General features: G+C 45.4%; 8 protein-coding genes across 17 annotated transcripts; 4 read left to right on the top strand and 4 right to left on the bottom strand.

Moving 5' to 3' along the window:
* The first annotated feature begins 6,223 nt into the window (after nt 1-6,223).
* LOC134011899 (secretory carrier-associated membrane protein 1-like) lies at nt 6,224-14,180 on the top strand. Of its 2 annotated transcripts, XM_062451429.1 has the most exons (10): nt 6,224-6,461; nt 8,195-8,275; nt 8,660-8,770; nt 8,942-8,953; nt 9,380-9,491; nt 9,642-9,770; nt 10,082-10,241; nt 10,353-10,454; nt 12,009-12,126; nt 12,309-14,180. In XM_062451429.1, the coding sequence occupies exons 1-10, from the start codon at nt 6,405-6,407 to the stop codon at nt 12,468-12,470; spliced, it is 1,044 nt and encodes a 347-aa protein (XP_062307413.1). In that variant the 5' UTR covers nt 6,224-6,404; the 3' UTR covers nt 12,471-14,180. The 2 variants fall into 2 exon arrangements, with proteins under 2 accessions (XP_062307413.1, XP_062307414.1); XM_062451430.1 differs by lacking the exon at nt 8,942-8,953.
* An 8,788-nt stretch (nt 14,181-22,968) lies between these two features.
* LOC134011943 (betaine--homocysteine S-methyltransferase 1-like) lies at nt 22,969-26,815 on the bottom strand. Its single transcript, XM_062451495.1, has 8 exons — nt 26,657-26,815; nt 25,911-26,043; nt 25,650-25,762; nt 25,221-25,412; nt 24,911-25,058; nt 24,313-24,495; nt 23,920-24,151; nt 22,969-23,837 (listed from the first exon to the last, which is right to left on the bottom strand). Exons 1-8 carry the CDS (start codon nt 26,675-26,677, stop codon nt 23,660-23,662), a joined length of 1,200 nt encoding a protein of 399 aa, XP_062307479.1. The 5' UTR covers nt 26,678-26,815; the 3' UTR covers nt 22,969-23,659.
* A 21,484-nt stretch (nt 26,816-48,299) lies between these two features.
* On the top strand, nt 48,300-55,554 carry tent2 (terminal nucleotidyltransferase 2). The gene is made up of 16 exons (XM_062451578.1): nt 48,300-48,811; nt 49,062-49,322; nt 49,430-49,561; nt 49,664-49,771; nt 49,924-50,080; nt 50,192-50,306; nt 50,529-50,620; nt 51,141-51,201; nt 51,379-51,445; nt 52,695-52,771; nt 53,076-53,204; nt 53,327-53,370; nt 53,481-53,617; nt 54,792-54,883; nt 54,967-55,046; nt 55,125-55,554. Exons 1-16 carry the CDS (start codon nt 48,705-48,707, stop codon nt 55,197-55,199), a joined length of 1,734 nt encoding a protein of 577 aa, XP_062307562.1. The 5' UTR covers nt 48,300-48,704; the 3' UTR covers nt 55,200-55,554.
* A 2,159-nt stretch (nt 55,555-57,713) lies between these two features.
* Nucleotides 57,714-73,155, top strand: cmya5 (cardiomyopathy associated 5). 7 transcript variants are annotated; one of them, XM_062452081.1, is made up of 16 exons: nt 57,719-57,973; nt 58,652-58,823; nt 59,070-59,552; nt 59,780-61,339; nt 61,964-63,970; nt 64,097-64,192; nt 65,373-65,591; nt 66,052-66,074; nt 66,150-66,271; nt 66,422-66,556; nt 68,316-68,462; nt 68,659-68,806; nt 69,235-69,368; nt 70,591-70,687; nt 71,457-71,633; nt 71,718-73,155. In XM_062452081.1, the coding sequence occupies exons 1-16, from the start codon at nt 57,858-57,860 to the stop codon at nt 71,968-71,970; spliced, it is 5,889 nt and encodes a 1,962-aa protein (XP_062308065.1). In that variant the 5' UTR covers nt 57,719-57,857; the 3' UTR covers nt 71,971-73,155. The 7 variants fall into 7 exon arrangements, 4 of the variants coding, with proteins under 4 accessions (XP_062308063.1, XP_062308065.1, XP_062308064.1 ...); XM_062452080.1 differs by having other exon boundaries at nt 59,780-63,046; nt 63,143-63,970; XM_062452079.1 differs by having other exon boundaries at nt 57,718-57,973; nt 59,780-63,970; nt 65,379-65,591.
* On the bottom strand, nt 72,994-77,879 carry mtx3 (metaxin 3). Of its 2 annotated transcripts, none has more exons than XM_062452082.1 (9): nt 77,682-77,879; nt 76,791-76,860; nt 76,607-76,683; nt 76,348-76,440; nt 75,983-76,165; nt 75,713-75,789; nt 75,419-75,576; nt 75,253-75,341; nt 72,994-75,173 (listed from the first exon to the last, which is right to left on the bottom strand). In XM_062452082.1, exons 1-9 carry the CDS (start codon nt 77,760-77,762, stop codon nt 75,075-75,077), a joined length of 927 nt encoding a protein of 308 aa, XP_062308066.1. In that variant the 5' UTR covers nt 77,763-77,879; the 3' UTR covers nt 72,994-75,074. The 2 variants fall into 2 exon arrangements, with proteins under 2 accessions (XP_062308066.1, XP_062308067.1); XM_062452083.1 differs by lacking the exon at nt 77,682-77,879 and adding an exon at nt 77,273-77,399.
* A 414-nt stretch (nt 77,880-78,293) lies between these two features.
* snap29 (synaptosome associated protein 29) lies at nt 78,294-81,820 on the bottom strand. Its single transcript, XM_062452085.1, has 6 exons — nt 81,722-81,820; nt 80,801-81,028; nt 80,390-80,583; nt 80,087-80,172; nt 79,857-79,961; nt 78,294-79,358 (listed from the first exon to the last, which is right to left on the bottom strand). Exons 2-6 carry the CDS (start codon nt 81,026-81,028, stop codon nt 79,198-79,200), a joined length of 774 nt encoding a protein of 257 aa, XP_062308069.1. The 5' UTR covers nt 81,722-81,820; the 3' UTR covers nt 78,294-79,197.
* A 597-nt stretch (nt 81,821-82,417) lies between these two features.
* Nucleotides 82,418-117,585, top strand: LOC134012298 (phosphatidylinositol 4-kinase alpha-like). Of its 2 annotated transcripts, XM_062452089.1 has the most exons (54): nt 82,418-82,610; nt 83,352-83,468; nt 84,169-84,262; nt 85,011-85,099; nt 85,228-85,300; nt 85,376-85,681; nt 85,763-85,911; nt 86,211-86,276; nt 86,383-86,479; nt 86,610-86,801; nt 87,931-88,031; nt 88,308-88,437; nt 88,942-89,071; nt 89,160-89,255; nt 89,344-89,527; nt 89,709-89,812; nt 89,951-90,119; nt 90,337-90,387; nt 95,594-95,689; nt 95,762-95,774; nt 96,099-96,235; nt 96,380-96,513; nt 97,341-97,423; nt 97,763-97,833; nt 97,959-98,083; nt 98,168-98,249; nt 99,626-99,709; nt 99,862-99,951; nt 100,093-100,212; nt 103,874-103,966; nt 104,678-104,834; nt 105,007-105,134; nt 105,219-105,377; nt 105,530-105,681; nt 105,769-105,876; nt 105,980-106,107; nt 106,280-106,438; nt 106,643-106,722; nt 107,963-108,162; nt 109,042-109,132; nt 109,891-110,058; nt 110,148-110,201; nt 110,439-110,559; nt 110,710-110,839; nt 112,300-112,443; nt 112,587-112,657; nt 112,919-113,025; nt 113,193-113,297; nt 113,438-113,563; nt 113,782-113,902; nt 115,973-116,132; nt 116,214-116,303; nt 116,397-116,480; nt 116,630-117,585. In XM_062452089.1, exons 1-54 carry the CDS (start codon nt 82,512-82,514, stop codon nt 116,679-116,681), a joined length of 6,270 nt encoding a protein of 2,089 aa, XP_062308073.1. In that variant the 5' UTR covers nt 82,418-82,511; the 3' UTR covers nt 116,682-117,585. The 2 variants fall into 2 exon arrangements, with proteins under 2 accessions (XP_062308073.1, XP_062308072.1); XM_062452088.1 differs by lacking the exon at nt 95,762-95,774 and having other exon boundaries at nt 95,594-95,702.
* On the bottom strand, nt 90,494-95,459 carry serpind1 (serpin peptidase inhibitor, clade D (heparin cofactor), member 1). Its single transcript, XM_062452090.1, has 7 exons — nt 95,303-95,459; nt 94,734-95,021; nt 93,907-94,553; nt 93,560-93,708; nt 92,787-92,911; nt 92,227-92,371; nt 90,494-92,021 (listed from the first exon to the last, which is right to left on the bottom strand). The coding sequence occupies exons 1-7, from the start codon at nt 95,308-95,310 to the stop codon at nt 91,830-91,832; spliced, it is 1,554 nt and encodes a 517-aa protein (XP_062308074.1). The 5' UTR covers nt 95,311-95,459; the 3' UTR covers nt 90,494-91,829.
* Nucleotides 117,586-120,843: the final 3,258 nt, after the last annotated feature.

Raw genomic sequence — 120,843 nt, 5'->3', positions numbered from 1 at the left:
CACAATACTACAGTCAGTGAACAAAACATACCACCACATATTCACGCCGCAGGACTTTCACCCTGTCTCTCAAATGGCACTGTATTCAGTTGTTTCATCAGAACTTGATGTTTTTTAAGGATACATGCAGGCTATTGTTGACAGAGAGACCTGTTGGACATTGAAAATTTGGTGATCATTGACAATATGGGCTTGAATTTCTTTAAGTCTGATTGCATTATTGGCCAAAATGAGGTTTATGATCTCTCTCTCTTGATCCTGTGTGAATATGGGGCCCCTCCCTCCTTGGTGTTCTCGACGTTCAATCCTATGTTGGCCAAACAAAATACATAGCTTACTGTAAAATTGCTTAAGCACAATTTTGAAAACAGGGCTCACATTGTCAAAACACAACACACGATTCACACAACTAGACACACAAGTAGCAGAACACCTCAAATCTTTTGCAAAATGAAACACGTTAACTATACAATCATGTATAAAAACCTATTTCAGTCACCGTATGCCACACACATGGTTCATAAAATTGGACTCTGTTTGAACCAGTTACACACTGCTGTGCAAAATTTAAAACACTTTTACACTAACTATTCTTTTCTAATGATATAACCTGCTTGATTTTGTCAGAGATATTGTTACAGTAGAGTACATGAATATGTACTTACAGTATTCAAATTGAATACTGTAAACACAGCAAATAAATTTGTGGAGACAAAAGAAAGCATACAGCAAATGAAATACAGAAAAAAAGAATTCCTAGGCATCATCTCTTTGCCTAGCTGGATCGGGCCAGAGCACTTTGTCCACATCGCAAGCTACGTTCTCTCTCGCCAGACAGTGAGGGAAGAATCTTCTTGAATGGCGAATCCATCCTTGCACAGACCCTGCATCAATTTGGTTGCACGCCTCCTCCATGGCTTGAATGAGGGGTATCCTGACATAGGGCTGGAGACCGTAAACCTTCCACCGCCATGCAGAGAAAAACTCCTCAATGGGGTTAAGGAAGGGAGAGTATGGTGGAAGGTACTGAACTGAAAATGATGGGTGCTGTTGAAACCAGTTTTGGACCAGAGCAGATCGGTGAAAAGATACATTGTCCCAGATGACAACGCATCTCATCTGCTCTGCCTCTATCTGGTCTTCTGGTGTGACAATGTCATATAGTTGGTCAAAAAATGTGAGGATGTGGTTTGTGTTGTATGGACCTAACTTGGCATGGCGGTGGAGGACCCCATTCTGCGTGATTGCGGCGCACATTGTGATGTTACCACCACGTTGGGCCGGAACATGCAGAAAAGCTCTGTGGACGATGATGTTTCTCCCTCTTCTTCTAACCTTTGTCAGGTTAAACCCAGCCTCGTCCATGAATATGAATTCATGCCGGATTGCATCAGCATCCATTTGCAAAACTCTGAAAAAAACAGAACATAGCACATTGTAGTTTACAGTAGGCCTACTGTAATACGTATAGGCCTTTTGATGTATACATGTACATGTAGGTTTTGTGTGAAGTGCCTTTGCACTTTACATATACAGTCAATACTGTAGTAGTTTGTTTGAACAAAAAAGCATCTCTAACTACTGTGTCCACATTGAACACACCCGGTGAAAAACCCACCACTTACCTCAACTCTCTCCGAATTTCTTTTAAATGGCACTTTGTACAATCGTTTCATCTGTACATGATGTTTAAGGATTCGTCCCAGTGTTGATATGGAGACCTGATTGACATTACTGAAAAGGGCTTGGTCATTGAGGATGTTTGTCTGAATTTCTCGGAGGCGTATTGCATTATTGGCTAAAACCATGTGTATGATAGCTGTCTCTTGTTCGTCTGAGAATATTCGGCCCCTTCCTCCATGATGTTGTCGGGCCTCAGTCCTATGTTGAACAATAAAAATGTTAAATGTCACAGGCCAGACTTCTAGGCCTTGTTTCAATCATGGACTGCAGTGAATGGATACAAACAAATGATGTAGTGCATATAGGCTGCATTTTACTGTACTATAGACAGTAGAGAAAAGTAGTTCTCACCTGTGCTCTTGGCGAAATTTCCGTATTACTGATGCAACAGTATATCGGCTGAGGTTGGGCTGAACTCTCTGTACAGCCTCTCTCAATGTTGCCCCATGGTTCACAACATGGTCAACCAATGTTGCTCGAATTTCATTGGATAAATTTGGCCCTCTTCTTCCCCGGCCTCCAGGTCTACCTCTCCCCCTCCCTACCACTCTTCCTCCACGGCCTCCAGGTCTACCTCTCCCTCTTCCTACCACTCTTCCTCCACGGCCTACCTCTCCCTCTCCCTACCACTCTTCCACATCTAAAATTTCTGTGTCTAATGTAGAAAAGTGTGTTTAGTGATTTGCAAAACACTGTGTAGTATTTTGCAAATAGTGTGAGGCTGAGTGTGCTTATAGTTGTGCAGGTTTGGGCTACTGTTTTTCTCCTTGAGTGTCAGGTTTCACTAACTGTGTTATTTGACATTTTTGTGTCTAAGCAATCGGAAAAAACTATTACATGGTCCACAATTGTAGCACAAATTCGTTACACCGATTTGGTTGTCTTTTTTGTGCATGTCCTACCCCTCCTCCAGGTCTCCCTCTCCCTTGTTCTCTCCGGATTCCCCCTCTCATCCGCACTCTTCCTCTGACATCGTCCATTTTTTTTTAAGACAGGTGAACTTACCTGTTGCCTTTTTATAGTGCTTAAACCTGATTGGTGTGTCTACAACTAAGCACCAGTGAGTGTGTACACCTGGTGGCTGTGTTTAGTCAATTGGTTAATGGGTGTGTTCATTTGAAAGCCTTTGCTTTGAAATTGCAAGGAAATGACATCATGATCAATTTCTGTGTCAAATGTATACAAGTGTGTATAGTGTTTTGCAAATTACCGTGTGTAATATGCACTAATATGCATCAGCCCAGTAAAGCACAGAAAAATGCGTCCAAACTCCCCGTTGTCAATTAAGAGTTCTCTATAAAGTCTCTTCCGTTCCTCTGGTCCTTGTGCTACCACTTCCCCTCCTCCTCCGGCTCTTCACGCCGCTCTCCGTCACCTGCTCCGCGGCGCTGGGCTCCGACCGCTCTGCGGTCCCATGCCTCAGACCTACCAGCGCTGCCATCGGATTGGACCATCGCAGGCCTGCAGCGCCTCCTCCGGGCTCGGGGGATCCGCTTCTGCAGATCGGATCCTAAGGCCAGGCTGTTCTACCTCTGCTTCGGGGAGTCCGGGCCAGGGCAGGAAAGTCCTGGCCCGGAGGAGGCCAGGACCCCCCCCTCCCTGCCCCTCCTGCCCCGGCTTCGGCTCCCGCCCTCGCCGACTTTCCTGCCCTGTTCACGGCGTTCCTCGCTTCCATGGGCTCTCCGCCCCCTGTCCTGTCCATGCCCCTGCTCGCTCCGGTCTGACCCTGCCCCCTCCTGGCCTCCTGCGCCCCTCTAACCGTGCCTTCCTTCCCGTCGGCAACCTCCCTGCCCTGCCTCTCCCGCTGCTGGGCACTGGGCCACGCCTGGCGGGTTCCTGCCGCTTGCCTCGCCTCCCGCCCTCCCTGCCCCGGCTCCGGCTCCTGCCCTCGCCGACCTTCCTGCCCTGCCCCTGCCCCTGCCCCTGCTTGCTCTGGTCTGGCACTGCCTCCTCCGGGCTGCACCCCTCTAACCTTGCAGCGAGCCGTCCCCCAGGGTGATTACGTGGACCTGGCCGACCTTCTCCTCCCGTCCCGGGTTGCTGCCCCCCGCACCGTCGTCAGGCACCGTGGCCCTGTCCTGCTCTATTGTTGGGTTTTCGCTGCCCGGTCCGCCCTGCCCTGCTCCCTGTGCGGCGCTCCTTCCCACCCCGCCCTGTGGTGCATGGTCCGGGCCCCCGCAACTGGCCACTGGCCCCCTTTCGCCTCCTTCCCCTGTCCCTCCCCGCCCTATCTCCCCGCAGCCCCTCCCGTCCGGCCCCGCGGGCACCGACCCTCGTGATCCACCACGATTTCGATGGCGGAGGTTGCTCCTTGTCTTCCTGCCGGAGCCTCCGTGTGTGCTCCTTCTGCGGAGGGACCCATTCTCGCTCCTCCTGCCCCCTCGGCCCGACCTGCCTGCAGGCCTTGTGACCGCATTCGAGGCCCTCCCATCTGTCAGCCTTCCAGGTTTTCTTGGGGTTCACTGGCAGGACTCGAACTGCTCGCCGTCCGCCTGGCATTGGATGCAAAAGCGGCCCGTGCATTTTCGACCGTTTCTTGAGAAGTCCCCTCCTCGTTCATCTCCTGGACGACTTCCTCACTATCGGCCCCCGATAGTGGTGCAAGGCCCCCACAAAGCATCAGGCTCGGCTTGCTACCAGCCCCGCCTCGCTATTACACTAACTCCAGTCTCTCTCTCTTGGCACAAGAGGCGGACCCCTCCTCACTCCGGATCCTCCGTTTCCTGTACCATCTTTCTATGACGGCACCCCTCCACGACCTTCACCTCCACACCCAAGACGTCATCCTCCAAGGTCTGTCCCCCCGTACACTCTCCACCTACTGGACAGCTTGGAAGTGCTTCAAGTCCTTCCATACCGTTCACCACCTCATCTTCCCCTCATTCGACCTCCTCTATCACCAGCTTCATCTCCTACGCTCACGCACACCTCTTTATCCGCACTTCCACCATCCACACGTACCTTAGCGGCATCAACTTCTTCTGCAAGTTGCTCTCCCCCTGCACAGCCCTCTACAACAGTCAGACCTCCCTCCTTATGAAAGGCCTCAAGTGCCTGGCTCTCCCTCTGCACGGCTCGCTCTCACTGCCGACCTGCTAGCAGCCTGCATACGCACACTGCGCACTGGCTACTCCTCCCCTTCCACCGATTCCACCCTAGAGGCCATGTTCCTCCTGGCCTTCTTCGGCTTCCTGAGGTGTTCTGAGTTTACGTCCACCTTCAACCCCTCCGCTCACCCCTGCGTCTCTGACATCAGGCTACATTCAGACACATTCATCTTCACCCTGAAACGCAGCAAAACTAATCAGAGCGGGCCAGCTGTTCCCATCTTCGTCTTCCGCCTCAAATCTCCCCGCAGCCCCTACGAGTCTCTGCATTACCTGGTTCTCTCCAAATCAGGAAGCCATGCATTCCCCTCCAGCCCACTATTCACCACGGAGTCAGGACACGTCGCCTCCCGCATCTGGTTCCACCATCATCTCCGCCTCATCCTCCCCAAATCAGGTATCGACCCTTCAATCTATTCCGCACATTCTTTCAGGATCGACGCGGCCTCCTCGGCTTCCAGCCAGGGCGTTGCCGACCACACCATACAGCTCCTGGGTCGCTGGTCCTTCCAGGCATACCGCTCATATGTCAGAACCAACCTCCCTGACCTTCACCACACTCAGGCTCGCATCAGCCTCGCTGCAGCCCGTAGGTGAGTCTGTTCCTTTTGGGGATCTGCTCGAGCTGCTGCTCGGCCGTGACCCTTTAGGACTCTCTGCCACACCCCGAGTCCATGCCCGGTAACTATGCATGCACCATTCACATCACCTCCATCACCATTCTGTGCATCCCCTAATCACACTCTCACCCTCCCAGGACCCCAGGCCCGGCTCTGCTACCGGCCTCCTCCATCAGCACAAGCCTCGGCTCTGCTACCAGCCTCCACCAACCGCTCCAGGCTTGGCTCTGCTACCAGCCTCCACAACACTGCAGTAGGCTTGGCTCTGCTACCAGCCTTCACAACACTGCAGTAGGCTTGGCTCTGCTACCAGCCTCAGACGTGGCTCTGCTACCAGCCTCTACCACACTACACAGGCTTGGCTCTGCTACCAGCCTCCTCCACCATTGGGCTTGGCTCTGCTACCAGCCCTGCTTCAATAAAAACTATCTATTAAAGCTATGGTATGATTACAGAACTTGTGAAAAGAGTATTATTGTTTTTTTCGAATTTCAAACAATAGGCTTTATTGAATTTATTCATAATTGCTATTATGAATAGGCCTAGACATTTGTTTGTACAAACCGTAACCAGGCACAAATAGGCTTTTTGTGAGAACGGTTAGAGGTCATTAAATACGACAATGGGTTGGTGTGATTCATGGTGTTGCATACTTTTTGGAGAAAAAAATTGACCAAATATGAAATTACATTTTCTATCTGTTCATCCTACTGTAGAGCATTGAAGATATGGCCCCCCAAGAAAGGGATCACGTCATTCTTCTTGGCCCTGTCCACGGTCCTGGAAAGGTGACGTAGCTCCGCGTCACTCTCTTGAAGAACAGATCGACCTGCCATTTTGCTGCTAGCCTGCTAGTAAGCTAACGGACTAAAGGCAGGGAGAGGGTGAGACTGCTAGATTGAGACTCAGATCTCGGGTTGAAACCCTCCCTGGAGCTTTGGGGAACTCTACACAGGAGATCGCTGAAGACGGAAGTATCTGAAGACTGACCACAATGTCCGATTTTGACAGCAACCCGTTCGCAGATCCAGACTTCAGCAACCCTTTTCAGGTAGCCAGGCTAGACAGCAAGCTATCTAACGTTAGCTAGCCAGCAAGCCACTGCACCACTGTTAGACGGAGCTTGCAAGATAGCTAACGTTAGCTACATGATCTCGTACTGTAGGTTGCAGACAGTGAAAACCGGATTCCTGTATGAGACGCACAACCACATTATTTCAATTTTAAAAGCTAGCTAGCTAACGTTAGCTGACGACAAATTGATGGGATTAATTGTAACATCATCGTTAGGGTAGTGATAGCTAGTTAAGATAACAACTAGGTAGCTGTTGAAAAGTGATGGATAACAGGCTATGAACGTTAACTCTAGGTTAATAAGTACGTTAATATGCTGGCACAATGTGACGATAAGGCGGACAACATAGCAAATGTACAAAAACGTCTACAATCTTTCTGATGCCAGATAACTGAAAATGTAAACAAAGGGTTGCCTAAAGCAAGAGATGGGCTATTCAACCTGTTAATCACTGTAGCTAACAACGCCACTGTGTGCCTCTGGTCTAGCTATAACATCTGCATATTGCGGCTGCTTGTTTTGCAGGATAATTGTTGGCCTGCTCTATCCAATATGCAGTTATTGGCCAGATATTGTAGCCCTACATCTGCCAGGAACACTGTACTGTTCATGGCTCTCACATTAGAGAAGTCTATAGTCGGCTCTCATATTAGAGAACAGTAAGTCAGACTCAATTTTTGCATCCTCGTTGAATGCGTGATAAGACCCCAAATCATTTCAAGATAACAATGACTAACTGTTCATCATTCAGCAGCCTGAATATAAGGTCTCATCAGGCCCAGTGTACCTGTATGGAAACATACATCTCCCCTTGTGTCTATGTATGCATACCACATACTCCAGTCCCAATGTATCAAACAGTCTACTGTTGTCACTGTGGACACAGTACAATCTGTATGGAATCAGGTTCTCCTTATAAAGGGGATCTTCCCTCCCTCTGTCAGACCAGGGGAGTGATTCCTCAGACCAGAGGAGTGATCTGAGACCAGGAGATTGACTTCTCTAGGCCCGTAGCTGGTCTCCCACGTCATTGCGTCGCTGGTCAGTATTGCTTCCTCCCCTACTCTCCAGGGATCATACTAGGGTCCTCTTGACTCACTCACGCAATGACCTTCACAAACGTTAGCAATTCAATGGTGTAGATGGGCGGTATTTATACTGAGGAGTGAGTTAATCAGTTAACTCTGATACATGGGGAAGCAGGTCTAGATCTGTGAGCGTGCTCTGTCTGTCGATTCATTGTGCAGGTCTCGTGAGAATTTGTTTGAACATACTGGGTATACAACCTTCCTCACTTTCATTCCTTCATCAGACACTCCTGAATCAGACTTGCTATAGCTTGTTTATGAAACGTTAAAGACCTATCTAACCAATGCAAGTGTCCAAAAGAAGCTGAGAATGGAAGCAGGAAGGATGATGTGCCCCTAGGGGTATACACTGGGAAAGGTACCTGCTGAAGGCAGGCTAATTTAGTTCTAATTTGATTTTGAACTCACTATTTGACATTTGGTCTGTTGATAGACTTTCCCAGTGTTAGTTGTAGACCCAGCCCTCTCTCTCTGTTTCTCTATCTATATCTCTCACTGTCTCTCTCCCCCTCATCCCTTTATCTCTCTCTCTTACTAACTTGTATTTCTCTGTGCCTCTATTTTGCTCTCTCTCTTTCTCTCACGCTCTTTTCCTCTCATCCTCTTCTCTCCCCCTCGCAGGACCCATCGGTGACCCAGGTGACCCGAACCGCTCCCCCTGGTGGGCTGGAGGAATATAACCCCTTCACTGATGGCAGACCGGTGAGCTCTCTTGCCTCTGCCCAGCCTACCTCAAAACTGAACTCTCATCTGGTCTTACTATAGCAGAGGACATCACTCCCAGCTACATTAACTGTCTGAGAAAATAGCACTCCCAGCTAGGCTAACTGTAGGAGGGAAGACATCACTCCCAACTAGGCTAACTGTAGGAGGGGAGACATCATTCCCAGCTAGGCTAACTGTAGTCAGGAAGACTGCACTCCCAGCTAAGATAACTGTAGGAGGGGATACTGCACTCTCAGGTAGGCTAACTGTAGGAGGGGAGACATCACTCCCAGCTAGGCCAACTGTGGAAGGGAATATAACTCAGAAATGAAGACACTCATTTGACACCCAACATATCAAATGGTGTGTGTGTTCCTTCAGGCCCCCCCAGGTAATGCCTCCAAAGCAGCCCCTGTACCCAACACTCAGCCTGCCATCATGAACCCCACTGAAGAACCTCCAGCCTACTCCCAGCAAGCTGCTCAGACCCAGGTACCACACACACACACACACACACACACACTCATACTTTATCTCAGGAGCACACACACTCACAAGAACAAACACACCCAGGACCACACAAACACACACTCTTCACGCACCTCCTTTTGGACTCTGGCTCACCTTTCTCTGTCTTCCCACTCTCTGTCTGTTGGGCATCAGCGAAGAACACAGGTACTCTCTCTTCTCTCCAAACAGTCCTTTGTGTGTCTCCTCTCTGCTTCCCTCTCTGTCTCTCCTGGTCTCCCCCTCCCACTCCCTCTGTTCCCCTCTTCTCACCATCTCCATTTCTCTCTCCCTTTTTAAGTTCTCTCACGCTCTCCCATTCTCTCATGCACTCTCCCTCTCATTGTCACATTCTCTCTCTCTACTCCAGGTAACATCCTCAACACAACCTCATTTTAGCACCAAAATATTTTAATAGTATACTAGTGTGTTAGTGGTGAATATTTGGTTTGTGTGTGTTGGTTAACCTTTCACCTTTCCCAGCCTAGTAAACCCTCCCCCAGACCCTGATTGGCTGAATCAGACATGTTGCACACAGGTCTACAACATTTGAACGGGAAAGGGACTTAAACCGTGTGTGTGTGTGTGCACCAGGACCAGGCCCGGGCTCAGGCAGAGTTGATGAGGAGGCAGGAGGAGCTGGAGAAGAAAGCAGCCGAGCTGGACCGCAGGGAGCGAGAGATTCAGTCCCTGGGTGCAGCAGGAGGTACACAGACTACACACACACTTGCCACACTTATACGCATGCAGACACACACACCGCCCACTCACCACACTTATACACATGCACACACACACGCTCTCTCCACCTCACGCAGTCAGTAACAAGAGTGTGTGCATGCGTCTGTGTCCCCAGGTCGTCAGAACAACTGGCCCCCCCTGCCTGAGAAGTTCCCTGTGGGGCCTTGCTTCTACCACGACATCTCTGTGGACATTCCCGTAGAGTTCCAGAAGACAGTCAAGATCATGTACAACCTCTGGATGTGTGAGTGCAGCATGCTAGATACACACAGGAAGGAAGAAAGGAGGAACTAGAAGGAGGGATATAAATACAGTAAGACAGAAGGAATAAGACTTTTGACTCATACAGAGAGAGAGAGAGAGAGAGAGAGAGAGAGAGAGAGGGGACATGAGTGAGAGAAAAGGATGGAGAAAGCGAAGGATCAAGAGGAAGATAGAGCTGGAGAGAGAGGGAAAGTGAGACAGAAGTGAGAGAGAGAGAAGCGAAGGCGTTTAGGGAGCGTGCTGCTGTGAGTGTCGTTGTGTCAACGTCCCCTGCCTGTGCTTCCCCTCTAGTCCACACGGGGACGCTCTTCATCAACATGTTCGGCTGCCTGGCTTGGTTCTGTGTGGATGCGTCGCGTGGTGTGGACTTCGGGCTGGCCATGCTGTGGTTCATGATCTTCACCCCCTGCTCTTTTGTCTGCTGGTACAGACCTCTCTATGGAGCCTTCAGGTAGCCATGGAGATGGGAGACACCAACACTAAGAAGGGAGGGTGGGGGGGGGGGGGTCACAGAAGCAGAAAACTTAAGTTTCTCTCTATTCTTCCCTGTCCCCTCCTCCAGGAGTGACAGTTCTTTCCGGTTCTTTGTGTTCTTCTTCGTGTACATCTGTCAGTTTGGAGTGCACGTGCTTCAGTCCATAGGAATAACTGGCTGGGGAACCTGGTGAGTCCTGCATGCATGTGTGTGTGTGCGGCAATATGCTACTGTAACCAACCTAAACCCTCAAAGAAAACAAGGAACACTTCAGAAAGAAAAAATATTAATAAAAAGGTTTATTACATATTGAATAGCGCAACACCTGGGGTCATATTCACACACATTCTGAGAAAACTGGGAGCTCCTGACTCAACCAAAACATTTCTTAGACAAACCACTCATAAAACTAAATTTAGGAGTGGTTTAGGAAAGTTCTCAGATCAACTTTGAGCAAGGAAGGGACCGAAAGCTTGACCTTAATGAGGAGGTCTGCTTGACCCTGTTGCTACTCATTCTTTTAAAAGGTGTGTTAATTGTTGATTGAACGCTGGCAAGTTGCTGACATCCAGTGGAAATGAAATGTGCCACAAAGTGAGGCTGAAAGTGCTGTAATTCTGTGAGCACTCTGCTGATGGAAGGTTGCTTAAGACCCAGCCATCACTGCAACACTGTTGCATTTTTCCAGTTGCCAGATATCTTAATGTTGTTGTCTCTTTCATTTCTGGTGTTACTGCGTTGAGTGGTGGATGTGAGTGCATCTCTAATGAGATCGACCACAAACATTGTCCCTGCACAATCAAATCTGTAGCATTTCCTTAACTCACTGTCATTCAACGTTTGTAGAATATTTCTCCTACCTTTTTGTCTTTCCTCCGTTTTCTTTTCTGCTTAAGAAACTCTTGAACCTCTTTAAAGTCCTCCTCCCTACTCCTAACAGTGTTGACCTTGGGAGCTCTCTTGAGGGTTAAGGTGCTTTGTAAATAATTTTTATATTTCACCAGGATCTAGTCTTTAACTTAAACACACCTGATTCAAATGAAGGGCTCGTTATCAGACGTCCGCTGAGCTTCACAATGACCCATTCATTTGAATGAGGTGTATTGGAGCAGGGAAACATCTAGAACGTGCAGGGCAGGGGGCACAAGGACCTGGATTGAGAATCACTGTTTTAGTGAGTTTAGTGATTTAGACTAGCTGCTATGTTCCTTGACAAAAGAAAAGCTTTTCAACAGGCCAGGTCTGGCGCCAAAACAAGACCAGTTATCTACAAATCCTGCGACCAAGCCAGCTACAGGTTGAGAGCAATAAGTGTTATAGATCTTATTGAACGGGCCAGAGACAGGACCCCAAAGTTAGCATTTATGTTGGTACGTCAGGCTCCAGGTAAACAGTACACTATCACCAGTGACTCTCAGAGAAGTTATGGGGAGTGGAGTCTCCACTAACATCTGAAGAGTATCTTACTATTTCTAAGGGGACAATGAGGGAAGCGATGCGAAGCGATGCATAGGCTACTAGCAGACTTAAAATTGAGTCCAAAAATTGTAGTGAGTTGGATAAATTGGGTAATTGATGGGAAAAGAAATATGAAGATGAAAAGGTTTGTTAACAGTTTCAAGCAGCAGCATGTCATGGCCAAACTGGCTTGAAGCGTTGGCCACTTTTGTCACACCACAATCCAGTGCCTTGCAGTGTGTTGACATGCTCCTGCGTTCTAGCATGTGTTTTCCTGTGTTGCAGTGGCTGGATAGCAGCTCTGACAGGGCTCAACACCAGCATCCCAGTGGGCATCATCATGCTGCTGATCGCTGCTCTGTTCACTGCCCTGTCTGTAGGCTCTCTCATCATGTTCAAAAAGGTAACCCTCACACACGCTCTCACGCACAAACACTCGCAGTCATACACTTTTACACACGCTCTCTCATAGTCACATACACACACGCTATATCTCACAAACACACACATCTCTCACAGTCACACAGACACATAAACTCTCACACACACACAGTAACATAACTTCGCTTCTTATTTCCCCCAAAGGTCCACGGGCTGTACCGGACCACTGGCGCCAGCTTTGAGAAGGCCCAGCAAGAGTTTGCTACAGGGGTGATGGCTAACAAGACCGTCCAGACAGCTGCAGCTAACGCTGCTGCCTCAGCTGCTACCAACGCTGCCCGTGGAGCATTCAAACCCCAGCCATGAACACACTTACACACATACATACACTCACATACACACACTCTCAGACACACAAATTCACACACACACACTCACAGACATGCACTCAGACACACACACACACAGACACACTCAGACGCATACATACACTTTCACATGAACACAAATACACTCAGAAACAAACACACACTAAGACTAACAGACGCACACGCTAAAAATACATACCCATGCATGCACGTACACTGAGACAGAAACACTTTGACACATGCATAAATGCTCCAGTATGCAGACATGCTCTAGCAGACAAACACACATACTTAATCCACCTGGCAAACACACACTTAGATATGCCAACTCAACCCCCTACCACTCACAAACATACACTACTACCCAGTCAAACCCATTAAAACACTCACAAGCCCTCCTCAAATCCATTCATCATACAGCTTTACTCTGTGTATGTGTGTGCGCATGTGTGAGAGACCCTAAGTCAGGTTAATCACACAGAGGAGTCTGCTTGCTGCCCAGAGAGAGATGCTACTGAATGTGATACTACTGACGTGTGTGTGTCTGGGACAGTGCTCAGTTGATTAGTTAGTTCACCCCAGTCAGTACAACTACAGTGAAGAACCTTTAGCTAAACGCTGGTGTGTTCCGACAATGAAGACTGACAGCTTGTTGGCAAACCTAGAGGTCATATATAAACACTGACAGCTTATCGGCAGACCTGATCGTCAGATCATTCATTCATTTTTTTAGCAGTATTGGTTTTGTGTTCTGGAAGAAAGTTTTTTTAATTAACTCATTGCACATTTAATGTTATGTGTAGTACATGTTGCAACACTATATGTATTTTTATTTATGGTTAATTCATGTGTCATTGAGTAGTTTTCAACTTTAGTCAGTTATCTACCAAGTGTTCGGTGACTCTGGCTTGTTAGAGTAGTGACTCAACATTGACTCACCTTGGGCCTGTTATAGTGACTCAGCAGTGACATTTTGAAGTAGTGACTCGGCACGGGCATGTTAAAGCAGGCAGGATAGAGGAGTAACTAAACGTGCTGAGCAAACCCATCATGCTATCCAGCCAGAGCTACATGATATTCCCTCCCTTGGCGTGCGTGTGTGTGACGCGTGCATGCCTGCCTGTGTACGTGCCTGTGTGTGCGCGCGTGCCTGTGTGTACATACCCCCATTTCTGCCCCCAGAGCCTACGTAACCACCTATTCTCCACAGCTGTTAAACTCCCACAGGTTCGCTTTTAAATGTTTTGCTCACTTAAACACTCCTGTGTGTTTGTTAGCTGTGTAACGAGAGTCTGTCAATTGTCTGTGTCCAAGCTCCTTTAGCGACACTGGATTCAGCACCCTGATAGAAGATGTAAGCAGACACAGCGAGAGTATTCAGCCGTGATGGCAGTGTAGTGTGTTAAGGGTCAAGTGTTCAGCTCTGTTTAAGGATGGTCAGGCCAGCTAGGTTAGACTACTCTGTGTATGTTCCTCTGTGACCTGGTACTGCTTCTGATAACCATACGAAAAGGGACACCTGTATATTTTGTAAAATTGAAATTAACGTTTTTTTCTCCATAATCCTTGAATCTCAATCATCTGATAAGAAGGAAAAAAAATCTAAAGAGAAGATGCACTCTTGTCTGGCCTTTGTCGCATGTGAAATAGTTTGAGTTTTGTATATTTATGGTATTAACATGAAAATAAATTTGAAAGAATACCTCCACTCTTGCCTCTCTCTCCTTCATAAAATTATGTTATGTGTCAGTTATGATTTAATATTTATATAAAAATAATGATACATTAAATAATAATGTATTATTTAATAATGTACCTTTTTCTTTCCTTTCCAAATAATTAAGATTCTTGAAATGAGCAGAGAAATACGTCAGACAGTGAAAAGTGTGCCAACCAACCCCAGTCTCCTATGGTGTTATATTTGTGCCACATTTCTGAGGAGCAAAGGAGGATATTTATGCCGTGAAACTAATGCCAGATATTTAATAAGACAACCAGTCATTAAACCTAGCATTAGCTGGACAATGTGAGTGTTGTTAAATCGTGTAAATTAGTTGATTCTCATGGATATAGGAATAAGGTGGTGTTCATGTAGTGCTCAATTGTAAGATTCTTATCCATTAATTCATACTATTAAGAGTGTATTAATAGAGTAATGTTTAAATGTTGCATTAAAGATACATGCCCATGGATATTTTTAACTACTTACCAAATGACTCGCGATTGAAATCATCAGCATTGTAGTTTTCTGTTAAAACCTCTTAAGCCTCCTGTTAAATGTGCCTAAAAACGCTTAAACAGCATACCCAAAGTAAATTGGAAGCTGTTCTTGAACCATTTGGAGTACATGCATGTAAATGATCTCTTTTGAAAGCTGACACTCTGAAGTTATGTCCCCTGTTGTCAGGACCCCTGTCAGTCCTACTAGTGTTGAGTAATAGAAGCTTGAACACAAGGAAAGTGAAAATGTCTATTTCCGCCGAGATTTTGTTTTGAAAACAGAGGCCTGAAGAGGCCTAGAGGTGGTAGGTATTAGCTGGAAGACTAAATTGGACCACAGGTTGAAGCCTTACCCAATTCAAATCAAAAGTCAAACATAATACCACAATATATTCATATTTGACACATGTTTTTATAAGAGTACATCCAGGCATTTTCTAAAAGGGCCTTTTGGAGACTCCAAAATGACCCTTTGTAACCAAGGTCAAATACTCAGGATAAAAAGGTATTATTTTTGTTTTAATTGTTATCTCTAATGAAAGGTGGTACTTAGAACTATCAAGGGGGGGGGGGGGGGGGGGGGCAGGACGCACAGACCTAGTTGGCTTTAGAGGGCTGTCAACGGGGCATGGAAGCTCCTATTGGGTCAAACAAGGTGTCAATCAAAAGGGGAGGGTTCAACGGACATTTTGATGCCTTCATATTGTAAATACTCCGTTGCTAACCGGAGAAAAGAACACTTTTATGTGAACAAGTTGTTTCTTCCGTCGGCTAACTTGCATAATGAAACAAAGGATAATGGCTATTCATGAACGTAAAACATTGTATTTGGACGAATTACTATACATGGTTAGATATTTTGAACCCTTGGGACTGTAAGCAGATCAAGTTTTGATGGCATGATTTGCACACCTGGACCTATTTGAACCACTTAGGGTGAGTAAAACTTTTTTCTTTGGCATTGTTGAAGGAATGTTCACCGGAAAAAGACGTTGACTTTGCTTGCTATTGCGACTTGATCTTGAATTGGTTTATTTCAATGGAAGCACAAGAATCGTAGCTTTCCAACGATGTTTAACATGTGTAGCGTCTAAAAAATATATTTGTTAGAATTTAGTGCGTCGTAACTGAGGGAGGGGGAGGCAGCATTTTTGTCTCGCGGGCGAAACAGGATTGCTGACGTTCTTTTGTGTAATAAACAGACGAACATGTCCAATGATACTGGACACAGAAATTGCTATATTTGATTGGCTTAGATGGTTTGGGGAGCACTGTTCCCGCCTCCTTCTACAGAGACACAAATCTTTTTTTGTCAAGTACACAAATCTTTTTTTGCAAGTACACAAATCTTTTTTGCAAGTGCACAAATCTTTTTCAAGTACACAAATCTTTTTTGCAAGTACACAAATCTTTTTCAAGTACACAAATCTTTTTTAATGAACTTCCTCTCCAGTCACTAGTTTCACACCATAGATATTTTACAAGCAACATTTCTTATTGTGTGTGGCTGCACACCCAGTCCTGTTCAGAACAAAGTTACATAATGTGATGAGACTAAATTTAAAGATTACATTTAAATAATAATGCATGGTGCAGGGTTGCCGATGTTGTCAGTGTCCCTGGTGTGTTTTTTATACTTTTAAATTCAGTCTCGTCACATTACGTGACTGTTCTGTGCCAATGGTAGCTTGCTAGCCCAGCCGACACACGACTGGTTGAGTAACCGGTGGCATAACATGTACTGTAATCTTGCACTAGTAAAATATTGTGTATTTTTACACAAATATTGTGTGAAAGTGATATTTTGATCGATATTGTGAGTAACGGTAGGCCTACGTGTCCACTACAGTGTTTTTTAACGCTCTGCACCGCTTGCCTTCCCACAGTAGGCTACCCCACGCTCTGGGGCGTGTACAGAGTTGTAGTTCTCTAAGGTCACTATTGAAGTCATGACCAAGCGTGTAGACTTGGGTTCATGTACTCAAAATATTGATCAAAATCGGCAACATCGGCAACTCTGCACCATGCATTATTATTTAAATGTAATCTTTAAATTCAGTCCTGTCAAATTACGTAATTTTGTTCTGAACAAGACTGAGTGTCCAGCCTCACATGATAAGTTTCTCCTCCATCTTGAAACTGTGAAACCTAGAAATGTTTACCCTGACCAACGGTTGCTACGTTACAAGAAACCAATCAGATTGGCCAACGCTAGCGTTTAACGCTCCTCATTTACATAAAGTTGAGAAATTTCAACTCGCAACGCTAAGCTCGCCTTCCCACAATGCCCTACGCGAGCGTCAATGCCTGGTTTCATTGAAAATGAATTGGAAGCCGACGCCCCGCGCCGCCTCGCTCAATTTTACCTGCTATGTGCGCGCAAAACTCAATCTCAAAACACAGAATCTCAAAACACAGAATCTCAAAACACAAAATCTCAAAATACAAAATCTCTAAACACAGCTAGCGTCAAAACACAAAATCTCAAAACACAAAATCTCAGCGTTACTAATGTGCCACAAAACCAACCAATTGGAGAAGGTCAATTCTGATTGGCTGTATTGGCTCCTATTAGATAGCTAGTACAACTATCTAGCTAGCTGGCATCCGGAAGCTAAAAAAAAGATTAATCCTTTTCTAACTTTACTAGCTAGCTCGTCGAAGAATGTCATCGGAACAGCGGTTTTCCACATTAGATTCAGTCATGTCTGGTAGCTTGAAGTCAATATCACGTTGTTTCTGTCTTCTTTTGGAAGCAGCCAAACATAATTGACATTCTCCGAATTGCTTGGTTTTGGAACAGAACAGGGCTAGGGGGCAGGGTTTGGGGTTGGTGGCGGGGACCAGTACTGGATGCAGAGCAGGAGGTTGGGACCAGCACTGGATGCAGATCAGGTGAAAGAGCAAGGAGGTAGAAGGCAGCAGCAAGCAGTCACCAGGTGGGATCTGATTCTCAACCTATCCCTGTCAACAGCAGGAAGCACACTCAGGGTACCAGGGGTTGTGGACCTGAAAGGCAGGCTGAGAAATAGCTGATCTGCTTTGAGATTTGTGGATGGTCTAGTCATAATAAACACTGATAAACATTGTATATGTCTAAGCATGTAATATAGATAGATGTTCCTAAATGTAACTGAATGCAAAAAAGTAACCAACAACGTTAGCATCAACCCACTAGCCAACAACGTAGGAGAACTCTGACGGCCTTATCACTCATTATTAAAAACTTGCAAACAAATTGCATTGCAAACAACTTCTGACTTTAAAGGGGTCAGAGAATGCAAAACCGAGTTTACCTTGTCATAGTTGAATAACGACAGTTCGGTGGGTAAAATGGACATACAGTGAATCTCAAACCTCACCCCTATCCTACTGAATCTCACAATTTGAAACTGCCGCTGTAAAGCGGTTTCAAAAAGCCACCGTTGTGACGTCACAACCCCAAAATTGAGATCTCAGACACAAGTTTAGCTGCGCGCTGCTCTGTGTACTTCCACGGGAATTACATAGAAGAAAGTTTGTACGTTTTTGAAGGATATTGAAGATGGACCACGGTCGTAAATGCAGTGTTCCAGGCTGTACAGGGAATGCTGACACTATTCATAGTCTTCCCAAGGAACCAAACACTCAACGGGCATGGCTGATGTTTGTCTATCCCTCGTGCTGCCTTCGGGTCACATGACCAAAAGGTTCATAACGAACCATTGTTGTGTTTACCCAATGTGGGGGGTCTGAGACAGCCCAACAGTTAAAAGAAAATGCTTCACTTTGTTTTTGTATGCGGTAAAGTTGTCGCAATACGACGGTGGGTCACAATGACTCATGCGTCAGAATGACCCGAAGATAACACAAGGGTTAAGACAAGATTCCTGTGAAGTTCGACACTCAATTATTCATTTGCTTAAACCATTTCACCAAAGACAATTTTGAAAACCTTGGACAATTTGAAGCAGGATTTGCTAAGCCACTGTTGCTGAAAAGAGGTGCTGTTTCGACCATATGCTCATCACAACCGCAAGCTGCAAGTATGATTTTGTCGCTAACAGTTATTAGCAATGCGTATCCTGTATCTAGCATAGGTGTGATGATTTAGTTTATTGGCAATGGGGGCTAACGTTATTTCATTTTCCTGACCTACCTGTGTTGTCATGTAAATTTACAATTCACGATGCATGTTTGGCTATGTTGCGTCTTTGCTCCGCAGCTTCACTCGTTGTAAACCAAGCAATCAGCGCGCAGCTCATCTATATATTCATAAGCATACCATAAAAGGGAGAAAACCTCTCGTTTTATTCCAGGGCTATTTCCCAGGGTACATTAGGGCGCATAGAACAGCACCCGGGAAATTTTCAGCCCAACCAATGTTAAATACCCTATTCGGAGACCTGTGTGAACAGTGTGAAATACCCTATAAAATCAGTAAATTACCCCTTTAAGACTATGTTAAGCTGGCATAGTGAACTCTGGTGTTGTTTCCTTGGTGATCTCCTCTGTAGAACCCTAAAATTCTTCACTTGAATGAAGAATGTGGTCAATGTGAACACAACGTTCCCGCTCTCAATCAAATATCAGGTAAGTAACTGGTCCCAGTTGCTTAACCCTTGTGTTATCTTCGGGTCATTCTGACCCATCAGTCATTGTGACCCACCGTCGTATTGCGACAAATTTACCGCATACAAAGACAAAGTGAAGCATTTTCTTTTAACAGCTAGGCTGTCTCAGACCCCCCACATTGCAAAGGTTAAAAGAAAATTATTTTAATTTGTTTTTGGATTGGGTAAAATTGGGTAAACACAACGATGGTTCGTTATGAACCTTTGGGTCATGTGACCCGAAGGCAGCACGAGGGTTAATGATTTTGCCTTTTTCCACTTTTCCTTTCCCTCGCGGATTGTAGACAGATTGTCCCCCACCGCCAGACGTCGGAGCTTGGCAGAACACTTTCATGGTTTTGTTTCTGTTTCTTCTGCCTGTCTTCAACCAACCCAGCCAGATTTGGTTTTAGCAGGCTGAACCTTGTTCTCAACTGTATCTTTAGAAAAAGTTTAGCCGGTGCATAGCCTGTAACACTGTGGCGTAGTCCTGTACATCAACAAAAGTTTGCCAATCGATGTTGTAATGTGATCTTGGATTTTTGTGTCTCCTCACTCAGGACTTGTTTTAACAGTGCCGATTTTACTGTCTGTACTGATCTTTCAGCTGCTCCATTGGAAGCAGGGTGGTAAGCAGGGAATAATGTCTGCTTAATGCCATTACTTTTCAGGAAACCTTTGTATTCTTGCAAGGTAAATTGTGGTCCATTGTCATACACAATTTCTTCTGGAAGACCATGAGCAGCAAAGATTTTGCGCAATACCTCAATGGTTCTTGCTGACGTGGTTTTGGACATTGAAATCACTTCCAACCATTTGGAATGACTGTCCACTAGCACTAAAAAGTACTGTTTATCTTTTTCAGCAAAGTCGATGTGTATTCTGTGCCATACACGCGCTGGCCATGGCCAACAATGCAACAGTGCCACAGCTGGTAGTTTTCTCACTGCCTGACACGCACTACAGGTCTGAACCGTTCCCTCAATGTTATCGTCCAAGAACCACACATAGCTTCGTGCCAATGACTTCATCTTACCTGCAAAATACAAATACCTGGGTGTCCTTGGTGAAGATCCTTTAAGATTCTTGCTCTGTAGGCTGGTGGAATGATCACCCTCATTCCCAACAGGATACAACACTGTTCCACTGACAACTCCGTTCTGCGGATAAAGTAAGGCCTCAGGGCTTCATTTTGCAGATAGTTCGGCCAACCCGTTAGAGTGTAGTCCCGCACCTGGCTAAGAACTGGATCTGTGCGGGGTGCTCACTGCAATGTCCGTGGCATGTATGGGTAATTCCTCCACAACTGAGAAATAAAAAATGCAACTTTCTTCAGCTGTATTGTCTTTTCCTGGTCTTGGCAATCTTGAAAGCGCATCTGCATTGGCATGGTCTTCTGACTTCCTTTACTCAATGTCATAAGTATATGCCATCAAGATCCGAGCCCATTGTTGCATTCTCAAAACAGCCAGTGTGGGAATTGCAGATTTTGGCCCTAAAATTGCCAGAAGTGGTTTGTGATCAGTTGTGAGGATGAATTTCCGACCATAAAGATATTTATGGAACTTCTTTACTCCAAAATTAATGGACAATGCCTCCTTTTCAATTTGGGCATATTTACTCTCTGCAACAGTCAAAGTGCGTGATGCAAAAGCTATAGGATTACGGTTTCTTCCATAATGTGAGAGATCACAGTTCCCAATCCATATGGAGGCGTCACAAGCAAGTCTCAGTGGTCTCCTGGTATCATAATGCACTACCTCTGTACTCTGCAGCCATCGGTTCTTTGCACCCTTGACTGATGCCTCGCAATCAGGTGACCAAGCCCACTCTGACCCTTTTTGTAGAAGTTTATGTAACGGCTGCAGTAAGGTGGATAAATTCTTCAGGAACCGTCCATAATAGTTTAAGAGTCCCAGAAAAGAGCGCAGTTCTGTAACATTTGTGGGTGTAGGTGCCTTCACTACTGCTTCCACTTTTGTTTCAGTAGAATGTAGCCCTCCCTTGTCAATCAGATGGCCTAGATATTCCACCTGTTCCTGCATGAACTGACATTTGGCCCTCTTCACTCTCACTCTATACCTTTGTAACCTGCGTAGCACTTCCTCCAGTTTCTGCAAATGCTTCTCTCTCGTGTGTGCAGTAATCAAAATGTCATCCAGAAAACAGGTTACATGTTCTAATCCCTGCATAATCTGATCCATGACACTCTGGAATATTGATGGAGCACTGGCAACACCATATGAGAGGCGATGGTATACATACAGGCCCCGGTGAGTGTTTATTGTCAGATATTTTTCAGAATCTTTCTCAAGCTGTAGTTGTTGATAGGCATGTGATAAATCCAACTTGGTGAACAATGTCCCACCTGCTAGTGTGGCAAAGAGGTCTTCCGTGTTTGGCAACAGGTAGGTTTCCTCCACACTTTGATTGACTGTTCCCTTGTAATCACCGCAGATTCGAAGTGACTTGTCGGCCTTTGGTACAGACACTATTGGAGAAGCCCATTCACTTATTTCTACTTTGGAGATAATACCAAGATTTTAAAGTCTGTTCAATTCTTTCTCAACAGCTTCCCTCAGTGCATATGGTACTGGCCTTGCTTTCTGGAACACAGGATTTGCATTAGGCTTCATGTTGATTTTAGCTTTAAACTCACATGTTTCCTGGACCCTCAGCAAACACTCCATTATATCGCTGTAGAATTTGCTCCACATCAGCATCCACTGCACTGAAAATATGCTTGCCCAGTTTAGTTTCATGTGATTCAACCAATTCAGTCCCAGCAAAGCAGGTCTGTCACCCTTGACTATCACCAGAGGTAGTTTGACTCTTTGTTGTTCGTATTCTGCATTTACTTCCACTCGGCCCACTATTGGTATGTTTTGACTGGAGAAAGTAGGAAGCTGCATGTTACTTTCTACTATGGTTAAGTGGGAAAGTTTTTCCTTGTACACTACTTCAGATACATGCGTCACAGCAGCTCCGGTGTCCACCTGCATGTTGACCATTTCCCCCTCTATGTTAATGGACAACGCAATGCAATCAGATGCAGTGTAAACTGTATATACTCCAAACAGCTCATTCTCATTTTCGTTATCCTCTGATTCTATCTCTTCCTGGACATATTGGGTCTGTCCATGCAGCTTCTTATTCCGGTACATCCTAGCAATGTGTCCGATCTTTGAACAATAGTGGCAGTTTTCTTGTTTGAACCTACACACTTGGGCCGCATGCTTGCCTCCACATCGGTAACAAGGCTGGTAGACTTTACTTTCCGTTCTCTGTGTCATTTGAGTTCCTCCATTCGTCTTCCCTTTCCAACCTCCTTTAATGACCTTATTTTGGGCTATTTGATTTACATTTACAGTGTCTCAGATTTTTCCTGCAAATTCCAGTGTATTTTTGGATGACATTTCCATGGATATTGCTATGTCACATGCACTCTTGAATGTAACATCCTTTTCTGCTAGCAATTTTCGCTGAACGGCCTCCACTCTTTATCCACTGATAAATCTGTCTCTTAGTGCCTCATCTAAGTGATTTCCGAATTCACAATGAGTTGATAACTGTTTCAAGGCCACTGTGTAATCTGTCACTGACTCATTTTCCGACGGCCTTTATGGAACAGGCCTCCGATGTCAATTAAAATGATGCCACAACAGTAAACAATCACAGCACCTGTAGCGTTTTACAAAGTCATATTTTATTATACATGGCTACACAATCTTGTTGAAAGTGTGAAAGAGGCCCCACAGCTTGACGTATTCATGCAGGGCACATTCACTCAGGGCTCTCAAGTCTCATGCATTTGCTGTAAGAATCACTCATTTCAACCATTTCTCACGCAACACCTTGTATTTCTCACGCTGAGAAGGGATAACTTGTCCCGTTATGTATAATAATGGTCGAGGCACAGGCATACGGAGGTACGTTTTGAGAGTTGACAGGTATGGTAATCTCACGGCAAACTTTTGATAAAACTTGAGAGCCCCTATCACTAATCACAAGCAACATTTACTATCTACTAAGAAAGAGTACATAAATACTCTTCTGTCTCTAGTGAGGGACTTTGACGTTTAAGACCGTGTGCAGTGATTGCTGCACAGCAAGGGAAGTATCTCATAACAGTTTGCCATAGACCAGTTAGCTATAGCACAATTTTTCAAAGTAATGTTAGCTACAGCACAGTTTTCTGTATCAAAGTTAGCCGTAGCACAGTTTAGCTATTTTAAACACTCCGACTTAGACACAAGCATTGTGCAGATGTTAAAGAAGATCATCAGATATACAGCTCTAGTTGATGAGCTCCAGGAGAATTCCAGGGCAGTGAGGCTTTACTCAGTGCCCACACCAGTAGGCAGGCTGGAACGGTTTAGTGGGTCTTGGCCTTCTCAAAGAGTGGCTTGAGCTGGTCCTTGGTGGTGGCCTCTTTCTGCTGCATGAGCTCGACATGACCCTTGGTGACGCCCCAGCTGTCTGGGGAGGACAAGGAAGGGCACAGGGGTCGTCCTGACGCTGGCTTCAGGGACGCCCAGTAGTCCTTACGTGCTCTGGAGGAGAGAGAGACAGAAGTAATGAAATAGAGATTGGAAAAAGATAGTAAGAGAGAATATTTCTTCTGGAGAGTCTTACCTGGCTCTGACCCAGGGCTTGGTGTGCATCTCCAGACCGCCCCCCCAGGGTCCGTGCTTCTCTGAGGCTGCAGGGAGGAGGCCCCCCCTCTCCGGGGCCAACTCCTCAGCCACGGCCCTAATGTGGTAGGGCTCAAACCCACAGCAGCCACCAATGTAGCGGATCCCAGCATTGTAGGCCTCCCTGGCGTACTTCTGCATGTCCCAGCGAGTCAGGATCCTAGGCTCCAGGCCTGAGACATAGAAGGTCCATAATACTAGTATTAGACAGCAGGTGGTGCTATCTCTTTGGATTATGAGTGTGTAACTGTGTATGTGTGCATGCATGTATGAGTGTTTGTGTGTGTATGTGTGAGTATGTGTGCACAAGTGTGTGGGTGTGTGTGTGTACTACCAAAGGGGAACTCTGGCAGGTCAATGAAACCCTGGCAGTTGCAGTCGGGGGTGTGAAAGGCCAGAGGCTGCACCATGTAGTGGGCTCTGAGACCTGCCTTCTCCACTCCCTCCTTCATCTTCTTCACAGCTTCAACACAGGTCATGGGGTCAAAGTGGCAGTTGACCCCCACAATGTCGGCACCTGGGTAGGGTTGGAACACATACCACCGTCAGGGATCCAGTAAGCTGCTGGTCTGGCTTCAGAGAAGCCTATAACTGGGGTTCAGAACTTCACACAGGGAGGTTTGAAGATGGGAGGTTAACTGAGGCTAAGGGAGGTCTGGAAATGGGAGGTTTTCTGATGCTAAGGGAGGCCTGGAGATGGGAGTTTTACTGGAGCCAAGGGAGGTCTTTTTAGATGTTGTCTTGATATGTGGAAACAGCCATCAGATGCACACTGTCACAACTCATATGGGCTATAATTAGTGTCAGGTAAACAAACCTATGAAACTAAAAGTAAGGATAATTAACCATTTAGTGTCCTATAATTCATTTGATTTTATTTATTGTGATGACAGGTATCAGTGAAGCCGTTAACTGTGGGCTTGAATACATACCAGCTTTCACCAGTCTGACAGCACAGTCCCCTGGGCTAACTCCATGCATGTCTCCCTCTGGTCCGATACAAAGGTTAGCAGCCACAGGCTTTCCTGTGCTCTTCAGAACCTGCACAGCCCACTCTGCCTCCTCCACGTGCTCAAAGTACTGCAGCACAGACAGACAGATTCAGTATGTCTTTGTGTGTTCAGCATAGACAACCTGTTTCTCAGTGTTCTTAAGGCCTTGCAGCAAAACTATGCCCTTTTCCCTGTGAAGGCCATTGCATTATGTACTCAAAATACAGTTGAAATACGTTCCACTCTGTACCTCAGCAATCAGGAAGTCCACTTTATTCTTGATGAAGACATCCAGCTGCTTCTGGAAAATGGCCTTCACCTCTGTCTCGCTCTTACAGCTCAGGTAGGAGGGTGTCTGGGACACGCCCCCTGCAACCAGGGCATCCCCCTCATTGGCTACTTCCCTGGCGAGGTTACAGGCTGCTTCGTTGATCTGGGCTCCCTGCATAGGTAAACAGGTGGGACAGTTCAACGTAGGCTGGTGAACAGGTGGGACACAGTTAAAAGGTAGTCTGTCAGTGCCACATGTGTGGGAGACAACAGGTAGGGTACATTGGCATGTTACTACTAACGTAAATACTTACAATCCATGAATTTATTTATTATGTGCAACAGCATATTTAAACATCTAGATATGCGTCACCCCTAATAAAAGTGTTACGCATGTTGTATTACTTACTGTGAAGCTAAGACTGTTGCCCCTGTTCTCAAGCTTGTCATCGCTGGCGTAGAATGTGAACGTCTGCATGACATTTGCTCCCGCTCTCAGGAACTCCCTGTGCAGCTGTCGCACTGAAAATCACAAGAAGGACACGGAATTCCTAAGTGGGATCTCTCCATTTCTGCATCTTGGGAATGGAAATAGACTGAGGGAGGGCCACGAAAGTTCCAGTTCACATCTTGTATGTTGATTGAAAGTGGATGAGAATAAGAATTTTACCAGCTTCAGGGTGCTCCGCGGCGGCCTCCGGTGTCCATGGTCCAGCCTTCACATACCCTCTCTTCTCCAGGGCGAACACGAAACCCCCATCTCCGATTACCACCTCACCGGCATTAAGACGTTCCAGTACGCCCTACGTAAATGATCATGACGATCAATCTAATTGTTAGTACACCTGATGAATAAAATCATTGACATGCCATAACCAGCAAATGCCAGTTGCAACAAATACAACATTTGTTATGCCTCAATTTCCAGCCTGATGCTAAAATAATTTCCCTCAGCCCTAAGCTTCTGTTTTGAACTACAAACAAGTCAGTGCAAGCATGTGGCTCCTGTCAAGCTTGGTTTTGGCATACTTAGAATTCAGTTACATTTTACATTCTCATGTTAATGGTTTAATGCAAGGTGTACCCAAGTTTTCCCACTGTACATATATTTACTTAAACATATCGTTTCAGTAATCTGCATGCATGAACAACAAATGATAAATGAAAATGTAGCGCAAATATGCAAAAATGGTACAATGAGGCACAAATTAAATTCCCACAGATGAAATCCACATAGCAGGGTGAGCTGCGTTCAGCTGCTACCTCTGTCTCGCAGCCTGTGCCCACCAAATTATTTGATGTTGCATTTTGATGTCATCTTTTTACGGCACTGTACCATGCAATAATGTAGTTGAGATCTTCTTATATCTCTGTGGCTGAGATGTGATTGTTACCCTGTGATTGTTATCCTCTTACCCTGGTTCCTGATGGTGCCATGTCTTCAGAGCTTGCTCCTCAGCTATGTGGTCAGTTAACTGGAAGGGGAACCTCGCTGACTCCTGGGTGTGTGAGAGGTAGCAGATGTTGTGGAGAGACGCTATATAACTGTCCACAGCAGGGGAGGGGTCTGCCTATGCCAGGCTCTGATTGGCAGACCCAGTTACACAAGGCCTGTGTTTACTTCTGTTCCTGCCCTCCAGGTCGTGAATGGGGCTACTGTAGGTGTTACTAGTTTAACCCACAGGAGTTTACTGCTGTGGGAGAGTTCTCCTCATAATTTAGGACATGAACTTTACTAACCATAAGTAGATGACCACGGATAACGGAATGCTGTTCATGACCTGAGCAGCCTCCCTTTCAATAAAGTAGTTACTGTATTTAGTAATAACCCTATCAATCTGTTAGTATATGGGTATGTTGTGTGTCTGTGTGAGAGAGATTGAGTGTGTGCACCTGCATGTTGTCGAGGGTGAGATGCTGCACGATGTAGTCAGCAGAGAGCCCAGCCTTGTCCACACCCTCCACCCTTTTCACAGCCTCCACACAGGTCATGGGGTCAAAAAGACAGCTGACCACGATAATCTGGGCAGAAAGAGGGTGATTGCGCAAATCACCTGTTGTCTGTTTCGGGCAACAGACAAGTACTATAAATGATAGGAATGAGAGACAGCAATGGCAATGAGAGAGATGTTTTTAATCTGAGATGGTTCTCACCAGCCTTCACCAGTCTGACAGCACAGTACCCTGGGATGATTCCATGCATGTCTCTCTCTAGTCCGATACACATGTTAGCAGACACAAGCTTTCCTGTGCTATTCTGAACCTGCACAACCAACTCTGCCTCCTCCACATCCTTAAAGTACTGCAGCACAGACAGGAAGACAGACACAGTCAGAGAGGAAGCAAGCAGATATAGATGTGCTCAAATTGGTTGGTCACTTACAGCTCATTGAAATAATACTTAATTCATCCTGAAAAGTGATTACATTCAAAGTTGATGCATCATGTACTGTATACTTACATGCTTTTGGTATGTCATAGAATAAAGCAAGATCCTTTAATTGGTATCACGTTTCTAATCTTGTTTTTAGTCAGTAAGTCTATTTAAATGGAGCAAAGTAGTCACTGTGCCGTTTGGTATCATTGTGTGCACCACACTGAAAGTCACATCAGCACTTTGTTTGCAGATGAAAAATCAAGCTTTCACAGAAAAGAACACCATACCTACTACAGTGAAACATGGAGGAAACTCGGTTATGTTTTGAGGCTGCTTTACTGTGCCAGGGTGACGAACGTGTGCAGGGCACAATGACATCTCAAGACTATTAGGGTATTCTGGAGCGGCACGTACTTCCCAGTGTCATAAAGCTCTACCTCAGTCGCAGATCATGAGTCCTCCAACAGGATAATGACCCAAAACACACCAAAAAAGCCAGCGTGAGAGCTGATCATCAAATACTTCAGTCCAATAATGTGAAGTGTCATTTGTTTGGTGTTTCACGTACAGGTGTGAGTAGCCGACCCGGGTGGAGCGAGGGTCCTCTGAAGATTTGTTTGTCTCGTTTGTACGTTTTTTTATGTGTGTGTTCATGGTTGTGTGTGGGTGTATGTGTTTTTAAGTGACTCAAGGCTAAAGATATTAGAACACAGCTCTGGACATTCACAATCAGAGATTCTCCAGCGCCAACTGCTCCATTCTGGTTTGTCACACACACACACACACCTCTGTTCTGTCCCTCTGGTCTGGTGTAGCATAGCGTCAATATTTCTCACAGCAAAAAGTCCAATGACCGCTAAGCATTGGTCTGTGGTCCTCACCACAGTGATACGAGAAACACCGCTGAATAAAGTCCTGCTTTCAGGACCAAGTTTTCATTGTCTTTGTAGTTAATTAAGTGATTGCATACTTGAAGCAAACCTGGATGAGAAATCTTTGTGGTTGAATTTTGATTTCACTGTTCTGACAGTTTTATCACTCGCCGACTGTGATGACTAAGGTTGATCAGTGACAAACTTGCTTTTCTATTTTCTAATATACTGTATCAAATCAATACTTAAAAAATACATTTACTGAGAGACATTTCAAATTAGTAGAACAGAACTTGTAGAAATAAACATCCTGAACTCAAACAAAATTCACCTCCTAGAACGTGATCACAGGCTTCTTTCTAAAATGTGATCACAGACAACCTCCTAGAACATGGTCATGGACAGTATAACAAGTGTGAGGGGTCAGGTGGAATACAGGGTCCGGGGGCACCCTCTCCTGGGAGGTAGGCCTAAGGACGCTTAATTGATGGGATCAAGTAAACAGGTGTACCTCATATTCCTGATTGTGCTTGCTTTAAAAGGTCCCGATTAGATGAAGGAAGGGAGGAGTGGAGCCGGAGAATGACTGGTGCAACGGCGGTTGAGGGACCACCGGAGAATTGTCCAGTTACTGATCTTCTTTTTTTGACGCAAAGTGTTTATTTTGCCCGTTTTGAATACCTAGTACGGCAGTGTGTCTACTAGCGTGCCGGCTCCGCTTAAAAGAAAAAAATGAAATATAACTGAAGTATTTCTGCAATTGACCGTCTCAGCGTCTAATTTTTGCTGTCCTGCACCCGGGGGGGGAACGTACTCGGTGACGGAGGGGACGAATCGTCACACAAGATATACAGACATCCTTCTAGAATGATCACAGAAAAGCTTCTTGAACATCCACATACACGTCAGTACCTTGTTCGCTGGTGCCATCTCTCTTCTTTGTTCCAGTTGGGGCACTGAGCTCTGGGTAACAGAACAGCAGGGGAACCCATATGGAACGAGAATCTCTAACTTTATATCACCCAGATCAGCACAGGGGAAGCAGGTGTCAGGCTCACAACCAGCTCTGATGGGTGTTTAGTTGAACATATTACATTTAGTCATTTAGCAGACGCTCTTATCCAGACCGACTTACAGTAAGTACATTCTCCCCGTGGCACGTACTGTGAAGTGCCTTGCCCAAGGACACAACGTAATTTTGCACGGCCAGGAATCGAACCGGAAACCTTCTGATTAATAGCCCGATTCCCTAACCGCTCAGCCATCTGACTCCGATATTATGCCACAAGGGAGTCTGTGCCCAGCGGGGAGAGGTAGAGAGGGAGGATGGCAGGATGAACAGGAGAAGGAGGATGGGAGGAAAGAGAAGGGGGATGGCAGGGTGGACGGCAGAAAGAAGAGGAAGTGTGTGGCAAGAAGATGGACATAGGGAGGATAGCTGTCTAGTATACAGCATCACTGATGTTAGTGCATGTGAGAAGGGTTCGCTAACTCACGTCAGGTGTATTGTCTTGACCTTCCTAGTTATGGTGTAACCAGTGACAGAATCCTCAAGAGCATCCCAGCCCAAACACACACACATTCAAAGTGCATACAACAGTTGGCCTTGAGCATTAGACTAGCTTTCAGCATGTCAGCTCTGGGCCATACCAGTTTCAGAGAGACTGGCTCAGATAGGTGGCCTATCTGAGTTTGTTAATCAATAGAGACAAAGTTCAAAGTAACCACCCTACCCATTTGCAGCTTCCATGCTGCTCCAGAGCTCAGACATTTTATTTAGCCTCATCCCCAAAGCAACATGGAGACAGAGAGACAATCAATAAGTTTTACGTGTAAGCCTGTGGAGAACGGTGAGTGAACAGATCAGGATCATTTTCCCACTAAACTTTCAATGCTGGTTTTAGGTTATCTCACAGTGGTTTGAGATTCCTTCAATAGCAGCTGTAGTACTTACTCATACCAGGACACACCCCTGCAGCCCTGAGTTAGTGTGTGTGTTGTGCAGAAATAACCCTGGTGTGTAAATGGACACTGAGGAGCTAAGTCAGCAGAACCCAAATCTCAATCACTCGAATACATGTTCTAAACCTCTGGACACGTGGAGCTGTGGTGGGACTGGGACTGGGGGGTGGAGTTGAGGGGCTGGATATAGAAATGCCACTGGGACTGAGACTAGGGTTAGGGTTGAAACTCTGGGGGCTATTAATTAACCTGTCCTGCAAACACTGTGTTTATGCCAAATGGTTGAACTCTACATGGTTCTCCCAAACCTTCCACTCATGACTACACCCCCCTTTCAGAATCAGAATTAAGTTTCATCGCCAAGTAAGTGTACACAAACAAGGAATTTACTTTTGGTGGGCAGGTGCACAGTAAACATATAATAAACATATGAGAATCTTTGAAATGTGTGTGCGTTCCCCTTACTACTTTCACTCAAATGACTACTCCGACAAGCTGACGTCCACCTTCTTTGGTCCAATCACAGCTAAGGTTGAGGAAAAACAGGCTTCTTTGCTGAAACCACCCATATCTGGATATCGGTGGGTGCAGACTGACTAGCAACCACACAAAACACATGTTTGAGAAAGAAGTGGTAAAAGGGTCAAATGAAACTGTTAGATATTTTTACAATCCTCCTGAAAATGAAGTCTGTATATCTCAATGTTTTTTTTGTGCAAGTTGTTAGGCCAAGAATGTGCTTTTATTTTAAAGAAGCTTTCAGTGACACGGATTTAGTACACAGCTCAATATTTTTTATAGCTCAGTTGCATTGATAGTACTAATGCATTGGCCATGGCATATATTTCAGACTATGACTGGTTGCTAGTTTTTCTAGTTAGACAGAATGTGCTTTTCCCTATTTCTTTTTTTATGATATTGTATTTAGATTTTTCAAATAGTACATACAGACACACAATGGCAATACAGAATTCCAAAATGATCACTATACTTTACCCACATCTCAAAAACACAATTGGACAAATAAATTACATTACAAAGGTAACTACTAAGAGAAGGTGAAACAATGGAGAAAAATAAAAACAATTCATAATAATTAAATTAAGTTGTGAGGTGAGATAGCTTTCATCTCAACAGTTATTTACCAGCCTAGTGTGATGAGAATAGACACCATAATGTATTTACTTGTGCAAAAAGCATGTTATGGTAAAGAAAATATTTATATCTAAATGAGACAACTATTTGCAGGATTGTCCAGAAAGTTGTAATAATAGGAAGGTTAGCAGACTGCCAGGGATGTTCTGTATCCCTCAAGTCTCTTCAGGTGTCATAGGACAATCATTTTCTCTGACAGTTTTTTTTTAAATGCACATTTGATCAACAGTGCCAGTTTGATCATTTACTATAATTTTGCTCTCACCCTATAGGTTGCTTCATTACTTCTGGGCTCTGGCCGCTGCCAATTGGGATTGGTCAGAATTTTCAGGACAACCCTGCCAAAGGCTACAATCAATACCCCCAATGAATTGCCTAACACTGCCTCAGGTGGCAGCATAGCATTTCTACATCAACCTACCATATGCCATGAGTAGGTATGTGTGTTTCAGTGTTCAATATTGACAGTCTATATCAGATGAAAAGGAAGGTTAAATTCTGTAATATGAAACATATCTATCTGGGTATAAACTATATGGAACCTCTTTCAAAAAAGTATGGAAAAGACAGGGTACTCACGGTAACAAGGGTAAGGACAAGACAAACACTGGACACAAAACAGAAACCTAAATACACAGAACCAAACAAGACACAGGTGGAAATGATAAGACAAACGACAACTGAAACCACTCAACGAGACTCAGGTGAAGACAATGACAGATACGGAAACACTAGGGCAGGGCAAAACCAAAAACGGGGGCACGGCTGTGGCTGTGACAGTACAGTGCTGATAGCTTGTGCTGATAGCTTCTCATCAAATATTACATGATCAATAATAACTATAATAATAACAAACATTTATTGTCAGTGTAACAGTGTGAAAACCGTGAAACTCACTCCTCAGGTATGCAGCACGCCATCCGCGTCAACGAAGAGCTAGCTTTTCGTTGGCGTAGTTGGTAGTGGTTGCGCTTGGCAAGTCAGAGGTCGAGCGTTTGAACCCAGCGAGTGGCGAACGATACCTTGTTATGATGGAGCGTGGCTCCAAAGAAATATGATCCAATGATCAGTATTATCAGATTAGAGGTGGACTTGTGTATTGAAATTAAAGTTGTGCATGATATGAATGTTTTTATAATTTTAAATGTTTATACCCCATATGACCGCTATAAAAAGGAAGATGAATATATGAATAGATTCATACATTTTTTTAACTCTTATATTAAGGAATGTACATATGCAAATATATTTGTGATGTGTGATTTTAATGCAGACATCTCTGATGATAAATCTCTACATCAACCTACCATATGCCATGAGTAGGTATGTGTGTTTCAGTGTTCAATATTGACAGTCTCTATCAGATGAAAAGGAAGGTTAAATTCTGTAATATGAATTTTAAATGTTTATACCCCATATGACCGCTATAAAAAGGAAGATGAATATATGAATAGATTCATACATTTTTTTAACTCTTATATTAAGGAATGTACATATGCAAATATATTTGTGATGTGTGATTTTAATGCAGACATCTCTGATGATAAATCTCTCTTTGGTCAGCACTTGTTGCAGTTCTTTCATGACAGTAAACTGGTTCTTTCTAGCATGAAATTCCTGCCTGTAGATAGTTATACTTACATCAGTGAAGCATGGCACACAACATCCTGGCTGGATCATGTAATCTGTACAGCCGATGCTCATGAAAGTCTTGAAGTAGTTGAAATTTTGTATGGGTTGACTACCACTGATCACTTACCTGTCTGTATGATGATACATGTTGATAACCTACCTGACTGCAGCAGTTCAACAGAAGATGGCGCCAACAGGGTCAAAGTGGATTGGGCTAGTGCAGGCAATAGTATGAACCTGCAGAGCCGGAGGCCCCGGAGGCCCCAGAGAGCCGGAGAGCTGCAGTTTCAGGACCACAGTTCTAGGACCCTGACAGCGCCACCTAACGATATTTGAATGGTTTGCGAAGATATTTGAATTGTTTGGTTTGTTTGGTTTGCGAAGATATTTGAAACAACGATGTCACGAGAGGCAAGAAACAACGATGTCACTTTGAATGGTTTGCGAAGATTGGTTTGCGAGAGGCAAGAAACAACAATGTCACAAGATCGCAACAAGATATTTGAATGGTTTGCGAAGATATGAAAATATGTTCGAATAATAAATATTGGATAATTAAAGAAATTAAAATCACATAAAATTAGAAAACAAATGTACATATTTCATAGATGTCAAGATCCAGTGTAATTTGATCAAATGAAGTAAGCAAATTAAATAACATAAAATAGTCTAAAGAAAAGGTGGAAAATATATCAATGTGTACAGGTGTGATGCCTGGAGTGACTTTAAAACGTTTTCTGGGACTACAGAGAACCAATGTACACCCTGCAACATGAGCCTTAAGGATTGGGGCTCATTTGCAGATAGGCTACTCTTTGCTTTGATGGGCTTAACTTCACTAAAGTTCCAAAGTCAACAAAGCATTATGTCCTGAGAACATCAGTAATAACAAGCTCCTGGAGACCTAATACAAACAACTGGCCCTGTCTTCTGTGAACTGTTCAACTGGTCCTTGGAGGAGCACACAGTTCTAGCTCTGTGGGAGACCTCTGCCATCTGCCTTGTTCCAAAGAAGAGCAGACCCAAACTTCCCAATGACTTCCAACCTTTAGCTCTTACATCAGTGGTGATGAAGAGTTTTGAATGTCTGATACTTTTGTAACTACAAGAAACAGTCCAGAACCTGGCAGATCAACTCCAGTTTGCCTACATGAAGAGTAGAAGTCTAGATGATGCTGCCCTTACATTGCTGCATCATGTACACTCCCATCTGGAAAAACTACAAGGCTTGTGTTTGTGGAATATCTCTAGTGCCTTTAACAGAATGTAACCACATCTGTTGGGAATACAACTACTAAACATGAGTAAATCCTTGATTCATACTGCAGATAATTAAATTCCTAACACACACACAGGGTTCTGTCTTCTCCCCAGGTCAAAATACTTATTCAATGTACATATTCTCTGATTCATTTCATTATTTTATACTATGCTCTATTATACATAAATATCAAAAGTTATCTGACGAAATATAAGTAATCAGTTATACTTTATTTTATTTCATGTCATCATCACGTTTTCTTTGTGTGATGTGGGATGGATGGGGCTGCGGAGGATCCACAGCTTCCTTCTCTTCTGCTGCTGGTGGTGAACCTCTATGGTGGATGGATGGGCTGCATGAGGGTGCTTCCTTTGGTGTGGATGGGCATGCTAGGATGAACTGTTTTGTATTGGAGATGACTCAAAACTTTGACCACATGTCAGTGGATCAGATCATCTTTCTTATACCTGTAAATACTGCACATGCCTGTGAGTTCTTTAAAAGTGAAGTTATATTCTATTCTATTTGCTACAGCTTTTGCAGTCACTCAATCTCAACCACAAATGTGTAATGTTAGAGAAGCAAGACACAAGGACGGCTCTCAGGGCAGATTCAAGATATACATTGTTTATTTAATCTGATCTCTAAATGGGTGGTGACCTTGCTCAGTTTTGCTGGATGAAACACAGTAGAGACACAGAAAGGGCAGTGGAATTCCTTGCAGCATGTGGTGCATCTTTTTAATTCTGGCAAGGACCTTCCCTCTTGGATGGTTAGATGGTAAGAGCGTCTGCTAAATGACTAAATGTAAATGGTTATATGCATCTTCAAAAAGAGAGAGAGTAATTGGTCAAATTAAACATTGTTAGAATTTCAAAGACTTAAATTACGCCCAAGCCTATTAATGAAATGAAAATACTACTTTAATTTCATTAAAATGGTAAAGCTAAGAGTATTAAACAATAATTTAAACATAATACAGTAGGCTGCAGATTTCATTTAGCTGACAGCTCAAATCCACTTGCTTTTATCATTTTTCATCAAGTTTTGTTAATGTGCTGACTTTATCATATAAGACACCTAGCGTCACTGTGTCCAATCCCGACCGGTTTTTAGCTAACATTCTGAGAAAATGCCACTTCAAATATTGATAAAAATAATCGTATCACATTTTCAGCTGATTTACTGATTTCACGTTAAGCTTTAAGTTCTTACCTTTCGAGGTAAATATTGTTTAAAAATTTAGAGTTAGCTTAGCCTTTACTAGAGCCGGTCAAAAGACGCTGGCGCCGGTAAATTAGCCGTGCGCTACCCTTGTCCAAACCCGACCGCACTTCTAAACACTGGCCGCTGCTGTTTTTCTGGGGATATTAACTTGATCCAGGGTCACCAAACTGACCATCAATGCTGTCAACATATCCGGGGACGTAGTTATGTCCTCCACAATAAGATATCACGCTTCAACATCTCCAAACTATGCGATAAAATCTCAATTTGACTGTATACCACCACCTGCTGGATGTTTTGTTGAACTCTTCTCAAAGTTTGCTAGCCCCCATCCCTTCCTCCCCTCGACTACAGATCACGTCACACATGATCGTGTATTTTCATTGGCAAGACAAAGTAGTGTTAAGCTAGCATTGAAATACACTCACATGCTAACCCATAGTAGCAGTACGATGACAACATACACACTTGTCAGAGTAAAGATCGTCGCCCGAGTGTCGCCGAGTGGTCTTTCGGCCAAAGTAACTTTCCTATATTATTTAGACATGTAAACCTCCATATATGTTCATGAAATTTTACACGTAGATTGTTTGGTATGCCTAAAATAATACTACTTACACTTTGCTGGCGATAGCAAAAGAAAATGCTGGCAAAAAGACCGGAAACTGAGTGTCCAAACCCCGTTCGGGTTTGGACAATAGTAGTTTACAGCGGTCGGGATTGGACACAGTGACATTAGTTACAGTAGTTGGGCTTGCCAAAATCGCATTATGGTTTCAATATTACAAAACAAATAGTCTAAAAGTTCGTATTGCAGAAAATGATCATAAGTGAACAGATAGCTAATTGTACCAGAATGTTTTTGACGTTTAGCTAACTTAAATATGTTGAACAATACTCAATTCACATACTTCGCACTACTGTTTCATTAAACAAATAAACAAAGAGTAACAATTTAAAGTTCGTTTTGAGGCAAGCTATTAAAAGCGTGTGTAACTAGCTAGCTAGTGCCCAAACTACTGAATGCTAGCTAGCTAGCTCTAATCAAGTAGTTTGTTTGACGTTGAAAACCACTCCAGTGTCTTGAAATGATTTCGACAGCAAAGTTGAAGTTAGCTAGCTAATGTTGTCCAATTCAAGACACCAGAATTGTTTTATACATAACCATATGCGATTCACATTTGCTACTTACACTCTGATTCTCGTCCATCTTGTTCTGAGCCGTAACCCTACAATATTCACTACTGCAGGAATATATTGATTATCTTGTTCCGGTCCATGTTTATCCAATACGCTACATGGCGCTGTCAGATAAAACGAGGGTCCTAGAACTGTGGTCCTGAAACTGTGGTCCTGAAACTGCAGCTCTCCGGCTCTCCGGGGTCTCCGGGGTCTCCGGCTCTGCAGGTACCCCCTACTCTAGTGGATGGGTCAGATGGCTGAGCGGTTAGGGAGTCGGACTATTAATCAGAAGGTTGTTGGTTTGATTCCCGGCCATGCCAAATGACGTTGTGTTGGGCAAGGCACTTTACCCTACTTGCCTCAGGGAGAATGTCCCTGTACTTAATGTAAGTCGCTCTGGATAAGAGCGCCTGCTAAATGACTATATGTAAAATGGCTAAACTATCCAAAGACTATGACTTGTATTATTGTGGGAAGTCAGATGTTCTCTTGAGGGAAGTACAGCTACCCATGGATGCTATTTTATGTTCAAATATTAACTGTGATGATGTCACTCACTGTAATGACCTATGTGAAATGTACAATAGTATAGTGAGTGCTATACATGAAGCAAGTATGGTTCTAAGAATACCAAGCCTGGTTGGAACAAGTATGTAGCAGACCACCAAGGATCCGCTAAGGTGGCTCATAGGACCTTGGTTATAGCTGGTAGACCCAGACAGGGGCCAGACTTAGAGCACAAGAAGCTTACTAATGCTAGATATAAATATGCAGTGCGCTTTGTTGGGAAGCATGAGCAAGCCTTAAGAGCTCATTCTATGGCTGAAAACTTGCTTGGTAACAATGTCACTGAGTTCTGGAAAGGTAAAAGCTACAAATAGGGCCAAAACAGCACTGCCATGCCACATTGAAGGAGTGTCTGGTGCAGACAATATAGCAGAGCAGTGGAGGCAGCACTATGCAGCTGTTTAATTGTATCAAAAGTGAGCCCTATTGTGTGGGCAAGTTAAACCCATCGCCTTAGCCAGAAATCTAGGTGTTAGAAAAGATGCTACTAGATAGACTGAGTGAGTTCATCTACACCACAGAAAATCTATTTGGTTTTAAGTCTAAGCTCAGTACAGATCTATGTATCTATGCCTTGAAAGAAGCTGTTGAATCCTACAGAAGGCAGGGCTCTACAATGCTTCTAGGGTTTATTGATGCTTCCAAGGCATTTGACAGAGTAAGTCACCATAAGCTTTTTACTAAACTCATGCTTAGGGGTGTGCCTGGATGCATCATACGAATCCTGGCTTACTGGTATACCAACCAAGGTATGCAGGTTAAATGGGGAAACAGCCTATCCTCACCCTTCAGTGTAGGCAATGGGGTACGGCAAGGGGGGCTTCTTTCTCCAGCCCTGTTCAACCTATACATGGACAACCTGTCGAAGCAGTTGGGGAAGTATAAGACAGGTTGTCTGATAGGGAACACTCTGTTAAACCATCTGATGTACGCAGACTATTTGGCTATTATGTCCCCCAGCACTGTTGGGTTCCAGCAGCTGTTGGATATATGCTCCGAGTATGGGGTTGAGTTTGACGTACAGTACAATGCAAAAAAGAGTGTTGTATTTATATGTAGGACCAAGGAAGATCAGAAGCTACACTTTCCAATGTTTTACCTGTCAGGGCAATCCCTCTATGTGTTTAACTCTACAAAATATCTTGGACACATCATCACTGACAAGATGGAAGATGATGCTGACATGTACAGGCAGAGACAAATGTTGTATGTCCAAGCAAACATGTTAGTCAGGAAATTCCACTACTGTTCTGATGATGTGAAAGTGAGCTTGTTTCGTGCTTACGAAGCTACAGGGCAGCTACAAAAAGGAAACCCTGCGCAAACTTCAGGTAGCATACAATGACTGTTTGAGGATACTGCTGAAAAAGCACAGGTGTAGCAGATAGTAAGCTCTTTTGTGACTCTGGGCTAAGCACTTTACAGGTTCTCTTGAGGAACCTGATGCTTACGTTTATGTCCTCCTTTTTGAGTCACAAAACTGTATTATAATGATGCTCACAAGTCCCAGGTGCAGCTCGTCAGATCTCAATCATATCTGTGGAAACATTGGTATGGGTGCCTTTTAAGACTCTCATGAATAAGAGTATGTTTGTATGTGTTTATGTATCTGTTTTCTTTTCTTTATGGTATATGTCTTGCTATTGGGTCTAGAGCCTGTAATAAAGTTTATCTATAAACAAAAATACCAACAGAGCGTTTATTGGGTGTGCTCAAGCCTTCGGCGAGAGCACAACCTTTGTTCTCTCACATATATATTATTATTATTTTTATTTCTTTTTGCCCCCCTAAAACTCAGTCAATATTTGGCCTACATAGACAACGTAGGTGTCAAAAGTTTCGTCTTGGTAGCGATTGAGTTGCTTGTATTGGGATTTACGTTCCGTTGCACGGTTTAAGTAGAAATTACGTTTTTGTGTCGAAAAGTGAAGCTAACGGTGGCTAACTTGCTAACCACAGTCAATGACGCTACTTACGTCACTAACGTCACGAAAACTCGCGTGACTACCTCTAGCAGAATATTAGTTTAGCAGCTCGTTAACTTCTGGGAGATAGCTAGGCTAACTATAGCTTTACTGCAAGGCAGCTGCAGAAACGCCACAAGCAAAGAGGCCAGGTGATAACTATTTACTAATTTTACTTTGTGATATGACACACAATTGTGATGTGTAATGTACAATATAAGCTGATATTATTAAGGAAGTACATCTACTTTCGGAAACAGTAGTCTACTATTTCACTGAAGTATTAGCATCATGACATTAGCCTGTGTTGCCCGGGCAACACATACTACAGTGGTCTATGATGTAGCGTTATCTGTTTTCAATCGTTAAAATAAACATTCCTCATATACATTTTCGTTGTAGGGTTTATTCTGACATTAGTAAACGATTTGTTGGTGAAAAAACCCTTACCTGTGGTTTCAAACCAGTGTAGCTCACTGCAACGCTGTAGCTTACGTGAGACACACTACAAAAACATCTAGCTTACACAACTGTAGGAAGTCAAACGGCGACAGAACATGTTCGGCACTCCCCTTACTTAAATCAAAAGTCTATCTAACTACTAACCTGAACTTCATTGCCACAGCCTAAACGTTGTCAATCTGTTCATGAAAATAATTAATTTCAGCTTAAACCGTACAACGGAACGTTAAATCCAATTCAACCAACGCAATCGCTACCAAGACGAACACAGCAGTAGTCTAGTACTGTACCGTAGTAGTACAATTTACCGGGCAGCTTCTCCACACAGGGCTATATCGCATTTTGCGTTGTTACTGACAATGATCGCTACCAGTGAGCTTTTTATGAATGAGCGATTTTCCACTAAATAAATGTCAAGCTTATTTACGTTTTGGGGGGCATATTTTCAGTTAGCAGATGGTACTGTTTGAATCGCGATTCCATCTTCTACTGCCGGGTAACGTCGTAGAATAATCTTCAAAGGGGGTTCTTTATTAATGAATGAATGCAATGAGTAGGCTAAATGCCTGAAAATATCATGAGAAGGGAAAAACTTAAAATGACGTTTAAGTCATAGAAATTAGGTCAATTTTTACACCGGTCTGCCCAATTTATTCGTTTTGTTTCAACGATGAGGCTGCCTCTTGCAGGGGAAATGAGAAGACATCTATTTCATTCTACACTTCACTCGTATTTTCAGTTGTAAATGAGCAGCAAAAAAAAAATGCTTTTAAATCTATGTCATCTTTATAAATAATAAGTATGCATTTTTATATAAAATATACAGAAATATCAGTTGTAAAAACGTCATTCAAAAACGGACCCCTGTGCAACCGACGCAAGCAAGCACACCCTACAATTTCCCCAGAAATTGTACCCTCTCTAGTTCTATTTACATTTAGTCATTTAGCAGACGCTCTTATCCAGAGCAACTTCCAGTAAGTACAGGCACATTCTCCCCGAGGCAAGTAGGCAGGGCTGGAATGGGACAAAAAAATCGGCCCTGGCATTTTTGGGTTAAGGCACCCCCCCCCCTCCCCCGACCCGAAATTCTGCCATGACGCCCCCCCCCCCCCCCCGATCTAACACTTCGATAATTAATTAATTCGTAGAGTGATGATTTGTATATTTATGGTATTTTATGGAATTTTTCTTTTAATGGATATTTGATATTGTATTGCCATTACTGTTATTAGTACTATTTTGCTTAATATTGGCTTAGCAACTATTAAAAACTCTTTACTGTTTATTTTAACTACTGTAAGATTCATATTTTGTTAAAAGTGTCTGCTAACTACAACAACCACAACCCTTCCCAAAAGCTCAAATAAAGGTGATAGTAGTATATGCCCTGGAAAAGAGCACCAATACAAGAGAAGCAGTGTACTCACTTTTTATTGACACTTTTTATAGTACACAAGTGCAAGTTACAGGGGAAAGCTGCATGGCCTTTGAACAACACTGGATTATTAATCACACAAGTGAGAGCACTTGAGAGAGAACAACAGAGGAATAATTAGTCATGATCACATTACTTTCTGTAATGTGTGGTGGTGTAATGAATAGATTCATTACATCAGATTCAATAGATTCATTTCACCAGGCACTTGCTGAGGTCTTCAATGAATAGATTCATTACACCACAAATAATTTTATAACATTGATAACATAAATAATCTTACCTTACAACAACAGTAGTTTCTTCATTAACTCACTCTTCTCTGTCAATGACAGTGTCTGTATCCAAAGCCACAAGTATGTCCTTTTCCATTGCCATCAACATGAAAGCTTCAAGTTTGTTGGAAGTCAGGCAACTCCTCAGTCTGCTTTTTATATATTTCAGTGTTGAAAATAATCGTTCACAGGCCACCTGGGTTATTGACATTGTCAACAAAAACTTGTATGCAAGTCCAAGCAGGTGATATGCATCTGTGAGCAGGTTGAAGAATCTGAAAGCAGCACAGAGGGCACTCTTTACAAGAAGCACAGCTTTTGTTGACAATTTCCATGTCCTCCTCCATTCCATCTGATCCATCATCCACTGTTCTGGTTGCATATTCATCCAATGGTGATAGTTTCAGCCTATCCCATTGGCCTGCTAAGCTTTTCAGCTCCATCTGCAGGTTGTCAGCAGTTGCCCTGCTATCAAATTTCACCAGGCACTTGCTGAGGTCTTCAAATGCTGATTTAGGGAGAGCACTGGTTCGGATGAGGTGAAAGTTTCTGGGATGCAAAAATGACAGATCAGCATAAAGAGTCCCATGGGTCAGAAATCTTTGTTGGATGGCCTCACTAGCTGTATCAAGAATCTTATTATGTACCCCAACCTCATAGGCTCTCTCTGCATCAGCCATGGGCTCATCCTGAGCCATCTCTCCTGACATGGATTTCTTCTTTTTGACTCTTTTCTGGGGCAGTGCAGCCTCCACTTCAATATCTGTGTCCTCATCTTGCTCTTCTATTTTTGCATTTGCCCATTTGACAAAATCGTCAACCACATCTTTCACAACCTGGAAGTTTCTTGAGATCTGTTTTAGGGCATCTTGAGTAGTGATGACCATCCTATGGGCAGATAGGATGTCCATCCCTCCAGTCTGCAGGTACTTTGACAGTGGAGATTTAAGCTCAAATATTCTGAGGAATAGCTGAGCTGTAAGAATGGTCTCATACCTGAGAAAAATGCTGGGGTCGGTTGTCTTGCTAAAAGCCAGGCACAAAAAGCAAAATAATGAATGACGCTCACTACAGTACGTCAGCCACTTCCGTGGTTTGCCTTCTCTATTAATGAAGGCCTTCTTGACAACAGGGTTATTTGTCTCTTGTTTGGGATGGTATTTTAAAAATGTGCAGGATAGCAGGATCAGGACGGACAAAGTAGTCTATAGCCTGTTCTTCCCTGGCTGTCTCCTCGACCTCTACCTCAACAACCTGGCATAACTAGACAGACAGAGAGAGAAAGGGGTGATTGGCTGGGAAATACCACAACCAATTACTTGGAAGATATATACCTACAATTTACAATTAAAACAAAACCATAATAGTAATAAGCAAACAGTAATATACATGGTATATTATGTTAATAACTTCTTATATTCAATACCATACAGATACCTTTTGATACCATTTTACCTATGCTTGGTGGCCGCAGTGGTTAAAATAGGGTAACCTAGTAATACTGTGTCCTCAAATTTCGCTAGATAGATCATTTATTTTATTTCTTATATAACTACTAGCCTATAACAAATCAGTTGTGTGAGCGTGGTATATGCCCATAATCTTCCCCTTCAGTACTTCATTCAGTATTATTCATGTTATTGGATTTTTGCAGTTACGACGTAAGGCGCACATTAACACACACACACACACAGCCTCCCTTCCTTCCTGAGAGTCCCTGTTAATTTGCCTACTCCTTACCACGTCGTCAACTAGGGCTGTCAATGAATATTCTAAATTCGAATATATATTCGAATAGTGGTTAAAAAACGAATTTCGAATGTGAAAATTCATATTCGAATGTAAAAAAAAAAATCACAACAGCGGCAGCTGTAGCAGCAGCGGCGGGACTGTCTGCTTTGCGGATGGGCGCGCGCCTGAGGTCAGGGACAGGTCACAGGAGTAGCACATGGCACAGCATCACTGCTGACAGTTGACATGTGTGGAAGATGGCAGAAAGTGATTATAACAGAGAAAGTGAAACAGAAAGTGATTATAACCCCCAACAATCTAAAGAGTAATGTCTGGGAATATTTCGGATTTTGGTCAGTTGGTCGAAAAATTGTTGAGCCTGCTAAAGTAGTGTGTAAGCTATGTAAGCTAGAGTTAGCTTACCATTCAACCACAAGCAACTTGAGGCTACATCTCCAAAATGTGCACTCAAGTGAATATTGCATAAAATGTGGAACTTCAGCGAAACAGCCACGTCTGGATACATATTTTGCACCGTCCGCCACAAGTTCGTTGTCTGCGGCACGACAGGAGGCCTGCACGCAAAAATTGATTTAGTTTCATATGCAAGGACATGAGGCCGATCAGTGTGGTGGATGGGATAGGCTTCAGGGAGTTCTGTGAAGCACTGGAACCGAGGTACCGTATCCCTAGCCATGGAACAGTCACCAATAGAATCGTAGAATTTTATAACAGCACCTCAGACAAAATAAAGAAATCAATCAAAGACAAAGATGTGGCTCTTACCACGGACGGGTGGACATCCCTAGCGACAGCATCCTATGTAACAGCAACGGCCCATTGGATTAATGATGATTGGGAAATGCATAACAATGTGCTAAGAACAAAAGAGCTAAGCCACACTGCAGAGAATGTAGGTGAATGCATTCAAGAGATCTTGGATGTTTTTGACATACAACGTGGATCTGTGATTGCCATCACAACGGACAATGCCACTAATTACGTGAATGCAGTGGAGAGACATCTTCAAACGGTAAATATACCATGTGTGGCGCACACAATAAACTTGGCTGTGCGTAAAGGGCTCGGGGTCAGAGCCATTGAAATCCCCGTTAGTAGGCTGAAAGTGGCGGCCTCACATTTCAGCAAATCTTCCGGCGACAGATACCTCCTCGAGCAGAAACAACAACTTTTAGGATTGAAAACGGAGAAGCTGATCAATGACTGTCCAACGCGATGGAACAGCACATATGAAATGATCTGCCGTGCATCAGAGCAGCAAGCAGCTGTGTCTGCTGTCATCTTCGAGAAAAAACTGTCAAGAATGGAGCTGACCACAAGCGAATGGTCCCTAATGGAAAAGGTGCAAGAGGTCCTTAGACCCTTTAAAGTGGCAACAGAAGCACTTTCAACTGACAAATATCCAACCGCGTCAGCTGTACTGCCTTTAAAACATGTTCTGCTCGCTCAACTGAACAAGCGAAAATCATCACAGATCTGGAGAAGCGGTATAGCGAGGAAAAGGATGCATTTATGTTGCTTAACAAAGCGATCCACTCTTTCATTGCCTCATTCATTTAAAAGAGGAGCAGAGACGGCAGGTGCAGGTGGGTATACTGGAGGACATGAAACAAGTATATGTGGCAGGCAGTGAGGCCGCTGCCGGACAACCCCGTAATCAGCAACCCACTGAGAAAACTGCTTTAACTGCTATGGGGAGTCTCAGAAAGTCTCAGATGGCAAAGAAATATCTTTCCATCCCCGGATCCTCAGTCCGCTCTGAGCGCGTCTTTTCCTCCGCTGGGAATATAGTCAATAAAAAGAGATCAGCACTGGCCCCTTCAAATGTGGACTGTCTTGTGTTTTTGGCAAATAACCTGTAGGCCTTCAGGCCTAAGACCCGACAATGACCGTGCACTGAAAGTTCCTGACAAGCCATGACAATGGAATAAATTGCAGTCAGTTTTTTTCCCTTTTTTATACAAGCGCCAAGAATGTAGCCTCTGTAAAATTTGTGGCCTTTATTTGAGCGCAAAATACTTTTTGAGCTTCATGTAAAATAAACAGCTGTTTTTCAATTGGTAAAACCTTGTCTAGTGTAGGTGATGTATTTTTGTCTCTTAATGCTTCAGCCCCACCCTTACGTTTCTTAGCCTGGTTTTCCAAATAAATAAACATTTAAAACTGAAAGCATGCAGCCAATGAGCTCTCTACCTTTATTACTCATTTAAAATTATTTGATAAATCGAATATAAAAGCATCATGGAATGTAAATAAAGTAACAGCTAGCTGGCGTCAGTTACTTGTAAAATGCATAGATAATGTTTAACAGTAAAATCTCAATTTAGCTTGCACCTAACATATTTGAGTGTGCTAACATTAGCAATAACGTCAGCTAGTTCGAGGTGTATGCATAGGCTAACCATTAAATTAGCAGCACATTTCCCGTATTTAACAATGAGTAAACATGGACTTACCTGAAAGTGATGCACGGGCATCATTTCGCAGTTTCTTTCTCTTTCTTATTTCTGCCCCTGACTCCTGTTGTCTTTTTGAGGCCATTTTCGAAAAGTTGACCATACTGTCAAAGTTCGTCAGGCCACTGATAGGAAAGGGCCCCCACGGCGAGCTTGGGAAGTTGAGTGTGTATTTGTTTTTTTTGGGGGGGGGGGCACCATCGTAACTTTTTTTGAGTAATTAAATATATCTCTTGTTCTGCCTGTTTTGTGATATACATGCCTAAAAGGTGCCTAATATTTATATACTGATATAATATCGGCATTATAATTATTAGTACTATGATGATTTTTGAGTTGGCAATTTTTTGGTGCCCCCTCAGGACTTGGTGCCCTATGCACAGGACACACATTTTAATTCAGATGCTGATTTACATGTACTGTTTAGCTGAAATATGAATTGTGAAAACTTACAGCAATGGCGGTCAAAGGATTCTGTTTGTCCTGTTTATCACAGCAACCCCGCCCCTGACGCAAGCGGTTCTTAATACTGACCAATCACAGCCAAGGGGGTTTCCGTAGCTCTCCGTCGCTCTCCGAAATTACGACGGATAGTTAGAAAATTCAGGAGGTGCACGTCGAGCTCTCCGGGGCTCTCCGAGGGCTGACGGAGAGCTCGTAGAGGGCGTTCCACGGAGACGAGGGCGTTCCCATGTGTCCCACTAAGCTACGTCCCTGCATCAAACGTGCAGAGCGGCGTTCACACAGTCTGGCTCGCACACAGCGAGTCTGCTGCGGTGCGGTGCCATTGCATCCCGGCAAAGACTGGACCAATGAGCTCCCCCTCGAGCCTCTGAAGGTGAAGTCAGTTTCCCCAGGTGAAGTTTAGGTTCGGGTTAAGCCCCGAATGTTCAACGTAGGCTTGGCCCCTGGTGGGGATGGGTTGGTTTTGGCCACTCCGGGTGCTAAATTGGGCAGAGGTGCAGCAACTGGGCTGGGTGCTGAATTGGGCAGAGGTGCAGCAACTGGGCTGGGTGCTGAATTGGGTAGAGGTGCAGCAACTGGGCTGGGTGCTGACTTGGGCAGAGGTGCAGCCCCATTACAAGATTCCAAATGCCTGCAGATGTTATTCTTCCTTTATTACACGGCTGTTCTTAATGCTGTAGAATGCCCTATTCACTTGAATGGGGCTTCCCAACGTTCTGCCGTCAATTATTTTTCGAACAACTGTTCGCCCTGTCTGGGCTTATTTTCCCGATAATGACCGGCGTTCTATACATTATCCCTTACTTAAATTTTTTTTATCACAACAAGGACAATGGAAATGACCATTGTCCCTGCAGTTTTGGTGACACTTGCAAATGAACATGTCTACAAAAAGAAAGAACATTAAAATGAAGTGGATCTATACAGTGAATTATACAGATTGTTAAAATGATTGTTTCTCATAAACCAATCTTGTTTTGTTTTGCAGCAACAACAATTTTAAGAAAATTACTGTTGTGAGGTTACACAGTATAAATCATTACCTTTGAAAGGAATCGCTATCCGTAGATGCGTTTTCCAATGCAGTAGTATTTTCGATTTTTTACAAGCCTTTAGTCTTGGACAGATGGTGCAGTGGTATAAGTCACAACAAGTTGTGCTTGAGGTGGGTATCCATTAAGTATTGACAGGTGCATCTGTTAAAGGGACAAAATGTAACAGCATATTAGTCATGAAAAATTACTTTTGATTACATTTGCCTAAAATAATACTACTTGTAGTCTACTATAATTCCCTCGAAGCACTGGCAGACACAAGTGGCTTTCTTGCTACAGGTTTATTTGAAGCTTCTTCAAATCCACCGTGAAAACTAAACCCACAATATAGACAGATACTGTCATGGAAAACCTGGAAAAGTCATGGAAATCAGTTATTTTCATGTCATTAATTAATACTTTTTTTTACAACAGAAATATTTGAATAAAAAATCTGCCATGACCTGAACAAGGATCACTGCGCGAGCTCATTATGTACTTAATAGACCAATGCTGAATCCCTGGCGGTTGTTTACCAGCTGTAGGCCTACTGCAGTTTGCCTCCGACTATCACGTTTCGAGATCGCTATAATATCGCATGCTGGCCACGTCAATGATGTAGTGTTGGAGGTAACTGTTTACCACAGATATTAGCACAAAGTTAACTAGCGAGCTAGCGTTAACTAAAATCACGGTAGCTATGCCAGGCAAATTTACTTTCAACAATGCTTGGCTACACATGACACAATTTTAATTGTGGATATCTAAAGCTCAAAATGTAAATTTTGTGGGTGAGGATGCGCTAACTAGCCATATGAAAGGCAAAAAACACCTAAGCCGCGTCTCGACCGAGACAAACAACACTTGTCTAATCACAATTTATGTAGATATTCCCACAAAAGAGATACATCGTCTGGTACCAGCGCCACAGTTTTACGCACTCCGGTGCAGTCAGCAGGTGGCGGTATGCTCCACGTTGTTTGCGACACGGCATTAAACAGAGAAGAAGACACTCAAATACTTCTGAGTTTGTGAGCGAATCGTAATTTTTTTTTGAGCGATTACCACGTACGGTCTCTGTGTAAGAGTGGTGGGTGAGCTAATGCTGATGCTCAAATCACACTAAGAAAAACTGTCATCCGCTCAAACATGTCAGCAAGCTAGCTACAACTAACGTTAGTAATGTATATACCTAGCTAGCTAGCGACATACGCTAGAACACATTAGCTAGCTGCTGCTATCCTGAAAACACTTTGTTAGTTAGCTTGCTGGGAAGTTAGATTGACAGCAAGCAAGCTTCTTCCACTGAGCATGTGACGTTATGTTCTCTTAAAATGGCGGTTCTCTTGCAGCTGGATTAGTTACATAGAGTTAGGGTTAGGTATGAACCTCGAGGTCCCATCTGTGCACCGGGCTGTTACTCCTAAGCGAAGGAACACAACAGGCAGCCGGCCCCCGCCTCTCCAGGAGCACAAACTACAGGAATCTATGTAAGGCTTTGGCATATGACGTTACATTATCTTTAGGAACTGATCACTTCACAGTATTTACTGTTTGTTGTTCATGTCAACTTATTTCGTGGCTCTTAGGTGTGTGGGTAAAGGTGTGTTGACCTGGATTCCTGTGAATAACACAGCTGGTGATCCCACACTATGAGCTGTTTGTTGTTTATGTTGACTTTCTTTCTTCCTTCTTTCTTGGGTGAATGGGTGTGTCACACTGGATTCCTATGATTAACAGCAGGAAACATTGCCACAATCTGCACTCCAAGACCAGACCTTCAGATTTGGCCCGTAAACAGAGGATAGCTGAGAGGAGGGCACAACATTTAAAACTGCCTGACCCACAACAGAGTCTCATCAAAGCGCAAAAAGTTGCTCGCCGGAAACAGGTTAAAGCACAAAGGCGGGCGATAGCTAAGAGGAAAGCTAAGAAAAGGACTAAAGCACAACAAGCTGAAGCGGAGTTACAGGAAGTTCAACTATTTCAAAACATCATAAAGTAAGGATCCAATCTATATCTATAGGAGGGAAACTAGCCTGCTAAATCACACTGGGATTGGTTGGCAGGCTGTTGTTGATGTGTGTGGATGTGTGGGTGTGTGGTAGATCAGACGTGTTTGATATGAACCGTGGCTTCCCATCGGTGCCCCAGAACAACTCCCTGAGGCATGAGAACAGAAGACTGAGGCAAAGACATGCTCAGCTAGCCCAACTCTGTCTGCAACACAACAACACCAAGTAAGGCGTCATACACTTCCTGATACAGATTGTAGGGCATAAATGGTAAATAACATTATAGTGTATCCTGACGTTTTCTTTCTTAACTCTGTGTGTGTGTAGCCCCTTCAACCCCCCCCCAGTGATACCTCCATATGTGTGGAGCCCCCGCCCACCCTACACCCCCCCTGGTCCCCCTACAGCAGACAAGGCCAACGGACGCAGCCGCAAGTAAGCTGTTTCTCTACATTCTCTCTTGATCAGCCTCTATGTCTCTCTCTTTCTGTTTCTCTTTCTTACTCGCTCCCTCTTGCATTCTCTACCTCTCCCCCTCCACACCAAACCTCCTCACTTGTGATTTCTGTTTTGTTTTTTTGTGTTAGGCGAACCAATAACGACCAGGGCTCCTTTGACCTGAAGAGGCAACGCCTGAGTCCCCCTCCCCAGCCGTCTCCAGGGGCCTTGTCCCTCTCCAGCCCCCAGACCTCGTCCTCCCTGTGGGGGGCCAGTCCAACTCTTCATCCCTTCTCCACCGACAAGGTTCCATTGCTCAACTGCAAGTCCCACTGTCCACATGTGCACCGTTCTAAATCGGCCTGTGTGTTTATACGTGTGTTCATGCCGATGAATGTACTTGTGTGTTGCCCTCAGTTGAGCGGTCAGATATTGGAGGTGTTTGAGGCGTGCGGTCAGAAGTCCTCCGACCTGGAGAGGAAGGAGCTTTGCAGAACGCAGCTACAGAAGGAGATACAGAGACTGTTCCCATGTAGGTACACACACACACCTGTCTTACCTCTGTTCTGTCCATGTGTCTAATCATCACTCACATTTCCCCCTTTCTCCTATCTTCCTGTCCTCTCCTCCCCTCCTCCTCCTTTCTCCTCCACCTCTCTCCTCCTTGCTTCCCCTCCTCCTCCCCTCTCCTTCTCTTCTCTCCTCCTCTTCCTCCTCCTCTCCTCCTCTCCTCCTCCCCTCTCCCTCCTCTCAGTGGCTCGTCTCTTCCTGGCAGGGTCCTCTCTGAATGGGTTCGGCAGCTCCAGTAGTGATGCCGACCTCTGCATGGTCCTGCCCCGTGTCTCAGTAAGCACGACACACACACATGTTCATACATATGCGATGCTTTATTGATTCTGCTAGCCAACAATCCGATGAGCTTTGATACCTCAAAACATTTGTTACAATAGGAGTGAATATGAGTGTTGAACTTTGTTTTCTTGGGTTCTACTGCTCGGAAAACTGGTAGATTGCTTCTGCATCGTTAGGGGCTTTAAAGGCAGGGTCGGTAATTTTGTTGAGACATACTTTCTGTTGCAACATATTTCCCGAAGTAAACTTCATATCCTGATAGCAACCAATAAATTGAAAGGTTTGACAGTATAAGGAATTCAATCCGGTATCTGTTGTCATCGCAGGACTGTAATAAACACAACCAATCAATTTGTTTGGATCTAACTTAATGATTGCAGCTGGCAGGAACTTAATGATCGAACGGATGTTTCCTGTTTGGTCTTTGCACCGATACAAATTGATGGACTGTTAAAACTCTTACTATAAAGACCCTAACCCCCTCCTCTCCCCCTCCCCTCTGTCTGTCTCTCAGGGCGAGTGGAACGAAGCTGTCCGTGTTCTTGGTCAGATCAACAAGTTGTTCAGACATCTGTGTGAGTCACACCCGGCTACCATACTACCTTGTGTTTAATGCAGTCTGTATTTCCCGTGGCATCTATTCAACCTAGTCCCATCAGCTGCAACCGGCTTAGCGTTCACTAGGGGGAGCAAAGTATTTCAAACCCATCATCGCAGTGAAACCTGACTGTTTACATGGGTGTGTTCTACAGCGTACCTGAGGAACATTCAGCTGATCAAAGCCAAAGTTCCCATCCTGAAAGCCAGAGACACCGTGAGGTAGGACAGTGGAGACTCTTCCACTAAGCTGGGGATGGAGTAAAACTTTCTGATCACTGCACACTTGACCTGTCTTTGCTTTTTAAAGATCCTGTAAAGTGGAATTGAAAATGAGTTTTTAAGTTCACCACACCACAGAAGAATGTGTTATTAACTACACATCCAAATTCGCATGAAAAAAAACACAGACGTATGTTAAATTAGGCTTTGAAATCGTGAGAAAATCAGCACTCTTCTTTGCTTGAGACTGGGGGGGCGTGTCGCCTGAAGGAGCTGAAGCTCCGCCCCTCGCTGCCTACCTACGACCCAGATAATGGATGCTACGTCACGCCGAACAAAACAGTATAGAATTAGAATTTATTTGTTCAATGAGTGAACATACAGATGCATATAAATGAAATGTTCCCCTGAGCTGTAACACAGGAGTAAAAATGGACACCAGAGACAGCAGACAGTGAGCTCTCCAACTACTTCTAGCACATTAGCTACCATAATTCTACACCGAGTAGCCTAATATCAAGTTAGCGGTTTGCACTAACTCATAGCAGAGATACCTCTGGAAAAGTTATCTAGTATAATTATAACAAGTACACAGAACTGAGTGATGAACTGCTGGCGGCGGTGGATGGTCCAGGTGCGACCAGAGGAGGAACGGCTGGGAGGGCGATGCTCGGTACGGCTCCGCGCTGCAAGAGAAACCATGTGTCTCTGAACCCTGTCTGTCTCTGGTCCATGTTAAAATGATCCGCCGTGATATGGTCACTGCAGAGGCGGCTGTTGGAGTTTATCCGAAGCTTTCCATTAGCGTGGCTCTTCACAAAATCAATCCACCTATTTTTCTTTTCCTCATCAATAGGGAAATTAAATAGCGTTGCGGCGCAGCTGAAGTTATTGCATCCAGGGAGATGCAGTTGCGGGTGGAGAGAGACATCCTGAAGCTAGCTAGCTAGCTGATGTAGGCTACAATAACAGTACAGCAGGAGGAGCCATTCAGTGATCTGACGTAGATGGGTCAAAATGACGTAGATGGGTAATTTTTTGGCTCCGCCCATTAAAACCTGATCTGAAAACGGAAGAGAAACTGTTCTACGGTCTAACTCCACATTTCAGTGCGAAAAAGTTTTTGCGCTTTGCACATGCTTTCAGGAATTCATTTCACATGTATATAATGTATTGAAAAGCAAATCATGGAATTTGCTTTACAGGATCTTTAAGAGAAGTTCTCTTTTCTCCCTCTGTCTCTCTCTAGCGGGGTAGAGTTTGATCTGAATATCAACAACACAGTGGGGATCAGGAATACCTTTCTGCTCAGGAGTTATGCCTATGGTAAGAGAGACTGTATCGTACCTCTCGCAACCCCTCCACACTTCAATCCCCACACCCTCCCTTTACTCCCTCTCTTACTCACCCTACTCTCCTCTCCTCCCTTACCCTCTCCTCCCTCACCCCTCCTCTCCTCCATCAGTCTCCTCCCTCACCCCCTCCTCTCCTCCCTCACCCCTCCTCTCTCTCCTCTCCTCCCTCACCCCCTCCTCTCCTCCTTCACTCCCTCAATCCTCCACTCCTGACATGTCTCCCCCTTCCTCGCCCTCCTTATCCTGTGTGTGTGTGTGTGTGTGTCTCCCCCTAGCGGAGCCCAGGGTGAGGCCCATCATCATGGTGGTGAAGAAGTGGGCTCAGCACTACGGGATCAACGACGCCAGCAAGGGAACTCTCAGCAGCTATACACTGGTGCTGATGGTGTTGCACTACCTGCAGAGTGAGTACACACACACACACACACACACTGTGGCACTACGAAGGTGTTGCATTACTATTTTGTCATCATTCCTTTGGGTGTGTGTGTGTGTAAATACTATATGTGTGTGTGTGTGTTGCCAGCTCTGAAGAACCCAGTGGTCCCTTCCCTCCAGCAGCAGTTCCCTGTAAGCAGCAACTCCACACCACCATCGATCGTATGACGACCGTAATATAAAAACCACAAACAATCCAATATCATTTTTTTTGGTTTAGTTGTTGTTGTTGTCGTTATCAGGAGTGCTTCAGCGTAACCATGGACATCCACATGGTTCCAGATGGGCCCAGACACATCCCAGCCTTCAGCTCCACCAACACGCTGTCACTGGGAGAGCTTCTGCTCGGCTTCCTCAAGTACTACACCTGCAGCTTCAGGTGAGCACTCACGCATACACGCCTAGATACACGTACGCACATACATGCACTCACACAAATACACACCTACATACGTATGTACATACAAACAGACGCATATACACCTACATACACTTGCATACAGTGCCAGTCAAAAGTTTGGAAACACCTAGTCTTTAACACCGTTTATTGTTTTTCAGAGACAGTCAAATTTATTTCTAAAGCACATATGAAAAACAACTTATGTCGACCAAAGTGCTGTACAGTCAAAACGTATAACAAACTAGACATATTTATAGGACATGACAAACATAAACAAAAATTCCTACCCAATTGCCGACTCAAATGCTAAAGAAAAAAGATGGGTCTTAAGGTGGGATTTAAAAACGTTGCTACTAGTAGAGGACCAAATATATAAAGGTAGGCTGTTCCACAACTTTGGAGCTGCAACAGAAAAGGTAGATCTCCTTTAAACTTCAAACATGACCGTGACACATGCATGTTCCTATTGTTTAGATGCAACAAACTAGGTCATTTTATGTTACAAAGATTTACTTGTACCAAAATGTACAGATATTGGTATGAAAAGCTTAATCTTTCGTCAAACTGTCACCTTAGCCAATATTTGGAGGACATGCTAACTCATTATAAACATGTAGGTTAATGCCCTATAGACTGTGATTGAGTGACTGATTAAGTGATTGAATTGCAAACAAAACTGTGAAAAACAGGTGGTGCATATGTCTCTCAACAATGGTGAAAGGTTAAGTACCGTACGGTAAGGTGTTTCCAAGCTTTTGACAGGCACTGTACACACACACTCACACACACTGTCTCTCCTGCTCAGCTTTCTCAAGTACTACACCTGCGGCTTCAGGTACACACACACACACTCGCGCATGCATACTCATACAATGCATACACACACACACACTCATTCTGTCTCTCTCACTCAGAGGGACACACACACACACACACACACACACACAGAGTACATGTAGATACAAACAGACTTTCCCTGCCTTAGCCCCCCCCCCCTCCTCCCCAGTCGTCTCTCTGGTGTTGTGTTACTGAGAGGCAGAAGCAGCTGCTCTGACCTCATGACTTTGGCAGCCCCCTCTCCTTCCTCTCCATCTTCCTCCTTTTCTTCTCCTTTCCACGCAGACAGTGTGCGTGTGTGTGTGTGTGTTATTAGGTGGGACCAGAAGGTGATTTCAATTAGGGAGGCTAAGGCTATACCAAGAACCAGCAGCTCCGAGTGGAAGAACAAATTTATTTGTGTAGAAGGTAACCCATTGAGTTATTGTGATATTTCCATAACAGCGTAGTGGCTTTGTTAATGAAGGTGCATGTCATGGGTGTGTTTTCAGAGCCGTTCGAACAGAAAAACACAGCCAGGGCTGTCTACGAGAAATCCAAGTTTGACGCCATTAAAACTTGTTTTACTGAGGTACGTCTTGTCTGACCTGTGTTCTTCCAGTGTTGAGGTTGTTTTGAATGTTAAGCTTGTCTGTGTGTCTTCCTGTAGTCGTGGCGGGCCCTGCAGCAGAGTAAGGACCTCAACTCTATACTGCCTGTCAGACTGGTGACCATGGGGAGGTAGGAACCCTGAGGAGACACTGAACAGGATCTGATCTGGAACCAGAACCTGGGAGGAACTGACTACTTGTATCATGTAACCAGGGGTAATAAGGTCAATGACTGACCCTGGTCCTAGCCTGGGACTGGCCCTGGGTCTGGAGTGAGAACGGACTGATGTAGAAAGAGAACCAGTTTCCTCCTCCTTCAGAGGCTGCATAGTCCAGTTTGAGGTCTTCACAGTTCCTGTGTCGTTTCAGAGGACCCCAGCTGTTACAGTGATGGTACCTTCTCTGCTGCATCTGCTTGTTCTTGTTCTCTTTCAGACAGGGAGTCGTTTCTGTTCTTACATGTTATGTTTCTTAAAAATACTAGTTTGGCTTCATGAGGAAAAAAGTTTTTTTGTCTGGGTTCTGGTCCATAATCCATGGAACAGTGCTGCTTTATCTGCTAGTCATGTGCTGCTTTATCACAGAATCAGAACTTGACCCTTTGATTAATGAAACTTATGTTGTTCCCCTTTAGCTTTTGTACATTTTGTACCATAAACTCTTTTAAAATCTTTATTTAAGGGATTGCATTTCTGAAGCTGTATGATTGTGTGTGTGTGTGTGTATTTTTGTGCCATTCTTTGCAGCATAGTAAAAATCAAAGCAAGTGTTAAACGGTCTTGTTGCTTCTTTACTACACATTACAGATGAAGCGGTAGCTTTACCGATGCTCAAACGAGGGTTCCAATACACAGTGATTACAGTTGTTACAGTAAAGTGGCTATGTTGAGTGAGGAACTTTACCCCAGAACTCACTGCGTCTCCACCGCAGGAACCAGGAATCAAATTAAGTCCCAGGAATCAAATAAAGCTACTCCGAGGGTAGTACTATAGACCTATCATTAAAACTGTTTAAAGATGGCGTCCGGTTTGTGGAACGTGCTCAGTGGCGCATTGAGGCTCGAAAAACCGAGATAGAGTTGGCGCCATGTTGAACTTTCGAGTCATCCAGTCTTGCCGCGCTCTGGGCTTCATCATAGATCTGTGATGTGGAGATTGAACAAGTAAAGGTCGTGTTTGTTACATTTCTGCAACTTCCACAGATATTAGATTTTACTGCTAAACCTTTAGCTTTATTGGTTGCTATCAGTATAGGTTTATTATCAGTTTATATTAGCAAATATGACAAAAGGTGCATCTCAACATTACCAACCCTACCTTTAACCACTTATTGTTTCTATTCATTACTTGCCCTTAGAAGTCAAAATCTTTAAAGCGGATTTAAGAGGTATATTCAAATAAGCTTATCTCCAAATATTTTTGTAATTTGAAAGCTTACAATCTGCACATACATGATCTGTAAGCATTTTTAAATGACCATGAACTACAGTGCTGTGAGAAAGTCTTAGGCACAAATAATAATAAATAGTAAAAAAATAAGTAAAGCAAAACTGGTTTTAAGACATTTTGAAATGAAAAGACAAATCAAACATTTTCTCAACCTGTACTTTTATAATGTAGCATCAGTACATAAAACAAATAATAAATATGTCAGAACATTTGTGTAAAAAATCTTGGGACGCATATACATAATGCATGTGAAAACATTACAGAATACAAAAATCTCTGGCATTTTATGCAAGATGAAAATGTTGTCACACTGTGAAATATATATTATATTTTCAAATTTATATAACATTTTTATACATTAATTTGCTCAATCTTGAGGGGGAAAGTTCCTGTGGTGGAAACATGGCTCGGGAGCTCCTAGTTCTTTGAAAAGTATATCAAAAGTACATGGAACTTACGGTGGAAACGGGGCTTTGGTCTTCATTTTAAACATAATACATCACAAAAAGGTTTATGCATTGGTTGAGTTAGTGTCCAAACAAATCAGAACTAACCACAAAAACATTTGTATTTTATTGGTTTATATCTCTACCTGTAGAGGATATTGTGGTATCCCACAGATCACAGACCAGAACACAGGCCTGTTTGTGTGTGTGTCTGTCTGTCTTTTCAGACCTCTTGTACATTTGCTTTGATTTTGATTGCCCAATTACACAAGGTTTATGACTCCTGCATAGTGTTAGCATAAGAAGAGGGTTTTCTGTGTGTGTACTGTGACCATCTGCATTGGGGTTTGGTGTCAGATCATGGCCTATATTTAACCCAGCCTGGCAGATTCCTGTGTTAAAGGTCCACAGCCACACGCCAAGCCACTGAGACAGTGAGAGTGGGAGCCCAGCCACTTGATACACACACCTACTAACCACGGCTTTTAGGGTGTAGATGTTGATCTACTGGGTGTTTTCCCTGAGCCTCGTGGGACTGTAAGGACTGTTCTCTCTCAACCCATCTGCTACTTCTAAGATTCTTTACCTCCATTGATCCTCTTTCTCACTCTCCGACTAATCTGACTGCTATATTCTTTACTGTCATACCTCCCCCACTCTCTAAACCACTTCCACCCCCCATCTCTCTCTCTCTCTCTCTCTACTTCTCTCTCTCTCCTGTTTAGTTTATTCCTGGTGCTCGCTGAGTCAGAGTAACAGCTCCCAGATAGGAATGACACAAACAGGCAGACCAGCTCTACAGTTCTAAGTGTCCAGAAAACAACCACAAGACTTGTAATAAAAAACGACAGAACAACCACCACAACAACAAAACAAGGCCACAAAGGACAAACCAAAATGGAGGAATGCGATAGTGTGGAGTCTGAGGTGACGGAGTTACAAGAGCTTCAGTGTGAGTCACCAGAGGCCATAGCCCTGGACGATGAAGACGAGGTGGAAGAACTCCACAACAGGTGCTCCTCTCTCTATCTGTCTCTCTCTCTTGCTCGCATATATATGTATATACACCCTTAAAAACAAAAGGTTCCAGGTTTTACAAATGCCGTCTTGCAGAGCTAAGAAAGGTTCTGACATGTCTGTAGATCTACCTGTGTACCCAGACCTTCATCCTCCTCATGTAGCCTGCTGAGTGCTGTGTTCTAAGTATGTAGAGACACAGGTGGCCATGAGACTTCATACATGGGCTAGGTATCTGTTGCCTTCTCTAATATTCTATTACATGTGTGACACATGGATGTCACCTGTCTCCAACTGTCGAAGCTGTTTCTTCGTGTTGAGGAAACACGCCGTATTCACATCCAGTTAGCACTTTCACAGTATCATAAGTGCAGGCATTGCATTTTCCCATTTTAACATCAGATGACCATCAATTTGCATGGTCATTAGTTTGTGACAAATTAATTATCTGTATCTTTATCCTTTTTTCTCTCTATCATCTTCCCTTAACCCCCCCCCCCCCCCCCCCAACCCTAACCCTCTCAGTCTGAGGCATGCAGTGCAAGACCCCACAATAAAACCAAAAATTAAAGTTTCCTCCTCTCACCGGTTCTCCTCCCTCCCATCCTCCAGTATTAACTTTCAGTATTTGGAATGAGTTCATTCACTGTATTCTCTGTGTGCCTCACCTTTAGTCTGAGGGAGGCGGTGCAGGACCCAACAGTTAAGCCCCAGATGCAGTGTCTGCTGGTGGACCCCTCCTTCTCCATGGTAACGGTACAGAGTGAGGACAGTGGCATTGTCTGGGAGACGGCCTCCAGCCGTTGCTCCACACCATGGGCCTCCGAGGCCAGCTCCCCCTCAGAGGTATCCCTCAATGCACCTGGCTGTTAGTTTTGTATTGTTGATCATAAGTTCCAACATTGTGTTTAACTATTGTCTTTTTGTTGTTAGGGGAAGAGTTATAAACTTTGGTGTTGTTATGTTGCATTTTTCATAACTTTGTCCCTGTAAGTAGTTAGAATTAAACGCATTTTGGTTATTGTCTTTGTGAAGTATATTAAAGAATTCTCATTGTAAACAGATTATAAATACCATTGTGTTTGATTTGAGGCGTGCAGCCTGGAGGGGACTGGTGTGGGGAGCGGTGGGGGCGCCCAAGGCATGATCACGATCGTGTTTGACGAGGAGAAGATTGTTCGCCGCAGAACGCGGTCCAGGGGCACCCACAGCCGTCTGAAGGAGCGTCTCAGGAGGCCCGTTAATTCTCGGTCCAGCTCTGCGCTGGGTGCGGAGCGGCCTGAGATGGCAGAGATATCGGTGCCGAACGTGCAGCCGGAGGGCGCAGACACTGTGGAGCTGGATGCACTGAAGGATAAAGACCAGCAGCTGTTCAGACTGATCTCAGAGGGCTACGAGATCCTCAACATCAAGGTACCATCCAAGCTGCCCACACTGGATGAAGAAGAGAGCATGGAGCTTCAGGACAACCTGTCATACCTGGAACAGACGCCCAGAATCCGGTCCAGACGGCCACTACCTCCCCAGGAACAGAAGGCAGAGGTTCAGGAGGAGGATGGAGGAAAACAAAACAAGGTACAGACCCAGGTCCTCCTTGCTCACTCTTCTCCCTGTGGTTTTCCAAGTCTGCGGTTTCATTGTGGCTAATTTCTGGGTTTGATTTGATATTCCTGTGGGTTGCTGCACCAGGGCAGGAATTCAGAGGTGAAAGTTGTATCGAATCTTAAATCCATTGTAATATCCCCATATAGCATTTCCTGAGTAAATTGTGTTCAGGATGATTCATTCTAATCATTCCACAGTCCTCTGAACAGGAGTCAGCAGAGGAGCACACCAGGGATATGCGATCCAGGAAGGATGGCACCAGCGACATGTATTACTTTGAGAACTTCACCTTACTTGATGTGGTGGCACCAGGGGAACATGCCCCAGGCTTAGAGGAGGAGGTGGGCGCCGGGCCGACACAAGTGCCCCAGCCAGAGGAGCCTAAGCCTGGGAAGGAGCCGGCCAGCAGCAGCCTCAACGCCTCGGAGGACACCTTCGTGTTTGTCACCGAGGTAGAGATTGCCAGTGAGCACTTGGACGAGGTATTCTATGGGAACAAGGAGTCCAAGAGGGTCGAGGAAGAGGAGGATGAAGAGGAGGAGGGGAGGAGAGGGAGGAGAGAAAGCATCAGATCTCTAAAGGAGAATGGGTCTGTCTTGTTTGGTAGCCAGGAGACCATCTTGACCCCAATTTTCCTCTCCCCGGGGCCTCCCAAGATAATAGACCCAATCCTGCTGGAGGAACCCACGGCCATGTCCTTCCTCTACTCCGACCTGTATGAGGACTCCATGGGGGAGCGCAGGAGGAGCGACGAGGAGGGGTCTGAGGGGGAGAACTTGGCCTCAGAGAAGGTGTTCCAGAGACGTCTGTCAGACCCTGAGGAGGCAGACGGATATCTGGAGAAATTCACCCTTAAGGACGAGACCCCTGCACTGGAGAGTCAATCAGAGGAGGAAGAGGACAATGGGGAGGGCGCAAGGTTGTGGCCGCAGAGCAAGTTTGAGATGACAGGATGCCTGACGCGAATGGTGGAGGAAGAGGAGGAGGAACATTCTGAGAGCAGTAGGCATCTTCTGACGGCGGAGGATATAGAAACAGAAGAAAGGATTGTAGAAAAGGAGGAGACTTGTCCAATCACAGCACTTCCAGCAGAGCAACAGGGGAAGGAGGAAAAGACTAAACCAGCTACGGAGGAGAAAAAAGAAGCAAAGGAAGAAAAGCTGGTAGAAGACACGAAAGAACAGCCAGAGCTAGAAAAATACAAGACCAATATTATCTCATTGGACACCATCCTTGACAGAGAAGATGGTGAGTTTGAGAAGGAGATACCAGTCCCTGCACAGGAGCTTGTTGAGGTGATAGGTGAAGGTAGTTCTCAGGTAGAAACAGCACAGTTGGTGGGGACTGAGAATGTTAGTCAAGAGGAGGCAGTTGTCTCAGGTTTGGGCTCCTCAAAAAGTGAGATCCCAATTCCTAAACAGGAAGTGACAAAAGAGAAAGAGGAAGTCACAGTTATTGCTGAAGAAAAGAGTTCAGCTGATGTTCCTGAGAATCTGTCTGTAGCTGAAATGGCCAGTTTTCTCGAACCTTTTGTGGAACTGGAAAGTCTGTCTGGAGTCCTGAAACTTGGTCAAGTAGAGCAGGAGGATCTCAAAGATGGGACTGTGACAACACTAGGAGAGCAGGGAGCTAAGAGGGTTTCTCCAGATGTCGAAACTGATACAGTAACAGACGTAGATGCAAAGAAAGTAGCCAATGTTACACCATTGGCTGAAAACAGCAAGGCAGGACTTGTTCAATCTGACCCAACTACTCAGGTCATGGCAGCAATAATCCCTGATCCTGAGATGCAACCAGAACCACAGGTAGAACAAGTTCCATTGGTAGAAACAGAAGCAATGGTTCAACCAAAAGCAGTGATAGAATCAGAACCAAGGATAGGATCAGAAGCAGTGGTAGAACCAGAACAAAGAGTAGCATCGGAAGCAGTGCTAGAACCAGAATCAAAACCAGAACCAGAAAGGGTAGGATCAGAAGCAGTGGTAGAACCAGAACCAAGGGTAGAAACAGAAGCAGTGGTAGAACCAGAACCAATGGTAGGATCAGAAGCAGGGGTAGAACCAGAAGCAGAAGTTCTTGCAGAGAGAGAGGAAGCTGTTAAAGCTATTTCTGAGGCTGTAGGAGAGGAAGTGGTTGTTTGTGCTCAATCAGAGATAACGGCTGCAGCAAGTGAACCCGAGGGAGGAGTGGATAAGGTGATGGAGGGAACTGAGGATAGAGTTGAAGCAGCCCCACAACCAGCTGGCGAGGTGTTGGTCAACAGCACAGGACCTGTTCACACAGAGCTGTTAGCTGAGGCACAGAAGCAGATCGTTAAGGAGACTGATATTGAGGGAAAAGTAGAGAATAAGACAGAGATTGAAGGGAAAATGGAGATTGAGGGGAACACAGCAATAATCCCTGAGACTGAATCAAAAACTGATCCTGAGATGCAACCAGAACCACAGGTAGAACAAGTTCCATCGGTAGAAACAGAAGCAATGGTTCAACCAAAAGCAGTGGTAGAACCAGAACTAAGGGTAACATCAGAAGCAGGAGTAGAACTTGAATCAAGCCTATCATCAGAAGCAGTGGTAGAACCAGAACCAAGGGTAGGATCAGAAGCAGTGCTAGAACCAGAATCAAAACCAGAACCAGAAAGGGTAGGATCAGAAGCAGTGGTAGAACCAGAACCAAGGGTAGAACCAGAAGCAGTGGTAGAACCAGAATCAAGGGTAGGATCAGAAGCAGGGGTAGAACCAGAAGCAGGGGTTCTTGCAGAGAGAGAGGAAGCTATTAAAGCTATTTCTGAGGCTGTAGGAGAGGAAGTGGTTGTTTGTGCTCAATCAAAGATGACGGCTGCAGCAAGTGAACCCGAGGGAGGAGTGGATAAGGTGATGGAGGTTAGAGTTGAAGCAGCCCCACAACCAGCTGGCGAGGTATTGGTCAACAGCACAGGACCTGTTCACACAGAGCTGTTAGCTGAGGCACAGAAGCAGATAGTTAAGGAGACTGATATTGAGGGGAAGGTAGAGAATAAGACAGAGATTGAGGGGGAAATGGAGATTGAGGGGAACACAGAGGAGACAGAGGAGATAGAGATTGAGGGGAAGATGGAGAAGAAGATAGAGATTGGGGAGAAGATACAGGAGACTCTCACAGAGACTGTACACTCCCAGTCTGCTGCAGCTGAGATCCAGGAGATGGAAGTCAGAGGAGAAGTAATGGTTGAACCTGAGACCATAGGCCTCCCTCTCCTCCATACTGACTCTCCAGATGAAGAGATTACACGAGAGGCTGGCGAGGATGAAGGAGGAACATTGGGAGACCAGTCAGTTCGGAGTCTTGGGGAAAGAGAGGACACTCTGGACTTACAGGACCCTCTAACAGCAGGAGCAGAAGAAGATAGAGCTGAAACATTAGCAGAAGAGATTAAGGATGCAGAGGAGATTATGGAGACACCAGAGGTGAAGGAGACAGTGGAGGTGAAGGGGACAGTGGAGGTGAAGGGGACAGTAGAGATGACGGAGACAATGGAGGTGAAGGGGACAAAGGGGGTGAAGGAGACAATGGAGGTGAAGGGGAGAGAGGCAGTAGCTTCCATGGAGTCTGAGGCTATGACAACAGCAGAAGTACCCTCTGTTGCTCCAGTGCCATTGCAGGAACAAACCCAGGTAAGGGTGGAAGACTGTGACCCAGAAATAGTTTCAGAGCGGGAAGATCAACCTTCTGCCCCTCTAAATACCCCAGAAAGATGGCCGACCCCACCAACCCCGCTGGTGGAAGGGGAGGGTCAGGAGACAAAACAAACAATTGAGGGAGATTTTGAAACAAATGGAGGCTTTTTCTCCCCTCCCATGAGCTTCACCCCACAAGAGAAGCTGCCAGGGCAGCACATTGAGGCTGTGAGTGCAGAGACAAAGCTACACCAGGAGCCTGTCAGCCCAGTGGCAGAGGTGCACCAGGAGGCTGTCAGCCCAGTGACGGAGGTGCACCAGGAGGCTGTGAGCCCAGTGACAGAGGTGCACCAGGAGGCTGCAATCCCAGTGATGGAGCTCCACCAAGAGGCGGATCTCCTGGAGGAGTTGGAATATGAGATCATTTCCCAACAGGAGGCCAGAGAGCAGGAGTGCTTGCTCCCTGACTCCAGCCTGGAGAGGAGGAAGGAAGAGTCGGAGGAGTGGAAAGAGGGAGTGCTGGGTCTAACCCCAGATGAGGACCTCATTGAGGCGGACTATGAGATGTTTGATGAGGTGGAGAAGAGCCAGGCTAGAGCAGCTGCTGACCTTGAGGGGATGGATTGGTTTTGCCTGGCTTGTGGCTGTCTGCTGACAGAAGAGGGACATGTATCTGGAGGGCACCAGGACCACAAGGTCACCTCTGTGGACCAGGCCTACAACGACGAGAGGGTGAGAACTGGTAGTGTGTGTGTTTGTATGTCTGTGGAAATAAAAAGGTGTGTGTGTGTTCATGTGGTCTATGTATGTCTGTCTGTCCGCCAATAACGTGTGTACATGTGTGTGTCTGTTTGTTAGGATAAGCTGAACTGCAGGATCTCGGAGTTGCAGGAGAGATCAGAGAACATTGAGGACTTGGTGTCTGAGCTGGAACTGTCCTACAACACTATAGAGGTACAGAACACCTAGACACACATGATACCGGAGGATTCACAAACATCTGGGGCCTCATGTATAAACGTTGCGTACGCACGAAAAGCTTGCGTACGCTGGTTTTCACGCACACGGTATGATGTATAAAAATTAACTTGACGTGAGAATGTGCGGGCCGTCCACAAAGTCTTGTCTGGGTCTGTAACGTGGAGAATTTTAACTGAAAAGTGCCGAAACTCAACAAACATTACAAAATAAAGTTTCCACTACCAGTTACTGTCATATATGACTTTGACTATTCAAAAAACATAATTACTTCCGCTAATAAAAGTTTGATCCTTGATGTGGATGATTCACATCAAAATGCCAAAACCCAAACGGGAAATGCTATTAACTGTTTAATCCGCCATCACTTAATAACTTCTGTTATACTTGAGGGTGTCAAATTAACGACAAAATCACTAAGGAAATGCATGTCACCCTCTGTATATGGTTAATATTGCACGCAGCACGGATTATTTACCACAGATGAAATATATACTCACTGTGCTGTGCAACTACAAGATTGGCATGGGAAAATACAATTGTCTCTGTGAGCCTGACTCTGGCTCATCCATGACCAATTTTTAAATTTCTGCCATGGTCCGGTTCTCCGAACCCACAGCATTTGCAGCCCTAGTGACAGTTTTCCACTCCGCCAACTTTCTTTTGTTACTAATACCTGATGACAGACAGGCCACCAAACAGGACACATTTCCTCGCCTCCACCTCTGTTGTTAGAACCTCGATCTCACAGTCTGTGAAATGTTTCCTTTTTGCGTGTTTAGCCATTTTAATTCAGACAAAGAAATGACCTCAGGGGCGCATTTATAGTCCATCTGCATATTCATTTATGGGAGGAGGCAAGGCGGGGTCAGTGGCTCGTTCACGTGCGGTCAATCTCATGTTGATTGTGATTTATAAAGGGAAGGTGCGCAGGACCTGGCGTACGACCGTTTTTATATATAGATATGTGAATATTTCTGTGCGTAGGTACTTTTCAAGTTTTGGCCGTACGCCATCTGGTATGTAAGCTGTGCAATCTTTTATACATGAGGCCCCTGGAAACACATGTTTTAATCTCCAAAACATCGTTGTATCTCCAAAACATTGTTGTAAACTGTATCTAAACATAAAATGTCCTGTGCTCAACCACTCGCAGGAGCAGTTCCGAACCAGGGAGGGGGCTATGCAGGAGCAGAATGAGACGATGTTGGCAGGGGTGATGGAGCAATACACCAGCATGTCTCTAGGCATGGAGGAGGAGAAGAAGAGCAAGCTGGAGCAGCTGTATGATCAGATCGTCTCTTTCCAGGAGAGCATCGATACAGCCAGGGCCACGCTGGAGACCACTGCCCGGGAGGTGGACACTGACGCACAGGTGTGTGTGTGTGCGTGTGTGTGGCATGAGGGTCGGGGTAGGATGGGATAGGAGGACGGGGTGAGAGGGGGATTTGGGGGAGGGAGGCGGATAGGAAGTAAGAGGGTACATTTACATTTAGTCATTTAGCAGATGCTCTTATCCAGAGCGACTTACAGTAAGTACAGGGACATTACCCCCGAGGCAAGTAGGGTGAAGTTCCTTGCCCAAGGACACAACGTCATTTTACACGGCCGGGAATCGAACCAGCAACCTTCTGATTAAAAGCCAGATTCCCTAACTGCTCATCCATCTGACCCCCTGGGGGTAAGAAGAGGGGGATAGGAAGGGGGGAGGGGGGTAGGGGGAGTAGTTCAAAAAGAAATATTGTCCTCACAAAAATTTTTTTTAACAAAGTTTCATAGTTTGTGAGAGTATTACAGTTTGTCAATAACCAACCATTCTTCTTTTTCCCCTACAGTCAATCTCAGATATTAATACAAGGTAAGTGTGTTGCCCCCATGTTCCCCTCCATGTTCTCCTTTATGTTCTCCTTCATGTTCTGCATGTTCTCCTCAGACTGTCATCAGTGCTGCAGTCAGCCATGTCTCTGGAGTTAGGGCCTCGGGGACTGCTGGTGTTTGAAGACTACGCTAAGGGAAATGCGGCCAACACACACACACACCGCAAGGGAATCCCAGGTCTGTGGAACACCCATACACACAAACACCAATACACTGCAGGTGCTCTCCTGACGTACTTTCAGTGTTGAGACAAAGCTTGTAGATGCATCCCTTTTCACGTGGCCGGCTTGAGTCTCTATTCCAACAGCAGCAGTGTGTGTGCCTCAGTCCCCCAGCAGCCCTTTCTGCAGTCCCAGGAGCCCGGCTCAGCCAGCAGCACCAGCGTGACCGTTTATTGGAGGGTGAACCCTGGAGACATAATCGATTGCTTCCAGGTCTACTGCATGGAAGACCCACAAGGAGGTACACACACACACATATACAGTTAGGTCCATAAATATTTGGACATTGACACAATTTTCATCATTTTGGCTCTGTATACCACCACAATGGATTTGAAATGAAACAATCAAGATGTGCTTTAAGTGCAGACTTTCAGCTTTAATTTCAGGGTATTTACATCCAAATCAGGTGAACGGTGTAGGAATTACAATACATTTTATATGTGCCCCCCCCTTTTTAAGGGACCAAAAGTAATTGGACAATTGGCTGCTCAGCTGTTCCATGGCCAGGTGTATGTTATTCCCTCATGGGAGTTCGTTATTTCATTGACAAGGAGCAGATAAAAGGTCTAGAGTTCATTTCAAGTATGGTATTTGTGTTTGGAATCTGTTGCTGTCAACTCTCAATATGAAGTCCAAAGAGCTGTCACCATCAGTGAAGCAAGCCATCGTTAGGCTGAAAAATCAAAACAAACCTATCAGAGAGATAGCAAAAACATTAGGTGTGGCCAAATCAACTGTTTGGTACATTCTTAAAAAGAAAGAACGCACTGGTGAGCTCAGCAACACCAAAAGACCCGGAAGACCACGGAAAACAACTGTGGTGGATGACAGAAGAATTCTTTCCCTGGTGAAGAAAAACCCCTTCACAACAGTTGGCCAGATCAAGAACACTCTCCAGGAGGTAGGCGTATCTGTGTCAAAGTCAACAATTAAGAGAAGACTTCACCAGAGTAAATACAGAGGGTTCACCACAAGATGTAAACCATTGGTGAGTCTCAAAAACAGGAAGACCAGATTAGAGTTTGCCAAAAAACATCTAAAAGACCCTGTACAGTTCTGAAACAACATCCTATGGACAGATGAGACCAAGATCAACTTGTACCTGAATGATGGGAAGAGAAGAGTATGGAGAATGGAAAGAACTGCTCATGATCCAAAGCATGCCACCTCATCAGTGAAGCATGGTGGAGATAGTGTTATGGCGTGGGCATGTATGGCTGCCAATGGAACTGGTTCCCTTGTATTTATCGATGATGTGACTGCTGACAAAAGCAGTAGGATGAATTCTGAAGTGTTTCGGGCAATATTATCTGCTCAGATTCAGCCAAATGCTTCAGAACTCATAGGACGGCGCTTCACAGTGCAGATGGACAATGACCCGAAGCATACTGCGAAAGCAACCAAAGAGTTTTTTAAGGCAAAGAAGTGGAATGTTCTGCAATGGCCAAGTTAATTACCTGACCTAAATCCAATTGAGCATGCATTTCACTTGCTAAAGACAAAACTGAAGGGAAAATGCCCCAAGAACAAGCAGGAACTGAAGACAGTTGCAGTAGAGGCCTGGCAGAGCATCACCAGGGACGAAACCCAGCGTCTGGTGATGTCTATGGGTTCCAGACTTCAGGCTGTCATTGACTGCAAAGGATTTGCAACCAAGTATTAAAAGTGACAATTAGATTTATGATTATGTTAGTTTGTCCAATTATTTTTGGTCCCTTAAAAAGGGGGGGGCCACATATAAAATGTGTTGTAATTCCTACACCGTTCACCTGATTTGGATGTAAATACCCTGAAATTAAAGCTGAATGTCTGCACGTAAAGCATATTTTGATTGTTTCATTTCAAATCCATTGTGGTGGTATACAGAGCCAAAATGATGAAAATTGTGTCAATGTCCAAATACTTATGGACCTAACTGTACACCTCACACACCACATCCACGCACACACACACGTCACACAATCACAAACCACTCAGACCTAGCCTGTGTTATCCAGTGGTGTCTGAGGAGTATCGCGTGACCGTGAAGGAGAGCTACTGTGTCCTGGAGGATCTGGACCCTGAGAAGGGCTACAAGGTGTGGGTGATGGCCGTGAACTACACTGGCTGCTCCCTTCCCAGCAGGAGGCTGACCTTTAGGACTGGTGAGTCCCACCCCCATGCAGAGAGAATCCTCTCAGGCTTTCGCAACTCTACGTTTCGTATGCTGGTTTGGCGTGGTTTTAGAACGTTCTGGAAATGTGTCTGTTGTCGAGCTGTAGAATTCGGGTTCTGTTGCCGTGGTTGTTTTGCTGTGGTTATGTTGTGGTTGCTGTGGTCATGTTGTGGTTGTCCTCCCAGCCCCTCCTGTGCCAGTGATCGATACGGAGCGCTGCACAGTGCTCTGGAACTCTGCCGTCCTGCGATGGAGCCCAGCCAACCAGATGCACACACCGACGTACACTCTGGAGTACTGTCGCCAGTATGCCCTGGAAGGAGAAGGACTCAGGTGGGACGCGCACAGACATTTATTTTCTCTCCCTTCTCTTCCTTGAACACACTCCCCTTTGACCCCTGATGAAGAAAGTGGTATGTCCTTCTCTTCATTAACAGAGTAACTAAGTTCAGTTGAGTTCTGGGTCATTCTCTTCATTAACAGAGTGACTTGAGTTCTGGGTTTTACAAGTATTAGCAATCTGCAGTGTTTAACAAACACCTCAACATCAAATCCCCAGTTCAGACACAACGGTACTTGTAAAGTCTCTCTGTGGCAAGAAGATGAAAAAACACAGTAGTTTACAGTAGGAACACATATATATGAATGGATAATGAGACAGAATATATCAACAGATGATAAGGTAATAGCTTTTCTACTGATCGTGATTAACATAAATACAATTTATTTCACACACCCCACTAAGTTGTGTGTGCGTGCAGGTCTATCTCAGGTATCAGGAGTCAGGAGCAGCAGGTGCAGCTGCAGCCTGATGAGAACTACCTGTTCTACATCAAGGCTGTGAACGAGGCTGGGGCCAGTGAGCAGAGTGAGGCTGCACTTATATCCACAAGGGGTGAGACACACGCAGACATGCACAGTCCACATGCACACGCACACATGCTCGGGCGCATGCACACGCACACACACACACTGACAATCTGAGACTGACCAGTATAGGAAAACCAGGGGAGTTGGGTGTGAGAAAGCTAATTTAGCACGGCAGAGCATTTCATGAAATAAGGCAGAACAAAGGAAAACTCAAGGAAACCAAACTCAGTTGGCTTTGGTTCCTCTTTGCTGTTCCTCACCTCTGGAAGCTTCTCACAGTTGGGTTTATTATTCCTTTACAGATGACCCAATTTAGAATTGCTTAATTTTGGCAGCCTATTGCATGCCAGAATCCATCTCTCACCCAATTACATTACTGGTCGCATTCTCTCCCCCCGCCCAGAGCTGCCTCGACTCAGCTTTTGTAGGCAATGAGGCTGATGGTGGAACTAGGTGCAGCTGTGCTGTTTCTTGATTTGTCATGTTGTGGGATGTCTGTGAGGAGTGCTGCTCACAGTGAGTTTGTCTGCTGGAATTTTACTAAGTCCAAATACAGCACTGGAACTCTGCAAAGTTTGATGCAAAGTGTTTTATTAGACTTTATTGAAATCCAACAAACCAGTGTGGTCCCGGGATCAGACTGGTCTGTTTTCTCCGGACATTTCACTTATATATTTTCTCCCTATTATATTGTGTTATTTTGCTATTGGTACTTTACAGATGGTCACAGATTCTACGCATCCTCACCCAATCGGTCCCTTGTTCTGTGGGTTTGCACAAAGGAACTCCCCCTACTCAGGGCTAATACTGACCATAGACATGCAGCACGGCCATATGAGTTATAGTTAGGGCCTCTAGAGTCCTGCGAAGGAAAACTGCATATCTACAACTAGTCTTCTCTCACACTCCTCAGCACTTGATGCCCAGACCCTCACTTAGGCTCCCTTAGGCTCACTTATCTATGGTTTAGTGGTAGTGGTAATAACAATCAGTCAACAGCTTTCATATGGTTTCCAGTAAGATAGAATATACTAAAAGGGGTGATTGAGAATTTCATGTTAAATCAGATAAAACCACAATCATAACCCATCTTCATCATTTCAACAGTGTGATGTCATTTCCACGTCAACATACAAAATGCACACACAGACGCGCACATACCAACCCCAACCACAACCTCCCGCATGCACTCTCTTCAACTCTCCTTCTTCTTCATCCCTCCTCTTCCTCCTCCTTCCTATGTCCAGGTACCAGGTTCAGGCTGCTGCAGGGATCAGCCCAGCCAGGCGTAGATCTGTCAGAGGACCAGAACACTCTGGTCTACAGACACTCAGATACACACATGTGAGTAGGGAGGTTGTCTGGGCACAGTGCTACAGCCACACACAGCCACTACACAGCCAGCACTCTGTTCAGTACATGTTTGTAGATGTCCAAGTTTCATTCAAATACAATTTAAATGTAAAGTAGAATATCCTATATAAAATGGAGCCACCCTTAACTTTTGCAGTATAAACAAGTGCATCTAAACAATTCATACAAACAACAGCACACAATGGATTACTTACTCTGTGAGACAGATTGCAAGAGATTGGACCGGATTCACATTTACTGTTTGTACTGTAATTTGTTGACAAGGGGAAAAGACAAGACTGTTTTACAGCACTTCATAGCACAAAGGACATAGCCCTTTTTTATTGTAAACATAGGAAGCAGAACTGATGCAGCACTGTATGAGGAACTACAATTATGACAATTGGTTCAATCTGTTTACATGTAATGACTCATCCAATGAACTCATGCCTAGATGTTTTGGGGGGTAAGACCATTCAACAGAGAACCAGTAATACATTTTGATCAACATGACATAAGCAATTGATAATGTCAGAATCAGCAGACAATTATACATAATAATTTACATGAATGGACCAAAGCATTGGGATATGTTCACAAGAATATTCTTTTTTTGCACAAGTGACTAGATGACGTGGAGGTTGAACACACAGTTTTGAGAATTTTTATTTTGATCTGAGATATGCACCAAAGAAACTGAGAAAAACTGGAAAAGTAGTGGAATTACTTACTTATCTATTCATCCAAATGGTGTGTGCAGATGCCCGTCTGTCCTGGGGGAGATGTTACCAGCCAGGGGTCATTACTACTGGGAGACAGCCGTAACGGGAAGTCCTGCCTACCGGATCGGAGTGGCATATGGAGGAACCAATAGAGACAGTCCATTGGGGGAAAACAACGCCTCCTGGTGTTTGCATTGCATCCCTACACCCTCAAGGTACACACACACACTGAAATACACACACACACTCTCATCTACTTCTTATTCATTCATCATTTATTTTATAACCCTCCCTCACAGTTGTAGGTTTGAGCTGCTCCACGCCAGTGTCCAGGCTGATGTGTTTGTGGTGGAGGTGCCCGAGTGTGTGGGCACTCTCTTGGACTATCAGCACCAACGCCTGTCCTTCTACAACGCCCAGACTGGCCAGCTCCTGGGAACCCTCACCCATCCCTTCACCCTGCCATGCCACCCCGTGCTGGGCATTGAGCAACCGGGCAGCCTGGGCCTCAGCATGGTGCTGGAGGTGCCTGTGTTTACCAAGCACAGCTAGCCCACCCTCACACAGCCCTCTAGGGGCATCCACGTGCCTTCATACTGGTGGACATGTTCCACCTGGATCTTGGGAACTCACAGGACATGGATGAGGGAAGTATTAGGAGTGGAGATGGCGGTCTTGCAGATCCTCTCAGAAACTGTACCTAAAAAGTACCTTTATAACAGATATAGATACCAGGCCTCAGATAATTTGAATGTCAAATTTGTAAATACAGGGTTAGTATGTTTCATTGGAATGAAAAGTCTGGAAAACATACATTGCCAAATGGTCAAAGTAATTTTTTTTGATCCATGTCTCTTATCCTTGACTTTGAATCGTTTTGGCGGAGGGTAGGAGAATAGAGCTCACTTGATATAGTTCAGAACCAGAGTGATTAGAGTCTACATTGATATGCAAGTGTTTTACCTTTAAAGATAAATATTTTGGGACTTTTTACAGTTTTTTGGGGGAAGAAAATAGATGGGAAATATGGGAGAGGGGAAGACGTGCAGGAATAGCCCGAACCGTAATCAGACCGGAGCCACTGCATAAAGGCCTCAGCCCGTTTGATACGTGCTCTACCTGGTGAGCCAGCAGAGCACTTCAAGAGGTTTGACTTTTAACCACTCTGTTAAAATATATTCTGATGTTGTTGGATCATGTGACTCAGGAAGACTATGGAAAGAATGAGTCACACTGATGGGCTTCTGCTGTGCCTGTGAGATCACACACACAGGGCTGTCCTCAATACCAGTGGCACAGTTTGTAGTTAGTGTTTAATCTGCTGGAGTCTCTGAAATAGTTTCATTTTCATTTCATTATTTGACTTGGTAAGTAGAGATTTACTTTACCACTTCAGAATAGTTTCCTGTTGTAAGTACTGTTTTGTGTAAATAACCGTGTAAACATTTCTGCTTCCTGTTTGTGTTTCAATGAAAAGGATAATTTTTGTATTTGTACGAAAGGGTGGACTGAATAAACCCATATTGTCTAGTCCGGGCAGACCTGTGGTGGTGTCCTGAGACACACGAACACCACTGTATTTCAACACATTTAATTTATTTGAAAATATGAGTTAAGTTGACATAGCAATACATATGTACCAAAAAACATTTCGCAGTCATTAAGGTACAAAGCACAACTTATACTGGTACCTTTCAGACATGGCCCCTTCAAACAAATAAACACATAGTAAAGTTATGAGTGTCTGTAGTGTTTTATAAAGGAACGTGTTCTGTCTGAGGAGAGTATGGTCAGCAACCTATAAATGGAGCAGTGTTGTGAAACACAAAGGCACAGCAGCAGAAACTATAGACAACATTCACTGATCAAAACAGTAGTTTCTCTATAGTAACACAACATGAGTTACTCAAACTTAAAGGCAAACAGGGGAAAAAGTGATAAAAGTACAGGAAGTACTTTGCACATACTTGTAATCTGTGATTGTATTGTGTTGATGTCCTTTGTATTTTGTTCTTAGGTGGACCCTGGCTACAAAACTAGTTTCCCCTAGTGGGACAAAGATAACCTTGAACCTTGGATGTGTTGTCTGTTTCTGCTGCATGCAAAAAAGGAACAAATACCAGTTGACTTTTCATAGAGGCACAATAAATCAGTTATAAAAACAAAATACATGTTTAAAAAAAACTAGAACACTGTGCAATAAATGATGCAAGACACAAAAACAACAAAATAAATACATACAAAAGTACATTGCTACATTGAGTCCCTTTGTGTCCCTGTTTTCGGAAACATACATACATATTACTCTGAGATTAGTGGGACACAAAACATGAATGAGGACTGCAGCGCTCCTGGGTTTATCCACACAGAGAAGACAGCCTCTAATGGCCTCCACTAAAAGCCCTGTTGAAGCCAACACCTTGACTGATATGCATCAGACCGCAGCTCACAGCTACATAAAGGAATATATAATGCTTGAATTGGTTGAAAAGAGGCAGGGGTAAAGGAGATGGACCCTTCTAACAGTTATGTGACAGCAGTAACAGCATAACAGGTGTTGTTACTGACAGAAGTACCAGCAGACTAGGGGTGCTAACCCTGTGAGCTGGACTGCAGACTCAGGTTTCACACAGTATTTACAGAACATCCACACAACATGACATTCTCCCTCTGTGGAAATATATCCTAACAAACCCAGTTGATGGACCTATGTTCACACCGCAGGCAAAAGTGGCCAATATAAGATTTTTTGTTTTGGGGCAACTTATGTGGTGCTAAATTTGAAACAGGTCAGATATTTTGCAGTCCTGCGCTAGCAGGGGTCACTTGAATACAAACATGGAAGACAGCACCCCCATCAGATGTACACGTGGCCAACGCTCGCCTGAAATTGGGTTTGAACCCGCCACCTCCGACTCCCCAAGCGCGACCACTACCAGCTATGCCAACGAAAAGCTAGACGGCATGCTGCTTGTGACGTCTTTGTTAGTGTTAATTTGCACATGCAGGTCTATTCAGGGCCGTGACCAGTCAACAATGGAATCTGATGTTGTCCAAATTCTTTGAATTATGTGAAAAGCCAAAGGAACAGATATTAGCAATAAATTGAGCACTAAGGCTTGCAGTGTCAACATAAACTGAATATGAATACTTTGGGATTGGCCAAATGTCACATTGCCCCCCCCCCCCCCAGAATAGTCCCACATTACTGTAGTCCTAACATATGATGGCTGTAGTAGCCAGACACCACCCCAGCTGGTGGTTTGGTGCAGTGGGGACTCAAACATCACTGCTTCATTTACTGTTTCCTCCCTCAAACCTTCTCATTGGGTGGCTAGAACCCAGAGCACCTTCATGAATAACATACTAAACATGCACAAGGCCCTCTGCTTCCACATGCTCTTCTGCTTATCCCAATAAAAACCAAACCATATTTCTTAAAAAGATATCGCTGCCATTGTGGAAAATGGAAGAATGTCTCATGATAGGAATTGACCGTGCTGAACATTTCCCTTTAGGTCATTAGAATCCGTTCAAGCCGGTTTACATGTTATCTGTCTAGTTTTCTCCTCTAGTATCAGAAACGGATACAGCATGTCTGATGGGGCTGTGCACTTGTCGTTGGCCAGAACGGGTTTGGGGTCAGAAGGGAGGGGTTAGGCCGGGGTAGAGCTCTTTTCGTTGGCGTCTGGTCTGCGTTTGGCGTCTGGTCTGCATGGTATGTGCTGGGGGCTGCTGCGAAGGTTATCATCCATCTGTAGCACACACCAAACATTTGATCAGTACACACACACACACACACATACACACACACACAGTAGACTGCATACTGACTTTCTCAATCAGGTTGGACTCCTTGTTGACCAGCTGGGTTAGCTTCTGCAGGTTGGCATCCATTGTCTCCTGGACGGGCTGGGGAGAGGCTGGAACACACACAGACACAGGCTACAGCAAGAAGAGAGAAGGACATGTAGAAAGAGGGGAAGAGTGTGTGTGTTACCTGGGCGACTGGAGCTGAAGTGGTTGACAAGGATGTTGTCACAGAAGGTGGTGAGGTTGGTCAGCTGTCGGAGATGACTCTGCAGTGGGCTGCTGGGAAGACTGGCTTTGTGGAGCGGAGCCAAGAAGCCAAACACAAACGCGTCCAGACTGGAGGGCCTGGATACACACGCACACACCAATCAAAGTCATTCTAGATTCAACCAATACTCAACCAATGTGCTCTCTGCACATTACCATGCATCCCTTGTCACTGTCACCAATATCCAAACAGGCAGAGAGCAGCAGAACTCACGAGTTGCCAAAGAAGTAGTTTGCTGTCCCTAGTCTGTGAGACAGAAGATTCAGACATTCCTTAGCTTCACTGTAGATCTGAACAGAGAGAGAGAAAAAGACAAGGAGAGACGAAGCCCATATAGTAGTGAATAGCAGATAGTATATCCTCCTGTCAACAGCTGCATGAGCTGCAATACATGAGGGTGTTGTGTGTGTGTGTGTATGTGTGGTTTGAGTGTGGTGTGAGTGCATGTACTGTGTATTGTGTTTTTATGTATGTATGGTTTACCTTGCCTTCCACCTCAGTGATGCTGTATAGAGGAGATTCACTCTTAGTCAGCAGGATACGGGAGAGTGCTGCGTTGGAACGGCGACCAGGAACCAAGAAGTTGAGGGGGAAAGGAGAGCGGGAAGCGAACCAGGGCCGGGTCAGGTTAGAGTAGTTTTCTGCATCCACCCAGAACGTGTGTAACTATAAGAACATATACAAGACACTCTCTTAGCGGAGTGCATACACTCACACACATTTGCTTTACTCTTCTTATGAGGACTCACAATTCAGTACCATTCAAAATCACTAATGAAATTGGTCTTGTTCTGGTCCCCACAATAATATCTAAACCAACACACACACACACACACACACATTCCTACCAGAGCTGGTCGTAGTTTCTCCTCCAGCAGAGCAGTGTAAGCCATGGTGTCAGCTCCCTGTCTGGCTGTCAGTTCATAATCAGCATTAAACCTCTGGGAAAGACAACAGCAAACAGTTACCTTTCAGATGCAAGCTAGCTACCACTGCATTACCATGAAGATACTAGCTAGCTAGGTACTACTGGACGACCATCCAGATGCTAGGTAAGTACCCATGTTGGTGGGCATCTAGAGGTTGAGGGAGACTAAGGGAGCCCACCTGCTTCCTGAGGAAAGCCAGGATCTGAGAGGGCTCTGTCAGTGTGGAGCCCTCACACACTAACTCCGGGACTGGAGCTGCAGGGAGCGAGGACATATATTGTACATTTTTCTCCAAACAGGCATTAGCAGGACATTCCCATTTGAATCTAATGCAACTCAAAACCTCAAAGCTTGAGTCTTACATGTTAGAGTTCTCCATGTCCTGTCGATTGGAGAGACTGTGATATTTGCGCCAGAAAACTTGGCATATGCCTGAAAGAAAGACAGAAAAATATTAATTAATATCTAGCATCTACCAAGCCAACTACTGTTCCCGTCACAGGAATGGTGTCACCTTGCAAGGGGAAATATGTAGCCTACTGCAAAGTTGATTTGTTGTTGCCACAACTAGGCTATTACTAGCCTACTTATATTTTTCCATTCGAGGATTTCAATTGACACATTTTTCCGTCTATAGAACAGGTACAATTTTCATTTCAAACAATTTTAGGGTGCAAGAGCAGGTCATGTACCGCAAAGTTACACTTTCACTCTTCTACGCTCGATAGACAGCTAAGGTTATTAGTGTCTGTTGGGAGTGAAACTATCCAGTTGACTAGCCTACGGGGTATAAGCCTACTACTAGTACAAGCACGATATGCCAAGAAGAAAGTAGTAGTCGTACCGGGGTAAACAGCAAGAAATCGTGATCGTTCTGACCTTGAAGAAATATCGATGGCATCAATAGGAATACAATCAGCATAGCTATAGGCAAGTTAGCCAGCCACTGATAACAAGTTAAATAATTACCAAAAAAGCATGGCATCAATGGTTAACGTTTCCAGAGAAACCTCTGACATAACTTTGCAGAAAGACTGGATTGTACTGAATATATCGGCCACTACGCGTTAGATGGTTCTTACTCTAGCGTTCTAGCTTTGTGATACATTCTCAAGGAACAGGCAGGAGAGCAAGGCAATGCACAGACCATATGGCTTGGAAAAATATATTTAAATGATTTACAATCAATGGCAAAACAAAGACGCAAAAAGCTAGTCACGCAAATGGCTTAGCTTTTCGCTGAAAGCATTTACCAGTACTATAAGAGATTCAGTATGGACAGAGGGCAAGCCCCAGTCGCCCCCCCAGCATCTCAGCTCCATGGAAGTCGCCATTATTGTTTGCTAGGATGAAGACACGGATGACGTTATTGTGCATCTGTCAAATGGTCTCGACATCAAATATATCCTCATTTCTTGTTCTCATAATAATTTATGATTGCAGAGTGACAAAAAGTTACCAAATTCGTTTGGCAAAGTGATATATATTTTTTTAATATCACACCCCACCCGCCGGTCATATTCTAATGGTAAATTCACACGTGCACAGGTGTTGTGGGGATTTCACGCTCTGTGAGCATGAGATATGTTCCGACGTTAGGCAGTTTTTCTGTTCTTTGGGATTCAGCTTTTGTGTATCCATCCTGACAATTTAAGTAGTGGACGATCATAATTTTCAGTCTAAACGTTGGGACCAGTTTGAGGAAGTCCAAAAAAGCAGTAAGACTACTCAACTCGTCATCTCATCATGCCTCCTCTCGTTTCATCTCAACTTAAAATACTCCCAACAGTTGTATACAAAGTTTATTTTAGATTACATCTATTAGTGTAATTATAGAAATACAGACAATAAGGTAACAAGTCTACTGAGGTTTGTGTGATTTGGCTTTTTAATCTACATCAGGTACTTAAATGACGTAGCCTACAACCACGGTAACATAGACGAATCTGAATAATTTAGCCTGTGGAGCTTGTTATCCACACAAACCATTATCCATGTTACATCCAACACAGCAAACAAACAAAATAAACAGACATTAAGAAATAAACATCGAATGAAGATAGATATTTCCATAAAATGTAGGTATAGAAGTGGATCAGTTTGAAGCAGCAATTTCCATAGAATAACTGCACTTAAGTTCATAATTCTAAGTGTGACAGTTCGACATCATCCTCAATCACACAAGCCTCTAAACAGATTACATAAGGCAAATGGTCTGGAGGCTTCTAGAGGCCTAAACGTGTGGTTCTTCTTATACTTCATCACATCGATGATCCAATAAGGAGAGGATAGAGACAACACAATGGCAACCATATCTAACTGCTTTCCCTGTAATAATGGGAAAGAGGACCGGGAGGTGGACTACAGACAGTACGCCTCCTGACGCCTTCTGGCTATGCCAATGATTACAGAGAAGCTGGGTATGTGTACATCAGAGTGATACAATCCAGAATCGTTCCACTACAGAACAGCTGTGACTGCAGCATATTTATACCAGAAAACACAGACCAGAGACATTGGTAACTTTACATATGGGGGAAAATGTCATGTCAGTCTTATCAAATGAGTGGATGTATAGATATTCCATCTGTAAAATAAATTATCATGGCTTACTTGTTCATAAGAATGACTGAAAGCAATACAATTTACAGACATCTAAATCCAAGATAGGGAGTTTATGGTACAGGAATATAGAACCCAGGTAGGCAGATAGATAGGCAGATAGGTCAGTCGGTCTTTGATCTGTGTCAGTCCGTCCTGAGTGTTTTTTCATTTGAGGTTTTTTAACTGCTGGTTGGTGTTGTTGATCTTCAGGTCCATCTTGTCAACCTTCCCCAGGAGTTTGTCCAGAGAGACGTCCTGGTCCTCAATCTCAGACTGGAGACCCAGTCCCAAACTCTTCAACCTGCCCAGGCCCATTGACATCTCATCTGGAGGGGGACGGGGGCGACATGTCAAGTGAAAAGTGTGAGGAAGCCTTCATCTAATATTGTGATGATAGCCTGGTCCACTGTGACTTACCCTTTCACATCAGATTGACACCCTCTATTTCAACCTTTAAATCTGCTCTAAAGAGTTATTTATTTATTCTGCTTTGGCTTTTATTATTCCTTAAGCATTGTAAACAGATCTTTTCATTTCTGTACCTTCATCTACATTGTTGTATGCTTTATTTTTCTGCAATGATTATTTTACATTGTGTACAGCCTTTGGTCAAACATGGTTGTTTTTAAAAATGCTCTATAAATAAATTAAAAAATTGATTAATATCATCTGATTAATGTTTACACAGTGATGTGGCATTTTGTTGGTTTGTAACGTCTTACGGTTCTAAAAAAGTTTTATATAAACACAGGTGTTGAGTGTAAAGACATGCTGTAACACTGGCATGTGTGTGTGTTTGTGTAGACCAGGGAGGACATTGTTACCGAGGTTGTTGTCCAGAGTCTTGTGAGCATTCTGGAGGTATTGGTTCTGAGGGTGGCCGTTCCTCCTGGACGAGCCATCATCCACCGACGCGGAGGCACCAAACCCTTGCAAAAAGATCAACATCGCAAAGGTTCCATCTAACTAAGGCCTTTACATATGTTCAACCATAATCATCATCTTCCTCATCGTCACTGACATGTCATTGCGTGGTTGCATTCCGGCCTTGTACCTTCATTGTCAAGCTTCCTCAGGTTGGGGTGGCAGGCCTGGTATTTGTCCTCATGCTGTTTACTACTGCCAAGGGCATTCTGCAATCTAAAAGGAGGAGGTAGGAGTTAAATAGGTAATAGTTTGTGTTGATGTATTTTGTGGGAACTATTGTCAACTATCAATCAGGCTCTGCTGACGCTAAATGGACAGGAGGTCAGTTAGAGGTCGTAGGTCAACCTGACAGTGTTAAAGCCGGGCAAAGTGTGTTTGCTTTAGTGTGTGTAGCGTGGGTTAAAGTCTTACTAGAATCTGAAAGTCTTACTTGTCGCTCGCCTGGTAGGAAGGAGGTTGCTCCGGCTCTGGCTTGGTCTCGGGCTTGGCCTTAAAGTAATTCACTAGACCTCCCCACACGCTCTTGATGCTGTTGATGTGTTTCTGGCTGGTCTTCAGGTCCTGGTCCATGTTGTCCACCATCCGCTCAGACCTTTTCAGAGCCTCTCCTTGACGCATCAATTCCTACAGAAAAAGGGGTAGAAAGAGAGAAGGGGAGAGAGAGAAAAAGGGAGGGTTTGAAATCGGAAGAGAGGAGTTACAGTTAGGAGAACTCTTGATGGTGCTGTTTAGTATCCCAGTGAGATGAACAAAGAAATGGATCCCTGAAGTTTACAGAGATGCTCTGTGTAGTGTGACTAATGAACAATGTGTACTGTTCTGAGCCAGAAAGAAACAGTACTTCTGCAGTCTCAACGCCCATCTTCTCAGACTCGTAGATGAGAGCCAGGGAGCGCTGACTGCTGTCAACAGCGGACTTGGCTGTGTGCATCACTTCCTGTTGTAAGTATCTCTGCTTCCTCTCCGCCTCACTCAGCCCACGGTAACTTGGGTCGTCAAACCCCCCGCTTGACCCGCTTTCCTCCTCCTCCTCATCTGCAAAGGGGTTATGGGACTTGGGGTACGCCATCTTTGGGGGGGGGGGAGGGGGGGGGAGGGAGAGAGAGAGAGATCTGTGTTGGATAGATAGTGGTACGGCTGTAGACAAAGCTGGCCAGTTACACTAAACTAAATAAGGCACATTTTCGGCGTTTATGCTTAATGACATGCACATGAGCCAGTCAGCTCTGACATTCCTTAACGAATACAAAACAACAGCGTGCAGCTAAAAGAACGCCATTCATTGTCTCTTCAGGTGGAGAGCATGCCTGAGCCTGACTTTAGCTAGTATTTGGTGTAAGTTATCGACTAACGTTATCTACTTCTAGCTAGCTTGTAGTAAGCTAAGCTAGAGAAGCACCCTGACATCCCCTACTGTTTACAGTTGCTAAAAAGTTGAGCGAGTCCTGTTGTAACCCCATGTATAAGTAAAGATGCGGACACACACATGGGGGCCTTATCACTAACTTCATTTTATAATATAAGCCTTAAAATGCGACCAACGTTCCAGTAGACACTGACGAACTAGCAAAAGCCAACTCTGGCAACGGAACCTTCCATGTAGCTACCTAGCAAAGGTAGTTGGATAACTCTAGGGATGGGACGTATGGCACTGACACACACACAAGGCATCGTTCGCCCATCCCTAGATAACTCTACACTGCTTGACAAACTGACATTTGTCTATTTAACATACATTACATTGGAACTGGTTTGAAGTTACCTTTGTAAACCTTTGATCAGCGTCTGGCAGAGTGTTGTCGTTTTATCAGCTGGTTACAAAGCATGAACTACTTCCTGTCACGTTGCGTGACGTCGCAAGTGACAATCTGTGATCTACAGTTTTCGAGCTACTAATGGCCCGCCGGTGCGCCGGGTTACTTTAGATGGGCGCCCCATTCTGTTTATTTATCTCATTCAAAATGAGTGAATTGTTTATTTAGTTCGTGTGAACATTAAAACAATTTAAGTTACTTGCTAAAGCTTATTGTCCTCATTGACTTGAGCTCATAAAACATTGTGAGGAAAATAAAAGCAGACTGTATGAATTTTTGGCTACTCTGATGAACACGCATGCGGGGTCTGAGACAGGAAGTGTGTCTATCTGACACATTTTAAACTGAATTTACTGTAGTCTCTCACATTCATTTCTTGACAAATTAACCGTAATTTTAAACCGGGAACACAAGTTCAATAAAATACCCCAAATGTAATGGCATTTCACAAATGTATTTTGTGTGTTGAGATGCCATGTGTGAACAAAGGAATGTCTTATGTCAACCTATGTCAACCTATGTCAATCAGATTAGGTGAACTACATATTTCAGAGAGAAAATTTGCTAATCGGATCACAGGGTTCAAAATACTGCAGCCCCCACTTTTCCTTCAAATATCACAGCTGTGTGTGTTTTTGCGTTGCGCTGATTGTGCCACCAGTGTTGCCGTACTGCGGCGCTGTCTCCGCCAGCCCTCACCTCTCCTCTCTGTTCTCTGGTGTTGATGCTGGGGTAAACATGTCGGTACATGGAGGTGTAACCAGAGGGTTCTACTTCAACACAGTACTGTCACTAGCTCGTTCTTTGGCGGCAAACAAACCTACGCCACTCGAAAAGGTAAGAAAAATGTCTCAGAAGTCACCCGTCAGTTAACAGTTAGTCTAATAGCTAGGAACAGAAGTTGTTTGAAAGAGCGTTTGAATGCACGTCGCTTCCGCACAGACGGCGGTGTTTGGTTCAGTAATACAGTTGAAAGGCGTCTACGTGGAACGTTTGCTCATTGCTCTTATCACGCAGTGCAATAATTTCCCGAGAAATGTCACCTGTCTTCCTGAATGAATGATTCAGTGACATTGACAATAACAAAAACATTCTATAACAAAAAAGAGGATCTTGTAGAGATCGCTGAATGAGCTGTGCTACACTGCCTTAAAAGTATTGCGCACTGCAGTCAAACAGGTTCTACGCCGAGTTATCACCCACTCAGCTTCTCTCAGTAACTCAGCGCCCTATGGACAGCTTTTCTGCCACACATTTCCAACTAGTTCTCAAACTGTTCTTAAACATTGGGAGTCTCTGTCTGTAGTCAGATGGAATTGCAGGTTTAACTGCGCGGTAGAACTGAATCGCAGCATCGATTCATTGTACAACATTAACTTCACTCCAGAAAGAAATGTCCTCATAAAAACACTAAATAGACAAATAATTTATCTATTTTTACATATGTAATCCACAACTCAATGGTTGCCAGCATTGGAACTTCTCTATATTCTTCATCCTGCCCACCAATTTCCCAATTTGGCTTGTTCCTGACCTGCATGTGTGTGTGTGTATGTGTTCACCCCTGGGCTCCCTCAGGTCCAGAAGCTACAATGCATGTGCCCCGTGGAGTCGAGAGGCGTGTTCACGCTGGATGCTCGTCGGAGAGACGCTGTCATCGCGATCGCTGTGTTCCTGGTGGAGTCTGACCTGCAGGTGGGTGGTGGGCTGAGGGGAAGGTAGTTGGGCTGAGGACTGGGGGGAAGGTAGCTGGGCCGATGGGAAGGTGGCTGGGCCGAGGGGAAGGTGGCTGGGCTGAGGGGAAGGTGGCTGGGCTGAGGGGAAGGTGGCTGGGCTGAGGGGAAGGTGGCTGGGCTGAGGGGAAGGTGGCTGGGCTGAGGGGAAGGTGGCTGGGCTGAGGGGAAGGTGGCTGGGCTGAGGAGAAAGTAGCTGGGTTGAGGGTCTCTCTCCTCCAACTACAGTCCCTTCCATTCCACAGGTATCCTGGTGATAAGCTCATTACTGTAATCTGTTTCATCCCTTGTGCTGGCTGGTTAAGCTGATAACTCTCCCTGCAGCGCCAGAAGGTGGTGTGTTGATTCATTGCTCTGTCTCTACTTCCACTATAATGCCAATACATTACAGTTGTGTATACACCTACAGTAATAAAACAATAAAATAAAATAGATTGTGGATGTATGCAACAAACCCAAGTATGTAAATTGGAAGCTGAACAATAGGTGTGTGTTTGAGGGATTGCCTTGCGATTTAAGTTCTTATCCTCTAACATGAGCAGAGTGTGTTTTAGAATAAGGCTGTGTACTGTGTTTCTCGGCATACCACTGTGTTGCAAGATAAGTAAACTTATGTACTGTGGCTTGTTTGTGAGTGTAATGTTTTGCTTTGTCCCTTGCAGCACAAAGACTTGGTTGTTCCCTACTTGCTGGGTCTGTTGAGGGGGATTCCCCGGGTCCAGTGGCTGGAGGAAAACTCCAGAAGGAGAGGGAACGGTATGACAAGCCTCTTAACGTGTCATAGCACTCGGGTCCTACCAGAGGAGAATTCAATCCCTGGATTGTCTGCTGCTGTGGGTCACTGTGCCTTCAGCGACTCCATAATCTCTCTGTTGGTGTGTCTTCTGTTGGTGTGTGTGTGTGTCTGCTATTTGTGTGTGATTTTGGTGTGTGCATGCCAGGGTGTAGCCGCTATGATTTACTCTGTATAAACACAGCCTTGCGAGAAACACTTTTGGCACGGATTCCATGTGCTTGTTGGTGCTGAAGTGTGTGGGCTGGCACATGAGACAAGATGGTGTGTATCTGAGCGTGTGAGGATTCTCTCTCTCTGTCTCTCTGTCTCTGTGTGTGTGCATCTTCCCCTCAGAGTGGCTCCCTGTGGGTGCGTTCGTGTGAGCTTGAGTGTGTGTCTCTCTCTGTCCCCCTCAGAATGGCCCCCTTGTAGGTGTGTGTAGCCGAGGTGACTAAACTTACTCCTCATCAGTTTAAATACAGTCCCCCACGCCAGCGAAGAACTAGATTTTTGGTGGCGTAGCTGGTTAGTGGTCGCGCTCGTAGGTCAGAGGGCCCAAGTCCGAAGCCCGGTGTTGGTAAAGATCGGTAGGAAGCAAAACTGACGGTCTACGCGACTACAGCCGTTAAATGTGCTTGTAGGTATATGTGTCACAGTTCTCTCTCTGTGTCCCCTCAGGGTGGCCTCCGTGTGTGTGTGTGTCACAATTCTTTCTCTGTGTCCCCTCAGGGTGGCTCCCAGTTGCAGAGACCTTCAGCTTCTGCCTGGTGACACTGCTGTGTGATGTGGCCCAGAGAGACCCTGGCAGCAGACTCCAGGTCAGACAACGCACGTTGCCTCATAGCCCATTCTGCAGAACACCTCCTAAAACCTGATCCCAGATTTGCTCTAGACCACCCTGTGGAGATAAAGAGTGCAGTCAACTCTGTGTGTGTCGTGACTGTAGATCCTGGAGGCTGTGATGGATGTAATGCAGGGACTTCAGGACATATGCCAGACGCCTGACAATTACGAAAAAGGTAAGCACAGACATACACGCACAAACTTTTACTTGAACGCCTCACCCTGACATCCCCCCCCCCAACCCCCCTCAGTCTACCTGTGCAGGTACGTCGTCCCCTGCCTCCTGGGCGTGATGAGGGCCTTCGGTCGCTACAGCAACACGGAGGAGTCATTGCTGTCCAAGCTGTTTCCCAAGGACCGCCCCCAGGCGCCCCTGGTTACCGAGGAGACGGAGGCAGTGCGAAGGAGGTCCTTCAATGACTTCCGCTCCATCCTGCCCTCCTCCCTGCTGACAGCATGCCAGAGCGACACGCTCCGCAAGCGCAACGGCTCCGCCCCCGACCCGGGGGGCCCCTCCCCTGTCTCCCCTACCACTCCTGGACCACACTACTTTGAAGGTGAAGGCAAGGAATGAGTGTGTGCGTGTATATGTGGTGTGTTTCAGGCCTGAACGCTAACCTCCACCCCCTCCCCTCCAGGGTGCTACCGACCAGACAACAGCAGCGTGGATCCTGACTACTACTTCTGCACGGTCAGCTCCAGCTTCTCTGCGTCTCCGGCCTTCGTGGGGGCAGGAGCGAGGGAGGTTGAAGTACCTGTAGACCTGCTGCGACGCCTGCTAGGCATGGTACACAACCATAATCCTGCACAGTACAACATAGCACAAACAACACAGTACCACTCAACACAACCCAGTACAACTCAACACAACACACAGTACATCTCAACACAACACACATTACAACTTCATACAATATAACACGCATGACACAGGACAATACTGCACAACACAATACGCAGTACAATATTACACAACACAATACGCAGTACACAGTACAAAACTGGACAACACCATACACAGGACAGAACTGCACAGAACAAGGTACTCCAGGGCAGGGCTTCTTAATGAGTGTTGATGTCCTCCAGGTGAAGAGCTTAGTGTCAGACTCGTTCCTGAAGACCCTGGACACCATGGTGACCGAGTTCACAGAGGTGAGCACGAACACCTACTGTGTGTATAGGTGGGTTGTCGCACACATGTGCTTGTGTTCTAAAGTGTCGAGTATAGATGAGGATGTCGGTGTGTTTGTGCTGTCAGACCAACCCTGGGACCAGCCTGTTCTACAAAGCCTTCAGTGACCCCCTGTACGTCTGCATATTCAAGATGCTCAGAGACACCCTCTACAACATGACGGGTAAGACAAGCCGGGATGAAGCCCTCCCCTCCCTTCCCCGCTCTCTTTTCTGTCTCCTGTCTCCCGCCCCTCATAGCTCTTTGGGATGGAGGTGGTGTGTTTATTAGTGTGTGTGTAACACCCCTTCCAGCCCTGCAGCCTGACTTTGTGAGGGAGGTGCATGACTTTGTCCTGGAGCAGTTCAGCAGCAGCCAGTCGGAGCTGCAGCGGGTCCTGCACACCTCCGACGCCACGTTCGGAGAGCCCAGCCCGCTCAAGTTGCGCTGCCAGGCCAACGCCGCCTGCGTGGACCTCATGGTCTGGGCCGTCAAGGACGAGCAAGGTGAGGGAGGACGACAGGAAGGTATAGGGGAGGGAGGGTGACGGTGAGGGAGGACGACAGGAAGGTATAGGGGAGGGAGGGTGACGGTGAGGGAGGACGACAGGAAGGTATAGGGGAGGGTGACAGGGTGAGGGAGCACGACAGGAAGGTATAGGGGAGGGAGGGTGACAGGGTGAGGGAGGACGACAGGAAGGTATAGGGGAGGGAGGGTGACAGGGTGAGGGAGGACGACAGGAAGGTATAGGGGAGGGAGGGTGACAGGGTGAGGGAGGACGACAGGAAGGTATAGGGGAGGGTGACAGGGTGAGGGAGCACGACAGGAAGGTATAGGGGAGGGAGGGTGACAGGGTGAGGGAGGACGACAGGAAGGTATAGGGGAGGGAGGGTGACAGGGTGAGGGAGGACGACAGGAAGGTATAGGGGAGGGAGGGTGACAGGGTGAGGGAGGACGACAGGAAGGTATAGGGGAGGGAGGGTGACAGGGTGAGGGAGGACGACAGGAAGGTATAGGGGAGGGAGGGTGACAGGGTGAGGGAGGACGACAGGAAGGGGAGGGAGGGTGACAGGGTGAGGGAGGACGACAGGAAGGGGAGGGAGGGTGACAGGGTGAGGGAGGATGACAGGAAGATAAAGGTGAGGGAGGGTGACAGGAAGGTAAAGTTGAAGGAGGATGACAGGAAGGTAAAGTTGAAGGAGGATGACAGGAAGGATGGTTGAGGGAGGATGACAGGAATGTATAGGTGAGAGAGGATGACAAGGTGAGGGAGGATGACCGGAAGGTATAGGCGAGGGAGGATGACAGAAAGTTGGGGCGGTGCCCTCCCTAGGTCATACTGTGTACCAGGGGTTCATCAGACTACACCCATATAATCTGATCCTCTATGTGTTTAGACCCCAACCCTGTCTGCAACTTGTGCTAGGGTCATATCAGAATCAGAATTCAGTTTATTCGCCATGTATGTTATACAAACACGGAATTTACTGTGGGGAGGTGCAAACACTAAACATATACGAATCTTAAATGAAGACATATGACAAGACCGCGTCCTTAGGTCGACTGCGGTAGCTTCATTCTGATCCCTTCCTCTTCCTTTCTTCCTCTACCCTCTCTGGCCTTGTGGGGGTGTAGGTGCTGAGAACCTGTGCACCAAGCTGTCTGAGAAGCTGCAGTCCAAAACCTCCAGCAAGGTCATCATCGCCCACATGCCCCTGCTCATCTGCTGCTTGCAGGTAGACCACCCCTCTGCCCACTGCTGGATGTAGTCTCTTGGATGATAGCAGGCTTATAGATGGGTATCTATCAGTGGTATAGCATTTGACTGCTGATAAAGAGGTAACAGGTTCACTGTGGATGAAAGCGTCCACTAAATGAATGTTAGCAGGGGGGCCGCTTGTTAGCTGGATCAACTCTCTTTGCTGTCGATAGAGAGATGGCAGAGCCGGAGAGCTAATTGCTGTAATTTTAGGTTGTGTGTGTGTGTGTGTGTGTGTGTGTGTGTTTTCCAGGGTCTGGGCCGCCTGTGTGAGAGGTTCCCTGTGGTTGCACACTCCACCACCACCTCCCTGAGAGACTTCCTGGTGGTGCCCTCCCCCGTCCTTGTCAAGCTCTACAAGTACCACAGCCAGTACTGCACAGGTACTTATGACAACCACAGCCAGTACAGCACAGGTACCAATGACAACCACAGCCAGTACAGCACAGGTACCTGTAGCAAACACAGCCGGTACAGCACAGGCAACTATGGCAACCCCTGTTGATACAGCAAGGTCACTGGTAACCCTGGCCGGTACAGCTAGATAACTACAATACCCATGGCCTGTACAGCTGGGTAACTATGGCAACCCCCACCGGTACCACGAAGTAACGAGAGTTCCCTGCACAGTGAACTGATGCCTTATACTGTAGTCCACTGAAGAATGGCATTGCTGATATTGATGTGCCCAGTTCGTCCATGAACACATCACATCCAAGTGATTGATTTGCCCTGCAGTCCTGACCAGGCCTGCTACTGTAACCACTAGACTGGTCGTGTGACATTATGGAACATCTGCTTGTCCTGTCGGCTGTTACATGTGAACTCTCCCTCCCTTCTCCTCCTCTTCTCTCCAACTCTTTTTTCTCCCTTCCTCACACCCCCAGGGACTGGTGAGATCAGGATCAATGTGATTAATGAACACTCCCAGTCCAGCTTCAACCTGCTGTCCAACAGGAAGGACCAGCCATCTATGTACGAGCAGCTCCGGGACATCTCTATTGACAACATCTGCAGGTCAGAGAAATGCCCTGCTCCTCCCACTGGTCCTGCTGTTAGAAATCAATCATACAATATGGGACATATTCTCTCTCGATCCTCACAGGTCTCTGAAGGCAGGCCTCACCATGGACCCAGTCATAGTTGAGGCGTTCCTCGCAAGCCTGTCCAACCGCCTCTACATCTCCCAGGAGAACGACAAGTAAACACCACCAGCCGCCACCCCCGTCCACATCTAACATGAGGCAGAGTGATTGATGGCTCCCCCTTCTGTCCATCCCTCCCACCAGGGACGCCCACCTGATCCCGGACCACACCATCCGGGCACTGGGCCACATGGCAGTGGCTCTGAGAGACACGCCCCGGGTGATGGAGCCCATCCTCCAGATCCTGCAGCAGAAGTTCTGTCAGCCGCCATCGCAGCTCGACGTGCTGATCGTTGACCAGCTGGGCTGCATGGTCATCACTGGGAATGTAAGACATGCGCGCACACACACACGCATACATACTCAGGCCCCTCACGCATGATCACAGATCCACGCAAACACACTCACACACAGACCCCCCCCCAAGCCCAACCCCACGGACACTCGCCAACCCCAACACACAGCATTCCCCAGATTCCTCAGCATGTTCCCACTCTTTCTCTCCCCAGCTGTACATCTACCAGGAGGTATGGAACCTGTTCCAGCAGATCAGTGTGAAGGCCAGCTCTGTGGTCTACTCTGCCACCAAAGACTACAGAGACCATGGATACAGGTCTGCTGGGAATCTCTGGACCATCCACCCATCTCGCATTGTGTGTGTGTGTGTGTGTCGAATTGTAATATCCGTTTGAGTACGTGTGTAATGCCAACTGCGTGCCTGTGTCCGCGTGTGTGTGTGTTGCGTCCCTAGACACTGTTCGCTGGCTGTGATCAACGCTCTGGCCAACATCGCGGCCAACCTGCAGGGGGAGCCGCTGGTGGATGAGCTGATGGTGAATCTGCTGGAGCTGTTTGTCCAGCTGGGGCTGGAGGGCAAGAGGGCCAGCGAAAGGGCCCCAGACAAAGGCCCCGCGCTGAAGGTGTTTGCACAGACGCGCGCATGCGTGCATGCCACGCACACGCATCAACACAACATGCTCACAGACACTCTTGTGCCAGTCGCACACACTAATGCTCACACATACACGCTCAGACACCCAGGCAAACACACACTCGATGAAACGGTCAATCGACCGATCGTTCCTCCCTTCCTCTCATTAGTAGAGGTTGTCGTAACTCTGGTTCCTCCTTCTCCAGGCCTCTAGCAGTGCCGGCAACCTGGGGGTGCTCATCCCGGTCATCGCTGTGGTGAGTGACTCAACACAGGGCAGCCAGCGGTCTACTGTCACACATACGCCTCACCTTCTCACACACAGACTCAAACATAGGCCGGGGCAATAAAACGATTGAAAAATGTGTCGTAATTGATACTTCATCAGTAGCCATTAGAAAATAGCTTGACTGATTTTTTTTTATTGTCCTGGTCTATTTCAAGAATAGGTTGTTAAAATGATTCTCTAGTTATTGAAATCAGCTGAAATGAAAAAATAGCATCAAGACACTTTTCAGCTATATCGCCCAGCCCTATATACAGTACAGGAAACCTATCTGCTCACATGCAGGCCAAGAGTCCGTAAGGATCCATTAAACGGTAGCTGTAAATTGTAATGAGTAAATTATTAATTTCGTATTCTATTACACAAATCTAATATATTTGAGACTATACACAATAAGTGGTTTTGCATACAATCGACGACAGGTTTCACATCCACAAGTTTTACAATATAGGATATGTGCTGTGCATACTTTTCTTAACGTTTCTGCCTCAATCTCTCCAAATTCCATCTGAGTTCATGTTCAAACCTACAGCCGCTCTAGCATAGATGAACAGTCAGTACCAGAACAGTGTATGTGTGGGTGAGTTGTTAAGAATCAAAGTACGTTTTTGTCTGCAGAGTGAATCACCAGATGCGTCTTGACCATTATATAGTCCATGAAATGAGAATGTAGACACTGAGCATGTCCATATCCTCCTTTCTCCATTACGGGAATCTTAGTTGCATTTGGTTAGTGTTTAACTTCAGAGATAAATATTGACTCTGCTTGCAACTCAATGTCACTGAGTTGCTTGTGGTGTTTGTTGCTCTACTACCAAAGTTCAGAGATGAATATATGTCTCACAGAAGCACTGAGTGGATACCCCGTCTATAACCTTTTTATATTTGTAATATAATACAGAAATCATATCAACATAATTCAAAGACGTAACATTATAATGCTGTTGCTAAGAACATCTTGATTCCATGTTTGTTTTCACCCTGAACCCATTTCTTTATTTGTTTACGCTGTCTCAAACTTACGTTGGTGTTGTTTCAGTGATGACACATTGTTTTAGAACATCAGGTTCTAACATCTGACTGCAAATAACACTAACTCACAAGCTCTACCTCTGCGCCACTCTTTCTGCCTCTTTCTCTCTGCCTCTCTCATACACACACACTCTCTCTCTACCTCCTACATGCTCTGCCTATTTTCTCTCTCTCTCTCTAACACACTACCTCTCTTTCGCTCTCTGCTTGTCTCTCTCACACACCCTCTCTGTCTCAAATCTCTCCCCCGGAGGGGCATGGGGTAGGAGGAGCAGATGGGGGAAGAGGGGCAGGTGGGGGGTACGAGAGGCAAGAGGGGCAGGAGTAGCAGGTAGAGGAGGAAGGTGGCAGGGGGTTGGGAGGCGGGCAGGAGGGGGGGATCTAGCTCTGAGAGGGGTTGACCACGCGGCCCATGAAAAGCAGGCAATCTGTGCGGTGTTCGTAGACCAGGAACAGGAAAGGGTGGTCCACCACGAAGCGGACCTGAGAGGAGAGGGGCATGAAGCCCACCTGGGTCAGCGCTGCTGCCTCCGTGCCTTCCTCATTCACCGTGATGGTTCCCTGGTGTTTCAGCTGGACAGGGACACAGAGAGAGGCCGGTCAGATGCTGTTAGTGGCATTGAGAGGCTGGAAGAGGCTGTAGGAAGCTCTAAGAGACCTTCGGAGGCGTGTACCATCCTTTACATTGGGAGCTTTCCTTCATGGTGTTGTAGTGGGTCTCAGAGGCCTATTGTAGGAACATGAGGGTGAGGAAGTGTATGGTAGTCTGGTTCTTTACCCAGTTGATGCCGATCTTCTCTGAAGTCATCCCAGAGAAGTCCGCCTTGTCCTGGAACAGCTTGGTCAGGCCCATCTCCTTCAGGTTGTCTATCAGATCGTAACTCTGCTCCAGTTTGAACCGGGGGAACACCACCTCACGTGTCCTGGGATTGGGGGGGGGGGGGGGGGGGGGGATTAGTTCTGTCAAGGTATTGCTAATCTATATGCTTTAAAAACCAAGGAAGACTCACACTTTCGGTATCTGTACGGGTCTGCTTACGTGCAATGTTGTTTTGTGCAAGTATTAGTGTGTATGTGTGTGGATACTTTGGCCCTCATTTAACGTAGAAATCAGCTCAGATCTGAGTGCAGAAGAAATCTTATGCCAGTCAGAATACATGGTCTAATAATTCTCCAATGTGAGTTGACATGAGATGTGATCGTAGCCTCCGCTCACGTCCAAAATAATGCATGCCAAGCTTTCTGTGGAAATGACCGTACGCCTGGTTTTCAGTCTAAATGTTTATTTCAGAAATGAGTGTAATTGGATTGTGTGTGTGTGTGTGTGTATGAGCTCACCTATTGGTCATGTTGCTAATCCACCTGTTGACCACAGTGGGGGAGATTTTCTGCTCTAGGGTCCTCATGCCTGACATCTTCCTGGGAAGGACTACCAGCATGCTCATGTTCCCGCAGTACGGCAGCTGGTTCGGGGACAAAGTAACACATGTTAATGGTACACTCTTAGTGGTACTAATTGGTACCCCTCAGATGATTTAATTGGTGTTGTCGAGCTGATTTTAATTGGTACGTGCTAGTGGGTTTAAATAGCACTGCTTAGTTTGTCTCTTATTCTTAGTTTGGGCTGGACAGTGATGGACAGATTCACAGCCTCCAGGAGCTTCAGCATATGTTTGGTTTTATTCACCATTACTATGTTTTCTCCACTACCAACTAGGGCGGCCTGCCGCAGCAGTGCGGGTATGGTTTTGTGTGAATACAGTATAATGTTTTAAGCCATTTGTCACAATGATAGCTAATTGGCGCATTTACTTAACGTATACTGATGCGCGTGAGGGGGGGCTGTGATTGGATGATGACAGGTGTCGGTGATCATTCTCAAGTAATGTGATCAGCACTGTTGCTGTTGTATCAGTCAGTGGTTAGATCAGCACAGCAGTCAAAATACGGAACAAATCAATTAGGCCCAATATAAGTGACAGTTAATACGGGACAGTTGGCAACCCTACCACCAACCCTGTCCCCCAGCAATGTCAGCCACAACAGCAAGCACAACTGGGCTTGGACCCCCTGCCCTGTGATGTTAGCAGTAGCACGGGGACCAGACTCACCTGCAGGATGTCACACTGCAGCTCGTGGTCGGCTGCCGCCATGTACATGCCCTTGTTCTGCATCATGGGAACCCGCACATTGGTCTTCTCCGTCATGCGGAAGTTCCTGTAGTAAGTGGCCTCCTTGGGGAACTTGCTCTCCCAGGTGCCTGATCAGTGAACAGAGCAATTTTGAGGTGCTGGGTGGTGAATAGAGCAGTTTAGAGGTGAGCGTTAGGAGCTACGACATTCAACAAACCAGTTTGACCGTCATGCCCAAGAAGACCGACCCTTTCCGTTTAGGCACTGTGAATATCTCTGTTGTCAGTGGGGGGCTAAAGCTAGCATGGCGGGGTGGTTTTTCTTACCTTTGAAGTAGAGGTAGTTGAGGAGCATCAGCGCCATGTTGGCGTCGACGCTCTTCAGAGGCTCTTTGATCAGCCCCTTGGTGAGTTTGAGGATGCGTCTGTTGGCCATCTTGAGGAACGCAGGGTCTTTGAAGTCCACCGACTGGGGTTCTGCGTAGTAGTAAGCCTTGCTGTCCGTAGAGAAACCCGCCTCCATGGGAACGTCCTTCTTCACGTACAGGTCGTTGACGAAGCGCAGGGTGTATCCGAAGTTCCTCCGGAACAGCCTATGGGTCAGCTTCCGGAAGAGCTTGTGCACTGTGGTGTTGTCATAGTGATGACTGGCATTGACGAAATCCGCAAATCCTGTGGCTTCAAAGAGCTGGACGTGGGTCCCTGGCCCTGCCCCCAGTGCCATCATCCCCATGGCGATGGAGATGCTGGCGGGGGCCAGCAAGATATTGTCGCTCTGGTTGACGTCGTTACGGAGGCTGCGGTAGAGGTTGAACCCAAATCGGGCGTTGACGGTGTTGATCCTCTGGAGGCGCGAGCGGCCGTGGAAGAGGCGGAGAAGTCGGGCGCGCCGGACCTTGGGGTCGGACCTTGTCTCAGAGAACACGTCGATCTCTGGGGCCGGCGTGGCGATCTCGTCTATCTCGTCCCCCTCGCTGTCAGGATAGAATATGGAACTGTGAGTGGTTACGGTCGTGGTTAGGGTTAACAGCTGCGATGACGGCCTCTGATCTACCATCAAGACAGGCTGAATAGCAAGGACGTGATGAGATATTCACAAATAATCTTTGTTTGTGTGAATGTGTAGATTGTTGTGTGCCTCTCCACCCCCACACCTGTAATCGTCCCCTCCCTCTGCCAATATCTTATCAAAGTCGATGTAGTCCTCATCCTCGTAGCCCTCCAGAGGAAGGTCGCTCGTCACTGTGTTCTCCTGGTGGAAGTCCAGGGGCAGGGCTTCCACATCCTGGGCCCCCTCCAGGGCACCCCCCTGGCCTAGGCTACGAGGGTTGGGGTCAGGCTGGGGGCTGGGTGAGCTGAAGTGGGATCCCAGATCTTTGATCCCGCCTTGACAGAGGTCAGCCAGCAGGCAGGACACAGCGATGAGCATGAGGAGCCTCATCCTAAAGGACAGGGTCAGGGACAGACAGGACAGGGTCAGAGGTCAGACACGGAACAAGTTTCTGAAAGCCGAAAGGAGAGAAGAACCTGAAGCGGACGAAGATGTGTCACCAACATCAGAACACAGAGTAGCACAAATTACAAATATCAACATTTAGAAATTCCCTACTCAGTCAATATTCGGTCAGTTAACACTTAGTTACAGTCTTCTAAATTAAGAAGCTTTTCAGTGTCCTACTTAGATATTCTGTATAAATACTATATATGTATATATATATCTTACCTGTACATTGATGTGGTGTGTTAGGTCTGTTCTGTTCAGTTTCAGACTGATCTGAAAGGTCCACATTTGAACTTTGATGTGGGCTTCCCCTGAACAAACAGCGCAGATCAAACACCACGCAGACTCACTAGGAACATGCCAGCTGGAACATTTAACTCCTGTTAAAAGTCTGTTGTTTTTCTAAATGGACCCTGTTCTCCACCCTCCCTCCCACTCTCCACTATCTCCCACTCTCCTATCTCTCCCTCTTTCCCCTACCTACATCTTCCCCTCCATCTCTTTCTCCCCCAGCTGACCAGAAGACTGCCTCCCATCAAAGAGGCTAAGCCCCGCCTCCAGAAGTTATTCAGGGATTTCTGGTTGTATTCAGTGGTGATGGGCTTCGCTGTCGAGGGCTCAGGTGAGGTGGAGGGCTCAGGTGGGGTGGAGGGCTCAGGTGGGGTGGAGGGTTCAGGTGAGGTGGAGGGCTCAGGTGGGGTGGGGTCGAGGGCTCAGGTGGGGTAGGGTGGAGGGCTCAGGTGGGGTGGGGTCGAGGGCTCAGGTGGGGTGGGGTGGGGTCGAGGGCTCAGGTGGGGTGGGGTGGAAGGGTGGGGTGGGGTGCGAGGTTGGGGAATGGTAGTAAGAAGGAGACCAAGATATAGAAAGACACAATGTAGCGTCCCATAGGTCAAAGGTTACATCGGATCTTACTCTTTTTTCCTTGTTATGTCTCCCCTCCACCCTCCATACCCTGTACATCTCTCTCCTCCCCTCACCCCTCCCTCTCTCTCCCTCCTCCACCATGCCTCCCCCTCAGGACTGTGGCCAGAGGAGTGGTATGAGGGTGTGTGTGAGATTGCCACAAAGTCTCCTCTCCTAACCTTTCCCAGCGGGGAGCCCCTCCGCTCAGAGCTGCAGTACAACTCAGCCCTGAAGAACGACACTGTCACTCCGGTACATGCACTCCCCTCATACACACAGATGCAAGCACATGAACACATGCATACACACACAATCACACCCTTACATCCTTTGAAAGACCTGCAATGTAATCTAGGTTGAAAACATAACCTGTGTCGTTCATGTTGTGTTCTGTAGGCGGAGCTCAGCGACCTGCGCTCCACCATCATCAATCTGCTAGACCCCTCCCCCGAAGCCTCCGCCCTCATCAACAAGCTGGACTTCGCCATGTCCACATACCTGCTGTCCGTATACAGACTGGAGTACATGAGGTCGGCATTCTATCTGATCAATATCATCTGTCAGATCTATATCTAGACCAGAATACATGTCCGCATCTATAAGCACTATATCTAGACTGGATTACACAAGGTCAGCAGTAATTTCCAAATTTCTAATCAAATAACAAATAACAATTCACTGAAACCTAGTCAGTTATTCACTAAAAACCAAAAGACCACTCTAGGAATGGCAGAGACAATGTTCATTTTTGAGTAACATTTCCCGAGTTGAATGGTTATTCAATACTATACTATAGCTTAATATAGCTGAATTAATACATTATTTACTTTATTTCAGCTTTCTAGCGAGCAAGTTACTCAAGTAATTGTCTGTAAGGTAGCAGGAAAAAATGGAGCAAGCCAGAATGCTAAATATTTTGGAATGTGTAACTTGCGATGTTAGGTGGCTGAGCGGTTAGGGAGTCGGGCTAGTAATCTGAAGGTTACCGGTTCGATTCCCGGCTTTGCTAAATGATGTTGTGTCCTTGGGCAAGGCACTTCACCCTACTTGCCTCGGGGGGAATGTCACTGTACTTACTGTAAGTCGCTCTGGATAAGAGCGTCTGCTAAATGACTAAATGTAATGTAAATGTAAACTTGAAAACTACCTATCAGGGGTAGTGTGTGTAGATTTGTTTTGCCAGTGGCAGGTATTTGAATGGAGGTGCTGACAACCATAATTATGTGCCACCGACACGTCCATAATATCTAGACTGAGGCACAATGTGGTCAGCATCTATCTGATCTATATCTAGACTGTATCTAGATAGTATCTGTATCTATAACAGCATCCCTCTCCCACACACACACACACACAGGATGCTGCGCTCCAATGATCCTGATGGGTTCCAGGTCATGTTCCGCTACTTTGAAGACAAAGCCATCCAGAAGGACAAGTCTGGTGAGATGAGACAGCCCTCCATGCTGCCCTGGTGCTTCTGTACAGCCCATGGTGCTGCTGGGGGCTTTTCCGATGGTGTGTGTGTGTGTGTGTGTGTGTGTTTGTGTGTGTGTGTGTATGCAGCATTGTGTCTGAATGTGTGTTTTACTGGGGCTAATTGTGTGTTTATGCCCTTGCTATGATGCAATGTGTGTGTGTGTGAGTGTGTCTGCCCTATCTATGATGCAGTGTATGTGTTCATGACCTAGCTATGATGCAGTGTATGTGTTCATGACCTAGCTATGATGCAGTGTATGTGTTCATGAGCTAGCTATGATGCTGTGTGTGTTTCTGCCCTAGGTATGATGCTGTGTGTGATCTGCGTGGGAGACAAGGTGTTTGAAGTCTTCCTCCAGATGATGTCAGAGAAGGTAGAACTCCTCTTCAGACCCAGATGTTCTGAAGACCTTGGAGGCCTGTAAAACCAAATACTCTGATTTCTCCATCTCCCTCTCTCTCTGTGTGTCTCCCTCGCTTGCTGCTCCCCCCCATTCAGCCGAAGACCAAAGTGCACGAGGAGGAACTGGAACGTCATGCCCAGTTTCTATTGGTCAACTTCAACCACACCCACAAAAGGATCCGCAGAGTTGCAGACAAATACCTGTCTGGATTGGCTGAGACGTAAGCAGCCCCCCCGGCAAACTCCACTAATCAGCAGTCATTTGATCAACTCTGTCACCCACCCTTCCACCTCTGTCATCCCAGCTTCCCTCACCTGCTCTGGAGTGGGCGTGTGCTGAAGACCATGCTAGACATCCTTCAGACCCTGTCTCTGTCTCTCAGCGCTGTGAGTACCAGGGCGGGCGCGCACATTTCAACACGCGTACACATGCAGTACATGCTTCATAGGCTATGTTCACACTGCAGCTGAATGTGGCCCAAATACACATGTGTTACACATACAAGTCTGTTACTTGGAGTGTGAACAGTCCAAAGCACATTGAATCTGACATTTTCAAATCAGATTTGGGCCACTTTCACATGTGGTTTCAATCGGATACAGGTCTGATATTTGTCAATGCGACCTCCAGTATGAAACGTAAAATCTGAATTTGTGTGACTTTAACGTCACCCTTGATCAACATTCGTCACAATTCTGGTTTCCTGGTATCCAAGTGGACTCCCACGTACTTGCAGGTCCCAACTGTCTCACCCTCAGTCCCCTGGATGGGAACTGGGGTTGAGGGGACCCTGATACACCCGAAATTCACAACCCTCTTCTTTGTCTTGGTGATGTTAAGCTGCAGGTAATTCCCTTTTGTACCACCCAACAAAGTCACCCACCAGGTCTATATTCTCCCCTTCCTGACCATCCGTGATGCACCCCACAAAAGCAGTGTCTTCCGAGAACTTCTGCAGGTGGCAAGTGTGAGAGTTTTATAAAGTCGGGGGTGTACAAGAGTGAACAGAAAGGGGCACGGTACTGTCCCCTGGGGTGCCCCTGTGTTGCTCACCACACGGTCAGACACAGCTCCGCAGCATCGGCCTCATGTTCTCCCTCAGCATTCGAAGCTGAATGGTGTTGAAGGTTCTGGAGAAGTAAAAAAAACACGATTCCCTCCTCACACAGCTATATCCAGGTGGGAGTACACCCTCTGGAGCCGATAAATGATGGCATCGTCCACTCCAATGGTGGCTGGTGGGTGAATTTAAGGGGGTCCATTAAGGTACCGACCAGGGGCTGAGGTACGAGAGGACCAGCCTCTCCTGGGGCTTTATGACGGGGCATGGAAGTGCTACTGGTCTGTGGTTGTTCAGGACAGTAGGGTGACCTTGGGACAAGGTGGCCTTGTGAAGTCTTCCACATCTCAGAGACCCTTTCAAGGCTCAGGCTCAGGTTGAACCAGTGCTGGAGTACTCCACACAGCTAGGTGGCTCAACTCCTCAGCACCCTGGGGCTAATGCCATCCGGGCCAGGGGCCTTGCCCCAGTGAAGCTTCTCCAGCACTCTTGTATGTTTCATAGATTACGAATATTTCTAAAAGACCTCAAACGTTTTGAATGGTAGTGTATTCATAGTTTTAGGTCTATGTAAGCTTTCTTACATACATACATACATACATACATACACGCACGCGCGCACACACACACAGCCACCTATGCACACCTACTGTATGTATGGCTAGGTTTGTTCTGACAGCAGTTCTCTTTTCGTCTGGCCAGGACATCCATAAGGACCCGCCGTACTACGACATCCCTGACACGCCCCACCGCATCACCGTCCCTGACACCTATGAGGCCCGCGAGGTGAGCCTGGAAAAGCAGCCCCCCACCAGGGGGGCTGCTTTTCACTGGTTATCCCTTCATGTCTCTGTGTGCCTCTCGGTTTGTCTCTCCTCTTTCTCTTTGTCTTTCCTTGTCTCTAATCTCTCCTTGTCTCTCTCCTCTCTCTCCATCAGAGCATAGTGAAGGACTTTGCAGCTCGTTGTGGGGAGATCTTGAAGGAGGCCATGAAGTGGGCCTCCTCTGTAACCAAGTCCCACCTGCAGGTCGGTTCTATGTTGAGGTCCCACACACACACACACACACTCACAAACCAACCCTGTCATGATAGTGTAATAACTATAAAACATATCAGTGTATCATTCCTTGTACCTTAAATATATATACTGCGTTTGTGTGTGTTTCAGGAGTATCTCAACAAGCACCAGAACTGGGTGTCTGGTCTGTCCCAGCACACTGGTCTGGCTATGGCCACAGAGAGCATCCTGCACTTCGCTGGCTACAACAGGCAGAGTGTTACACTGGGGGTGAGATATACATACATACATACATACATACATACATACATACATACATACATACATACATACATACATACATACATACAGGTCCATAAATATTTGGACATTGACACAATTTTCATCATTTTGGCTCTGTATACCAAATACATTTCAAATCCATTGTGGTAATGGATTTGAAATGAAACAATCAAGATGTGCTTTAAGAGCAGACTTTCAGCTTTAATTTCAGGGTATTTACATCCAAATCAGGTGAACGGTGTAGGAATTACAATACATTTTATATGTGGCCCCCCCTTTTTAAGGGACCAAAAGTAATTGGACAATTGGCTGCTCAGCTGTTCCATGGCCAGGTTTATGTTATTCCCTCATGGGAGTTCGTTATTTCATTGACAAGGAGCAGATAAAAGGTCTAGAGTTCATTTCAAGTATGGTATTTGTGTTTGGAATCTGTTGCTGTCAACTCTCAATATGAAGTCCAAACAGCTGTCGCCATCGTTAGGCTGAAAAATCAAAACAAACCTATCAGAGAGATAGCAAAAACATTAGGTGTGGCCAAATCAACTGTTTGGTACATTCTTAAAAAGAAAGAACGCACTGGTGAGCTCAGCAACACCAAAAGACCCGGAAGACCACGGAAAACAACTGTGGACTTCACCAGAGTAAATACAGAGGGTTCACCACAAGATGTAAACCATTGGTGAGTCTCAAAAACAGGAAGACCAGATTAGAGTTTGCCAAAAAACATCTAAAAGACCCTGTACAGTTCTGAAACAACATCCTATGGACAGATGAGACCAAGATCAACTTGTACCTGAATGATGGGAAGAGAAGAGTATGGAGAAGGGAAAGAACTGCTCATGATCCAAAGCATGCCACCTCATCAGTGAAGCATGGTGGAGGTAGTGTTATGGCGTGGGCATGTATGGCTGCCAATGGAACTGGTTCCCTTGTATTTATCGATGATGTGACTGCTGACAAAAGCAGTAGGATGAATTCTGAAGTGTTTCTGGCAATATTATCTGCTCAGATTCAGCCAAATGCTTCAGAACTCATAGGACGGCGCTTCACAGTGCAGATGGACAATGACCCGAAGCATACTGCGAAAGCAACCAAAGAGTTTTTTAAGGCAAAGACTTAGTGTGACTTCAGGCTGTCATTGACTGCAAAGGATTTGCAACCAAGTATTAAAAGTGACAATTAGATTTATGATTATGTTAGTTTGTCCAATTATTTTTGGTCCCTTAAAAAGGGGGGGACCACATATAAAATGTGTTGTAATTCCTACACCGTTCACCTGATTTGGATGTAAATACCCTGAAATTAAAGCTGAAAGTCTGCACTTAAAGCACATTTTGATTGTTTCATTTCAAATCCATTGTGGTGATATACAGAGCCAAAATGATGAAAATTGTGTCAATGTCCAAATACTTATGGACCTAACTGTACATACATACATACATACATACATACATACATACGTACGCACACACATACGCACACACATACATACATACGCACACACACATACATACATACATACATACATACATACGCACACACACATACATACATACATACATACGCACACACACACACACACATACATACATACATACATACATACATACATACATACATACATACATACGCACACACACACACGCATACATACGCATACATACATACATACATACACACACACACACACATACACACACACACATACATACATACATACATACATACATACATACATACATACATACATACATACATACTCATTGGTGATGACACTGTTGTCTTGTGAATGGTAGATTACTGAGACAATCCAACAGCAGATAAAGGTAAGAGATGGGATTAGATTACCAAAAAAATGCCAGGATTCAAATCAATCAAAATAAATTAAAAAACAGTAGTCTAGTCTAGTAATAACACTTATTTATGGCCTGAAGCCAGTAATCGAATCCAACAGTTGCATCGTAACAGTTTATTCAGTGATTCAAAATATGTATTTAAATCTTAGCATCCAGTTTGACATGTATAACACCAGTGACTGTGGTAATGCTTTTAACATCTAACAGTCAATTAACTTTCTCCAGTGTATGGAGAGAAAAAAAATCCCCAAATGATAAGTAAATGCAAGTACCATGATCCACAATTCATCTAATTTTGCCATCCACAAACACAGTTCCTTACTCCTGATTCCTAAGTTTGCATTTTAATAAATGTGCAACAATTTGTACAAAAATTGAATGTATATATTGTATGTCATTTAAAAAAATACTTTACACTTTGTGTGGCCATTTCTAGTGAAATGTCATTTGTAAATCTGCAATTCTGCTTGTGAAGTGTTGAATCGGCATTTGTTGATCAACTAATACATGCATTCATTCCTTCCTGTAATGAAGTAATTTAGATTGATTCATTTAGTTCTGAAGACGTTGCTTTTTTTATCCACACACATAGATCAAGCCACACACAAATGCCCCCTGGCTATGATTTACACCAGGCAGCAGTGTTCTTTATATTGATGGGTGTAGAGCATTCAAGGTTTCACATTAGGGCATAAATTAAGAGTTTACTTGCAAATGTACATATTGTCGCACATTTGATTTAAAGGTCAACTTTGGAGTCACAGGTAAAGATTTGTGTGTTTGAGGATAGCAAAACACATTTGTATGTTGTGGAATATTTGTGGGTCATGGTACTTGCATTTACAAATAATTTTGATATTGCCATCGCTCAGTTCCTATCTGTCCAGTTGTAAATGTTTTAACATCACAAGCAAAGAGTACTTGTAGCATTATGCAGTGTGTGTGTGTGTGTGTGTGAGAGTTTGGAGTAGCTCGCATGTTGTGTGTACATTACTGTGCTCAAATACACACTTATGTATTTTCATTGTTTTATGTGGTGTGTGCTTGTATGTGTGTTAGAGAGTGTTATTAAAGCTTGCTGTGTGAGTTTCTGTGTGCTTTTCGTGCAATTTTGTTCTCTATCTCACACATGCTGTAACCTGCTCCTATGTTCGCTGCCTGCCTGGTTTATGGGCTTGCGGGTTGGCTGATTGGCTGGCTGTTTGTCTACCTGGCTGCCTGGTTGGCTAACTGGTTGTTGCTACGGGCCTGTATGGCCTCCGTTCTCCTCCTTGGGTCCTTGCCAGGCCGCCTTCCCTCAGGTGGGTCTTGGTGGTTCTGCTCAGGCAGCATGACTCACCTGCCACCTGGGACTTTCACTACTGTAGGTTTCAGAATATCAAATCTTTCTGTAGAATATCCAATACTTATATTGAATACCCAAATATCTGTAGAAATCCAATATTACTGTAGAAGATCTAACATTACTGTAGAATATCCAATATTCCTGTACAATATCCTATATTACCTTGGAATACTCAATATTCCTGTAAAATGTCCAATATTCCAGTATAATATCTAATAATACTGATTAATATCTAATATCCATGTAGAACATACAGTATAACCTCCTGTAGTGTGGCAGGACCATGATTGCCCCTCTAGCTCCACCTGGTGGGTATGAAAATCAGTAAATGAGCAAAGAGCAACTTGTTGACATGCACTAAGCCTCAATAGCTTGTACTTCTAGAAATACTGTTGATGGGTGTGTGTGGATGGATTTGTCACCCTGTCGCTGCTCTGCCCTACCACAGGCCACCCAGCTCATGGAGAGACCAGCTTGTGTGAAGAAGGACTACTCCAACTTCATGGCCTCTCTCAACCTGAGAAATCGCTACACAGGAGAGGTGAGCCAGAACTAGACAGCTCTCTCAGGACTCAAGAATCAGAAACCTGGCTCAGTTCTCTCAAACCAGACATCTGGCTTTGAACTCTAGAAACTGTACTGTACATTTTTATATTTTATATATATCCTTACCACAGTACTTGTTTTATCTATCTTTATCTATTTTACTACGTTTATTGTTTGCACATCACCACAGCTGTAGTGGCTATCAAAACTTTAAGTACTCATAAGTAACCACCGTGCCAGCAGCAATGGATAGCTCAACGCACTTGTCGGATGTTGGTGTAGCTAGTCCAGGTTTGGGCATCCGACGAGTCCAAAGTGGATGTGGGCATATGTGTGTATAGGTGTTTGTGTGTGTAAGTGCGAAGATGTATATTTGTGGTTGAAAAACTATATCGCTACACTCTGCTGGCTGTCCATTCACAACTCATCCCAACTCATTGGGTCAAACAAATTCTCACTCAGGGCTTTATTAGCCCCCTCCTGCTGGGCGGGGCTACCGATATCAATCGAGGCCAAATAAGGCCTCAATTGATCCCCAAAGTCTGGATCAGGACCAAAGAGCTAAATAATATAGGGAATATATTCAGCAGCAAATTCCTTGTATGTGAAAATATACTTTGCCATAAACCAGTTTCTGATTCTGACAGAACCAGACAGGTGTCTAAGAATTCTACAACTGTCTAAGTGTGTGTGTGTGTATATCCAGGTTGCAGGTATGATCCAGTTCTCAGAGGCAACCCACTGCCAGTCAGACCTGAACAAGCTGCTGGTGCGCCAGATGAGCGAGGCGCTGGAGGCCAGCAACCCAGAAGCCTTCACTCAGACCATGTTCAAGATGGCCGCCCTGCTCATCAGCACCAAAGGCAAGTATACCAGGTCAACTGGTGCTACCTCTTTCATGTTCACTGATCTCAGTGAAAATGAATTAACGATCAATAATAAGATACAGCTATGAAATAGCCTTCACTGTCAGGCTGGTTTAAGGAAAAACTCACTCTAACATGCATGCCCCCCCACCTCCCTCTCACCCTCCAGAGTGTGATCCCCAGCTACTGCACCACCTGTGCTGGTCTCCTCTAAAGATGTTTACCGAGCATGGCATGGAGACGGCCATCGCTTGCTGGGAGTGGTTCCTGGCTGCACGCAGCGGAGTGGAGGTCCCTGTACGTACTGGCCGTGTGCGTCCGTAAGTGTGTGTGTGTGTGTGTGTCCGGCTGGGTGTGTCTCACGTGTCTCTACCTCCCCAGTTCATGCGAGAAATGGCGGGGGCTTGGCAGATGACAGTGGAGCTGAAGATGGGGCTGTTCTCCGAGGCCCAGTTGGAGGCTGACCCCCTGGCGGCCTCTGAAGAGAGCCAGCCTCTCCCCTGCCCCCCCAACGTCACACCCCACTTCCTGTGGATAGAGGTCGGTCCAGCCTCATTACACATAAAAAATATATAAATAAACATTGACAACAGTCAACCCTGAACACAAGTATACAATCCTGAATATAAACATATCCACAACAGATTTAACACTCAACCCTAACCACCCCCTCCCCCCCCCCCCCCTTCCAGTTTCTGGTCCAGAGATTTGAGATCGCCAAGTACTGCAGTGCTGACCAGGTGGAGATCTTCATTGCGGTCCTGCAAAGGGCGCTGTCGCTCAGTGTGGGTGGAGCCAAGAGCTCCATGAACCGACACGTTGCTGCCATAGGACCCAGATACAGGTAGGCTACTGCAGCCGTAGGACTCAGATAGGATGGGGTTAGTCTAGGTGTGTAACCCTCCGTGTGTGTGAATCCTCTCTTCCCTAGGCTGCTAACACTAGGTCTGACTTTGCTCCATGCTGATGTGGTCACCAACGCCACCATCAGGAACGTGCTGCGAGAGAAGATCTACTCGACGGCCTTTGACTACTTCAGGTGCATATGTACACGCACACATTCAACCCACACATGCACGCACACATACAAGCCACACATGCACACAGATCCCTCCATCTGCTTACCCCTTCCCGCTCCTCAGCATGGCTCCCAAGTTCCCCACCCAGACAGAGAAGAGGCTGAGAGAGGACATCAGCATCATGATTAAGTTCTACTCCAGTCTACTGTCCGATAAGAAGTACCTGACCGCAAACCAGCTTGTTCCTCCAGGTACTCTTGTCCATATCCACGCTGGACCACAACCACACTGGAACCTATCAACAGACCCACCAAACAACACCCTAACATTAGCTGTGGATCAAACACTTTTTTAGTGCAATATTTGATTATTGTGATTTGATGGATGAACAAGGTTAGTGATGATGCTGCTTCTTGTGTTCAGATCCCCAGGACATGTCTGTGAACAGCCTGTCTGTTGTCACGGTAACAGACAGCAGGAACAGCCTGGATGCAGCCGTGGGCCAGAGGCAGCAGGCCGCCCAGGGATGGATCAACACCTATCCCCTCTCCTCCGGCATATCCACCATCTCCAAGAAGTCAGGTAACACTCACACACACACCACCACCTCCAAGAAATCAAAAAACACACACCTCCACCATTTCCAAGAATTCAGATAACAAACACTCTGACACATACACACGCACCTCCACCGTCTCCACGAAATCAGGTAATGCACACATGCTGACAAACACACACACACACACACAGTGAAGCAGCTGACCCCGTGGGCCTGCTGTGTTGCAGGTCTGTCTAAGAAGAGCACCAGAGGCTCTCAGCTACACAAGTACTACATGAAGCGAAGGACCCTACTACTGGCCTTGCTGGTAACTATAGCAACTTCTACACTCCTACTGGCCCTGCTGGTAACTATAGCAACCTACCTATCCACTCACTCCTACTGGTCTTACTGGTTACTACAGTGCTCTCTATAAGTATTGGGACATTCAAGTCAAAATTGCAATTTTTGCTATACACTTGGTCGTTTATATTTATTTAAAACGGCTATATAGCAGAAATAATTACATAGAACACGACACACAAGACAAACTACACACACAACCCGCATACAAATGACATAGTATTCCCGTTTGGTCCGTATGCCAAGGTTAGGGGAAGAGCGGATGCACTAGTGATGGCAACTGAGCATGCACAATTATCCTTAAACTTTCATCTAGATTTTGGCGTACATACAAAAGCATCTGGTTTGAGGATTCTAGGGGACCTTGATGTGTTGTGGAGGCTGAGAAGGTCAGAAATATAAAGTGCTGCCAATCAATGCTTTAAAGGGTTTCAAATCAAATCTGATTGGAAGCCAGTGGATGAGGTACAACTGTGTATCGTCTGGATAAGTGGTAAGAGGCAGCAAGTACATTGAGATTAAAATTGGGCCCAGGATAGAACCTTGTGGTACACCGCAGGTGATGGGTGCTGAAGAAGAGGACAGGTTCCCAATCTCACCAGAAATTGTCCTCTTCGACGAAGGCGGTAACCATTTCAGGGAAGTGCCCTGAATGCCAACCACTTTTTGTGAGACGGTTCAGCAGGATGTCATGGTTCGCAACCATGGTCAAGGAGAGTGAAGGTGGCACAGTTTCCTACAGGAGGTCATTTAACACCTTTAGTAGAGCTGACTCCGTCCATACTATGATGAGCTATGAAGCCTGAAATTTCTCTAGAATATCATTTTTATCTCAAAAGCACAAGAGCTGATTAAATACAGCTTTCTCTAAAAAAAAAAACTTGGAAAACATCCATTTTGAAATTGTTCTGAAGCTAAGATTGATGGGGTCGAAGCTTGATTCCAGTGGTCTGGAAGAGGCCAGACCCCTGAATTTTGTTAACAGGATGTAATGTGGCCAGAGTTCAGACTGTTGTTTATGCTAAGACCAATAGTGTCGAACATCTCTCTTAACAAGGTGTGAGGGAGTAATGGGGAAGCAAGGGGGAAGGTTGTAGGCCTCATATGTAGGACTAGGTCTTTCCGATGTGTATAGCAACCTACATCTCTGTATCTCTCTCCCTGTCTTTCTCTCTAACTATCTCTCCCTTTCTCTCTCTCTCTAGGCCAGTGAGATTGAGCGCTTGACTACGTGGTACAACCCGCTGTCTGTTCAGGAGCTGATCATCTCCACTGACCCGTCAGTGGAGACCAGCATCGCCAACTGGAGGTCCAAGTACATCAGCCTGACAGAGAAGCAGTGGAGGGACAACGTCAACCTGGCCTGGAGCATCGCTCCATACCTGGCTCTGCAGCTTCCTGCACGGTACACGCACACGTGCGCACACACACACACACACACACAGGTTTGTTTTTCTATCCTAGTGGGTCCCGACCATTCACTTCCAGGGGCCAGCCATGGCTGGGGGTCACCCACTAATCGCAAGGTTGGTGGTTTGATCCACGACTCCTCCTGGCCATGTGTTGAAGTGTTCTTGAGCAAGACACTGAACCCCAAATTGCCCAACTGTATGGCGCTATGGGTGTGCCACTAAAATGTAAAGGCAGTCCATTTACCATTTATTTACCACACCATTAAAAATGGTGTGGTAATCTCTATCCACTAACCTTAACCCTTAATGGAATTCTAACACAAATTCTAACCCTAACTCTAAAACCCCCTGAATAAAGCATATGAAGTTATGGGGCCCGGCGAATGGCCCCTCAAGATTTTTTTAAATACTTGGAGGATGGAGGTCAGTTGGATGAGCGGTTAGGGAATCAGGCTAGTAATCAGAAGGTTGCTAGTTCGATTCCCGGCCGTTGTGTCCTTGGGCAAGGCACTTCACCCTACTTGCCTCGGGGGGAATGTCCCTGTACTTACTGTAAGTCGCTCTGGATAAGAGCGTCTGCTAAATGATTAAATGTAAATGTACTTTTACATTTGGTTAAAGTATTTGGCTTTTGGTATCAAATCAAATTTATTTGTATAGCCCTTTTTACACGCAGGCATGTCACAGAGGGCTTCACATATGCCCATAGAACTGCCCCTCAACCAACCTAAACCCTCAAGGAAGACAAGGAAAAACTCCCAAAAAACTCTCAACAGGAGAAAAAAATTGAAAATGGTACCCACAAGGGCAGTTAAACAAGACCACACTCACAAACCCCCTCTCGCTAACCCTAACCCTGTTTTGGTGGTCAGGTTTAAGAACACAGAGGCCATAGTATCGGAGGTGACTCGGCTAGTCCGCATGGACCCTGGAGCAGTCTGTGATGTACCTGAGGCTGTCAAGGTGAGGCCTGCCTGCCTGTCTCTCCACCTGTCTGTCTCTGCCTGCCTGTCTGTCACTCCGTACTGTCTCTCTCTCCTACTATCTGTCTGGCATGAGTCACACTCCCGGGAATGGCAACTTAAGTAAATATTTATCTCATTAGAATGTTCCTACTGTCTCTCTCAGAGGACAGAGGGTTGTTTTGATTTTGTCTCCTGTTTGCTCCTCATCTTCTGGCTCTGTTTCTGTACCTATCCATCCCTTTCTCCCACCGTCCCTCCCCACTTCCCTCTGGTCCTCCCTCCATCCCTGTCTCTCCCTCAAGTCATCCAGGTTTAGTTCTGCCCCACTAAGCTCTCCTAATGAACCAGCCCATGGGGCTTTCACCTGGTGACACACATACACACAGCTCCCCTGAGTTGTGTCTTTACTCCCTCAGTAAAGCGGTGTGGCGAGAGCTGATGCCCTCTGACACCTGACTTGTTTTCTCCAGTCGGTTTGAATTAGCTCCGAAGTTCATTTAGACTGTACTCCTTTGGGACTGTTCCATTGGTGTCATCATCACGGGCAACTAAACCAAGTGCACCCTTTCGTGTCTTGATGTTTACGTTTTGACATTTTATTCATTTAGCAGATGCTTTTATCCAAAGTGATAAATAAATAGGGCATATAGAAAGTACAGAGAAAGAATGGAGGATCAGAAGTTCATGAAAGTTCTAGAAGTATTTTGGTCGTCAAGCAACGCTTTGTGTGTACAGTGTTGTGCTCCTTTTGTTTAGTTCCTGGTGACATGGCACACCATTGACGCAGACTCTCCGGAGCTGAGCCACATCCTGTGCTGGGCCCCAGCTGACCCCCCCACCGGCCTGTCCTACTTCTCCTCCATGTACCCCCCCCACCCCCTCACCGCTCAATACGGGGTCAGGGTGCTTCGCTCCTTCCCCCCGGTACGTTCCACACCAGAACTGCTGCGTTCCTGAGCCTATTTGCAGTGTTGTGTTCTGTCAGTGACTTGATTACCCTCTTGTCTCTCCAGGATGCCATCTTGTTCTACATTCCTCAGATTGTCCAAGCTCTGCGATACGACAAGGTAACGCTGTTTGCCAGGCCAGGCCCACTTCAGCTTACTGTGTTACTCCCGTCTGACCAGAGTGCCCTCTCGCCCACTCTCTCTCTCCTGCCTGCTCCCACTCTCTCTCTCTCCTTCTCTATCTCTCTGTCTCTCTCACACTTGCCCTCTCCATGTCTCTCTCTCACACCATCATCCTTTCTCTCTCTCCTCCTCTGTCTCTCTCTGTCGTCCCCCCCCCCCCCCCCCCGCCAACAGATGGGGTATGTGAGAGAGTACATCCTGTGGGCGGCCCAGAAGTCCCAGCTGCTGGCTCACCAGTTCATCTGGAACATGAAGACCAACATTTACCTGGACGAGGAAGGCCATCAAAAAGACCGTTAGCTCTGCCTTCTCTCTCACACACACCCATGCACACACACTCTCGTAAACACGTAACTTGTAACGTGTGTGCCCTGATTAACACTGTAATCAGGGCACACATACCCAGTACCCGGTATAACACATGTATGTGTGTGTGTGTGTGTAGCTGACATCGGCGAGCAGCTGGAGAAGATGGTGGAGGAGATCACAGGCTCCCTGTCGGGTCCAGCCAAGGACTTTTACCAGAGAGAGTTTGACTTCTTCAACAAGATCACCAACGTCTCCGCCATCCTCAAGTACGTCGAGCTCGCCACGCCCAGAGCTACTTCTGTTCACCCTAGACTAGCAAATAAACACACACATGCATATACACACAGGCCCATGAACCCTTGACCACTGCTGTAGGCCTTCCACATGTTATGTACTGTGTTGAAAAGAGCCGTGGATGTTAGTCCCCTGTGTGATCCTCTCTCCCCCCCCCCCCTTAATGTATGTGCTTAAGGACAGGCGTAGGTGTGTGAGGACAAGCACCCTGTGTGTGTTTTTTTCCTTGTGTCTCAGTGTCTTGTGTGGGACTTGTCCACCAGTGATGACGGCAGCTGTGACGGTTACTGCCAGGCAGAGTGGAAGGATGGAGGGGGGGGGGGGGGGGGGTTGTGTATCTCTGGTGGCTAAGAAGCTGTGTGTGTAATATCTTTCCACCTGCCCTCATTAGGTTAATAACCGGCCCTAATTGCAGACATCTGGGGATGGCAGGGCCTCTAAACATCTCTCACCTTCCCTCCCCCAAGACTGTCTATCCCCCCTTCTCCTCCCCTCCTGCTTGTGTGAATAACACCAGAGCCAGTCTGTCACCTCCGGTCAGAACAGGAGCCATCAGAGGAGGAGCGATTAACACAGGGGCCCAGGGCTCTGAGAGCTGTCTGCTCTGCTGTGGTTTAGCCTGAAAACAACAACATCATCATCATCAGATGAGAGACAAGCAGACATGGCAAACAAGCTTTCATTGTACACCAGGAGCTTTGACAACTCTTCAAACATCTTTGTTGATATATATATATTTTTTACATTCTGTCAAGGGTCGACAAATGAAAAATATCCATTTGGATGATTCTGTCACATTTACAAGTTCATGTTCATTAATGTGGACTGCCCCTGTAAACAATTGTTTTATATTGTTGCGGGTGGGTATAGCTCAGGTGTTACCAGTCTTCTAAAAGTAAATGGTGCCACCCATTTCCAACCCACTGTTCTTAACAAAATATTTGTGAAGATAGGTGATTGGAAGAGAAGGGAAGACAAAACTAACTATAAAGACACCGACATCTACAGTAGGGTCTGAGGCCAGTAATTAGGACACTTCAATTTGGAGTTTGTTTCGAATGTAAGACTAACAACTAACAAATAATAATGTCAGCTTAACAATTGGAGTGAAAAGTTGAATATTTAAAATTCATGTACCTTTATCAGAGTATCTTAGTCCCCCTCTTTTGCTTTAATGACAGCGTGCATGGACTGATCACCCATGTTATCCCAGGATGATTTGACAATATTCCAGAGTTTCTTGTGATATCACAGAATGCTTGCCTTTCTCAGTCTTAAATTCCCCCATTAAATGTCCAAGTCGTCTCAGACCTTTGGATCCTACTGTATATACATTACATACATTGCCGTAACAGTACATGTGTATAAAAACGATATCTGCTAAACAAAAACTACTATTATTACATTGTTAGTTGCTGATGCTTGTGTCCAGGCCCATCCCCAAGGGAGAAGAGAGGAAGAGGGCGTGTCTGACAGCCCTGTCAGACATCCAGGTCCAGCCAGGCTGCTATCTCCCCAGCAACCCTGAGGCCATCGTCCTCGACATTGACTACAAGTCTGGCACACCCATGCAGAGGTGGGCCTCCTCCTTTCCTGCTGTTCATCTATCTTTCTGTCTGTCTCTGTCTGTCTCTCTTTCGTTCCTTCTTTCTTTCTGTCTCTCTGTAGTTCTTTCATATCTTCAGCGGTCTGTCTAATGTCCCCATCCTGTCCACCCAGCGCTGCCAAGGCTCCCTATCTGGCCAAGTTCAAAGTGAAGAGATGTGGCGTGAGCGAGCTGGAGAAAGAAGGTACCGGAGCACTCGGGACACGTCCAGTACTCATGCACACAAAACCAGGACAGTAGCAGTACTCTGAAATGCACATTATCAGGACGACAGTACCCAGTACCTGTATTCTGACACACACAGTTTTGAAGCACATTATAAATGTTAGGGTCCGTGTGGTGTGGTCTGGTGAAATTAGTGTGGTGTGTTCAGGTCTAATCTGAGTGGTGTGTTCAGGTCTAATCTGAGTGGTGTGTTCAGGTCTAATCTGAGTGGTGTGTTCAGGTCTTCTGTGCCGGTCTGACTCTCTGGATGAAGCTCAGACTGAAGAGGAGGCCCAGAGAATCTGCTGGCAGGCGGCCATTTTTAAAGTTGGGGATGACTGCAGACAGGTCTCTACTCTTTATGTCTTTAGTTCTCTCTCACTCCTCCTCACTCTTTCTCTCTCAGATCTTTGTGTCTCTCTGCCGTCTGTGTTGTCCATCTAAACCTGTCTGTCTCACCCCCATCTAACCTGTCTGCCTGCCTCCCCATCTAACCTGTCTGTCTGCTCTCTCAGGACATGCTGGCTCTCCAGATCATCGGTCTGTTTAAGAACATCTTCCAGCTAGTGGGTCTGGACCTGTTTGTGTTCCCCTACCGAGTGGTGGCCACTGCTCCTGGGGTGAGAGCACGCCCCACTACTCTGGAGTCTTCATGCAGTCTGAAATGTTAGAGAGACAGCTAGGCTCACCTCCTTGTCCTTCTCCTCATCCTTCTTCTCTTTCTCCTCCTCTTTCTCCTCCTTTTCTTTCTCCTCTCCAGTGTGGGGTGATAGAATGCATCCCAGACTGTAAGTCCAGAGACCAGCTGGGGCGTCAGACAGACTTTGGGATGTACGACTACTTCAGGAACCAGTATGGAGACGAGTCCACCCTGGCCTTCCAGAAGGTTGAGAGCATACACAGACACACCCTTCCGGAGAGACACACACACACACAAAATGCCTGCTGGAGACACACACACTTACATATACGCACACCTACACACCACCCTGTCTCTCCAGAGAGTAGAGGTCCGAGCCCATATCAATTATATTTAAGCTCCCTGTCATCGGTTCATCATCATCTGACTGTCTTTCTTTCTTTCTCCCGGTTCTGTCTCTCCAGGCGAGGTATAACTTCATCCGCAGTATGGCTGCCTATAGTCTTCTGCTTTTCCTGCTGCAGATTAAGGACAGACACAATGGCAACATCATGCTGGACAGCCAGGGACACATCATCCACATTGGTGTGTGTGTGTGCGTGTGTTTGCGTGCGTGTGTGTGTTTACCCATGCAAGTATGTGGTTTAAGATTATTGGGTGTGCTTTGCCTTCGGCAAGGGCACAACCTTTGTTCTCTCACATATATATTATTATTATTGGGTGTGCTTTTCCTTCGGCAAGGGCACAACCTTTGTTCTCTCACATATATATTATTATTATAGCGGTGTTTTTATTATTATAGCGATTAGAGCGGTGAGGGAGTCGGGCTAGTAATCCAAAGGTTGCCAGTTCGATTCCCTGTCATGCCAACTGACGTTGTGTCCTTGGGCAAGGCACTTGACCCTACTTGCCTCGGGGGAATGTCCCTGTACTTACTGTAAGTCGCTCTGGATAAGAGCGTCTGCTAAATGACTAAATGTAAATGTAAATTATTATTATTATTATTCTTTTTGCCCCCCTAAAACTCAGTCAATATTTGGCCTACATAGACAACGTAGGTGTCAAAAGTTTCGTCTTGGTAGCGATTGAGTTGCTTCTATTGGAATTTACGTTCCGTTGCATGGTTTGGGCTTAAGTTAAGTTTTTGTGGCGAAAAGAGAAGCTAACGGTGGCTAATTTGCTAGCCACAGTCACTGACGTTACTAACGTCACTAACGTCACGAAAACACGCGTGACTACCTTTGGCAGAACATTCGTTTCGCATCTGTTAACTTGGGGGATAGCTAGGCTAACTATAGCTTTACTGCAAGGCAGCTGCAGAAACGCCACAACCAAAGAGGCCAGGGTGATAACTATTTACTCATTTTACTTTGTGATATGACACACAATTGTGATGTGTAATGTACAATATAAGCTGATATTATTAAGGAAGTACATCTACTTTCGGAAACAGTAGTCTACTATTTCACTGAAATATTAGCATCATGACATTAGCCTGTGTTGCCCGGGCAACACATACTACAGTGGTCTATGATGTATCTGTTTTCAATCGTTAAAATAAACATTCCTCACATATACATTTTCGTTGTAGGATTTATTCTGACATTAGTAAACGATTTGTTGGTGAAATTACCATTACCTGTGGTTTCAAACCAGTGTAGCTCACTGCAACGCTGTAGCTTACGCGAGACACACTACAAAAACATCTACAGTACACAGCTGTTTAGGAAGTCAAACGGCGACAGAAAATGTTCGGCACTCCCCTTACTTAAATCAAAAGTCTATCTAACTACTAACCTGAACTTCATTGCCACAGCCTAAACGTTGTCAATCTGTTCGTGAAAATAATTAATTTCAGCCTAAACCGTACAACGGAACGTTAAATCCAATTCAACCAACGCAATCGCTACCAAGACGAACACAGCAGTACTCTAGTACTGTACCGTAGTAGTACAATTTACCGGGGCAGCTTCTCCACACGGCTATATCGCATTTTGCGTTGTTACTGACAATGATCGCTACCAGTGAGCTTTTTATCAATGAGCGATTTTCCACTAAATAAATGTCAAGCTTATTTACGTTTTGGGGGGCATATATTCAGTTAGCAGATGGTACTGTTTGAATCGCGATTCCATCTTCTACTGCCGGGTAACGTCGTAGAATAATCTTCAAAGGGGGTTCTTTATTAATGAATGAATGCAATGAGTAGGCTAAATGCCTGAAAATATAATGAGAATGGAAAAACTTAAAATGACGTTTAAGTCATAGAGATTAGGTCAATTTTTACACCGGTCTGACAAATTTATTCGTTTTGATTCAACGATGAGGCTGCCTCTTGCAGGTGAAATAAGACATCTATTTTATTCTACACTTAACTCGTATTTTCAGTTGTAAATGAGCAGCAAAAAAAAAATGCTTTTAAATCTATGTAATCTTTATAAATAATAAGTATGCATTTTTATATAGAGTATACAGAAATATCAGTTGTAAAAATGTCATTCAAAAACGGACCCCTGTGCAACCGACGCAAGCAAGCACACCCTACAATTTCCCCAGAAATTGTACCCTCTCTAGTTGTTTTTGTGTGTGTTCCTCTTGAAAATCCAAGTCGTCAAATAGGTAACCGGGTAACTGTGTGTTTGTGTGTGTGTCCAGACTTTGGCTTCATGTTTGAGAGCTCTCCAGGTGGTAACCTGGGCTGGGAACCAGACATCAAGCTGACCGACGAGATGGTGATGATTATGGGGGGCAAGATGGAGGCCACACCTTTCAGATGGTTCATGGAGATGTGTGTCAGAGGCTACCTAGCTGTCAGGTATGTAATTGTGTGTGCGCGCCTGCATGCGTGTGTTTTTACATACCCTTCTACAGCGGCATGTTGTGTTTCCTCTGGCAGGCCTTACATGGATGCTGTGGTTTCCTTGGTAACCCTGATGCTGGATACTGGGCTTCCCTGCTTCAGAGGACAGACCATCAAACTACTCAAGTAAAATGTTATCTGTGTGTGGGTGACGTGTGTGTTTTTGACTGTGATGTGTGGGTCTTGTGCTTTATTGACCTGGGCATGTTATGTTCTCAGGCAGCGTTTTAACCCCAGCGTGAGTGAGAAGGATGCCGCCGCCTACATCATCAAAATCATCCAAAATTGTTTCCTCAGTAACAGGTTAGTCCACACACACACACACACACACACACACACACACACACACACACACACACACCAGGGGTTGGTCCCTGGCTATTCTCGACCGTCTCTGAAGAAAAACAGGTGTGTAAGACTGGTGATGCCATCTCTGTGTTCTTGTTTTGCAGGAGTAAAACCTACGACATGCTCCAATTCTACCAGAATCAAATCCCTTACTGATGTGCCTCAGTGTATGTGCCTGTTGGTAGGTTGTTAAAGGTTGTTGATGAAATATTCCATATATTTTTTTGTTTTTTTTATCCTCTCTCTTTATCTTTTTGTTCGCCAAAGTTACTCGCTGTCATCTAGACTTCTGTGCATTCAAAGACCGAACTGTTTACTCCTCCAATCTGCACAGTCAGTGAATGATGGCTTTAATCATTGAAATAAGAGTTTGTGTTATAAAAAAAAAAGAAGATTTATAAATGTGTGTTAATATGGTGTGCATTCAAATACAATTATTTTTAATGTATTTCTCTCTGGATTGACAGTACTGTATGTGTAATGTTTTAAAGTTAACTAATTGGATACTTGAAGCAGTTGTCTGGTTTTAGTTGAAAACAACATGACCTGTTCTGTTCTGTTACTGTGTTGAGAACTGTGTTCCTCTACCTATTGGACCAATCAGAGTGGGGATGTGCTTCTGTCATGACCCTCCAGTCGATCCTGACAGACATGGACTGCTCTGGATAGGACACTATCTGCTTGGCAAAACAAATTTGACTTTCAACTACAAGTAATTGTTGAAGGCAATAAAACACTAAATTAAAATGGTTTGGATTTTATGGAGAGCTAATAATTGAAAACATTTCACGTTACCTGAAAACTTTAATGTCACGTCAAGTGTCTTCACTGCTGCCAAAGCACCTTCTGTGGACAAAGTTACTGAAATATTTATCTTTCAGTTAGTGAGGTCCATGTCTGTTATGGGTAGTCAAAGCCATTATTTAATGTTTTGGTTGTAAAGATTCTGCCTATCTTTGTATATTTATATCCGCAACCCTTTTCTGTCACCTTTTCTATATTCAGGTCTTTTGGATGGGAATGTCTAGATATGAAATCAAATAAAGAAATATTGTCCTAATCACCTTTCAATGCATGTTATTCATAGAAAACAATTGCAAAAAGTTATTTTTAAGTGGGAGTTTCATTCATTCACAATCTATTATTATATACTCGCCAGCAGGTGGCAGCATATATCACAATATATTAACACCCCTGACAAACTAGACATCTGTTTCAAACTCATGAGGAAGTTTATATTGTATCACTGTATCTGCACTAAGGTGTGAATGCATACTGCTGTTGTCAACTAGTTTTTTAGGAAAGGTGATTAAGAGCAAGATAACTGAGGACTGTTGGGGCAAGACCTGGGACCCTAAAGTTGTCATACCTGTCAACCTTGGTGAGGATTTTTTCGGAGAAGTGTTGTTAACATTAACAGTGCCTCTCCACATTGATGGCTGCGTAGTTATAAGAAATTAAGATGGACAGTTTATCCATTACACGTTTTGAATCATTCATAGGCGTTTGCACCTGGGGTTTATATGAGAGGGCCTGGCCACTCAGAGAGGAGCAGAGACTGCTGGGAAAGGGCCAACAGTGGGTTCAGCTGATCATAGGTCCAGCCTATCTGTTGTTCCGGCTTACTTGCCTTTTTCATTAGGTCCATCTCTAAGTCTCCCTATCTCAAAATGTTCGCAAGTTTTGCTACAACAGAAATCTCTAAGAGATTCTTCAGAAGACCATTTGCTCTTCCTGAAGGCTAATTTATTTATTTATTCCACTGCTGCTGTTGTTTCTGACCAGTAGATACATTATTTAGAAGCAGTATGAGCCTTAGCGACTTCAAAGTGACGAGTGGGCAGTGTGAGATTTGGAGGGTTGAGACTTCATCAGATGAGAGAGAAAGTGCCTGAGGAAATGCACCAAGATGTGCCTTGGGCCAGTGGATTGTCTCCCAACTCCCTAATAATGACTGATAAAGGTGTGGCGTTAGAGGGAGAGAGTGAGGAGAGTCCCTTTCCCCAGTAGGCAACTGAAAGTCCTTATGGCCTTGATTCCTGTAGGCCTAGATCCCACAGAATACTGCCTGTGTTTGTTTATAAGAGGATGCAGGGATACACTATTTGGTTAATATTTTATGATTGAGTACAGATGTCCAGTGGGGACACTGTGATGTATATTTGATGAGATCACTCACAAGCAGAGTGCTTCCTCCAGAGACAAGCCTGCTAATCCCATCACTCCGAGAGAGATTCAACACATAATGAGTGGTTGGAAATCTGGACCAGGTCTGAAACCTTTCTGTTTTACATTAGACCACCACTGAGGGGATATACACTAGCATCCAGGCCTCTCGATCTTGCTCTCTTTTTCAATCTCTCTCCATCCCTCCCTCTCTCTCCCTTTCTCGCTCTTGGGAGTAGGGTCACTTGATGCAAAGGCAGCGTTGCTGGGGCTGGCAAGCTTATCATATTGTAAGCTGTTGAGAAAGATGGAAGAGTTTGTTGTGTGGGGGGTGAGGGTTGCCTTGTGCACAGTGGATGAGGGGGGGGGTTAGAGCTTAAGTTGTAACGGGAGGTTTTGTTTTGTTTTTTAGGTTTGTCTGGAAATTAAAATGTTCAATTGAATGGGTTTGTTTGAATATGAGAGATAAATGGCTGTTGTGGTGTAACTGTTGGTTAACTGGCAGTTTTGACTGCCCAATAAAGATATCTTTAAAGTGTCCCTTTCTCTCTCTGCTAGAGAGGGTTTTATGAGTGTCACTTGTCATGTGACGTCCCCCAGGCTGTCGTGCTGGCTAGCCTGACCTGCTGTTCACAGCCTGATGTGGCCCAGTGAGGAAGTGCTTGTTCACAGCTGGTCTCTTTAGCAATTCTCTTCACTTCTCTTAATGTGTTTGCCGTTTCAAAAAAAGACGACAATTCATTTAGTATGCATGGGAATGGATTGTTGCTGCAGAGAGATGTAGACTTAGAAAAGGGATGCCACATTTTACACCGAATCTGTTAACAATACACACTTACAGACTGGCATGAATGAGTACTGTCCTTTCTGAGATGGGCATCACTGGCACTGCACTTCAGTGGATCTTATCCTACCTGTCGGGAAGATCCTACCAGGTCTCCTGGGGAGGCAAAGTGTCAGGCCCCCGCCAGCTCTCCACTGGTGTCCCACAGGGCTCCATCCTTGGACCCCTCCTCTTCTCCCTGTACACCACCTGTCTGAGCATTCCACCCAACTGCTAGTCCAAGCACTTGTCCTCTCAAAGTTGGACTACTGCAACTTGCTGCTCGCCGGTCTCCCAGCATGCGCAACCCGCCCTCTCCAAAGGATTCAGAATGCAGCGGCCCGCCTGGTCTTCAACCTACCCAGATGCTTCCATGTTACCCCGCTTCTCATCTCCCTTCACTGGCTACCCATCACGGCCCGTATCAGATTCAAGACCCTGGTACTGACCTTCCGAGCGGTGAACGGGACTGCACCCGACTACATCAAGTCTCTCCTTCAGCCTTACACCCCCAACCGCCACCTACGGTCTTCTTCTGACCGCTCAAGAGCGCCCGGTCCCAACAAAAGCTCTTCTCCTGTCTGGCCCCCCAATGGTGGAATCAACTCCCCACCTCCATCAGAGACACTGACTGTCTCCCCACCTTCAAGAAAAGGCTTAAGACGCGCTTGTTAGTTGTTAGTTGTTAGCTGATGTTAGTTTCCTCCAGGATCACAATGACTCTTATTGAGAGACTTGTTGCTCTTGTTGGTTAGTTGTAACTGATTTAAAATTCTTGTACTCTTTGTGAAATATTTTACTGTTGCTTGCTTTTCTACAGGTACACTCTTGCACTTTTTGAGGTTTATGTTGTTTAATTGTAACTTGTTTAACTACATGCTCTTATGGTTCTTCCCTTTGGCACTTATTTGGTTTTTCACAATGAATGCTTCATGTTTTGGCTACCCTCGATGTTTGGGGCTATCTCGTTGTTATGATCAGTGACCTATGCACTTTTGTCTCTTGGAAGTCGCTTTGGATAAAAGTGTCTGCTAAATGAATACATGTAAATGTACTGTGAGGTGGGTAGCCTGACATTTTCACAACATGAGACAACAACATAAAACATCTAGGCCCAGTTTCCCAGACATGGATTAAACCTAGTCCTAAAGTAAAACAAAAATTAAATGAAGATCCCCATTTAAAAAGGCTTAATACATGTCTAGGAAACTAGGCCGTCTTGTCCTGTCTGTTAACCCTTGTGTTATCTTCGGGTCATTCTGACCCATCAGTCATTGTGACCCACCGTCGTATTGCGACAGATTTACCGCATACAAAGACAAAGTGAAG

Source organism: Osmerus eperlanus, chromosome 25 (genome assembly GCF_963692335.1).
Source record: "Osmerus eperlanus chromosome 25, fOsmEpe2.1, whole genome shotgun sequence".
NCBI classification, from domain to species: Eukaryota; Metazoa; Chordata; class Actinopteri; order Osmeriformes; family Osmeridae; genus Osmerus; species Osmerus eperlanus.
Note: the sequence above shows the minus strand (reverse complement) of the source record. Positions and strands in the feature narration are given on the sequence as shown.

Excerpts from the sequence above, each read along its gene's own strand:
- LOC134011899 (XM_062451429.1), top strand. The coding sequence starts at position 6,405 with ATGTCCGATTTTGACAGCAACCCGTTCGCAGATCCAGACTTCAGCAAC. Across the intron at positions 8,276-8,659 it reads CCTTCACTGATGGCAGACCG|GCCCCCCCAGGTAATGCCTC; the intron begins GTGAGCTCTCTT and ends GTGTTCCTTCAG. Across the intron at positions 12,127-12,308 it reads CTCTCATCATGTTCAAAAAG|GTCCACGGGCTGTACCGGAC; the intron begins GTAACCCTCACA and ends TTTCCCCCAAAG.
- LOC134011943 (XM_062451495.1), bottom strand. The coding sequence starts at position 26,677 with ATGGCACCATCAGGAACCAGG. Across the intron at positions 25,413-25,649 it reads GCAACAGTCTTAGCTTCACA|GGAGCCCAGATCAACGAAGC; the intron begins GTAAGTAATACA and ends TTACCTATGCAG. Across the intron at positions 24,496-24,910 it reads TGTCAGACTGGTGAAAGCTG|GTGCCGACATTGTGGGGGTC; the intron begins GTATGTATTCAA and ends AACCCTACCCAG.
- tent2 (XM_062451578.1), top strand. The coding sequence starts at position 48,705 with ATGAACCTCGAGGTCCCATCTGTGCACCGGGCTGTTACTCCTAAGCGA. Across the intron at positions 49,323-49,429 it reads CTATTTCAAAACATCATAAA|ATCAGACGTGTTTGATATGA; the intron begins GTAAGGATCCAA and ends GGTGTGTGGTAG. Across the intron at positions 54,884-54,966 it reads CAAATTTATTTGTGTAGAAG|AGCCGTTCGAACAGAAAAAC; the intron begins GTAACCCATTGA and ends GTGTGTTTTCAG.
- cmya5 (XM_062452078.1), top strand. The coding sequence starts at position 57,858 with ATGGAGGAATGCGATAGTGTGGAGTCTGAGGTGACGGAGTTACAAGAG. Across the intron at positions 59,553-59,779 it reads ATGGAGGAAAACAAAACAAG|TCCTCTGAACAGGAGTCAGC; the intron begins GTACAGACCCAG and ends ATCATTCCACAG. Across the intron at positions 65,592-66,051 it reads AGGTGGACACTGACGCACAG|TCAATCTCAGATATTAATAC; the intron begins GTGTGTGTGTGT and ends TTTCCCCTACAG.
- mtx3 (XM_062452082.1), bottom strand. The coding sequence starts at position 77,762 with ATGGCGACTTCCATGGAGCTGAGATGCTGGGGGGGCGACTGGGGCTTG. Across the intron at positions 76,684-76,790 it reads GACATGGAGAACTCTAACAT|CTCCAGTCCCGGAGTTAGTG; the intron begins GTAAGACTCAAG and ends CGCTCCCTGCAG. Across the intron at positions 76,441-76,606 it reads TGGCTTTCCTCAGGAAGCAG|AGGTTTAATGCTGATTATGA; the intron begins GTGGGCTCCCTT and ends TGTCTTTCCCAG.
- snap29 (XM_062452085.1), bottom strand. The coding sequence starts at position 81,028 with ATGGCGTACCCCAAGTCCCATAACCCCTTTGCAGATGAGGAGGAGGAG. Across the intron at positions 80,584-80,800 it reads TGGGCGTTGAGACTGCAGAA|GAATTGATGCGTCAAGGAGA; the intron begins GTACTGTTTCTT and ends CTTTTTCTGTAG. Across the intron at positions 80,173-80,389 it reads TCCTACCAGGCGAGCGACAA|ATTGCAGAATGCCCTTGGCA; the intron begins GTAAGACTTTCA and ends TCCTCCTTTTAG.
- LOC134012298 (XM_062452089.1), top strand. The coding sequence starts at position 82,512 with ATGTCGGTACATGGAGGTGTAACCAGAGGGTTCTACTTCAACACAGTA. Across the intron at positions 97,834-97,958 it reads TCCAGATGATGTCAGAGAAG|CCGAAGACCAAAGTGCACGA; the intron begins GTAGAACTCCTC and ends CCCCCCATTCAG. Across the intron at positions 103,967-104,677 it reads GAAATCGCTACACAGGAGAG|GTTGCAGGTATGATCCAGTT; the intron begins GTGAGCCAGAAC and ends GTGTATATCCAG.
- serpind1 (XM_062452090.1), bottom strand. Across the intron at positions 92,912-93,559 it reads TGCAGTGTGACATCCTGCAG|CTGCCGTACTGCGGGAACAT; the intron begins GTGAGTCTGGTC and ends TCCCCGAACCAG. Across the intron at positions 92,022-92,226 it reads AGAAGATCGGCATCAACTGG|CTGAAACACCAGGGAACCAT; the intron begins GTAAAGAACCAG and ends GTCCCTGTCCAG.